We start from the raw sequence: 144,179 nt of genomic DNA on the forward strand, positions 1-144,179 counted from the left end.
ATCAAAATCAGAGAACAGGCTGCTTGGTACTGGGCCAAAAAAGGGAATACTGCCAAGACAGGGAACATATTAGTCATTAGGGTTGAGGATAAGGGCGAGATAAGGTGAAGAGGTGAGCAGTTGTGGCAGGAATCGTGGGAAGCAGAAGAAAAAGGTCGTAGAACATTTGAATTTCTACCGGATGTTAAGGAACGACTGGGTATGAAGTATTTTGAGCCAGCCCGGGGATTATTCCACTTTCTTACTGGTCATGGGCCCTACCCGACGTTTGGGAAGAGGGATAAGCCCGCGTGTGAATGTGGCGCATCAGAGGGTACTCCCGACCATATAGTTTACGAGTGCCCCCTTTTCAATGATGTAGCATCTACATTACGAGGCCAACTACCCGACGATGACACTTACCACTTACTTAGACGATAAGACACTTTTCAAACTCTGAATAAATTGGCTAACGAGGTATCACGTAAAGAGTTGATAGAATACCTGAGGGACATTAATTAATTAACAATCTGAGACGTATCTAATACCAACTGAGTCCAGTGCCCTATCCCCATACCGCCTTTGCGTGGACAGGCCGACTTTCTTTACAGTCTGGAATCCGCCACGTACAGGACTGGGGGGAGTGGGGTACAACACCACCGATATAGAAGAAGCACCGGATATGACATGAAAAGAATTAGTTAGTAGGAATTAGAATTAGGAAATTTGGTTAGGAACCTGCAGCTATTAACATCCTTGGCCTGCCCAGTGTCAGGGCACGCTCATTGGGGTTAGCTCGATGAGCAAGGCGCCATGAGTGGGTTTGTATATTACTGATACACCTGTGACGCTGCAGGCAGTAGAGACTAATTATAGCTAGGCTTTCTAAAGAGAATATTAATAATAAATAAGTTGCCCGTTGTTAATTAGTTCTGGCTGTAGCTCACTTAATAAGATTGTAATTAGCTGGAATCAATGATTTGTATAAAGTTTTAAGACCCACTAATCACATAAGGAAGGTGGTTAAAAATGTATAATTATAAAGGTTTTGTGTATAAAGAAATTTAAAAAAATAAATTTAGCAGATATAGTCCGATGCATCATCAGATTCCTTGTTTAATGAAGTGTCGTTGTGGGATAATCATAAGGAAATGCAACAGTATTTACAGTAACTTTTCAGGTGCTGTAATGAACGGAGACTCTCCTTAAGTGTAAATAAATGCCTATAACAATGAGAAAAAAAACAGTAATGCCGAAGATTAGTGGCGAGCATCTTTTAAATATTTAAAACCGATGCAAACGTTTAACGAAATCAGAAATGTTCTGCTAGGCTCGTAACAGATCGGTACAGGCCATTAGAAACTATAACACAGATATTCGGGTAACGTAAACGGGAATCTACAGAAAAAGAAAAGTGACGTGTTCTTGCGGATCCTGATGGGTAAAGACCTGGATTTGGTGGAATATTGGGGCCGTAATACATTCATCACCATATCTATAGCTAGAGATCAAAAAATTAAGAGAGATTATGGAGCGTGTAGAGGCAAATGGCACTCATTTCACTCAGTGCGAAGTACCTTTCGCTATCGGCTGTACACACAAAAAGGCTCGGGACAGAAATCTGCCGCGTCCTTTACAATGGAGTCAACCCGTGACTCAGTGTAGGAGATACATGGAAAGCACAGAAAACTTCTAATAATCCGACGGAAGTTTAAACGCTGCTTCTCTCGGATGCAAGGCCTTGTGTCTTAACTACTGCGCACCTTCTCTCGGTTATAGGGTAGAGTTATCGCAGATAAAATTTCAGACTTTTCCTCTATCTGCTTCAGTAATATAGGTTTAATATGTATTCTTATTCCATTTGGGAATGATAGAATTTACTTTATGTGCGCTGCAGTCTTTTTCTGATATTATAAAAATTACTCCTGAAAATTAAGGTTTTTCCAAATGTGAAAAAACTGTTGCAAGGTGCAACATGGTCATGTTCCAAGGAGAAAATATTCTATTGAAAGTTAATGGTGGATTTATAAAACAAGGAATGATCGACCTAAATTTAAATAGTGTAAATGATCGTGTAATCAAGTGAAAACCTAACTCGTTATGTTCGAAGAAATTTAAGTGGGTTTACACAAGAGTGATTAATTCCAATTGTGGTATTGTGAGTAGAAAAGACACATACCCTCATATTTTCGCACTGTAGTTTTACTGAAGTATGCAAAAAGTAGCATCAAATAAATTAAATAAACATCATTCGCTGTCATTAAATATAGTCCCCAAGAGTAATACCAACGTTGTTGAATAATAGGTATGGATGAGACCAGAAATGTATTCAGTCATCTAAAATGCACAGACAGGTTGAGCCCATGCAACTCGGGTAATATTGAAGACAAACCAGCCCAAAACGTGAGTAGACATGCCGTCACACACTGAATCCCTAAAGAAACTGATCTAGGCATGCGTATTCAAATACAGAGATACGTAAAGAGGCAGAATACGGCGGTTTGGTTGGCAATGCCTATATAAGACAACAAGTGCTTGGTGCAGTTTTTAAATCGGTTTCTGCTGCTAAAATGGCAGGTTATCAAGATTTAAGTGAGTTTGTACGTGGTGTTATAGTCGCCGCAAGAGCGATAGGACACAGCATCACCGAGGAAGCGATGAAGGGGGTTTTCCTGTACGACTATTTCACGAGTGTACAGTGAATATCATGAATCCGGTAAGACATCAGATCTTGTTACGGCCGGAGAAATATCCTGCAAGCACGGGACCAACGACGACTGAAGAGAATCGTTCAACGTGACAGAAGTGCAACCCTTCCACATGTTGCTGCAGGTTTCAATGCTGGGCCATCAACAAGTGTCATCGTGCAAATCATTCAACGAAATATCATCGATATGGCTTTCGTAGCCGAAGGCCCACTCGTGTACCCTCGATGACTGCACGACACAAAGCTTTACGCCTCGCCTGGGCCCGTTAATACCGATATCGGACTGCTGATGACTGAAAACATGTTGACTGGTAGGACGACTCTCGTTTCAAATTGTATCGAGCTAGTGGGCGTGTACGGGTATGGAGACAGCCTCATGACTCCATAGATCCTGCATGTCAGCAGGGGACTGTTCAAGCAGGTGGAGGCTCAGTAATAGTATGGGGCGTGTGCAGTTGGAGTGATATGGGACCACTGTCACGTCTAGATACGACTCTGACAGGTGACACGTACATAAGCATTCTGTCTGATAACCTGCATCCATTCATGTCTGTTGTGTATTCCGACGTGCTTGGGAACTTCCAGCAGGACGCTTCCAGAATTGCTACAGAATGGCTGCAGGAACACTCTTCTGAGTTTAAACATTTCCGCTGGCCACCAAATTCCCCAGACATGAACATTACTTAGCATATTTGGAATGTGTTGGAACGTGCTGTTTAGAAGAGATCTCCATGCCCTCGTACTCTTAAGGATTTAAGGACAGCCCTGCAGGATTCATGGTGACAGTTCCCTCCAGCACTACTTCTGACATTAGTCGAGTCCATGCCATGTCGTGTTGCACTTCTGCGTGCTACCGACGGCCCTAGGCGATGTGAGGCAGGTGTAGCTTGCTGCAGTTCTCGATCAGTCGGAAGAAATTAGACTTACGATACGTTCTCGTGCACGCCGTATGTTGGTAGTTTGCGAACCGGTACACGTCAAAATTTAAATTATTGCTTGAGAAATCAGAATATGTGGGACATAAAAATGCACTCAACAAATCCAACTACTATTTTAAAAATTAACAGAAAAATTATTGAGAGGGATGCGGAGAAAACACTACTTTTATATGTTAGTACTGTTGCGGATAGTCGCGACAATGCTATCGATGTACGATGGCTTTACAAGAGGAAAATATTTTTAGTGTTCCGCGCCTCAATCGGCAAAAATGGAATCCTTTTAGGCTCACTCTGTCCTACTGTTAAAACTCCTTTTTCTCAGGAATAGGTAGATGTCTCATTTCAAAATTTATGTCACATGCTAACACTTACGGCCCCTTAGACGTATAAAAATTGAAGGTTCTAAGCCAATGCAGTCAAACGATACCCGCAAAATCACTCATCAAAACCAGTAGGGTACTCCCATTGACCAGGGGCCTGAAATTTGCCAAGAAGCCAGGTCTCACAGTGTACAACAAAAGGAAAAATTCGAAAACTGTAGATTTATAATTACATCACACGAAAGCTTTCTGTAACTGTTTCTTAATTGTGCGTATCTGTAACTTAACTTGTCTTCTTTGTGGCAAGTAGCGATCTGTCGTTCCCGAAATTGTCAGTTATCTAATATCCAATACATCTTCGACGATTTTTAAGTTCACCACATTTGACAATCTCTTATGTAGTTATTACGAGTAACAATGCGGGTACGAGCCTAGAGAAGCCACGCTTGTAGGCGGAAATGCTTTGCGCGCTTGTTTCCATGTCACAGAATGAGTCTGTGTACGATGTTCATGAGCGGTTCAAATAGGTCAGAGTCTGCTCGCAGAGAAATCTCCTTCGACGACGCTCCGAATTCCGTGCTCCGTTATGTGGGTGAGACGACGGACACAGGTATGTTGGTCAAAACAGAAGCGACGTCCCCCTGCCCACCCCGGCCCACGTCACGGCGTCTGCTGAAGCTTATGCAAGTGTGCCGGCAGCTCGTTAGCTGGTCGATAATGCGGCGCACCGTACCCACTATCGGCCAATGCAAGCCGCTCTGCTCCGCCGAATAGGGTCGCGGCCGCCTTCCCAGACGACACAATGCCCCGCTCGCCCTCGTCTACGTAGCTTATCAGGCTTTCCGAGTGTCAACTTCCCGTAGTCTTGTATGTCAGCTTCCTGTTTCCTCGCGTCGTTGCGTCGGTGGCGATAATTCAACACGTTTGTGTCCCGTATTTCATTTGCTACCCGACCAGGCGAGCGTGCAAGGGTTGCCAGTGGGGACAACTGTCCTAGTGAGAATTATTTTAGTCTACGAATATTACAAAGGACCTGCAATCGCGGGACCCGAATTTTTGTGACCTATGAATACCTCGAAATTTATTTCTCAAATAGCCTTGAAGATATCGATAAAATGACGTAAAATTATAAAAACTTATGTAAAATGAGTTACAACATAAACTGTAGTAACGAAAAACTTCGTAGGAGGTTGAAATTTAAATTGCGAAAAGGACAGATGATTAATTTAAAATCACTATGTTTTTCTCTAAGAAGTCTCATTCTTTTAAGAGGAGGATAAACAGCCATTTTGTTGAAATAAATTATTTTTTGTTTCTTTTTGTGCAGAAACATTATTTGGAATTTGCTGATTAATTTAGTGAACTATTTACTAAATTTGGTTCACTGTAAGTACATTTAATTTAATTAGTTGCATACGTTATTTTTAGGATTTCATGAACCATTGGTCCGTTAAAACTTAACATCTCATAAATCATAACGTCTAAAAGTCTGTGGTATGATATAAATTCTAGCGAAGACCTTGCTGCATACGTTGGTAGGACTGGCATAATATTTGTGTTTCATATTTACCTTGTGCGTTCGGTATTCGTGGTATGACGGAGGAAGCAGGAGCTTTTGAAGACATCGATCACTGATGGCAAGAGTATTAGGAGTCGTCTGCTGGACAATACCATCAATCAACTATCGGAATACCTTGGTCAAGCCATAACAAGTACGAAAATAGTATAAACGGTATGAAAAAGAATGTGTGGGCGACGTTTTTCCATATAATATCAAAAGATGATAAGCCGATCCACAACATTCATTCAGGCGAGGGATGTAAATATACAAAAAAGAATCATCCGGAGCATTAGACAAGTTTACCCAAAGAACTCTTTCCCTGGCGCTCTTATATTGGCTATATAGCCAGTTCACAGTGATTTGGTAAATCCAGACCTATTGAAGAAATGGCTGACAGGGAAAACACAAAATACACCTAAAAAAGTATTTGAAATGGTGCCAATAGTGATAGAATGAAAGTCTTGGAGGAGCTGGGACCGGAGACTGTTTGAAATACGCAAGCCATACTGGAGGAAATGAACAAGGCGTGAATCGACATGGCTGAGGTACAAGCCCAAAAAATGTCCAAGGGGCAAGATCTTTGAAAAGGACGAAGAGGATGCGTTCGGTCTACGTGTAGACGATAATGAACACTACAGTGCTGCCGCGTTTTAGCCATTGTTTCTATTGAAATGTGAGTTTTGATTTGAATTATTATGTAATTGCCATTTCTGAGAGAAAAAATTATCACACAAATAACCAATTTTCTCAGGAACTATGGAGGAGTAACTCTTGATTTTTCCTTGCAGTTAATTTCTAGCACTCTTGCTTTGTTACGTCTCTAGAGAGGCAGAGATTGGTTGTATATTTCCGCTAAAATGTACAAAAATTTAAGAGGAAAATCTAATAAAAATGCAACGGAAATATAATCTGTTCAGACTCCTAGAATATGTACTTCAGGCAAACTAGAGGAGTAATTATACTAAGCATTTATAAATAACCTGCAAAACGTTTCATTAATTTATCTGAAGTAGTTGTTGGTTGATGAAATTAACAAATTTAACATTAGTTGGATAGGCCATTCATACTCCGAAAATTGATGTGTAAACATATTAGAGCTATCGCCGAATTCTTGAACCATATTCTTGCGCTTGAACTAGAGCCGCATGCATTAAACATTAAAAGAATTTATCTTTGTGTCATATACTGACGTTAAACACAAACACGGAAACGAAGAAGTAAAACCTAAAAAATCACATCATGCTTAAAAAATTAAATACGAATATTTGATTAGTACCTGGTGATGTCAGATACTTTGGTATTGATTTCAGACAGTACGTTTACCTTCCAGACAAAAATACACTATGAAAAAGCGTGCAAAATTAAATTGACATATCTATAGTTAGAATAGTCGAGATTTCAATACTTGTAATATGCTTAGCTAATATGTAAAGACACCTTAAAGGTCAAAAAATTCCGGGCACTATAATAAAACGAAATCAAGCTGCAGAGCGACTGAGTGACGTAAGTACTACATGTGTAGGCGGTGCAACTCATGAAAAACGGGGCGTGTAACTCTCGCTGCAAGGCTGTGTGCTGCATCATTTTCAGCTTCTGTGCCTTGTCTGAAACGAAAGAAGCAGTGTAGGCACAACAAATGGGAAATGCGCACCCTTTTCTTCACCTGCGCTTAATACTACGTAAAACATACCCGTATTGTACGCATTTAGGAAATGCCACAAATGAACGCAATATCACCCTCAGATAAAGAGCACTGTTTCATGTGACCATCTCCCATATTTAATGCTCTGGATCCAGTTCTCTGGAAACGTCAAAATCTGTATTCTGTACTCACAGCTTTCAGTATTTTCCTTCAAGCTGGCTGCTTCGCACCGAGAGCAGCAGCAACCTTTGTTTGCTTTCTCCATTTTCTATGGCTTCATTGAGCAGCTCTTCAGTTTATATGAGTTTCCTGCTCGATTTTCGTACATAATTTGAAGTCATTCAGAAACAAAACCTATCCTTCGAACTTCACAACGCACTCAAGAGATACAAATTTACAGCTGTGACCTAAAGAGGGAGATAGTGAGGTGGCGCACTGGTTAGCACACTGGACCCACATCCGTGTGGACGACGCTTAAAACTCGCATCCGGCCATCCTGATTTAGGTTTTCCGTGATTTCCCTAAATCGCTTCTGATAAATTCCGGTATGGTTGCACTGAAAGGGCACGGCCGACTTCTTTCCCTAATCCAATGGAAACGATGGCCTCGCTATTTGGTCCCATCTCCCAAATCAACCAACCAACCAACCCTAAAGAGAACGCACGCACTCTTCGGGGACGATATATGTGTGCTCTTTCGTACAATAACAATGATTCCAAGCGAAGTCAACAGATGCCAGCACACCTCACATTTGCGAAACATGTGAATGCAGCATGATAGATTGCAAGCCAGCCTTTCAAAATGCAATCAAGAATTAAAGATTATTTCTCGTGTATTCTGTGTATACCTTATGAAACAATCATAACTACTTTAATAAAGTTGAAAATGGATTCTTACGTGTTTCAATTCGGAAGTACAGGATTTCTTCACACAACTTCAAAGGATGTGTTTCTGTTACCACTCTGAACACAAATACGTCAGTCGCGAACTCATCAGTTCAGTCAACTGTCAAGAACACAAGCTACCCTCACTATGGGACTGCGCACTCTTTGGTGCATTTACCCTAATACAAAATAGGACGATATAACGCAAGTGGGTTCGAATTAACAACTCAAAAAAAGACCAGTGCATTCAGCTCCGTGAAGCTGGTAAAATTTACTTTCGTTGCAGTGAAAGCTTCGTTGAGAACACCTAACCATAGTGTTCTACAGTTACATTTCATAGAAACTGCGAGTGACTGTTTCAAGGGAAACTGTTTTTTAAGTTGGTTGGTCATTGATTTGGGGGAAGGGACCAAACAGCGAAGTCATCGGTCACATCTAGTTAAGGGAAGATAGGGAAGGAGTCGGCCGTGCCCTTTCAGAGGAACCATCCCGGCGTTTGCCAAAAGCGATTTAGGGAAATCACGGAAAACTTAAATCAGGATGGCCGAATGCGGGTTTGAACCGCCTTCCTCCAGAAAGAGCGTCCAGTATGGTAACCACTTCGCCACCTCCCTCGGTACACTGATGTTTAAGCACGTGGTAGTCCTGCAAAAACACAAAATGTGGGAAATGTTATACATATGAAATTTTTAAGAGCAGGAAAACAATAGATTTTCTCTGTGGCCGAGCGGTTCTAGGCGCTTCAGTCCGGAACCGCGCTGCTGCTACGGTCGCAGGTTTGAATCCTGCCTCCGGCATGGTTGTGAGTGATGTCCTTAGGTTAGTTTGGTTTACCTAGTTCTAAGTCTAGGGGACTGATGACCTCAAATGTTTAGTCCCATAGTGCTTAGAGCCATTTGAACCATTTTGAAAACAATTAATTGAAAGAATAGAGATTACAAAGGGACCAACAGAAAATAACAGAAACTGTGGGGAAATGTAAAATCTGGGAAAGTAAAAATAAGTTATGCTATAATTATACTCTTAGCTCGATTGTGTATGTAACACTAACTAGGACCTAAAAGTACAGTGTATAAACAATTAGGGGGAAATGATGACCACATAACAATATTCTCAAAATTTCTGGAAATTTGTGGTAAGGACTATGGGACCAAACTGCTGAGGTCATCGGTCGCTAGGCTTACACACTACTTAATCTAACTTAAACTAACTTGCGCTAAGAACAACACACATCAATGCCCGTAAAATTTCTGAATCACATGTATTTCGAAAATGTTCTGCACCTACTGACATGGAAACCTACTGGTGTCCCTGTACCGAACCAGGAATTTCGCTATAAGTAATGATCATAATCATTTACGTTACTAAACCGGATTTTAGGGCTGTTCTTGAGACTATGCAGAGCACCAACTCAAAAACTTTCACGAAGAGCACGTATGTTCCAACTTACAAGATATTCTTGAAGTTATAAAATTTTGTTAAACCTGCGCTCCAATTTCAGAGTCATACAATGAAAGAGATGTAAGGCAAGAGTAAATTCAGTGCATTATATATACTTAAAGGATGATACAGTGAGCCGATCAGTGGATAGTTTATTGTTATTTTTCTGCAGCTTTACAAGATGAGCGGGCTGGAATTTCTTGGTGAATTAAAACTACATGCCAGATCCGGACTCGAACATGAAACCTTGCCTCTGTTTCGCGTTCGAGTCCTGGTCCGGCACATAGTTTGTACCTGCCAGAAAGCACTCGGCTGCAGAGTGAATGATTTATTTTGGTAGGGAAAGTTGTTTGAGATACTGTACACTGTTCTTTTTAACCAAATCCTAGCGAGCTGGAACTGGTTTTTGAGAGGGATTTTCCAGTTCCGTATTTGTCTTAAAGTCAAGGGAAACCTCCAGAATACTTTGATCCGAACCTGGGAATCTCAGCTATTTTGTAACTGATTTTCAGACGGTACGTTTACTTCCAAGACAAAAATACAAAATTAGTTTCTCCATGTACACCTTTTTGTTTTCGCAGCATAATGACTGCTCCATTAAATTTCGGGCATACAGGCACATAAATACCACTTCATCTTCTTCTAATATATGATTCGTGTACCGTTCTGCCATTTTCAAAGTGAGACAGAAGACTTCCTTTCGGCTCAGTCTGAAGATGGCCAAACGGTACAAGCCCGAAGTATGTGGAGAATAAGTCGAATTTATACGGCTGCGCACCCGAAATTCAAAGGAGTAGTTTCTCTATGTTCGAAGAAGGAAGACAGATTAGCGTAACGTTCTCTTGACAGTGAGGTAGGGGATGGAGCACAAGCTCTGATTATTAAAGGATTGTGAAGGAAATCGGCTGTGCCCTTTCAAAGGAAACATCACAACATTTGTCTTAAGCGATTTAGCGAAATCACGGAAAACCTAACTCTGGCTGGCCGGACTGGATTAAATCGCCGTCCAGTGTGCTAACCACAGCGCCATCTTGGTCATTTTGCCATGTTTGGAGAGTGCTCATTCCGCAAGTGTACAGTCAATTAATGAAAACCACTACAGTTGCTGATAAGAGCTTCATTAATTTCACGATTGGTTTCAGCCTTCATATCAGGCCATTTTCAAGCGGATCTGAAACAGCCATTGTTAATGTACAAGAAGATGGATGTACATTTTACATAACAGGAAATGAAAAAGTCATATACAATATACTAGAAAAGGACTGGTGAATCCGTGTAATGAGTGACGTAAATAAAACATAGAGTCTACTTAGTTGTCTCTAGGGCCATGACTTAGCGCCAACTATTTGTGAAGTGAATAATTAGGGGCTAAGTCTAGGTAGATGTTCAGTTGGAAAACGCAGGAGTAGATACAAACGAAGGGCAAGATACATATTGTTTTTCACTGTGAGTCAGTATTCGCCTGTTCGCGACAAATCGCCGCTATTCTGGGTCTGCCCCCCCCCCCTTTCCCCTCCCCTCTCCTCGACCCATTGTACTCATACCAAACGTTAGTTGCATGAAGAGGACAGTGACACGCAGGTCAAGCTAGTTTAAAAGCCAATTATCGACATGTCTTCCGGTGAAAGTGAAGATGCCGACAAGAGCACAATTAACAGAGCCCCGTCCGTCAATTTGATGTCAGAGCACATGATTATGTTCCAAAAATCTAGAATATCAAAGGTAGTGTCAAAAAAGAAGAACACGTGGAAACTACTGCACAGAACCGCTCCCACGGATCTGGTAAACAGTACATTGTTGCACAGCTTAACAAACTGTACACTAATATGGAGAGTCAAATGAAAAAAGTCTGGTCTGAAGGAAGCACGGAATAGACTGATTAAACTTCAAGGTTATCCAGCTTTTAGAAATATTCCTGGAGCTATTTCGGTTGGTGTCAAGCACGTTTCAAACGTTGTTGAAGACCGCGGTAGGAATGAAGATCATAGGGAAATGTCATATGCAGGTAGGTGCCTAGTTGTTTGCTCCTGCGACAAGAAGACCGACAACGTCGACATACATTCGACGTGGAGTGAATATCCTTGCAGCAAATGAAACTGAAGAAACAGAAGACTTGTCTTTAACGTAACTTCAGAGACTTGTATTGTTGAAATAACTGGAATTACCGAACTTGGAAATAGCAAACCAAAAGAAAAAGCTAGAAAAAATTGTAGGACAAATCTATTAACACGGATTATTATTATGAAACATCAATAATTTGTTTTTAAATATTTATTATTATTATATCGTTTCTATTCCTTTTTCTGTCTAAAAGAAATAAATAAAACTGCAAGTTGTACATTTTTCTTGCTTCTTTTCATTGACAATTACACTGCGTAAATGTCGCTTATTACATTCGAATAGCTCCCAATTAAACCTAGAAAAAGCACCTAAATAAATACGAGCATTTGCTGCCGCTACTGATCGCCACGTTCCTTTGTTCCGCTGCTTTCCAGATGTCTGTCGGTAGGCTCGTCTTCATTAGAACTCTCACTTTCACCATCGTCTTCTTGTCCTTCTTCTGCATCTTTCCTGTCCTGTAAATATACTTAAAGTGATCTTTCAGGTACCTAGAGATGTTGTGCAGTACAGCACACGCCACTAAGAGCGTAGACTCTATAGAAAGTCATACACAATTACCGATTATGGGAAATCATTGTATCAGTCGACGAAACGCTGTCTCCACTATCAGTCTTTTTATTGGCATGAGTCAAATTTAAGCGTCGCTGCGCAGCATTAGTTAGCGGCTTGCATCTCCATCCGCAAGTCACGTAATGGTGTGTGGCGGAGGGTACTTTCGGTACCACTACTTGATCTCTCCAGCCCTGTTCGACTCGTGAGTAGTGTGTGAGAATAATGATTGTCGGTAAGTCTCTGTATCGGCTCTAAATTGAATAATTATCATGGAAATATTCCATAACCTGAATCACCAAATAAGCAAGCATTCTCGTTGTAACCTGAAACTATATTTCTGTTTGGGTTACGTCTCCATACTCTAGCATCATGCACGCAACAGGGCCATTCTGCACTTATGCTAGTAAATTTCTCACCAGCGTCTACGGAGGCCTACACATTAATAGAGGCATAAACAGTGCGATTGATGTATTCATCACCACGCTGGTTTTCTAATTTCTATTTCGATGCAATCAAAAGCCTATAAAAGTTGGCAGTCGACATATTTTTTGCCGTTCTAGATCTGATCCAGAAAATCGTTCACTGTTTTACATACCGTTGTCTGGTCAACTCCAAAATCTTCGGCCACACCAATCTGGATGGACCACCCACTCAACGAAGAAGTATCTCCATCCATTTTTGGGAAGTCAAGGCTCCTCCCCGTGTTTCATCATGTACTAGCATAAATTTTCAGTTTCAAATCGTAACAGCTCTTTCAATCTACTAATATAGCTGCGAATCTCATAACGTCTATCATCTCTGACTGGTAGGAGTTTCGTCATGACGCAGACTAACTGGCAGTGCTTAAGAGCTACCATGCCCCACCACTGTCTTACGAATAATTTAAGTGTGTCTTAGGGTGAAAAGTACATCCTACTCTTTATTCGCAGCTTAAATCTAGCTGATGCGGAAAACCCGAGATAGATTTTGGCATATTAGAAAATTTAAATGCGTCTCAGTGTGAAAAGTAGATCCTACTCTTTATTCACAGCTTAAATCTAGCCGGTGCGGAAATCCCGAGATAGATTTTGGCATATTAGAATCTACAACGTTTATTCACGTACAACTTAGATTAATTTTAAAATCGTGCAAGACTTAGTTACATCTCGTTTTTATTCATATCACTCAATGAGAATAACATAAAGATTATACACTAGCCGTTATCCATGGCTACACTCGCATATCAGTAGTTTTGCTATGAGAAAGATGGAGAGTAAGTAAGCTAGTGTACTTGCTGTAACTTCAACTGCACTCACGTGTCTGCCTATTCGGATAGGCCAGCACGATGCATACATGCCCCTTCCCCCTCCACCCTACAATTAACCCGACACACGTACAGCTTTGCTGACGACTGATATCCATCGTATTCGATATGTTGAATTGTATTATGTAGAACACATCAATCAATAGAAGCATTTTCACAAATATAATTAAGTTCAAAAGTCAAAGAATAAATAGTTTTCCAGAGATTAAATATATTTCCCTAATTCACATAATGATCTACAAATCAACATCTTGTACTACACACTTTCTAAAGCAAGATATATTCTTCCTAGGCGTACAAACTATGCCCATACTAGAATTCATCAAAATCTGTAAAGCGGTTTAGTCGTGGAAAGGTAACAGACAAACACACTAACGCATTTATAGAACTTTAATTTGACGATATCATGTTTTTCGTGATCCGATTTTAATGATATAAAGCCTATACGTTGCCTCAGCCTATGCTCAACTTATCTGTGAAAACCCCATGAAAATTCGTTGTGTAGTTTTCGAGGTTAGCGTGTTCAAAAAGACAGACAGACACAAGGGTTTTAGACAAAGATTTGAATCATATCTTTTTCTCCGTGATCCCATTTTGATAAAATAAAGCCTGTATGTTACCCCAAACTACCCTCAAGCTATTTGTGAAAACCCCATGAAAATCCGTCTAGTAGTTTTAGAAATCAGTGTGACCAAACGTATAAACAGAAAGACACGACGTTTTTAAAGTTTCATCACAAATATAGATATGGTTTTAACCGACAGGCTTCAACTTCGCTGCTGCTTTGGCAGCCATAAAGTAAAGTTAATTCCAGTCATCGTAGCCGCGCAGGATTAGCCGAGCGGTCTGTGGCGCTGCAGTCAAGGACCATGCGGCTGGTCCCGGCAGAGGTTCGAGTCCTCCCTCGGGCATGGGTGTGTGTGTTTGTCGTTAGGATAATTTAGGTTAAGTAGTGTGTAAGCTTAGGGACTGATGACCTTAGCAGTTAAGTCCCATAAGGTTTCACACACATTTGAACCAGTCATCATAAATTAGTTGCTACCCAAGCAGAAGGGTGCAACTACACGACCTTAGATTTCTTAGTATGGCTCATCAAGTCAAAGGGAGTTCGGTCACTCACCGCTGCTTTATGCCCTTATAGAGGTATGAACCACTCATGAAGTACATTGATGAGCAATGCAACGGAGCCGCAAGACGGACGGTCACATCCATGTTGCTAGGCGACGCTTGTACCCCTTGGGCGCCAAAATGTAGTGGATCTGGGGTGCAGTGACCGCTACCACTACTGAGGAGAGGAAGAGTCATCTTCTAGTTGCCGCCTGAGACTTGTGGGTTCAGTGTATTGGCAAGTGGTACGGGAGTCCGCCGGAGGTGAAGATAGCAGCAGCAGAAAGACAGACGACGTGCATGTAAACCCTTCATTGCGATGTGCTGTCTGAGCGGCACCCAAAACTTTGGAACTGGACTGAAGCTGCAACGGTCCGGCAGCACGCAGTTGCTGGTTACGGTCGCCTGCTCGAAGCTGGTAGCTCGAACACTGCGTATAAATAACGCTCCGGTGACTGGCTGTCCGGCAGCGAAGGAATGCAACGCTCGCTCGCTACGAAAGTCTTGTATCACATTGAGGTAACGTGCGGCACGTTCTGTATGTCGGCTGTGTCGTCAGCTGCCTTTGGGACGGTAACTGGAACACGTGTCCGAATTTCCTTGACGTTGCCGGAATGCCGCAGCAGCAAAGACAATAGTGAAATAATGAAATAAATAGTACACTGACAGAAAAATTGCAGCACCAGAGAGGAGCTGTGCGACATAAAGGAAAGTAGGTTTCTACATTTGAAAGATGATGTCCACCCAAATTTCGCACCAGTTGCATAAGAGTGGTGCTAGTAGCGCCAATATGAGGATACAAATCAGGGTTGCTTCAAATACACACTGTAACGGTACTGAGCGTTAGTTACCTTTGAGATTGGGCGTGTGAGTTGATGTTATACCTTTAAGGCGACAAATATGCCGTCAGCACCTCACTGACTTTGAACGATGTTGTGCAATAGGGCTACGAGAAGTTGGATGTTCCTGCTGCGACATTGCAGACAGACTTCGCTTGAATGTAGCCACTGTACATGGTTGCTGGCAGCGTTGGTCACGAGAATGTGCAGTCGCAAGGAGACCGTGCTCCGGACGGCCATGTGGCACTGCCGAGACGTAAGACCACCGTGTTTGCTGTATGGCTCTGGCGGGTCGTACTCCATCTCCTGTAGCATTTGCGTCGATTGTTGACGGGTCTGTGCCAGTGTGGATTGACAGGAGACCAATAATGGCAATCATGACCATTTAATTCGCCATTGTTTTTGAATGTGACTTCATCGGCGAACATAACGTATCTAAAAAAATCACTGTCACCTCTTATCATTTCCAAGGCCCATTGGCAGAAATGTACGCATATTTGCATAAATTTCGGCGTTAATGCCTGTGTAGTGTGATATCATACGCATGGTATTTATGTGCCTTCAGAATCCTCAAAACATTTGATTTCGGTATTCCAGTTTATCTCTGAATCGCACGACTACTCAATTCGGGATGCAGTTGAACACAGGCGAGAACGAGGAGCGTCATTTTCATTGTATCCGCGATGACGAGGTGCATGTATCCTTTTCGAGCTCGTTGAGTGCAATTTCGAATAATGTTTTCGCTTGGATGTCGTCTGTTTGGGCAACGATCCGCATATAATTGCGCAGCTGCAGCGTAATTGTTACGGCATTCACCTAAAATTAACATCATATCAACAATCTCTGTAGGAGGATGGTGAGCCATGTTTCGCTAAAGAATAATTTACTTTCGTCAGTTAATGTTTAAGGTTCACAATCTGAAAGTGAACTGACGTCTGATCGCATTGCACCGACTTTTATACTGAGCTGTAGTTCGCAGTTTGGCCAAGGTAGCGCCAAAGTCGGGTGAATAATGCAATTGTGAAGAGTTCCCTAAGGAGATTTTAATACCATTCCGCCTCTCTCCATCAAAAACTCTGGCGGATAGGATACATTTTGTAAAAAAAAAAAAAAAAAAAAAAAAGCTTAATTATTTGGCGTAATGAAAGAATTGGTGCACATTTTGTATCGATTTGATGCGTCCTTCTCGGATCATTCTAAATAAATCAAAGTTCTTCCCCAATTTCAATTTTTCTCCATTTCAGCGCCATCTATCAGTGGTTTCAAAAATGTTTCAGACAATACTTCATTATCATTTGATGTCCCCCTTTGAGCTTACGAGCTTGTCTTACCCACTATTTTTACCCGATGTATAGTTTTAGAGATAATCTCATCCGAAACTTCAGATGGACCACCCTGTATAACGAACGTATGTAAAAGAAATTATAAGAAAAACAGAATATCTACAGTCTCTCTGTTTGAATCAAGGAAATGTTTAGCAAGGTCAGCGTTAAAGCTGTCATATACGATTATTGAGGAGAAGAGTATTTGTTACAGATTTGTGCCGCAAAAAATACTGTCCAGCAGAATGTCACTTACACAAGTGAAAATAGTGGGTGATTTAATTGACTCATGTGACAGAGATCCACATGCTCTGCAAGTCATCGTCAAACGGAGCAAGTCCCTTGTGGGGTAAAACGGAAACTGCAGCTCGGCATAACATCCAAAAGCACACTTTTAATTAGGGGATTGATGTTCACTGCCTTCCTCACATCGAAAAACGAGTGGCCTTTAAAAATTCAGGAAAAAGTTCATGTCGATCAAATTTTCCCCATTAACAACATGGTCAATAAAGACTTTTAGTTGATGGTCCAGTTGTCCCCACTGAATTCTAAGAGACTTCGTGAAACTGATTCTGCTTCGCCAGACCTGTACAGGATGGAAAGTGGAGTCTGACGACGATAAAACCTGTCCGAACGTTCGATCCATGTGTTCAACTTCCAACCCCGTAAATTGTTTAGAACATGCGATTTAATTCTCATAAACTGGCGCCTGCGAAACTATCAAAGTTGCACAATTTGCAATTACACTTCCGGTTCTTATTTTTCTACATTAACCGTGGAACTCTGTTCATGCATCTTGATGTTATTGATCGGAATATACAAGAAGCACTTGGTGAGTTTGTATTTTCATCCATGTAGTGTTTTGGCAATGAAGCACCACACCGAGTTGACTAGTTACCTCTGGCCCAATTCTTTCAGTTACGTCACGGCTAACAATGACGTAAAAATCTTTACTCCTCTTTGGTACTTACGCCTAATCGCGAAGACAAGTCCTGGCCGAGACCCATTCGAACCTACTGTGCTACGAAAGTGGAACTTATCAACTTTCTAACTGCTGTACTCGTGCTACTGAAATAATTTTGGATAAGTGTCGCTACTCTTGCCTTAATTCACAAAGTCGAAAAGACCCAATTCTATCATTCCTATTTATCAGTCTGTAGCAAGCAGAACGCCATCGGACAATTCCAAAATCCGAATTGGATATATACAATGCTTAAAACCACTGTTTCATTTCCAATTTTGTAACGTCATCGGCAATCTCAGCAAATAAAAGAATATGAAGATAACTACCCAAGTCTAAGGGCCGGCTGAAGTGGCCGTGCGGTTCTAGGCGCTGCACTCTGGAACCGCGAGACCGCTACGGTCGCAGGTTCGAATCCTGCCTCGGGCATGGATGTGTGTGATGTCCTTAGGTTAGTTAGGTTTAACTAGTTCTAAGTTCTAGGGGACTAATGACATCGGCAGTTGAGTCCCATAGTGCTCAGAGCCATTTGAACCCAAGTATAAGGAAGTCCAAAACTCGCACCAAATCCAAACATTCTAGCTGTCATAGAAACATTACGATTTAATACCACATAATTCATCTCCACGAATTGGTTTGCTATTACTTAAAAGAGTAATGCAAGTATTTTGTGTTATCTGTTTATCTGAGTGCGACTTTTGCAGTATTTTTCTAAAGTGGCTCCAACAGTAAAATTATCTTAATTTGCATCTTAAAAGAGAATTTAAGTGAAAATATGTTCGTACCACTATTTTTAAGCTGTATTGTCGGCAGTTTGAAGCGACATTTATTGGACAACAACAGGTCCGTTTCTGTGCTGCTATTGGCTGACATAATAAAATGCTTTAAAGTGGCAGCCATCTGACGTTTAAAATATAAAGTTGAGATGTTTTGTAGATAGACTGAAAAGAGCAGCGCTGTCCGTGGCGATAGAAAATCGCCTTAAAGTATCTCTCTCCTTCAAAAGACATGTAAAAGTTCTAAAACTCCTGGTACAAATCTATGTAATGAGTCTAAGAATGTCAAAATCTGTTCTTAATAGTAATATTCGTTAGAGTTAAGTCTTCCGTGGCAATAAATGAAATTTTCGTATCAGGAAAATTTTCCTACTTCAGCTTTGCGTAGCGGATGTGGCAACACAGTGAGAGCCGACAACAGGCTCCCACTGGTGTAACGCGCCGTACTCAAGTTTGACAGCCGGCCAGTGTGGCCGAGCGGTTCTAGGCGCTTCAGTCTGGAACCGCGCGACCGCTAAGGTCGCAGGTTCGACTCCTGCATCGGGCATGGATGTGTGTGATGTCCTTAGGTAAGTTAGGTTTAAGTAGTTCTAAGTTCTAGGGGACTGATGACCTCAGATGTTAAGTCCCATAGTGCTCAGAGCCATTTGAACCATTTTGAACCAAGTTTGACAGTTGCTGACCATGTGTGCCTTACAGGCTTGTTGCCTCTCTCGCTGCCTGATCAGATCGCAGATTTGTAGTACAATAGCTTACAGCGAGATGTAGTAATGCATAGCAAGTACTGTAGAGACGAAATCATTAAATGTCCTTGTTAATTTTTGATGCAAATTAAATAAACGATGTGCAAAACTTAAGGACGAAAGTAACTTTCGCATCGTGTGTCACTGCTCAGTAACATATCGGATGAATCTTGGACCGTACTTAGGCAGAACTACTATGGCACAGTACAGAAGGTAACTGAAGGAACGAAGCTAAGGTTCAAATGGTTGAAATGGCTCTAAGCACTATGGGATTTAACATCTGAGGTTATCAGTCCCATAGACTTAGAACTACTTAAACCTAGCTAACTTAAGGACATTACACACATCCATGCCCGAGACAGGATTCGAACCTGCGACGGTAGCAGCAGCGCGATTTCGGACTGAAGCGCCTAGAACCGCTCGACCACAGCAGCCGGTACGAATCAATGAAATGAACAGAAATGACACTATTATTCAAAGACAATAACTACACCGAAGTCACCGCCATTTATGACGTTTCTCTGGATTTTACAAAAGTTGGAACGTGTTTCTTCATAGGGTGTGTGATCACCGTGGACTGCTTGCATGCTCTGCAACGTGCTCCCATGATGGCCGCGAGGTTGGAGAACAGTTCTTGCGGTGGAGCGTTCAATTCCTCCACCAGCGCGGATGACAGTTGCTGGATGGTCGTTGGTCAGTGTGGACGTGCTGAAATACGTCTCCCTGATGCATTCCACACGTGACAGAGGGGATGTAAATCAGGGAAACGGGCAGGTCAGTCCATTCGCCAAATATCCTCCCGTTCTAAGAGTTCCCCACATGAGCAGTTCAATTCGGTTGTGCATTGTCAGCCACAAAAATGAAGTCAGGGCCGAATGCACTCCTGAAAAGGCGTACATGGGGAAGGTGTACAGTGTCACAATAAAGTCGACCGGGAGTGAACCGTGTTCAAAGAGCTTAAGGTCAGTGCGCTGCACTAACATGAAGCTTTGCCACACCGTAACACCTGGACCACAAAAACGATCATGATCTACGATTCTGGACGTACCTTCATATGGTGAGATGTGCGAAAACGTAAAGCACCCAAGAGCATCGTCTAACAGATCGTTCTGGTGGTCCAGACGTTATAGTGGGGAGAGTCACACTGTTGCATGGGAGAACTGACCTCCACCATAAATCGCTGTGATTTCAGTGTAATTATTGTCTTCAAATAAAATTGCCACTTCTGTTTGTCTCATTGCGTATTTCTTTCATTTACGCTCTGTACTATACTGTAGCAGTTCTATCTATGTACGATTCAAATTCCATCGAGCTATGTTACTCGGCAGTGACACGTCATGCGAAAGTTGCTTTACTTCTTAAGTTTTGCATACCAATGTATAATTGACTGTTCGTATAATATAAAAATTTTGGGTTCCCTCATTGATTGTATAACACAACTTTTGGTGACAGTTGCTCTATATTTTAAGGACGTTAAGGCTGTTTCACATTTTCATAACAACATAATGCATTTGCAACTGTAAATAAATAGCCTCTGACTTCAAAAATGGTGTATATTTTCTTTAATTCAAGATAAATTTTTAGACCGTTCCATTTTCAGATGCGCCAGCTCACATAGCAACATTTGGCAAAAATTACATTGCATTTACACATAACAACGTAACAGAATTACTTGTATACTAGATATTTCAAGCCGTCGGACCTAGGATTGGAGTTCTTGTGAGTAGTCCGATTCTAAACAAAATTACAATTATTCATAGCCACAGGCCAATTATTTACCGAACAGCATTTTCTTTTTTTCATGTTAGTGTCATCACACATCAAAAACAGTTTTGCTGTACCCCAGTTGCCAGAGCTGCTGAAGATAGACTGCGGATATTGTATCACAGACACAATCCCTTTGACTGTTCAGAGATGCCACTAAAGCCGCCCAAAAATGTAAACAACCATGCATGAGGAGCGCCTATTAGACGGAGGGGGACCGATAGCCGATCACTTCCAGTCAGTCAACCAGCCGGCCACGGTGGACGAATGGTTCTAGGCGCTTCAGTCCGGAACCGCGCGACTGCTACAGTCGCAGGTTCGAATCCTGCCTCGGGCATGGATGTGTGTGATGTCTTTAGGCTAGACAGGTTTAAGTAGTTCTAAGTTCTAGGGGATTGATGACCTCAGGTGTTAAATCCCATAGTGCTCAGAGCCATTTGAATCATTTGAACCAGTCAACCAGGAAGGAGGTACATGGCTCGTGTTGTCAATAGTTCAACCATGCCTAGACGGTCAATACCACTGTTCTATCGCGTCCGCATTGTTAGTTTATGCCAGGAAGGACTCTCAACAAGGAAAGTGTTCAGGCGTCTCGGAGTGAACCAAGGCGCTGTTGTTCAGATATGGAGGAGATACAGAGAGACAGGAACTCTCGATGACATGCCTCGCTCAGGGCACCCAAGGGCTACTACTGCAGTAGATGACCGCTACCTACGGATTATGTCTCGGAGGAACGCTGACAGCAACGCCACCATGTTGAATAATGCTTTTCGTGGAGCCACAGGACATCGTGTTACAACGCAAACTGTGTGCAATAGGCTGCATGATGCGCAACTTCACTCCCGGCGTCCATGGTGAGGTCCATCTTTGCAACCACGGCACCATGCAGCGCGATACAGATGGGCCCAAAAACATGCCGAATGGGCCGCTCAGGATTGGCATAACGTTCTCTTCACCGATAAGTGTTACATATGCCTTCAACCAGACAATCGTCGGAGACGTGTTTGGAGGCAACATGGTCAGGCTGAACGCCTTACACACACTGTCCAGCGAGTGCAGCAAGATGGAGGTTCCCGGCTGTTTTGGGGTGGCATTATGTGGGACCGACGTACGCCGCTGATGGTCATGGAAGGGGCCGTAACGGCTGTACGATACGTGAATGCCATCTTCCCAGTGCAACCATGTCGGCAGCATATTGGCGAGGCACTCGTCTTCATGGACGACAATTGGTGCCCCCATCGTTCACATCTTGTGAATGACTTCCTTCAGGATAACGACACCACTCGACTAGAGTGGCCAGCATGTTCTCCAGACATGAACCCAATCGAACATGCCTGTGATAGATTGAAAAGGGCTGTTTATGAACGACGTGATTCACCAACCACCCTGAGGGATCTACGCCGAATCACCGTTCAGGAGTGGGACAATCTGGACCAACAGTGCCTTGATGAACTTGTGGATAGTATGCCACGACGATTACAGGCGTGCATCAACGCAAGTGAACGTGCCACTTGGTATTAGGGGTACCGGTGTGTACAACAATCTGGACGACCATCTCTAAAGGTCTCGCTGTGTGGTGGTACAACATGCAATGTGTGGTTTTCATGAGCAATAAAAAGAGCGAATATGATATTTATATTGATCTCTGTTCCAATTATCTGTACAGGTTCCAGAACTCTCGGAACCGAGGTGATGCAAAACCCTTCTTGATGTGTGTATATTGATGGTAATAAACATTATTCTGGGGGAATGTTTCAGTAGGTTATTGCGTTAAAACAAACATATATGATAAAATACAAGAGGATATTACACTCACGTTCAGAAAAAAAACAGACACCTTGACCGACTAGAGATAAGACGTTCATATTCACAGGACATGTACATTAGTATGTTCTGCGGAAATGATTAGCATCTGAACCATGTCGACCGGCGGGTTCGAGGTCAACACTGATATCTCATCGCAACACTACCTACTGGTAAAATGTGCCTGCGGCTCTCGTTGTCGCTATAAATCGAAGGTGATGGATCAGTGTGACTTGAGCAGACATGCAGGATGCCTCACAGACATATGAGCGAACCTGCCACCAAATCAGTGAGTTTGAAAAAGGACACATTAATGGCATGAGCGAATATGATGCATCCATCTGGGAAATTGAAACTGCTGCTCGAGTGGGACGAAGTGTTTCTACAGTGCAACAGGTGTGTGCCTTATGGTCCACGGAAGGCCGTAGAACGCAACGAGATGGGCCAGGTCGCCGGGCGCACCACGCACACGACCCCGAGAAGATCGACACCTCACCCGAATGGCATCGCAGGGCAAATCTGCGTCCTTTTCGGCTCTGGTGCAACGGTGGAACAGTGTAACACGTCGTACACTATCAGGGGTGACAGACCGTCGCCGTTTATTATGGCATGGGTTACGTACGGGTCGTCAGCTTCTCTGCCTACCTCTGACGATTGTGCAGGTACATGCTAGACGGCAATAGTGTATGGAACGACGTCACTGGGGACGGGACAAATCCAGGTTCTGTTTGTTTGAAAATGATGGCCATATTTTGGTTAGCTGCAGGCAGGAGGAGGTGCTTTACAGGGACTGCATTCAAACAAGACACACAGCACCACCTGAAGGCCTTATAGTGTGGGGCGTTATTGGGTATAAGCACAAATCACAGTTGGCTTGTATCAAGAGAACTGTGGCCAGTGTGACCTATGTGAATGACATCCATCGACCCATAGCCAAGCCCTTTCTGCACAACATACCAGACGCCATTTTTCAGCAAGACAATGCACGACCACATATTGCTTTGTGCCACAGGATGTCAGCCTTTTTTGCTCTGGCCCGCCAGATCACCAGACCAGTCGGAAGTATGTGGGATATGGTGAAACGACGGATGCAGCGCTGTGACCCAATGCCAACCACCACAGATGAACTTTGGAACCAGGTGAATGCATCACGGATGGCTATATCACAGGACTCCATTCGAGCCTTATATGCGTCGATGTCCTCACGAGTGGAACAAGTTATCAGACCTAAGGCAGACTCTGTGCCTACTGGACAACTGGACACATGCTGAGCCGAGGTGAATGAACTGCTAATCATTTCTGTAGAACATACCAATGCATGAGAAACTGAATGTTCTATCTCTACTCGTTCAAGGTGTTCTATTTTTTCTGATCATGTGTCTACTTTGAAAAGACATGAGATATAACCAAATATTATTTTATGCCCCATGAGCTACACAGTCACAGATTAAAATCAGGTAAATGTTCACCTGTGAGACCGTCATACGACAAAACAATAATTTTTGGAATCAATAGAAATCATTGTGTTTACTACGTGGTATTATTACTAAAAATTGTAGACAGAATGTTTATATAGTTTTGTTTTACCTTACATGTGTTAAATATCGTCATGTAAAATGTTTGCAACCGATTTTCAGTAAAGTTGCGGTAAGCCTATGCGTAATAGTCCTTTGTAAACATAAATCATTTCGGGAGTTAATACCTATGTGATAAGGCCGAGTAAACATTATTCTCGAAGGATACTAGACCCTGTAAGCTGCGTAATCACATCTTTAAAATTAGAAAAATCTAAGAACGTAACAGAACAGAACACTACGAGAGGTACTAGGTCCAATTTATTTTATACACTGTATAGCAGTTTTATAGCGTAACACCACTGATGTTGTAAGAACAGATTATACGTAGGTATCCCCTATACGTAAACGTGCATCATATTGTGTAGCGAACCTGTTAATCGTGCAATACGAGTACAAGCAAAGTGAAGTGAAACTGTGTAACTGCGTCGTGCAATGGTGTTAGAAGACCATTCTCTTATCGGTATATGAATTGTACACTTAAAGTGGTATAGCTACATCGTTTGTTTTTCCCTTATTATTATTTCAGTTTCCTACAAATGGATGGGCTGCCACAGGGAAAAAACCACTCTTCAGGTAAATGTTACACAAACAGAAAAGATGGTTTAAAGTACATAACAATAGATCCCAATCAATGATGAGTTTTAAAAACACATTGTTAATTAACGTTTACGTATTTTACCTAAAACGAGTAATAATGTATATTTCTTAAAACTTTGTAGATAATTTTATATTGCAGTTATAATTTAGTCAATGATGATAATGTGAATGATGCAGTCGTATAATGGTGATGCTAGTGATGCATGAAAATGCTTACGGTTATGAATAGATGGAGGATGAGTACTTAATAAAAGTAAGTCTTCTGGTCCAAACTATATAACAATTAGGTTCCTTTCAGAGTATGCTGATGAAATAGCTCCACACTTAACAATCATAGACAACTGCTCACTCGACGGAAGATGCATGCCCAAAGACTGGTAAGTTGCACAGTTCACACCAATATTCAAGAAAGGTACTAGGAGTAACTCACTACGTTACATGCTCATATCATTAACGTACATATACAACAGGATTTTGGAACGTAGATTGTGTTCGAACATCATGAATTACCTCAAAGAGAACGATCTATTGCCACACAGTCTACACGGATATAGGAAACATCTTTCTTGCGAAACACAACTACCTCTTTACGCACACGAAGTGTTGAGTGCTATTGACAAGGGATTTTACATTGATATTGATCCTGTATTTCTAGATTTCCAAAAGGCTTTTGAAAACTTGCTTGAGGAATATCGTCCCAGTTATGTGACTGGATTCGTGATTTCCTTTCAGAAAGATCAAAGTTTGTTTTAATTGATGGAAAGACGTCAATTAGAACAAAAGTGATTTCTGGCGTTCCCCAAGGTAGTGTTATAGGCCCTCTGCTTTTCCTTACCTATATAAACGATTCTAGAAACAATCTGAGCAGTCGCCTTAGGTTTTTTGGAGATGATGCTGTCGTTTATCGTCTAGTAAACTCATCAGAAGATAAAAAAAAATTGCAAAACGATTTAGAAAAGATATCTGAATTGTACGAAAATTGTAAATTGACCCTGAATAATTAAAAGTGTAAGGTCATCCACATGAGTGCTAAAAGAAATCCCTTAAACTTCGGTTACACGATAAATCAGTCTAATCTAAAGGCCTAAATTCAATTAAATATCTAGGAATTACAATTACGAAAGATTTAAATTGGAAAGAACACACAGAAAATGTTGTGGGGAAGACAAACTAAAGACTGCGTTTTATTGGCAGAACACTTAGAAGGTGTAGCAGATCTACTAAAGAGACTGCCTACACTACGCTTGTCCGATCTCTTTTAGAGTACTGCTGCGCGGTGTGTGATCTTTACCAGATAGGATTAACGAACTACATCAGGAAAGTTCAAAGAAGATCAGCACGTTTTGTATTATCGCGAAATAGGCAGAGAATGTCACGGATATGATACAGGATTCGGGATGGACACCATTGAAACAAAGGCGTTTTTCGTTGAGGCGGAATCTTCTCACGAAATTTCAGTCACCAACTTTCTCCTTGTAATGCGAAAATATTTTGTTGCCGCCGATCTACATAGGGAGAAACGATCATCATAATAAAATAAGGGAAATCAGAACTCGCACGGAAAGATATAGGTGTTTGTTTCTTCCACGCGCTTTTCGAGAGTTGAATAATAGAGAATTATTGTGAAGGTGGTTCGATGAACCTTCTGCCAGGCACTTAATTGTGATTTGTGTAGTATCCATGTAGATGTAGACGTAGATGGGGCTATGTGGAACCACAGAGAACCGACTAAAAGTCAGCAAGTTGGTGAAGCGGGGAGGGAGGAAAATGGAAGGATGGTGTGGGGTGGAGCGTTACGACTGGAAGTCGAAAGGGGGATATATCTCGGGATGTATTTCGTTGCTGGGGAGTGGGAGTTTGTTGAAATTTCGACGGGAGAGGATGAATAAGGCATGGAGGCGAATGGAAGGTGGAATTTGGATGAAATGGCGCAGCAGCGTACTTGGATTTGTGATTATTGGATGTGTATTGATTGACGGGACTGGGTTTTACGATTAACTTGTTGGCTTATAAAGTGCTGTAGCAAAAGATTAAGATGTGGATGTGTTGGTATAGAATACGAATTGAGGGAATGTAAGCGGATATTGAAGACGAGATGGAGTGAATATCTTTCGAGGATTTCAAGGAACTTGTAGAATTCAGAGATGGCGGAGATTCAGGCAGTGTTGGCGCATGTAAGGATGGGGCGGCTGAGGGGCGGCTGAGGTATTTATGGGTGAGGATAATGACAGAAGGATGTAGATCCCAGGTGTAGCATTTTATTGGTTTTAATGTTTGTTGTCGATTTGGGCTTTGTGCTGGATGGTAAAGAGATGTGGTTTTTCGACATTAGTTTTCTATTGAGGGTTAGTCATAAGCACCCTGCAGTGTTAGTCACAGGGACGGATTCTTGTAGATGGAGAGATGGAAATCTAGACGAAAGAAACGTCGACTAGTAAGACCAAAGACGGCGTCTTAACTGTTCTGTGGATTCATGTGAAGTTTCCACTTATTACACCACTATACCAGGAGATTCAACATTGGTTGTTGGAGATGGATGGTGGGGTTGCAAGGTGCTGATGGATTCGTTGAATTGACTAATTCGTTGAATTGACTAACAACTGACGTGAGGGTAATAGGTTGGTAAGATGAGATCTGTGAGGTTGGTCTATCAGGTTTCAGGAAGAGGAGGATTTTGGACGTTATCCATTGCACCTGTGTAGAGGATGGTAAGGGTTTCATGATAGGTTCTGGGACGTTCTTTAAGGTGGCGGTGGGTAACAGTATCGTGATCAGGTGCAGCTTTTCGCTTCCTAGCAAGTGTTTGTGTAATGCCTTCAGCTGTTATTGGCGTGCTTAGTCCTGTTCGCCGAGTGCTATGTAAGTGCTAGAAGTTTGGTGCGAGAAGGGGGATAACTATGGTGATATGTTCATACATATAGGATTCCATTGCTAATCACAGATACGTCATCTATGGAAGGCGTATAACTTGGAGCAATGGCGTTCTTTAAAGCTGGAGCATCCCAGAAAACTCGACCGTCCAGTGGCTGTTACGGTAAAAAGTAAAACCACACTGGTTAGTACCACACAGATACATATATGAGACCCTGATGATAACTTGTGCTACCCAAGGTTGGTTAGCTAAAGCCAATAATCTCATTGTGCGTTCAAGGTACCATTAATCTTCCTCTGTTCGACAACACTCGAATAGTAACAATGTTCCCCGTATAGCGTGAAACCGTTACGACAAAATTCTTAACTGGAAAATTGTTAATCAGTGGATCGTAAATATCAATGGTCTATTAATCAAAAATGGAAATTGAAGGAGAGTAACCAGCCTTAAAGCGCACATCTAATCGATGTCAGGTACTATTTTTCCATCACAGCTAGTTGTCATAGCCGATCAGCACTCGTGCTCTGTAAGATATGAAATCAGTACAGTTCGGACCGTATTTTAAGTAAATCTAAAACAAACAGGCACGCAATACTCACAGTACTCTTGCCCACAACTCTACACAGAATGATGCCACAGACTATGTACACAGTGAACCGACTTGGGTCCACAAATCACTCCAAAGATCACATGGCACCCGATGGTTACCATCTAGTATTAGTTACGTCTCTGATGGTGTATGAAAGAGTAAAACTGTAGTAACAGAACGCTATCTGACCCTTTTTGGCATTACATTAGTAATGATGTTATATGTAAGCAAGCAACAACCAATAAATGCTGGGATCAGTGGTATTAGATTAAATAGTCCAATAAAGTTGTGATGGTCTAAATGTCTTGTAGCTTGGAAAATGCACAAGTTCACAACCTTCATCTGTTAGTCGGGTATATCTAGCCACCAATTCAGGACTGTGTATGAGACCTATGACATTTAAGTGACATGCTGATACAACGTACATACGTCTTAAACGCGTTCCTGTTATGATGTCATTACAGAAGAATGTACTATATTGTGTAATGACTATGGTTGCTATTGTTCTATCTTACTACCTTCTTACATTTACCTAAATTTAATTCATGATAACGCAGCTCTTAAGGCTCAGAACAGTATCTTTCTGTCACGGTATCCTACCAGAATATTCGCTCGGTTTTATCATAAAGATTTTAACTCCCGAAATGGTTTACGTTTATGAAGGAGTATTACACGTACTCCTACCTGTAAATGATCCCTAACTTTACTGAAAACTGGTTGTAAACATTACATGACGACATTTAATATTTGTAAAGTTAAAAATATTATTGTATGAATATTTTGTCTGTGATTTTTGAATAGCAACACCATTGATCAAACATGATGATTTCTGTTAATTTTAGAAATTATTATTTATCGCGTGATGGTCTCACTGGATAACATTTACCTAATTTTAACTTGAGACTGTGTTGCTCATGAGACATAAAATATTATTTTATTATATCTCATGTCCTTTCAAAATGATATTCATTTGTTTTTTAATCACAGATGTTTGTTTTTAACGCCATAAATGGTTGTTACCTATGACGAGTGATACACTCATTCCCATAAGAAATGGTTAATTGAAATGTGAAATGGTTACCAACAATAAATAATGACGCCAACACGTAAAAATTACAATATTATTAGGAAAAACTTGACTTGTGACTATGAATAATTGTAATATCGTGTAGAATCAGACTTACGCACAAGAACATTAATTCAAGGTCTGACAACTTGTGACATGTAGTATATAATAATTCTGTCACTTTGTCATATACGGATGTAATGTATTTTTGGCGCAAAGTTGCTATGTGAGCAGTTGCATCAGAAAATGGGACAGTCTCGAAATCGATAGTGAATTAAAGAAAATAAACACTATTTTTGTAGTCAAAGGCTGTTTTTTATTTACAACAGCAAAATCGTCACATTATTGCGTTCCCATCATCCACTATAGCGGAAAGTGAAAATGGAAGATGGTCTGCGATACTTGTGCGCTTTCAGTGTTCCTCCTAAGAAAAACTGGCCTATGAGTTGACGCATAATCTTTTAGATTATTGTTAATTAAATATTTTATCGTCGTTACTGACCGTCCACGATAAAATTATACTTATTTAGAAAGCGTATTTTACATGAGTATGCGACGTAGAGTCAGACGGGATTTGTTACCTATGACGAGTGATACACTCATTCCCATAAGAAATGGTTAATTGAAATGTGAAATGGTTACCAACAATAAATAATGACGCCAACACGTAAAAATTACAATATTATTAGGAAAAACTTGACTTGTGACTATGAATAATTGTAATATCGTGTAGAATCAGACTTACGCACAAGAACATTAATTCAAGGTCTGACAACTTGTGACATGTAGTATATAATAATTCTGTCACTTTGTCATATACGGATGTAATGTATTTTTGGCGCAAAGTTGCTATGTGAGCAGTTGCATCAGAAAATGGGACAGTCTCGAAATCGATAGTGAATTAAAGAAAATAAACACTATTTTTGTAGTCAAAGGCTGTTTTTTATTTACAACAGCAAAATCGTCACATTATTGCGTTCCCATCATCCACTATAGCGGAAAGTGAAAATGGAAGATGGTCTGCGATACTTGTGCGCTTTCAGTGTTCCTCCTAAGAAAAACTGGCCTATGAGTTGACGCATAATCTTTTAGATTATTGTTAATTAAATATTTTATCGTCATTACTGACCGTCCACGACAAAATTATACTTATTTAGAAAGCGTATTTTACATGAGTATGCGACGTAGAGTCAGACGGGATTTGTTACCTATGACGAGTGATACACTCATTCCCATAAGAAATGGTTAATTGAAATGTGAAATGGTTACCAACAATAAATAATGACGCCAACACGTAAAAATTACAATATTATTAGGAAAAACTTGACTTGTGACTATGAATAATTGTAATATCGTGTAGAATCAGACTTACGCACAAGAACATTAATTCAAGGTCTGACAACTTGTGACATGTAGTATATAATAATTCTGTCACTTTGTCATATACGGATGTAATGTATTTTTGGCACAAAGTTGCTATGTGAGCAGTTGCATCAGAAAATGGGACAGTCTCGAAATCGATAGTGAATTAAAGAAAATAAACACTATTTTTGTAGTCAAAGGCTGTTTTTTATTTACAACAGCAAAATCGTCACATTATTGCGTTCCCATCATCCACTATAGCGGAAAGTGAAAATGGAAGATGGTCTGCGATACTTGTGCGCTTTCAGTGTTCCTCCTAAGAAAAACTGGCCTATGAGTTGACGCATAATCTTTTAGATTATTGTTAATTAAATATTTTATCGTCATTACTGACCGTCCACGACAAAATTATACTTATTTAGAAAGCGTATTTTACATGAGTATGCGACGTAGAGTCAGACGGGATTTGTTACCTATGACGAGTGATACACTCATTCCCATAAGAAATGGTTAATTGAAATGTGAAATGGTTACCAACAATAAATAATGACGCCAACACGTAAAAATTACAATATTATTAGGAAAAACTTGACTTGTGACTATGAATAATTGTAATATCGTGTAGAATCAGACTTACGCACAAGAACATTAATTCAAGGTCTGACAACTTGTGACATGTAGTATATAATAATTCTGTCACTTTGTCATATACGGATGTAATGTATTTTTGGCGCAAAGTTGCTATGTGAGCAGTTGCATCAGAAAATGGGACAGTCTCGAAATCGATAGTGAATTAAAGAAAATAAACACTATTTTTGTAGTCAAAGGCTGTTTTTTATTTACAACAGCAAAATCGTCACATTATTGCGTTCCCATCATCCACTATAGCGGAAAGTGAAAATGGAAGATGGTCTGCGATACTTGTGCGCTTTCAGTGTTCCTCCTAAGAAAAACTGGCCTATGAGTTGACGCATAATCTTTTAGATTATTGTTAATTAAATATTTTATCGTCATTACTGACCGTCCACGACAAAATTATACTTATTTAGAAAGCGTATTTTACATGAGTATGCGACGTAGAGTCAGACGGGATTTGTTACCTATGACGAGTGATACACTCATTCCCATAAGAAATGGTTAATTGAAATGTGAAATGGTTACCAACAATAAATAATGACGCCAACACGTAAAAATTACAATATTATTAGGAAAAACTTGACTTGTGACTATGAATAATTGTAATATCGTGTAGAATCAGACTTACGCACAAGAACATTAATTCAAGGTCTGACAACTTGTGACATGTAGTATATAATAATTCTGTCACTTTGTCATATACGGATGTAATGTATTTTTGGCACAAAGTTGCTATGTGAGCAGTTGCATCAGAAAATGGGACAGTCTCGAAATCGATAGTGAATTAAAGAAAATAAACACTATTTTTGTAGTCAAAGGCTGTTTTTTATTTACAACAGCAAAATCGTCACATTATTGCGTTCCCATCATCCACTATAGCGGAAAGTGAAAATGGAAGATGGTCTGCGATACTTGTGCGCTTTCAGTGTTCCTCCTAAGAAAAACTGGCCTATGAGTTGACGCATAATCTTTTAGATTATTGTTAATTAAATATTTTATCGTCATTACTGACCGTCCACGACAAAATTATACTTATTTAGAAAGCGTATTTTACATGAGTATGCGACGTAGAGTCAGACGGGATTTGTTACCTATGACGAGTGATACACTCATTCCCATAAGAAATGGTTAATTGAAATGTGAAATGGTTACCAACAATAAATAATGACGCCAACACGTAAAAATTACAATATTATTAGGAAAAACTTGACTTGTGACTATGAATAATTGTAATATCGTGTAGAATCAGACTTACGCACAAGAACATTAATTCAAGGTCTGACAACTTGTGACATGTAGTATATAATAATTCTGTCACTTTGTCATATACGGATGTAATGTATTTTTGGCACAAAGTTGCTATGTGAGCAGTTGCATCAGAAAATGGGACAGTCTCGAAATCGATAGTGAATTAAAGAAAATAAACACTATTTTTGTAGTCAAAGGCTGTTTTTTATTTACAACAGCAAAATCGTCACATTATTGCGTTCCCATCATCCACTATAGCGGAAAGTGAAAATGGAAGATGGTCTGCGATACTTGTGCGCTTTCAGTGTTCCTCCTAAGAAAAACTGGCCTATGAGTTGACGCATAATCTTTTAGATTATTGTTAATTAAATATTTTATCGTCATTACTGACCGTCCACGACAAAATTATACTTATTTAGAAAGCGTATTTTACATGAGTATGCGACGTAGAGTCAGACGGGATTTGTCATGAGAAAATACGCCCATCTCTTTAGTCATGAAAATCGTTTCTGTAACATACTTTCTTTAACAACCACGTCCTGAACCAGTCTTCTCTGTACAAGAGTCCATGATCGACATCTAGACTCTTAAAGTTCATAGCTAGTTGCGAAATTGCGGAAATTGAAAGTGCTATTGATGTGCGGTTTTCAGAGAATGGATTTATAGTGGCTCGTATTGTTAGCCAGTCAACAGACTGCAGTAATACTCAGAAAGTGGACTCTTTGTGCAAACATACACATAAATAGAAAAAGGCCTATTCACATTAACAAACTAAAATGTCAATTGTGTTTTATGCAGGATTATAGTGCGAGTTGTTTACGAGATATCGTATTTTGAAAAGTTCCCACACCGATACTTGTGCAATACCCCAGATAGCATACACTGAAGAACAACACAAGTACATGCAATGGCTATGTGGATTCTGTCCAGAAACAAAATAGCTGAACATCACCGGTTGCGTTCAAAATGACCATCGGCAGCGGCAATATACGTTTCTAGTCTGATACGGAACGACTGCTGCACACGTGTTAGCGTTTCAGCGGAGATGTCCGAGTAGGGTGCCGTAAACCGTCGTTGCATCTCATCAGGTGCAGTTGATACGTTGTGGTAAATAGCGTCTTCCAACTTTCTCCACAGAAAAATGTCTATAGGTGTTTATAGGGCCGGCCAAGGCACACGTCCTCTCCGTCCAATTATTCGTGAAGACATGGTGTATTATTTCATCAACTATAGGCTGGACAGTCATCATGTTGGTACCACAGACTCCTCCTAATCTGTAGAGGAACGTCTTCTAGCATCCGTGGAAAATAGTCTGGTAGGGGGCTGCTAGATTTGTGCGCGTTCAGTGTTCCATTTTTGTAAGACGGGCCTATGAGCTGATGGTTCAACACCTCACAACACACTTTTACACTCCTGGATGCTGACGTTCCATCTGATGAAGCTAACGGTGATTGTCAATGGCCCAATAATGCAAGTTTCAGCGGTTTTTCTGTCCATGATTGGTAAATGTGGCTTCACCACTTAACAAGATGCATGATACATCGGCAGTATCCTGTGTTAATGTCCGTGTGCAGAAGTTAACACGGTTCTCATAAACGTTTCCAAGCAGCTCTTGACGGAGAAGGATGTCGAATGGATGGAAGCTATGCCGATGGAGAATGCTTAGTACACTTGCCTGACTCACGTCTTGTGCGACTGCCCAGGAACTAACGAGTGGATCAACTTGTAAGTAGGCTGTTTATGTTTTCTTTATGTAAGTTTGCTGTTTATGTTTTTTATTGGCAACGTTACATAGCACTCTATATGAAAATCACTGGCTGTGCTGTGTGCAGTATGTGGCTAGTTTGCATTGTTGCCTGCCATTGTTGTCATGAACTGCTATAGCTGGATGTGAACAGCAGATTGCGTTGGGCAGTTGGAGGTGAGCCGCCAGCAGTGGTGGACGTGGGGAGAGAGATGGCGGAGTTTTGATAATCTGTAAGACTGAATGTCAATTATGAATATTAAGGTAAATACATTGTTTGTTCTCTATTAATATCTTTCATTTGCTAACTATCCCTATCAGTAGTTAGTACCTTCAGTGGTTTGAATCTTTTATTTAGCTGGCAGTAGTGGCGCTCGCTGTTTTGCAGTAGCTTGAGTAACGAAGATTTTTGTGAGGTAAGTGATTTGTAAAAGGTATAGGTTAAAGTTAGTCAGGGCCATTGTTTTTTAGGGGTTATTGAAAGTCAGATTGCGTTGCGCTAAATAATATTGTGTGTCAGGTTAAGCACAGGCTTGTATAATTGTTCTAAGTGGACGTTTCATATGTATAAATTGTTCTAAGGGGACGTTTCATATGTCGACCCTTAGCCTAGGATACCTCACTGGAATCTTCTGATTTTTTCTTGTAGTTTGTGTATTTAGTGTAGCTTTTGTTTATTGCTAGCGCGTAATTGTAGAGAGAATCTCCTTTGTAGTTGCAGTCTTTCATTGTTGTAATGTAAAACAGTTGTGGCATGCATGTAGATTTGCAACAAGTATTTCGCAGCTGCGCTTGTAATTAACTACATATTATTTTCAGTGCTATGTTAATGTGTTCTCTTATTTTTGCTCTTCAAATTGTGTTTTTCTGTGTTATCGTGTGAAATATTGTCACAATAATGGCGTGTGAAAAACGTAACACTCGGCTCCAAAGTAAAATGAGAAACGACAGTGAAGACGAAAGCAATGTGTTAGCGCCACTGTGTAATGAGTTAACTAATGTTCAAAGTAGTAATTTGGTAACTGTGCATAGGGAAATGGAGCGGGCGTCAAACAATGGCGTAGACAGTCAAACAGGTAGTGAACAGGGAAGCATTATCGATCGATCGGTCGGCAACAGCTCGCCTCAGGAATCCGAAATGATAGGACACAATTTTGTAAATACTGTAGATTCAGGTTTTGCGTCCTCACCGTCTTCTCAAATGAGTCAAGACACATTTTCTGCTTGTCAAAATGTGAATGTTGCTGGTGCAAATGCACTGCCGAAAAGCGTAGAGGAACAGATTCCAGACACTAATGCATTGTTATTACAATTAATGCAACAAATGGGACAAAATCTCCTAAAGTTAGACACAATGGAACAAAATCTTAATAAGTTAGACACAATGGAACAAAATCTTAAAAAGTTAGACACAATGGAACAACACCAGAAACAAACACAGCAACAGTTACACACAATGGAACAAAATCAGAGACAAACACAGCAAAAGCTTCAAAAGTTAGACACCACACTTGAACAAACACGTGAAGATTTAACTACTGAATTACATAACATTGAATCGAAATGTCAAAAAGTCTGTAATGACGTAAAAACACAAATTTGTGAGCATTTTCAGCCTATTTTTTCGCGGCATGAAAATGCATTACAGAATCACGAAGCAGCCATAAAAGAGCTGCAAACCATTGTTCATGAAAATCATGAGACCTTGTGGGCTAAAATTGACTCAGTTGCATCTACCGATTCGGTTACGCAACTGGCAAAAACTCAGGAAAACTTAAAGAACACAGTAGATTCGATTTCAACACAAATGGACACTCTGAAACTTGGTTCAGAAAAACACACTGAGGAAATGTGTTCACTATCGGAGAAAGTAGCTGAACTTTCGGATCAGGTCACTAACTTATCTACAAAGGTAGATGCTGATCTGAATGACACAAGACCCGTAGCCTTCACTGACACAGAAGAGTATGAACAAATAAGAAAATTCAAACAAAATCAGAATCAAATTAATACGCAATACAAAAGAGAAATGCGGGAAGTACAAGATCAGCTGACACAGGTAATACAAGAATTACGTATTTCAGAGGACACTCGCGCCCCAATAAGGGAAGAGGGACATATAAATACGGAAAAGCCACAAAATAATAACACAGGGCATTTCGGTAATTGGCAAGGTGCACCGAATTTTGAGATGGAACCGCCGACACGACGTAACAATGACCGATATGTGACTCGCCGACATGATGACTTTGACTATAAGCTGTTCATTACTACACGTAAATTCAAAACATTTAAGAATTCTGGCAACGACATTCATCCACAAGCATGGCTCCATCAATTCTCTCATTGTTTTCCTCCCAACTGGTCATTGGAGCACAGATTAGAATTTATGTGTGGCTACTTGGAGAATGAACCAGCTGTAAGGATGCGATCGGTCATTCACGATTGCCACAGTGAAGGAGAATTTTACCATGCCTTCCTCTCAGCATATTGGTCTCAAGCCACACAAGACCGCGTAAAACATAACATCATAATGATGAAACGTTTCGAACAATCTGAATTTTCCAGTCTTGTGAAATATTTTGAAGACATGTTGCACAAGAATCAGTACCTGTCAAACCCATACAGCCCCTCAGAACTCATCCGCATTTGCTTAATCAAATTACCTGAACACTTACGGCATATTATTTTAGCAGGACGTTGCAAAGACGACATTGAAGCTTTTCAGGGACTGTTACAAGAACTGGAAATTGACACAGACAGTCGCGGGATGCAAAAACAGGAAAACAATCATTACAGGTCACATCCGTCACAATTCCGTGACGACAGAAACAATAAATGGCCACGACAAACCTATTCTTACAACGTAAATCGTGACCAAAACAGACACCACCCATATGACAACCACTGGCAGAGTAATAGTTACAGGGAAAGATCACCTCTCCGCAGTAATGACTATCACAGAGACAATCAGAGAAACAGACAATATGGAAACCAAAACAATTATTATCAAGGGAGACAGAATAACTTCAGACGTAACGGTCCAGCACGCAGTTACGACTCAGGCAGAAATTCTCCACCACGTAACAGACAAGAAAGAAACTATCGAAACTACCGACATGACGACAGACGATATGATCGTAACGACAGACCTGAATTGCATCAGAACTGGCGAGCTTTAAACAGAGCTGGGCCCTCTCGGCAAGGCGAATTTGTGGAAGTTAGGCCTCCTAATCCCAGTAACGGCGCGCGCCAACAAAGAAACAGACAATGACTCGCACCGCAGGCAGCTGCGTGCGCCGGCTGGCTCCGAGAAAAATGACATTGACGCTAACCTTGAGCAAAATTCCCGTATTCTTTACGGACGTATACCACATAATAATTGCGTTAAAGTTGAAACTCTGCGTACTAGGAAGAGTAAAGGTTTACACCACATTTCTCACGTAAAACCATTTATTGACAGATAATCTGCTTTTTAACTTAGTCTTTGCAATTTTCACTTCACGCTACTTGTACAATTTGTCACACTGAGAAACTGTTAACATGCAACTATGTTTTAAAGCTAACTAACCATCCAGTCAAGAACCAAGAGAAATTATTTAAACAGAAATTACGAATGCATTGTTATTGCGAACAGACGACACATTGCAATTGTGTGTGTACATTCTTGCTTGTTAGTTGCACGATTAGAACATTTACCAGCACTGCTAATGAAATTTTCATGCAACATTTTGGTTTGCTTACGAGTGGATTCTGGATTTGAGGTGCTTTATGTGAAATGCCAGATGACACAGTGGTTAGTTTATGTGACAGCTACACGATTATATCACGATGTTACTAATGAGTGACAATTTACAATGTTGCTTTTGCGGTGTATCTGTTTTATATCTGCACAGTTTTTTCTGAATTCTTCTATAAAGTGAGACATGTTTTAGTGGTGACTTTTGTGCTATTGCTACAAGGAGACAGCCTTTTCCGTAGGACAACAATACGTTACAGCACAGTACTTTCCTCATCACGGCAATAAGCGTAATAACTAAGTTATCTATACGCAAAGCATTTCACTTTGTTTATCATGAGGTAAGTACATTGACTTCTGCGGAACTTAGCTTTCGGAGGACAATAACTACGACACTTCCCAGAGATTATTTTACAGCAAGACGCATATTTAGCGCTACAAGACACGTATTTGAGTGATTAATTTTGTACTTGAAACATTTATTTTTAAAGATTTTTGAATTACAAAGAAAGTTTTCCGTGATACATTTGATTCCATTGCTGTAATCTGTAACACCTGAGGGTATAATTACAATAAACCTCAGGGGGGTACACGCCTACTTTGTGTACCATGTGTTTGGCAAGCACAAGGAGCCCTAGCTAATATGGTATTTGCTTATACAACTTTACACATCGGTACCATATTTCTCTAACACATAAATTACACAGCTATCTGATCATTTAACTGAGAGAGACAAACCTTTTTACTACGTCAGTGACACATGTTTACGCAATTACAGAGTTGGATTATTTCACACTTAAGAAATTGTATTTTGTCTGTACTGTGTGAACTCTTCATATTTTTTCGGAACCATTGTGATACTATGAGAACTTTGAATGATGTATTTGGTAAGAGAGTATGATTTTAAAGTACGTTTGAGGTAGATGACACTACTGAAATGAGCAGAGAATTTTCTTTAGGTTTTGAAACAATTGCAGAAAGCTACGACGTTTTTGACATTTGACTGAGGTGATATGATGTTATTTTTACGACGACGATGTGTATTATGCTGTTGAAGTATGTTTATGTCAATAAAATTCTTGACCTGTGAAATGTTTTTATATGAGACTGTCACTGTAGCGGAAACTACTGTCGTAAATATTTCCGTAAGAAAGTTAAGTGACCACCTGCACATAATGTGACGTGGGCACCCAGGTGTGTCAGACACCTGGAGAACAAGCCTTTTCAGACGCTCAGGTAGAAAAGAAAGCCATTAGGGTGTGCCAGAGGCACAGGTGGAAGAGAAGGACAAAGAGAGGCCATTAAACTCGCTGTTGACAATTCTTTGTAGAGGGCATCGCTAATGCGACACGCTCGTTACTTGAAAACATATGATTTTTGTAATGCGTTGTGGGCACACAGCTGTGTCAAACACCTGGAGAACAAGCCATTAGGATGTGCCTTTCATCGCTAATGTGACACCCTCGTTACTTAAAAATTTATGATATTTACTGAAATGCCTAACAAAATGACAAGAAATATTTTTACATCTGCACACCTGATTATGACAAGAGTCTTTGTACGAGAGTTGAGAGCAATTAACTTATGAAATGAAATGTCACATGACTACTGAATGACATTTTTATGCTTTGGTTTGCGTAATTGCTTATTTCATTTGATGTCTGGTTTCCAGCTGTGTAGCAGCATTGCTTTTATAAAATAAAATGCATTTGCTAATGTGAACACTTTCTGTCAACAGATCTATTAAATAATTATTTTATGATCCACATTCTTTAAAAAGGAGCACTTGGAAAGGAAAGAACAATACGAAGGAACTCGTAACAGTAAAACATGATTTTCTTTTCAAGTACATGGTAATATTTTTTTACAATAAGTTGTTATGGTGCACCACTTTAATTACATAGACATTAAGATGTGAATAGACATTTCCCTTGTCTGCATTGTTGTTTTTCCTGTAATATTTTTTCTGCTTGCGCTATGTCATGTTTAGGTATAAGTTGCTGCTGTTTGTCAGGCATAGTGTTACTGAATTTGACTTTGTGTTACTCTTCTAAGCTAGTTTTTCTTGTTTCCTGCATTGCCTTATATTAGTTGTAATATTGCACTTGCTTTGCTAATTTATGCTGCTAGCTTTGCCAATTTGCATTTTTTGTCATTTCTGTTTGTGTTGATTTGTTGTGATGCTGCATTGCCTCATCCCTTGGTATATATATCTGAGCTCAGTAGATTTAAGTTAGCTTAAGAGGGGGTAGACTATATAAGAAACTGACTATGGAGAATAGGTAAAGAATGCATTGCGAAGAAAGATTTGGGCCCCAATGAGTATTGTACAATCAGAAATAATTATTTTGAAAGAAATATGAATAGAATACAGGAACGAGGTATAGGTAGGATTTTCTTGGAAATAAATGATGAGGTAAGCAATGTGTGAACATATAAATACAGAAAGCATGCTTAGATAGAATTTTTGGTGGAAGCAAAGGTTGAAATAAGACGAACGATCTATGGAATGAAGGGAGATCTCCAAGCAAAATACTGCAGTAAAAGAAACCCTGTCCTTTCCTCTTTGCTGCTTTTTCCCAATATGTAATTGTGTGTTGTCCTTTCCATTTGTGTTATCCCACTATGTGTTTGGGTACCCGTGTGTATTTGTGTTTTTCCTGTCTTTATGTGTTTAGCTGATGAGAGCTATGTTGTAGAATTTTTCTAATACTCTGTTATTTTCTTTGTAAAGATGCTTAGACTTTATTTATTCTGTTTTGTTTTAATGCTCATGTGTGAAGTTGATGTTTCAAAAGTGATTCTGATCTTTTATTTTTGTACTCATGTCATAATTCCTGTAACACTGATGTATATGTTTATTTCTATTCTTTTGTAAAGCCCCTATTACTACAAATGTTATCTGTATTGTTATGTTTTTAATGATGTATTTTGTACCTTTGTAATTGTATTCTTACGTCATAAAATTGTAATTGACACCAGTTCATCATATTATTAACTTGTAAGCATTCATTTCACTGCACACTTTTCTGTTGGTCATACTATATGGACACTATGTGAGAAGTTGGGACTGTTAGTGTTTGCACGTGTGTTAATAATTCAGCAAGGGACTGGATAACAGCATTGCTGGTTCTAAGGACAATTCCAAAAACTTTGTGAGTGCACAAGTGGTGGTTATGGACTTGCTATATTATCTGCAAGACTCTTCGATGGTGATTGTGCACCTGGACAGTCGCAACAGATGGCTGCTGGCCATCTCTACAAGGACTGCAGTGGGTCTGCATCTCTGATGACTCACCAATACCACAATCTCTACAAGGACTACAGTGGGCCTGTCCACACTTTCTACAAGGACTACAGTGGGTCTGCACCTCTGGTGGCCCACCAACACCAATACTCTCTACCAGGACTGCAGTGGGTCTGCTCTGTGATGACCTACCTACCAATATTCGTCAGAACTTCGAATGACTCAGCTGTGGGTTTGCTCCATTGTGGCCCATTACCTGTCAGCATGTCAAGAGTCAGCACTGTCTTTCTGTTAGAAGGACAACACTACTTCTTCAAGACTGCATGGACATCCACTACTTCCGTGTGCATTGTCTTTTATTGCTCAGACTTTGATAAAAGAAACGGCAGTTTTACTGTGGTGAATGATCAGGACTGTCTTTATTGACTGTGAGAAAATTTTAGCTTTTGACCAACATTGTATTAATCAGTGTGTGCATTTGATATCTTTCTTACTGTAATTATGAAAAAATTTTTCAAATCTGTATTGGCCACTGGCCAAAAACATTTGTAAAATTTTTTGTGGGGAGCATGGGGGCTATGTAAGTAGGCTGTTTATGTTTTCTTTATGTAAGTTTGCTGTTTATGTTTTTTATTGGCAACGTTACATAGCACTCTATATGAAAATCACTGGCTGTGCTGTGTGCAGTATGTGGCTAGTTTGCATTGTTGCCTGCCATTGTTGTCATGAACTGCTATAGCTGGATGTGAACAGCAGATTGCGTTGGGCAGTTGGAGGTGAGCCGCCAGCAGTGGTGGACGTGGGGAGAGAGATGGCGGAGTTTTGATAATCTGTAAGACTGAATGTCAATTATGAATATTAAGGTAAATACATTGTTTGTTCTCTATTAATATCTTTCATTTGCTAACTATCCCTATCAGTAGTTAGTACCTTCAGTGGTTTGAATCTTTTATTTAGCTGGCAGTAGTGGCGCTCGCTGTTTTGCAGTAGCTTGAGTAACGAAGATTTTTGTGAGGTAAGTGATTTGTAAAAGGTATAGGTTAAAGTTAGTCAGGGCCATTGTTTTTTAGGGGTTATTGAAAGTCAGATTGCGTTGCGCTAAATAATATTGTGTGTCAGGTTAAGCACAGGCTTGTATAATTGTTCTAAGTGGACGTTTCATATGTATAAATTGTTCTAAGGGGACGTTTCAAACTACAACAACTGCAAGGACATTAGTTTTCCATCTTCTGTCGTAAGTTGTTTTCTTCTGTTAAGTTGTCTAGGTGTAACACTATTACTTACAATTAACTATTTGGAGAGGGTGACAGATAATTGCCGAGATGGTTGACGTTATTGGGATATCTTGCTGCAAACATCGTACAAGAACGAACTGCATTCTTCCTACACTCTTCATAAACTATGAGCTCAAAATGGTTCCAATGGCTCTAAGCACTATAGAACTTAACATCTGAGGTCATTGTCCCCTAGGCTTAGAACTACTTAAATCTAACTAACCTAAGGACATCACACACATCCATGCCCGAGGCAGGATTCGAACCTGCGACCGTAGCGGTCGCGCGGTTCCAGACTGTAGCGCCTAGAACAGCTCGGCCACTAAGGCCGGCAAACTATGAGCCTGTCGACTTTTTCTGCATTAGTAAATCTCATCGTCCACTCACGACATACTTCCTGCACTGTCACACACTAACTGATAGCAATTCGAAATGCACTCAAGGAATACCGTAAACGAACATAACAACATCGTACCAAGCAACTACGCAGGTTGAATGGCTCAGACAAATGTCGCTGTAGAAACTTTTCAGAATACGATATCTCGTAAACAAGAAACACCACCAACATTCTAATTTACACTACTTTTAGTTTGTTACTGTCAATAGGCATTGTTCCATTCAAAAAGTGTACGTTTGCACGAAAATTATTGTGTTGTTGTGGTCTTCAGTCCAGAGACTGGTTTGATGCATCTCTCCATGCTACTCTATCCTGTGCAAGGTTCTTCATCTCCCAGTACCTACTGCAACCTACATCCTTCTGAATCTGTTTAGTGTATTCACCTCTTGGTCTCCCTCTACGATTTTTACCCTCCGCGCTGCCTTCCAATACTAAATTGGTAATCCCTTGATGCCTCAGAATATACCCTACCAACCGATCCCTTCGTCTAGTCACGTTGTGCTACAAATTTCTCTTCTCTCCAATTCTATTCAATACCTCCTCATTAGTTATGTGGTCTACCCATCTAATCTTCAGCGTTCTTCTGTAGCACCACATTTCGAAAGCTTCTATTCTCTTCTTGTCTAAACTATTTATCATCCATGTTTCACTTCCATACATGGCTACACTCCATACAAATACTTTCAGAAACGACATCCTGACACTTAAATCTATACTCGATGTTAACAACTTTCTCTTTTTCAGAAATGCTTTCCTTGCCATTGCCAGTCTACATTTTGTATCCTCTCTACTTCGACCATCATCAGTTATTTTGCTCCCCAAATAGCAAAACTCATTTACTGCTTTAAGCGTCTCATTTCCTAATCTAATTCCCGCAGCATCGCCCGATTTAATTCTACTACATTCCATTAGCCTCGTTCTGCTTTTGTTGATGTTCATCTTATATCCTCCTTTCAAGATACTGTCCATTCCGTTCAGCTGCTCTTTCAGGTCCTTTGCTGTCTCTGACAGAATTACAATGCCATCGGCGAACCTCAACGTTTTTATTTCTTCTCCATGGATTTTAATACCTACTCCGAATTTTTCTTTTGCTTCCTTTACTGCTTGCTCAATATACAGATTGAATAACATCGGGGAGAGGCTACAGCCCTGTCTCACTCCCTTCCCAACCACTGCTCCCCTTTCATGCCCCTCGACTCTTATAACTGCCATCTGGTTCCTGTACAAATTGTAAATAGCCTTTCGCTCCCTATATTTTACCCTTGCCACCTTCAAGATTTGAAAGAGAGTATTCCACACAACATTGTAAAAAGCCTTCTCTAAGTCTACAAGTGCTAGAAACGTTGGTTTGTCTTTCCTTAATCTATTTTCTGAGATAAGTCGTAGTGTCAGTATTGCCTCACGTGTTCCAGCATTTCTACGGAATCCAAACTGATCTTCCTCGAGGTCGGCTTCTACCAGTTTTTCCATTCGTCCGTAAAGAATTCGTATTAGTATTTTGCATCCGTGGCTTCTTAAACTGATAGTTCGGTAATTTTCACATCTGTCAACACCTGCTTTCTTTGGGATTGGAATTATTATATTCTTCTTGAAGTCTGAGGGTTTTCGCCTGTCTCATACATCTTGCTCACCAGATGGTAGAGGCTTCCAAGGCTGTCAGTAGTTCTAATGGAATGTTTTCTAATCCCGGGGCCTTGTTTCGACTTCGGTCTTTCAGTGCTCTGTCAAACTTTTCACCCAGTATCATATCTCCTTTTTCATCTTCATCTACATTCTCTTCCATTTCTGTAATATTGTCCTCAAGAACATCGCTCTTGTATAGACCCTCTATATACTCCTTCCACCTTTCTACTTTCCCTTCTTTGCTTAGAACTGGGTTTCCAACTGAGCTCTTGATATTCATACAAGTGGTTCTCTTTTCTCCAAAGGTCTATTTAATTTTCCTGTAGGCAGTATCTATCTTACCCCTAGTGATATGTGCCTCTACATCCTTACATTTGTCCTCTAGCCATCCCTGCTTAGCCATTTTGCACTTCCTGTCGATCTCATTTTTGAGACGTTTGTATTCCTTTTTGCCTGCTTAATTCACTGCATTTTTATATTTTCTCCTTTCATCACTTAAATTTAATATCTCTTCTGTTACCCAAGGATTTGTATTAGCTCTCGTCGTTTTACCTATTTGATCCTCTGCTACCTTCTCTATTTCACCTCTCAGAGATACCCATTCTTCTTCTACTGTATTTCTTTTATTGGCTAATTATATGAGTTCTTGACTAACAGTAATTCTGTGAAAACAGCACATCAGTAACACTTTCCATTTCCGAAATATTTGAAGTGCAAGTTTCGGGTGACTCACCGTGCGTATAACTTGCGAACTTTATCGTATATGTGAAAATGTTTTTAACTGTATAATTCACAATTCATTGTAATGCTGATAGAGCCGTCAACATGTTTCATCCATATTGTGGCGAGTGAAAGCGGGTGATTGTGGTTGGCAGTTACCTCAATATAATGCGCGACGTGGAACACTTAAGTCTCTTAAAAGAAGCTGTATTCTCTATGACTTTTGAACTTTACCGTATTAGCGAATGTGCTCGCTCACACAATTCTCATCGTGTTCCACCCACACTAGCACAAACATTACGTTACGGAGACATTTTTAGACGCGAATAACACCAAGGGTCCGGTGCGAAATGATTGTCGACAACACATTAAATTATGAAAATGGCTCTGAGCATTATGGGACTCAACATCTTAGGTCATAAGTCCCCTAGAACTTAGAACTACTTAAACCTAACTAACCTAAGGACATCACACACAGCCATGCCCGAGGCAGGATTCGAACCTGCGACCGTAGTAGTCCCGCGGTTCCGGACTGCAGCGCCAGAACCGCACGGCCACCGCGGCCGGCTTAAATTATGAAAAGGATTATATTCACGAAGACTGAGCGCAATGCCCAACCAAAATCACTGAACTGTACCGTTCGATTATTCACTTGTTAGTTGTGAGTATTTTTATCTTTGAGTCTATCCGGACATTTTTCTTTGAGTCTCTGTTGACCATTGGTAAAGTGAGACGACAAAAACGCGCTGAGACATTAGAAACTAATCTATATTATGATAGTACTCGTCGTTATTAAAGGGCAAGCATCGTATTATGTCGGAAGAATGAAACAGTAAATGTATTTTCGAAAGCACGGTAGAAGTTCGTAAGTCACAGAATGTATAGCTTTTCCTAAGAGTGGATTTTTGCTCGCCACACTCACCAACTGCCACACATCGCGACCAAACTCCCTGACTAACAACATGAGACCAAAGGCTATCTACCACCCCAACCACGAGTGGGTGGCAGTGGGCGATATGGAGAAAAGTCTGTCATTACGTACAAACACAAGCCTTTTGTATATAGATACAGATTTAGGAAGCTGAGGAAATCCGAACTGAAATTCTAGCAGAATTCTGGAATATTTCGCGCCTACATTTGATGGCTATTTTACATCCATCCTTACCACTACAAAAACGGCACAATTATGCCCAAATTTGGCAAGATAAGGAACGGAAATGAGTCCATGACGTCATGGAAGATACTCAGGGCATCACGTCCAGTGCCACTCGATGCTGCGAAAGGGGAAGAATACATGACCTTCGCCCCCCTCCACCTCCGTGCCAGCACCAGCCTTCCAGGAAGTAAACCACCACCAGTGCAGTCCAGAGCGCCGTCTGTCTACGTAAAGATAATCAGAGGCGGAACACATGTTGGGGTGGAGACAGATATAGTGTACCTTTTCATGGGACCATCCTGGCACTTGAATTAAGCGATTTAAGGAAACCATCGACGGCTGGACGGCAGTAGAACGGCCGTCATCCAGAATCAGATTCAGCCAGTATTCAGAACCTAGGAATTGTGGTCTTGTACGAAGATGCTTAACAGGTTCAGAAGCATGAATCTAACCGATTGAACATTGATTTGTTGCCAAAACGAAAAAACCTGTAATTCCATCAAGTTTTGCCCCGTAAAATACCGGTTTCGCGCTAATATGTTTATCGGATATATGTAGAACAACTGGCAGCATCTGTCAATTGTTTTGTACATTGTTAGAGAGTCCTTCCTGATGTGTAATGCTGACAGTGCTCTAATTCTGATAAGGTCAGGGGAGAAGTAAACCGTTTCCAGTGCTAGCTTATGGTTTCGTGTTCTTGTATCCACAATGTACGAGGGTACATTTCTGTCATAAGATACGTGGTTAGCAGAAGTCTCATAACAGCAAGTTCGTTTGTTCAAAATCTTAAATCTCTGACATTGCAATCGAAAAGGCTCGTGTTTTATGTATCTACTGCAGCGCCATATGAGATATGGCAGAGGGTTCATCAAACCATTTTCATACTACTACTCTACCATTCCACTCTCGAGTAGCGCGTGGGAAAAAGGAACACCTAAATCTTTCCGATCGAGCTCTGATTTCTCTTATTTTATTATGAATATCATTTCTCCCTACGTAGGTGGGTGTCAACAAAACATTTTCGCATTTTGAAGAGAAAGTTGGTGATAGAAATTTCGTACATAGATCTCGCCGCAAAGAAAACCGCCTTTGTTTCAGTGACTGCCACCCCCACTCGCGTATCATATAAGTGACACTCTCACCCCTACTGCGCGATAATACGAAACGAGCTGCCCTTCTTTGCACTTTTTCGATGTCCTCCGTCAATCCAACCTGGTAAGGATCCCACACCGTGCAGCAATATTCCAGCAGAGGACGAACAAGTGTAATGTAGTCTGTCTCTTTAGTGGGTTTGTCGCATCTTCTAAGTGTTCTGCGAACAAAGCGCAGTCATTGTTTCGCCTTCACCACAATATTACCTGTGTGTTCTTTCCAATTTAAGTTGCTCATAATTTTAATTTTGTGGATGACCTCGCACTTTTCTTTGTTTAGTGCCAATTGCCACTTTTCGCACCAAACAGGAATTCTCTTTAGATCATTCTGTAATTGTAATTGATCGTCTGATGATTCTACTAGACGGTAAATTACAGCGTCATCTGTAAACAATCCAAGGGGACTGCTCAGATTATCACCTAGATCATTTATGTAAACCAGGAACAGCAGAGAGCCTATGACACTAACTTGCGGAATGCCTGATATCACTTCCGTTCTACTTGATGATTTACCGTCGATCACTACGAACTGCGACCTCTCTGAGAGGAAACTTCAGTAAATTCAGTTTTCTCTCTTAATGAATAATCTTATGACTCAACTGACTACAGTTTCTTAGCAGTACTAATACCAACATTATAGATAACTGATTCTGGGAATGTAATTCTGCTTCTGCACACGGTATCTACGTCATCCACACCATGGCAAACTAGCAATCCACTCATGTCACAGTTGATATTCTGCCAAACCCCTTCTTATACAATGGAAAGTAACCATTACATCTTTTTTGACAGTCACTACTACTACTAACTGCCGGCCGGTGTGGCCGTGCGGTTCTAGGCGCTTCAGTCTGGAACCGCATGACCGCTACGGTCGCAGGTTCGAATCCTGCCTCGGGCATGGATGTGTGTGATGTCCTTAGGTTAGTTAGGTTTAAGTAGTTCTAAGTTCTAGGGGACTGATGACCTCAGAAGTTAAGTCCCATAGTGCTCAGAACCATTTGAACCATTACTACTAACTTCCCGTAAGTTGTTAGTTGTTTTACAAAAATATCTTACGGATACCAAATTAGTCAGGCACTCTTCAACCTCCTGTGTCCTGATCATAAGACATCTGGAACACATTCCTACTCAAAACAAGACAAACTACACTATGTGATCAGACTATTCGGAAACCCACAAAAACATACGTTTTTCATATTAGGTGCATCGTGCTGGTGCCTACTGCCAGGTACTACATATCAGCGACCTCAGTAGTCTTACATATATGCCACTTTAGTTGGTATACAAAAACATGCGTCTATTACAATGCAACGTTGTGTCAAAATTTCAAAGGAATCGGTGAAGAACAACCGAAGATTTAAGGTTTTGAACGAACATACATCTATATTTTTATCTATACACAAGGGGTATTCAGAAAGTAACAGACGTTTTGAAATGAAAAATTAACAGTATGGAAAAATCAAATTTAATCATATACACTTAAAAGATACACACAGAAGCTATTTTTCTACGTAATCGTGATTCAAACTGAGGCACTGATCATACCGTGGCAAAAGTTTTTCATTACCGTGTCTGCAAAAATCTACCACCTGTGATTTCAACCATTGGTGTATACCGACATGCAATTCGGCGTCAGTATGAAAGCGTTGTGTAGCGAGCCGTATCTTCATTGCTGGAAAGGGATGGTAGTCGTTCGGCGTCAAATCCGCGGCATATGGTATATGATCAAACACCTCCCATCCAAAAACTCTTAGGAGCTCTCAGGTACGATTGGCCATGTGTGGAGGTGCGTTGTCGTGCGGAAAAAAAAGAACTTTTGCGCTAAGTTTTCCCCGAAGTTTGTTTTGTATCGCCCGCCTTAACTTTATCAGCACTGAACAATACCTCTCTGAGTTAACCGCTGTGCACGTTCAAGGAAATGAACGAAATCGCCCCCGTAGAGTCCCAGAACACAGTAACCATGACTTTTCTTGCTGAGAGCGCTTCAAGCACTTCCTTGGTTTCTTGGGAGAAATTATGTATCTCCATTCCATCGACTGCCTTTTTATTTCATAACTGATATGCTTCACCTAAGTCTTGTCCCCAATTACGATACAGTCGACAACTTTGCTACCATTTTCCTCGTAATCTTCGTGTCAGGTCAGTGCTGCAGCCAGTCTCTGTTTTTTTGTGTTCTTTTGGAACCCACCTAGCACAAAATTCGTGGTAACCAAGCTTCTCAGCCGCTTTTTCATACACCAAACTTAACTATGTTTGGAGAAAATGTTGTGAAAGTTTCATAATTTTGTCGTTGGTTTTCATCACCAGTCGTCAGTCACAAGGGTAGGTCCTCATCGTAACGTTGGTACGGCCATTTTTGAAATCAATGTATCGTTGACTCACTCAGATTTCCACCTCCGTACACATTGCAAAGGTACCGATATTTTTCAATTAGTTTGCAGTTTTTTGCCAACAAAAACCTGATCACAGAACGCAACGCACAAATGAAGGAATTTTCTGTTCCAGTGCACTTTTTAACACGTCACAGGAAGCAAACTAGCAGAGACACAAACCACATGCTACCACCGCTGGATGCGTACCGTGTGTAGGGACGTTATGGCATCAAGATGGCGGCTGTAGCCCCCCCCCCCCCCCCCCCCAACGCTGCGATAGACCAAAACGTCAGTTACTTCCAGGATAACCCTCGTAGATGGCACCGTTAATGTGAGTGAGTCGAGATGCTGAAACGACGTACGCTGATCCGAGGGAGATGGTGAGAGGATCCTTGTCATTTTGGGCAGTCGTCATCCCTAATTAGTGTGTTATCTAGTTCACTATGTAAGAACCTGTATTCTGAAGTTGCAGCTTTATTTGTACAAATGATTTAATGATTAACATAAGCGATTATTTACACAAAAATGTCTTGGAGACAAGTGACATGTAAATTCATTGCAATAAGCTACGAGTATAATTGGTTTACGAAGACGAAAATGTCATAGAAAGAAATGGAGTTCTTGTCAATGATGTAAAGAGAGGAGAACTTTAAAAGAAGAACTATAAGAATTATATTTCCTTGACGATCAAAATAAACATTACGAAATTAGAGAGATCGAGTGAGTGAGTAAGAGAGAGAGAGAGAGAGAGAGAGAGAGAGAGAGAGAGAGAGAGAGAGAGAGAGAGACTTTGTGGTAAAACTGATTCGTCTACATTTTAATCAGACGAGAAAACGTCGCACTCTACAATATGGAACTCTTAGCCATTTCTTTGAACGTTTCCACTTTCTTCATAATTTTCCATGATCTCGTGCAATTTTTGTTAACTATTATCATTATTATTAGTGTAGTGATAGTACAGTGTTAAAAGCTTTGCTTCGTTTTTATCAAATAAATATTTTTAATTTTACAAATAATAACTATATTTTGTTGTGAGGTTCTTCATTTGTCAGTTAATCTCAGATCTGTGTTATTATGGTGTACGATGAACAATGCGATTTGTTATATCAGTTTCAACAAAAATATTTTATCTATTCGGAAGTTGTTGGTCAGTTGTCGAATTATTGTTCCATTCACATAGCTGAAACCAGTCATTACTCTGACATTCTTGAAAATCGGCAGCAGTTCGAAATATGCGATTATATTGTAAAGGAGTCCACTCATGCATCACGAAATAAACTGTATTAAACCATAAAAACTTTTATAAAGTAAAATAAGTGAGCGAGACATTTCGCAGTGACTAACTTAAGATTTTTTCCGACTTATGCGTTCCAAAACGTCCAGTTTGAAATTATTTACCTCAGCCTCCTGATCAATAAGATTTAAACATTTTCCAGTAACACTATATGTACCACAATCACACCTGTTTTTGTTTTTCTATTAGTACTTTTCATGTGCAATGATGCATCGTGTCAGTAAGGAATGTACTACTTTCCTCAAACCTTCCATATTTTCTTTTTTTTTGTTGTTGTTAGTCTTTCTTATATCCGTCGTCTTTAAAAAAATGTAATCTCTCTATATCCGAGTTGGTTACATTTCTTTATTCATATATATCTAGACCACAGACTGTATTTATGGCAATGGCATTGTAAATCTTTAACCACATCAAAGTTAAGTTAGCTGAGAAATCATACCTCTGCAGCTGGCGAAATCTGGCGTCTGTTTCTTCTTCTCTGTTTAGATCCGTTAATTTTTCCGGCTAAGCAGACAGCATCATCAGTGTTTGTTTGGAATTTTTGGTTTGGTAAATCTAATCTCAAACGTAGTAATGGTTGAGAAAAAAAATTTATTTTCATTGTTTGGCTTATATATTTATAAGTCTGTGTACCCTTATTTCGAAACCATTAAAGTGAACACAGTTTTTTATTTTTGGGGGGCGAGAAAAGGCTTGTTTTCACTTACAATTTGTATGCTTTGTGTTACTTGTAGTGAAAGTGCTCGACGTGCAGTAAGACATTACCTTAGCTTCGATTTTTGGTGCGTAGGAGTTGAAGGGCAAGTAGTACAACCGTTCTATTTCAGTGAAACCTAAGGAAACTCATATTTAAAGGCGTTTATTTCATTTTCTGTGTCTATATGGAACAGAGTAGAAACTGCAGCTGACTCATTTCCTCTCTGGTGTATATGGGTCAGGCATAATATAAGAGATTTGGTTTTGTACTGAGGATAATTGCAAAGTATGTACAAAAGAAGCATTATCACAGGTGTTCCTGGTTCTCAGTGTTGCAGTTTAATCACTAACGAAAACATGCAACACTTCTTATGACACAACGTACTGGACCAACAAAATTAGCAAGTCATTTGATGTGTCGATTGATGTGTTCAGCTAAATAAATTTCCAGCAAACCCAGGCGATGTAATGTTCTCTTTGGTACACAAAATTAGAGTTTATTGGAGAATAATCATAAAATCTTCATTCCTCTTTAAAGTAAACGAATATTTTATATACTAAAAAGTTACTATTCATATTCATCATTTTATCATTATGTAATTAGTCTTGTATTCTGTTTCTCCGCGAAGTTCTTGCATTTTTGTGCCACGCTCATTAAAGACTGAAGTCATGCAATCCTCCACATTTTTGTAGGTTTAAGACAATCCTTTAGCTACTATGTATACATCTGTTTACCAGATTTGTAACTTAAATGTTAAATTACGGCCTTCTCAAAGTTTAAAAGACATCTTGTTATCGGGAATGATTGACTGCACGAACGAAGTACAGACTGAATTCCTGTGCTGAGCAAAACTCGTATGGAAATAGTGTATCCAAAATTTATCCTATGTTTTGTAAAGCTTTTGTCATAAATGCCTTCCTTGATTAGAATATTTCACACCACGGGACATCTTTCATGCTATAAACCTCCAGCACAACGTTAATGTAAAGAATTTTAGTCCTAAATAAAAAAAGGAAGAGAGTATATAGAACGCTATGTTTGCTGTACGAAGCAAATTATCGTAACAAAGAAGTCTCTGAAAAAGTCTGACGTCGAGCAAAAATACATACATAGAGCCTTCCAATAATATCCCTGCTCAGGAACTGATTCTCGGATAATGTATAATGTAAGACACCACGGGAACCTCAAATGTTTACGAAATAATGAACAATACCGTAGAATCATAATGTAATCCACTTCTACGAAAAGCATAAAATGACTCCATATTACTAAGGAAAATAAACGAATATTTAATAATGTGACTAACTGCAGTTACTTGTAATAGCTACTTGTAATAATTATTTTTAATATATGTATTGACACAGCTTTCGAAAATATCCAAATGGATAATCGTAATAAGCGACGCATTCCATTTACCACTGATTTGAGTCTGCGGGTAGTACACGAGGCTGAAACGCCGCTATTTTATTAATATAAATCCGTGAAAATTTTGCCTTTAGTAGAGGTTTCCGTTGCTAGGATACATTGTCAGTGAATACAGAACAATATTGTTTAAGTTGAATTTATACACGTTGTAAGGAATTGATTGGCGTCACCGAATACATTTTAAATTTATGAAGTGATTTTTACTGCTACAGTCACTTTATACTAGTGTTTATTAGCAAGAGGCGTTTCGGCCACATGCTTCCAGTTAAGTGTCGTTGGAATGTGAACATCTTAATGTGCTAAATGATGTGTTTATTACTGGTTCTGTTGGCCAGGCAAATAAATTTCCGGCAAAAATGTTTAATTTTCGGTGGACAACGTTGCTGGTACATTTAGCAAATAATCCTCATCGTACTTCGGAATAATGTAACGTACATGCAACTATAATGCATCTAATGATGGCAGCATGTAGCTGAAACGCTTAGTGCGACCAAATATTAGTAAAAAGTGACTGAAGCGTTGAAAGTTGCCTCATAAATTTAAATCATACTCTGTGTTCTCAGTCAGTTCCATACAACATGTATTAATTTAAGTTCAACAATGGATACTGTTCTACATTCAATAACAGTATATCCTATCAACAGAAAACTCTACCAATATCAAAGTTTTCCTGGGTTCTATACTAAAAAAATTAACATCGTTTCAACCTCATGTTCTATCCGCAGACTCAGATCACTGATAAATGGAATGTATACCTCATTAGGATTAGCCATTTTGGATATTTTCGAATTCTGTGACGAGACATATATTAATAATAATTAGTAAGGCATTGTGCAGTTCATTGCAGGTTAGTTCCAAGGAATAATTCGTTTAATGCGTCGCCTTCAGTGGTTCTGTGATTATTAGGTGTAGTTTGCGGGCGCTATATGAAACATATTATATATTTTGCCACAGAGAAACTATCGACAGTGTTCAGCGCAATGATTCGACAAAATACAATATCACTGTACATGTTTCATTTGAATATGAGAGTGAATAGCTTGAAATTAGTAATTAAAATAAGCGAATAGATACTTCACTAGTTACAGCTAGTAGTAGCAATAATTGTTTCACGTAATTTTTGTTGCAGGCTAGTAATAAAAAAATTCAGCGTTAGATTCATTTTTTCTTTAACAATTTCTTACATAAGATGCAACGTTCTAAAAACTTTCCCAAAGGATGCAGTTAATAAACAATTTCATATCGATATGAAGACAATAACTTAGGTGTGTGAATGAAACTCACATTGTGTGTTTGACTGATTTATTCACATAAATAAATAAATAAATGAAGTGATACATATGAAATTATATACAACGGAAATGATACAAATCAAAAATGAAAATAACAGTGAGCAACTCTTTGCTATCCGTACAAGTTCAAGGTTTCCCTTAAACATAAGATAAATCATGTGTCGATACAAACCGTCGAACGTGCAAATGTTACTATACTCCTAACTGAAGTTCCAGTATTTAAAATAGAGCTCTTTTAGCACAAAACATAAAGCGGAAATTAAACAAAATTTTGATAGCACTCTAATGTATTCTCCAAAATTTGAAGCATGCGCAAATCTGGGAAATAAGCTTTTTGCAGGAAAAACATCTCTCTAGAAACGTCCGCTTTTCCAGTAACGCGCCAACTTCACGTATTGGATTCAATACTCATGGAAGTGATGCACAAGCGTCAGAGAGGCTTAAGAGACAGCCCGTGAAGTACTGGTAGACTCTGACACCACATACTTCGGAATGACTGGAGTCAAGAACTTGCTTCAGGCCATACAGAACCATCCTGCCGTACCAATCGGTTCTGATACAGCCATGGCATGTTCTGTGAAGGCTGCCCGGAACTTAAACAGTAGAGGGAAGAGAAGACACAACGGTCTTTGTTAACGTTTCTCAGAGGACGAGAACTCAAAGTACACTAACAGCAGAAGCCACTGCTGTACAAAATCGACCAGAATTACGATACCGAAAGCATAGGTTGTGAACTACGAAGTTTAAGTTGTGTAATATAAAAAAATAGAAATGAAGAAACAGGCCACCTCATGGCAAAACAATAGTAAAAAGATTGTAGTCAGATAAGAAATGAAACAGAATAGTGGTGGTTAGAAATATATTCGGAACCTTTACCATAATAACAGACTGATTATAGGTGTATGCAATGAGAAATATAGAACTGCCTCATACTGGAATGTTGATGGTGCGTTATTTACGAGCGCCGTTTGATAACTTTGTGCTGGGCTGCGACTCAAACCGGGAAACTTGTCGAGGAAGCAAGTCAAAAAAGCACGCCCCAGATACGGACTTGCCAAACATGGCAAACGGTTCGCGCTGGTTTTGAACAAAAGCATCATGAAAATTATAACAACGATAAAACATAATAGCCTAACACCGATGAAATCGTCACGGGGCATTACAAGAAAGGTCGGGTTTCAGCGGTAAAAGAAAGAAAAGGGAAAATTCGTGGTGAATCTCAACAACACCGAGAAAAATTTCTTAGGTTGGTAATGGAATATTTTCTGAGTATTTTGATGTAAGCAACCCACAGGGCAACCCACAGCTTCAGATAATATTTAATTTTTTCACAGTTACCTTTGTTTCTGCGAAGATATTGTCGAAACAGCAAAAAAGCCTGTAATACGCAGTTACCAAAACATTGGATACGAAGCACTGAGCAATAAAACAACATTCAGATGTAAAAGTTTCGTGATATTGGTGCAGTCACTGTGGGAACAACTCGTCATAATATAATCATGGCGCTGTTCCGTCGCATTTTCATACACGAGATATATGTCAGCCAATTCTGAATCGGTAAACTACAAATACTGCTGTGCATCACTGTTAACGTCAGCAGCTACAGCCAGAAAACAAACCGGAAACAATACTGAATAAAAGCTTGAGGGTGAAGAGCACAGTGGCAATTATTGTTGTCAACACCAGATGCCGCGTGTGAATGGAACTATCTGAACTGTTGCACTTTTATGTAGATATTTTCAGTGCAGTGCATAAACTAAGATAAATTAGAGTAAGAAATGAAAAGAAACGCAATTACTCTCTTTCGAGCCGCAGGAGACTAAGGAAGCCTCATATCAAAATAATCAAAAAGTATCTCTGAACAACCTACGAAATTTTGTCGATTTAGTTCGGGTTCACCTCATAGAATGAATAAAATTCATCACCATAGGATTCTGTAATTTTTTCTTGTACTGGAAGAGAAGGAAAATATGATAAATACGACTCCTGTTTAAATCAGAATTGTCGTACTCGAACTCTGCTCTCACATTTTTCGTAGGACCTCCAAAACATCATTCGCTCTTGAACTGGCCGCGTCTTATTCGCAGACGATAACCACGATGGAAGTAGAGCGGAGCTAGAGCTGGGTAGTTCAGTTCGTTCATACTGAGATTTGAAGCAGCTCATTGGTATTTGGAGGCAGCGTCTCGCAGCGCTCTTTGCACAGACTCGACCAGCGCCACGCCTGCCGCCTCCGCTACTGACCTCTTGTTCCAGCTGTGGGTCAGCGGGTAGCGGATCTTGTGCCTCGCGATAGATTTGATGATGAGCGCTGTCACGTAGAAGATGAAGTAGACACAGAAATAGAGCGGGATGTACCACAGCTTGCGACCGATGCCGTAGTAGCTGTAGGGCCGCTTGTTCAGTCTGCTGTCCTCGTCCTCGTCTTTCGGATGGTGCTCTTCGTACTCCGGCGGCTCCTCCGGTTCGTCGTGGTGATCGGGTGGCGGCGGCAGGTAGTACCCGTGGTGGCCCATGTCCGGAGGAGGTGGAGGCGGCGGGGGCGGCGGTCGCGCTGGCGGCATGTGGTGCTGGTCGTCACCGTCGTCCATGTCATCGTCGCCCCCGTCGTGCGGAGGGTAGGGCACGTAGCTGTCGTCATCTTCGTCACCGTGACCGCCGTACGGTGGCGGCTTCTTCTTCGGCGCGTACGGTGGTAGGTACTCGGGAGGAGGCGGGTGTGCTGGAGGAGGTGGGGGCGGCGCCGACGGCTTCTTCTTGCCCTTCGGCTTCTCGGGCGGCATATAACTGTCCTCAGGTTCGTCGTCGCCTCCGCCGTCGTCGCCGGCCCCGTGGTGCGAGTAGTACGAGTACTCCTCCGGGTAGGACTCGGGATACGACTGGTATGGGTAGACGGGGCCCCTGTACTGCTGGTCGCCGCCACTGTCGCTGTCGCCGGCCGACATGCTGTTGGCCGAGCTCTGCTCCCGCAGGCCGAACGGCTGCTTGGGCGGCGAGTAGTCGTAGCCACCTCCGGCCGGCATGTCGTCCATTTGCGAGGCACCCATCATGTCCCCGCCAGCGTCGGCGGCCGCTGCGGGCATCCCGTACATGTCCGCATCCGCCTGGTACGAATCCTTGGTAGAGTCGGAGTCGTAGCTGACCTGCTGCGAGGACGCCGAGTCTGAGGAACCGAGCGCGAACCCCGGCGATGCGTCGCTGTACGGCGGGAAGTACTGGTATCCGGAACTGACCGCACCGCCTCCAGCACCGCCTCCGTCGGCGGCCACCACGCCGCTTACGGTACCCCCACCACCACCACCGCCGCCGCCTCCACCACCCCCACCGCCTCCTCCTCCGCTATTACTTCCGCCACGGCCACCGACGATAATCTTGCCGTCTATCAGCTTGCCGGCGGCGCCGACATGGTAGCGGTCTTCGGCGTGCATGTAGTACGGCCCGTGGTAGGAGCTGTAGCCGCGACCCGTCTCCTCTGAAACCGTAAACAAATTTCTCTTAGTACTTGATATTTAACTTAATGACTTTTAATGAGAGATTTCGTGAGATTGACGTGATATGAGAGACTGACGTGATATGAAACTTCGTGACATTCACTTGTGATTTGTTAGACCATGTCATTGCGATTCCAAATCTTCTTCTCCCTCGGGCATGGATGTGTGTGATGTCCTAGGTTGGTTAGGTTTAATTAGTTCCAAGTTCTAGGCGACTGATGACCTCAGAAGTTAAGTCGCATAATGCTCTGAGCCATTTGAATCATTTTGAACCAAATCTTCTTCACACAAAGCTTTCGGTAACACGTCAATATTTTGGTTGACTGAATGTTAGTTATACTCAAGAAGATTTTATCTATTAGGATCGAAATGTTTACATGGATAAGTTCTGGGGGAAAATGGCGTGGCTTAGAAACTTGGTTTAAAAATGGTTCAAATGGCTCTGAGCACTATGGGACTTAACATCTGAGGTCATCAGTCCCCTAGAACTTAGAACTACTTAAACCTAACTAACCGATGGACATCATACACATCCATGCCCGAGGCAGGATTTGAACCTGCGACCGTTGCGGTCCCGCGGTTCCGACTGAAGCGCCTAGAACCGCTCGGTCACACAGGCCGGCTAGAAACTTGGTAAGCATTTACATTTTGTACGGTCGCAAAGGCCCATGAAAATATATAAGCATAAATGAAACGCAGAATATTGTGTATGTTCTACAGGATTAATTTAATTGGTTAGACAGTTTTCGGATTGTGGCCTTGTAAGCCGAAAACCCTTTAGCTAAATAAACATGCATAGTATTGCGCTTTTCATTTATAATTCCGTTGTTCTTCCGAGAAGCGACGGAAGAATCAGTTAACGAAATGTGTAAGTTAGAAAAACCTTCTGAAACAGTCTTAATGTGTGCATTGTTCATCGTTACTGCTGCAAATCATTTGACGTGCGAGCTGCCAGGAGAAAATTCACATTAACTGGCCTGCATGGTTAATTCTGTAAATGCAATCGATTGTAAGAATGTGTTATTTATCTGTGTTCGGGGAAAACATAATGACATGCCTTTAAAAATATAGAAAAATCGTTAGAATTCTGGTTCTATTGAGTATCGTATGTTAAACTCCAGCGATTTGATATCAGTATCAGTGATCTGCTCACAGGCTGATACAAGACAACTATCACTTACGAGGGTTATGCTCCTTTTACTAAAGCCGTTCATGTTCTCCTTAGACAAACAGTAGACGTGACGTCCAGATGCAGTATTAGTCTTTTCAGGAAATATTTTGGTAACTGCAAAACAGTTCGACCATGACACCTAGTGAGAAGTTGGAATACGTAGTGAGAAGAGTAGATGAGACATTAACTGCAATCTTCCTTGAACACAACCTAATAAAAATGAAGACCAGCAGCATAACCTGCAATAATTTTTTCACACAGTGGTTTTTGTGAGGATTTTCAGTAAGAACAGTGTTCACGTGCAAAAATACACAAACAGTGTAATTATATTATCATCCAAACGATTCAGAAAATTCTTTACATTCCCTCGGAGAAATTGTCTAAAATGGGTCGTATGTAGAGAATAACGCCATCAGTTCGACCATGATACGTAGTGAGAAGTTGGAATACGTAGTGAGAAGAGTAGATGAGATATTAACTGCAATCTTGCTGAAGGTATAATCCCAGCCTTCTACTAATCTTTATTCTAGGATTAAAACTAGTTACTCCAAAGTCCTACCCCCATGAACCATGGACCTTGCCGTTGGTGGGGAGGCTTGCGTGCCTCAGCGTACCGTAGGTGCAACCACAACGGAGGGGTATCTGTTGAGAGGCCAGACAAACGTGTGGTTCCTGAAGAGGGGCAGCAGCCTTTTCAGTAGTTGCAGGGGCAACAGTCTGGATGATTGACTGATCTGGCCTTGCAACACTAACCAAAACGGCCTTGCTGTGCTGGTACTGCGAACGGCTGAAAGCAAGGAGAAACTACAGCCGTAACTTTTCCCGAGGGCATGCAGCTTTACTGTATGGTTAAATGATGATGGCGTCCTCTTGGGTAAAATATTCCGGAGGTAAAACAGTCCCCCATTCGAATCTCCGGGCGGGGACTACTCAAGAGGACGTCGTTATAAGGAGAAAGAAAACTGGCGTTCTACGGATCGGAGCGTGGAATGTCAGGTCCCTTAATTGGGCAGGTAGGTTAGAAAATTTAAAAATGGAAATGGATAGGTTGAAGTTAGATATAGTGGGAATTAGTGAAGTTCGGTGCCAGGAGGAACAAGACTTTTGGTCAGGTGAATACAGGGTTATAAATTCAAAATCAAATAGGGGTAATGCAGGAGTAGGTTTAATAATTAATAAAAAAAAAATAGGAATGCGGGTAAGCTACTACCAACAGCATAGTGAACGCATTATTGTGGCCAAGATAGACACGAAGCCCATGCCTACTACAGCAGCACCAGTTTATATGCCAACTAGCTCTGCAGATGATGAAGAAATTGATGAAATCTATGATGAGATAAAAGAAATTATTCAGATAGTGAAGGGAGACGAAAATTTAATAGTCATGGGTGACTGGAATTCGAGAGTAGGAAAAGGGAGAGAAGGAAACATAGTGGGTGAATATGGATTGGGGGAGAGAAATGAAAGAGGAAGCCGTCTGGTAGAATTTTGCACAGAGCATAACTTAATCATAGCTAACACTTGGTTCAAGAATCATAAAAGAATGTTGTATACATGGAAGAATCCTTGAGATTCTAGAAGGTATCAGATAGATTATATAATGGTAAGACAAAGATTTCGAAACCAGGTTTTAAATTGTAAGACATTTCCTGGGGCAGATGTGGATTCTGACCACAATCTATTGGTTATGAACTGTAGATTAAAACTGAAGAAACTGCAAAAAGGTAGGAATTTGAGGAGATGGGACCTGGATAAACTGACTAAACCAGAGGTTATACAGAGTTTCAGGGAGAGCATAAGGGAACAATTGACAGGAATGGGGGAAAGAAATACACTAGAAGAAGAATGGGTAGCTCTGAGGTATGAAGTAGTGAAGACAGCAGAGGATCAAGTAGGTAAAAAGACGAGAGCGAGTAGAAATCCTTGGGTAACAGAAGAAATATTGAATTTAATTGATGAAAGGAGAAAATATAAAAATGCAGTAAATGAAGCAGGCAAAAAGGAATACAAACGTCTCAAAAATGAGATCGACAGGAAGTGCAAAATGGCTAAGCAGGGATGGCTAGAGGACAAATGTAAGGATGTAGAGGCTTATCTCACTAGGGGTAAGATAGAGAAATTAAAGAGACCTTTGGAGAAAAGAGAGCCACTTGCATGAATATCAAGAGCTCAGATGGAAACTCAGTTCTAAGCAAAGAAGGGAAAGCAGAAAGGTGGGAAGAGTATATAGAGGGTCTACACAAGGGCGATGTACTTGAGGACAATATTATGGAAGAAGGGGCCGGTTGGCAGGACATGAAATTGGAGATAAGATACTGCGTGATGAGTTTGACAGAGTACTGAAAGACCTAAGTCGAAACTAGGTCCCGGGAGTAGACAAAATTCCATTGGAACTACTGACGGCCTTGGGAGAGCCAGTCCTGACAAAACTCTACCATCTGGTGAGCAAGATGTATGAGACAGGCGAAATACCCTCAGACTTCAAGAAGAATATAATAATTCCAATCCCAAAGAAAACAGGTGTTGACAGATGTGAGAATTACCGAACTATCAGTTTAATAAGTCGCAGCTGCAAAATACTAACGCGAATTCTTTACAGACGAATGGAAAAACTGATAGAAGCCGACCTCGGCGAAGATCAGTTTCGATTCCGCAGAAATGTTGGAACCCGTGAGGCAATACTGACCCTACGACTTATCTCAGAAAATAGATTAAGGAAAGGCAAACCTACATTTCTAGCATTTGTAGACTTAGAGAAAGCTTTTGACAATGTTGACTGGAATACTCTCTTTCAAATTCTAAAGGTGGCAGGGGTAAAATACAGGGAGCGAAAGGCTATTTACAGTTTGTACAAAAACCAGATAGCAGTTATAAGAGTCGAGGGGCATGAAAGGGAAGCAGCGGTCGGGAAGGGAGTGAGACAGGGTTGTAGCCTGTCCCCGATGTTATTCAATCTGTATATTGAGCAAGCAGTAAAGGAAACAAAAAAAAATTCGGAGTAGGTATTAAAGTCCTTGGAGAAGAAATAAAAACGTTGAGGTTCGCCGATGACATTGTAATTCTGTCAGAGGCAGCAAAGGACTTGGAAGAGCAGTTGGACGGAATGGACAGTGTCTTGAAAGGAGGATATAAGATGAACATCAACAAAAGCAAAACGAGGATAATGGAATGTAGTCGAATTATGTCGGGTGATGCTGAGGGAATTGTATTAGGCAATGAGACATTTAAAGTAGTAAAGGAGTTTTGCTATTTGGGGAGCAAAATAACTAATGATGGTCGAAGTAGAGAGGATATAAAATGTATACTGGCAATGGCAAGGAAACCGTTTCTGAAGAAAAGAAATTTGATAACATCGAGTATAGATTTAAATGTCAGAAAGTCGTTCCTGAAAGTATTAGTACGGAGTGTAGCCATGTATGGAAGTGAAACATGGACGATAAATAGTTTGGACAAGAAGAGAATCGAAGCTTTCGAAATGTGGTGCTACAGAAGAATGCTGAAGGTTTAGATGGGTAGAACACATAACTAATGAGGAGGTACTGAATAGAATTGGGGAGAAGAGGAGTTTGTGGCTCAACTTGACAAGAAGAAGGGACCGGTTTGCAGGACATGTTCTGAGGCATCAAGGGATCACAAATTTAGCATTGGAGGGCAGTGTGGAGGGTTAAAATCGTAGAGGGAGACCAAGAGATGACTACACTAAGCAGATTCAGAAGGATGTAGGTTGCAGTAAGTACTGGGAGATGAAGAAGCTTGCACAGGATAGAGTAGCATGGAGAGCTGCATCAAACCAGTCTCAGGACTGAAGACAACAACAACAACAACAACAACAACTCCAAAGTACAAATCTTTTGCACCTTTAAGCTCCCTGGTACGCTATATTGAGCCCTGCTGCCTCTGTAGCCGTCCAATATTGTGAACGTGATACCAGTGCAGGATTTTGTGTACGGTCTTACCTCTAGATTATGTCCCATAAATGTTCGATGAGATTCAAACCGGACGACCATATCATTCTCTCGAACTGTCCAGAATATTTTTCAAACAAAACGCGAACAATTGTAGCCCAGTGACATGGCGCATTGTCATCCATGGAAATTCCATCACTGTTTGGGAACATGAAGTCCATTAATTGCTGGAAATGGCCTCCAAGTAGCCGAACATAATCATTTCCATCAATGATGGGTTTAGTTGGACCAGTCCATTCCAGTTAAGCACAGCCCACACCACTAAGGAGCCACCACCATCTTGCACAGTGCCTTGTTCACAACTTCGTTCTTACCAACTGCAATCGGGGCTCATCTGACGAGGCCACAGTTTTCCAGTCCTCTAGGGTCCAGCCAATATGGTCACGAGCCTAGGAGGGTCGCTGCAGGAGATGTCGCGCTGTTAGGAAAGGCACTCTCGTCGGACACGTTCGTCGTACATCCCATATTTATTTCTGATTTTATCTCACGCAATGTTGCTTGTCTGTGACCGCTGACAATTCTACGCAAACGCCTCTGCTCTCGGTCGTTAAGTGAAGGCCGTCGGCCACTGTGCTATCCGTGGTGAAAGAAAAGCCTGAAATTTGATGTTCTGGCACGTGCTTGACGCCGTGGATCTCGAATTAGTGAATTTCCTAACGGTTTCTGGAATGTAATATCCCATGAGTCTACCTTTAACTACCATCCTAGGTTCTAAGTCTGTTATTTCCCGTCTTGCGAAGAGGTTATTTCTCACGCAGCTGACGAACAACCCCTAGGGAGCTGCCTATTAGCAATGCCATAAGCCTGTTTCTTTCTTCCATTGTGCTGTCTTCAGTGTTGCCCCACATTAACATTTATGATGATAGTTTTCGTCCATGGAATTCCTTGAAAGCCACTTCAACAATTAGATGATCAACTTAGAAAAACTACGGGGAACGTAAATTGTAAATGCGAGGCCTCTCTCGCTGCCATAGGCCTTACAGAACTAAAGTAGGTTACTTCAACTGTAAATTATAAGAGAGACAACTTTTGTAATTAAATGACTCTCAAAAATACGTATAGTTAAAATCAGGCCACGTTACGTGCGTTTTCTCTATTTAAATTGTGCGTATCTCTTAAATATATAATTATATCGGTATCTCAAACATAATGGCTACGGAGCACATGAAAATGCAGTGGATTTTATAAATGCATCGATTGGTAGATTATGCTGACCACAGTGGGTTGATCGCCGATTAACCGAGCAAGGAGATGGTTTCAGACGAATGTGCTTTCCTTTTGACGCATTGGCTTAAACATTTACTTCTACCTAAATCGCTATGATCATTCCCACATACACATTTTATTTTACTTCCCGTTGATGGTCTGGAAGTATGCACATTTTCGCAATAAAGTAGTATAAACCAAAAACTCCTAAACTCCTCCCGCACAGGCCACGAAGGCCCTACGGTACCAACTGGCCGCCGTGTCATCCTCAGCCCACAGGCGTCACTGGATGCGGATATGGCGGTGCATGTGGTCAGCACAGCGTTCTCCCGACCGTATGTCAGTTTCCGAGACCGGAGCCGCTACTTCTCAATCAATTAGCTCCTCAGTTTGCCTCACAAGGGGTGAGTGCGCCCCGCTTGGCGACAGCGCTCGGCAGACCGGATGGTCACCCATCCAAGTGCTGTCAGCCCACAGGCGTCACTGGATGCGGATATGGCGGTGCATGTGGTCAGCACAGCGTTCTCCCGACCGTATGTCAGTTTCCGAGACCGGAGCCGCTACTTCTCAATCAATTAGCTCCTCAGTTTGCCTCACAAGGGGTGAGTGCACCCCGCTTGGCGACAGCGCTCGGCAGACCGGATGGTCATCCATCCAAGTGCTAGCCCAGACCGACAGCGCTTCGGTGATCTGACGGGAATCGGTGTTACCACTGCAGCAAGGCCATTGGTATTAAAGAAGTATATTATCATAGAATTCAGTGAAGGTTTCCTAGTACAAAAAAGTGTTATGTCTCGTCGTTACTATTACCACACGGCCCAGTGAATACCGTTTAATTTGTGACATCTAAACCCTGAAATATGGAGTGCTTTGGTATCAAAATGTGATTTTGTTAGTAAACTTGAGAGTACACTATCGAACAGACTGACTAATCATCTGCTCTGTTTACCCACCTGCGATATTGGTGGTGATGCCTCACTGACAGTGGCTCCTGCAACTTCATTTCTTATTGATGATGATGTGATGATGATGTTTGGTTTGTGGGGCGCTCAACTGCGTGGTTATCAGCGCCCGTACAATTACCCAATCTTTGCTCAGTCCAATTTCGCCACTTTCCTGGATGATGATGAAATGATGAGGACAACACAAACACCCAGTCATCTCGAGGCAGGTGAAAATCCCTGACCCCGCCGGGAATCGAACCCGGGACCCCGTGCTCGGGAAGCGAGAATGCTACCGCGAGACCACGAGCGGCGGACTTCATTTCTTATTAAGCAGCTCTTTATTACCTTACTCTACACTGAAGGAGACAGTCGACTTCACTGTATTTTCTGAAATGTGTGGCTTCGTGTTTTATTCATTCATGAACCGTGCCCTTATGGCGAAATTAATGACCAATTCTGTTTTCTCATAAACGTGTGTGGGCTACTTTTAATAAGCAAGACTATCCAGTGAAATGACAGCTGCTCACTTCTGTTCTAGAATACCAGAGAGACTAAACCACAATGAACAATTATTCTCTGTCCTCTTATTTTATAAGAGAGGCCTGAATAGTTTAATTCCATCCGGGGATCTTCTCTTAAGGAGAGGTGACGTACAGAGTTTCTGTGGAAACCTATGTTTTTCTCTTAGGTCGCTTGGAAACAGCTATTTATTTTTGTGGTAATTCATACGATGTGTCAATATTACCGCCCTGATTTCTTTCTGGCCAAATCTAAAGCCAACAAGCAAAAGCAGGTGCATTCGATTTTTACTTTGGTCGGCAAGCCAATAGGTAATTGATTCCTAGCGTAAGTCCGTATAGTAATTCGAATTGTCACTTTAAAATATACTGATGGTGACTAGTAAAATTTACAAAGATTCACATTACGCCAATAAAAGTACAAAAGGATATGAAGTGCCTTTCGTCAAATTAACTGTACACGTACAGACACGTTTGCGATAAACCAACTAGCACAAAGCATAGTGAACATTCATAAAACATGGTAATTCAACACTTTTATACATTCCTTGTTGCACATAATCGAGAGACGGGGTAAAAAACACATGCCTTTCATTTTCAGTACATTCTTCTTAACGTGTGTAGGTCACTCGAAAAACAATAAAATTAAAAAGAACACAGAAAAACTTTAATGAATGACATGTTTCGTTTCGAATGAATGATTGCATCCTTATGAGTACTAATCGTATTGAGAATATGAAATATCCTAAATTACTCCACAAAGAGTTCCGTTTTCTTCATTTTCACGAAGTTCATCCCATCCATGGCCTTCCTTTGATCTATGAGCGATTTATATCTCTAATATGTTGATGAGTCATGAGACTCCAAAAGAGTCGTCAAATTAAACGTCGCCATTCTACCAAGTAATTAGAGTAAAAAATCTTAACACGAATTCTCTTCGTGTGATACTGTGGAGTGATTTTGGATTCACTTGGGACTCAAACGTCATGTCTTGTATAATTTGCCTGCTTTTCTTTTCGGAAACCTCTGTTTCAGTACTCCTCTAACCGAGTGAAGGTACTACACACAGCCATCTGTGTAATAGAGCTAGAAGTAAATCTGCTTTCTCAATGCATTTCAGTAGAGTGTGTTCTGCCTAGAATCGTCAACGGGGCAATGAGGCTCGCAGTCTGTCAACAAACCCTGAAAGGGTCATTCCGAAGTTAGATCGTGCACGCATTGTTACTTTATGGCAAGATGGTTGCACGCCGAACTGGCTCGTAGTGGTCCCTCCTCTTCAACGACACCAGCTGATGGCCGCTACCTACAAGTCACAGCATTTAGGTATCTCGAGTAGAATGCAACAGAACTGCACCCTGCACCGAGCGAGGTGGCGCAGTGGTTAGCACACTGGACTCGCATTCGGGAGGACGACGGTTCAGTCCCGCGTACGGCCATCCTGTTTTAGGTTCACCATGATTCCCTCCCTTCAGGCAAATGCCGGGACGGTTCCGTTTAAAGCACACCACCGATTTCCTTCCCCAGCCTTCCCTAATCCGATGGGACCGATGACCTCGCAACTTGGTCCACTTCCCAAATCAACCAACTGCGCCTTTAGAAGGGAACTGGGAGGACTGTGTAGACCCAGACAGTATGCAACTGACTCCGTACGATAAATTTGGCGTCTAGACCCCCATTACGAACAGCCGCCGTGCAAAACATCCTACACCGTGGAGTGCCAAGCAGGTGAGAGAACGAACACGTGATATGGAACCTGGCTCGAAGACGTTGGGTTTTCTGCACTGTCAAGTAGCGCAGCGATTGGCTAGGTACCAGTGCACGCCTCAGGCAAGCTGTGCCACTGGTTCAGCAGAAAGTTGGTTCATCATCATGTAGGGATATCGGACGCCTGTCATTACTATAGATGATCATTTGAGCGCCGTACCTTATCGGGGCAGGATACTCCAACGCACTGTGAAGCCCTTCAGTCAACATTTCCAGACGATATTGAACTAGTACTCCACACCACTAGTGAATATCATCCTCCAAGGTAGGAATTAAGCGAATAGAGTCGCATAGGGTAACTGCTGATAAGAATTAAATTGATTATGGTTGGGAACAGTTGAAACTTGTATTCCATTGTCGCAGGTATCCTCCTCACACACTGCATGACTTCAGAACGGCCGCAGTCGAAGAATAGAACATCTCGACCAGCTTGTGAACATCATGACAAAGAGGTCCTATGCATTGTACAATGTATAGGGTGGAGCAACGTGGTAGTAAATGTCACCACCGTCAGAATTTGATTCACCAGATTTCTCGAACAGAGTGCCTTTTTCATTCCCTGCTCTCCTTGAACCTAAGGGTACACACGTTCGCAGATATGCAGATGGTGAAAAACTTTTTTTGAACACTACACAAACAAAAATAATTTGCCAGTGACTTCAGAATAATGTAACAAAATGTAGTAATTCCTGATTTCATTTTGGAACTGCCCAAGAAAATATATGAACGGTCCACTAACGTTCACTTGCCCCCACAACATAAGTCCTTCAAAACTCTACTGGAATGAGGGGCTCTGGCGGTTTTTACGATCTACCCAGTGGTAAAAGTATCTCGTATCAGACTCGACATTAAATCTGGAACCCAGACTCTTTCAGTTTACCTCCCATCCATGATACCCCTTCGTCCAGTGCGTGTAAACGCTACGTAGGTGAGATATTCGTGAACACTCTGGCACTACGAACATGGAAGCCATCCTTACGAAGTCGAGTATAGTTTGACTCGGCCTTGTGCATCCGTTGCTGTTTGCAAGGTTTGTTGTAGTTTAATTCCCCTCATCTCCTCACGCTCTGACTGCAAGTTCTCTCTAACGACACTTTCTTTATTTCACAGGTTTAATATTTCAATTTTTCGAAAATATTCTTGTAAACACATGCAGTAAGTTGGAAGACTAACTGAATCTATAACAACTCCAAAACTCATTGTCAGAGAAACTGCTGCAACCTACAGACTTCCTAACTGCTCTTCCTATTTCTCCAAACCAACATCATTTGTCAATTTCTAAGCAGCAATTGCATTAATTCTTCATCTCATTGCGGGCAGTGATAAGGTTTCTTCTCATAGAATCCTGTGCCTTTCAGTAGTAAGATTATGAAAATCCGTTGGCTGAACAATCTTCACCATTTCAACATTTTGCTTAATAACTACCATCAAACGGAAAATAACACAGCACAGACGATATGAAACAAGAGAAAACTGAAAATTGTTTGAGAATGGCATATTTTGAACGGAGAAAGTAAAAAAACTCTCTGCTTAATTTTAGTTATTGGTCTTGCTGCTTCGTAGAAATAGTTAACCCGTTTACTTGGTCGTATTTTTGGCTACTTAGAACACAAAAAAGAGCTTTATTTGAGGGGAGGGGTGAGGTTTTACGGTAGGGAGTGGTTTGTGCCTGTAATCATGTGTGACATCTTTGATCTGAAATATATTCAGTGTGTTCCAAAAATATTTGGTTTTGTGCTGTTGCTGTTTATGCACGTAACCTGCTGCTGTCAGTCCTTGTTATAACCATACGTTTCCTTCTTTATGAGACAAGTATTTACTTTCGAAGCGTCATTAGTGTGTAATGGTCAGTTTTGTATTTCCATCCACTGATATATTTTTGGTATGTTACGCCAAAAGTTTTACTAGTCATTACACCTCCTACAATTCTGACAGTTTAATTGCCAAATACGTGACCACTGAGTTCTGAAGCATACTTCTGTACCAAATTGCTACATTTATAAGCTTTGTCAATACGTCATATTGTCACTACATATTCTACAACGTCTTCTCATATGTTGAAATGGATCTTGTCTGTAATTTTATTTCTACTGTTTCAGTTACAGTGTGTCAGTGTATATGCATAGTTGTTTTGGTTGTTAGCTTTCAGTGTGATGATACTGCTGATTCTCCTTTTTCCACTTAATACTGGTTACATGTAGGTAGCTTCCTACTTCTTTATGGTTTTCATTAAAAATTCAAAACAATTGTTGATTCATCGCCTTGAATATCTTCACTATCTGTTGTTATTGTATTCTTTTCAGTTTTTTTGTGTTCTCAAACTGTCTTTCAAAAATATACGATATTTTCTCTCAGTAACAAATGTTAGTAGTTTTTCTGGGCGCGGGATTGCTCTCTTTCATGTAATTTAAAAGCTGAGTTGCAGTCTTTGCTATACTGGCATTATGTAGAGTTTGGTAAAAGGCGCCAGGAAATAGCCAGGAGAAATATAGTACCTCTTGGACTGATAATAATGTTCTGTATACAGTGATCCTGACTGACATGATTTAGGATTCTCTCCGGTTATTCTTTCTTTTTTTGTATTTGTCTGAAAACTGTAATTGCTTTTCCGCCCAATTGTTTTTCAATTTGAAGTGGATCTGAAATCGACTAAATCTGTATGTAACAGTGAAAACCACCTTTCTGTTATATATTGGGTTTTGCATATTAGCGTAACTGAACATTTGTCTGTTCGTATGTAAGAGTTTTGGAGCAACAAGCGTAGCAAAGTGACAGTATAAATTTGGACTGTTCTGGCTATTTTTCTTTCTGTCCATGAATCAGATAAATGGTTCAAATGGTTCTGAGCACTATAGGACTTAACTTCTGAGGTCATCAGTCCCCTAGAACTTAGAACTACTTAAACCTAACTAACCTAAGGACACCACACACGTCCATGCCCGAGGCAGGATTCGAACCTGCGACCGTAGTGGTCGCGCGGTTCCAGACTGTAGCGCCTAGAACCGCTCGACCACTCCAGCCGGCTGAATCAGACATTAAGGCTTTGTTAAATGTCATTAATCTGTGAAAAGGGTAATTATTAAGTGAAATACAATAATGCCACTTGTGATTTTTTGAAGTTTCCTTCTTCATATTGTTGCCAAGACATAATATTGAAGTACTACTTTAGGTGTTTGTCTTATAACAGGCAAGCTTTTTATGGAATTCGCAGATTTTTTGTATATTGAATTTTAACGATTGTGATTACTAGTATTCTATTCCGAACTAGCATGTAAGGCACTTTAATATTGTTTTGTGAATCTCTTATGATTATCTTCACTGTGAAACTGCAATTTTAAAAATGCTCTGTGTCGGTGTTAGAAGGTACGAAAACGAGATGCTGAACAGTTGAATATGTTCTGGGCAGGAGTTTTGAATCTTGTTTTGGTTTCACGCTGTGAATAAGTAAGCGAGTGTGGGAGTTAGTGCATGGAGATTTTGTTGGTTAATGCATGTGTGCTTTTAGCCTTGAGTCGTCTGACAATTCTTTGAGAGCAGTGAACAGAGTACCATTTCAGAGAAATGTGTAGTCGAAATAATACACATCTCTCTGAAATAGAACTCTGTTCTCTGCACTCAAAGAACTGTCAGACGATCCAAGCAATCAACACACAAACACAAAATAAAGTTAACGAGAATAACCTAACATTCTCAACCTAAATTTCCTACGTAAATAATTTTTCTACATTAAGTTCTCTGTGGTTCCAGACGAAAAACTGTGAAAGAAAATATGCTAGGACGATAAATAGAGAAAACTACAAAAACCACAGCATGTGGTAACAAGGTACATATTAAAAATGTTGTTCGTTTTCAAATTTGCGGAGTAGTTTTATTAAAAATTGTAATTCTGTATGTGCAGATAGTAAAGAACAATTTTCCTGTTATTTAACAGAAAGAAAATTTAAAAAAGTCCGCTGATGATGCTGTAACTCCACTGAAACGTCTCGGATGAAAAGTAGAAAACTGTATTTGCTCAAGGCGGTACATACCCAAAAACAAATTTATTTATTTATCTGTAAGGGGGCATGGACACAAGAGTACTCCTCAGCCTTAAGATGTATACAACTATAGTCCTACAACGCACCGTCTCCGAGCATGAGCGTACGGAAGAAGACTGAAGATTGCTGGCAGAATTAAGTAAAGATGAATGCTGAAGTCTATAACCCACAGGTTGTTCGATGACATAAGATGTTGTGTTGTATACGCTTAGGAAAGAACGTGAGTGAACGAAGATCAGTTGGATAGCGTAGGAGGTGTGGTTGGATCTCTTTAATGAAAGCGTAAGAGTCTGAATGATTGATATCGAATACTGGTAACAAATGCATCTGGAGCATAATGTGGACGAAAAACAAAAGAGTTAATGCGTCGCTTGCGATCGCGCTTGCGTGCTCGGTAAGGAAGACAGGTATACGGTACCAGAGGGTTGAGGCTGCGGCTCCGGCGAGGTGGCTGCTGCGGACTCGGCCGCATCTCCGACACCGCTGACGGGTTGGTATGGCCGGCTGATGCGGCACGCCGAGCAGTTGCCGCTGCTGCTGCCGTGGCCCGAGCCGCTGGAAAACACCACAGCAACTGTACACGCTGATCACTAAAATTGCACCACAATATAGGCGGCAACAAACATCAAATTGTCATGAAGTGTACTACACGCTTTGATATGAAAATCTTTCAACAAGATCATGCAGGACTTTGTGTTGCCTTTTGGTTTCGGTACAGCCCACAAAACTGGTAGATTTAAAGCCATCTCCATTGCGTGTGTAAGGAGGCATTACACAGTGGATTATTCATTCTTAAATCGTATTTGAATATTCCTTATTTTTGAGAAGTCGATATTAAACGTCGTGTAAGGAAAAAAAGACATCTCTACGTCTACATCTACGTGATTACTCTGCTATTCACAATAAAGTGCCTGGCAGAGGGTTCAATGAACCACCGTCAAGCTGTCTCTCTACCGTTCCACTCTCGAACGGCACGCGGGAAAAACCAGCACTTAAATTTTTCTGTGCGAGCCCTGATTTCTCTTATTTTATCGTGATGATCATTTCTCCCTATGTAGGTGGGTGCCAACAGAATGTTTTCGCAATCGGAGGAGCAAAAAAAGGTTCAAATGGCTCTGAGCACTATGGGACTTGACTTCTGAGGTCATCAGTCCCCTAGAACTTAGAACTACTTTAACCTAACTAACCTAAGGACATCACACACATCCATGCCCGAGGCAGAATTCGAACCTGTGACCGTAGCGGTCGCGCGGTTCCGGACTGTAGCGCCTAGAACCGCTCGGCCACCTCGGCCGGCCGGAGGAGAAAACTGATGATTGAAATTTCATGAGAAGATCCCGTTGCAACGAAAAACGCCTCCGTTTTAATGATTGCCACTCCAGTTCACGTATCATATCTGTGGCACTATCTCCCCTATTTCGCAATAATACAAAACGAGCTGCCCTTCTTTGTACTTTTTCGATTTCATCCGTCAGTCCCACCTGTTGCAGATCCCACACCGCGCGGCAATACTCCAGAATAGGGCGGACAAGCGTAGTGTAAGCAGTCTCTTTGGTAGACCTGTTGCACCTTCTAAGTGTTCTGCCAATGAATCGCAGTCTTTGGTTTGCTCTACCCACAATATTATCTATGTGATCGTTCCAATTTAGGTTATTTTTAATGGTAATCCCTAAGTATTTAGTTGAACGTACAGCCTTCAGATTTGTGTGACTTATCGCGTAATCGAAATTTAGCTGATTTCTTCTACACTCCTGGAAATGGAAAAAAGAACACATTGACACCGGTGTGTCAGACCCACCATACTTGCTCCGGACACTGCGAGAGGGCTGTACAAGCAATGATCACACGCACGGCACAGCGGACACACCAGGAGCCGCGGTGTTGGCCGTCGAATGGCGCTAGCTGCGCAGCATTTGTGCACCGCCGCCGTCAGTGTCAGCCAGTTTGCCGTGGCATACGGAGCTCCATCGCAGTCTTTAACACTGGTAGCATGCCGCGACAGCGTGGGCGTGAACCGTATGTGCAGTTGACGGACTTTGAGCGAGGGCGTATAGTGGGCATGCGGGAGGCCGGGTGGACGTACCGCCGAATTGCTCAACACGTGGGGCGTGAGGTCTCCACAGTACATCGATGTTGTCGCCAGTGGTCGGCGGAAGGTGCACGTGCCCGTCGACCTGGGACCGGACCGCAGCGACGCACGGATGCACGCCAAGACCGTAGGATCCTACGCAGTGCCGTAGGGGACCGCACCGCGACTTCCGCAACCGTCTCCATGAAGCTGGGCTACGGTCCCGCACACCGTTAGGCCGTCTTCCGCTCACGCCCCAACATCGTGCAGCCCGCCTCCAGTGGTGTCGCGACAGGCGTGAATGGAGGGACGAATGGAGACGTGTCGTCTTCAGCGATGAGAGTCGCTTCTGCCTTGGTGCCAATGATGGTCGTATGCGTGTTTGGCGCCGTGCAGGTGAGCGCCACAATCAGCACTGCATACGACCGAGGCACACAGGGCCAACACCCGGCATCATGGTGTGGGGAGCGATCTCCTACACTGGCCGTACACCACTGGTGATCGTCGAGGGGACACTGAATAGTGCACGGTACATCCAAACCGTCATCGAACCCATCGTTCTACCATTCCTAGACCGGCAAGGGAACTTGCTGTTCCAACAGGACAATGCACGTCCGCATGTATCCCGTGCCACCCAACGTGCTCTAGAAGGTGTAAGTCAACTACCCTGGCCAGCAAGATCTCCGGATCTGTCCCCCATTGAGCATGTTTGGGACTGGATGAAGCGTCGTCTCACGCGGTCTGCACGTCCAGCACGAACGCTGGTCCAACTGAGGCGCCAGGTGGAAATGGCATGGCAAGCCGTTCCACAGGACTACATCCGGCATCTCTACGATCGTCTCCATGGGAGAATAGCAGCCTGCATTGCTGCGAAAGGTGGATATACACTGTACTAGTGCCGACATTGTGCATGCTCTGTTGCCTGTGTCTATGTGCCTGTGGTTCTGTCAGTGTGATCATGTGATGTATCTGACCCCAGGAATGTGTCAATAAAGTTTCCCCTTCCTGGGACAATGAATTCACGGTGTTCTTATTTCAATTTCCAGGAGTGTAGTACTCATATGAATAACTTCACAGTTTTCCTTATTCAGGGTCAATTGCCACTTATCTAAATCGTTTTGCAAGTCGTTTTGATCATCTGATGACTTTACAAGACGGTAAATGACAGCATCATCTGCAAACAATCTAAGACAGCTACTCAGATTGTCACATATGTCGTTAATATAGATCAGGAACAACAGAGGGCCTATAATACTTCCTTGCGGAACGCCGGATACTACTTCTGTTTTACTCGATTACTTTCCGTCTATTACTACGAACTGTGACATTTCTGACAGAAAAGCACGAATCCGGGTCGCACAAATGAAGCGATACTCCGTAGCTCTGGCTCTGAGCACTATGGGACTTAAGATACTCCGTAGCCACCCAGTTTGGTTAGAAGACGCTTGTGAGGGACGGCGTCGAAAGCCTTCTGGAAATTTAAAAATCTGCTAGCATGGTTAGTTCATCGGACTGGCATTCGGGAAGACGACGGTTCAAACCCGCGTCCGGCCATCCTGATTTACGTTCTCCGTGATTTCCCTAAATCGCTGCAAGTAAATGCTGGGATGCACGGCCGACTTCCTTCCCTGTCCTTCCCTATCCAATGGCACCGATGACCTCGCTGTCTGATCCCCTCCCCGAATCAACCAACGAACCATCTGCCAGCGTATGCCAATACGACAGCAGCAGGCGACCTATCCAGAATGCAGTTTATCATTTAACATTATTGCTGCTCATGTTGATCAGAATCACACAACTCTCATGCGACTGTGGAGTCGATATACTCATAAGAGCTCTACTTAACTTCGTGTACAATGTCAGTAGCCCTGCGACTAGCGCACAAGCAATTTTTCACTCCGGTGCACAGGACTATTCAACCATTTCACGTACATTGAGGCAGGAAACGGGCTTCTTTGCAGCAGGTCAATTATCGAGGCAGGCAGTACGGACATCTAGAACACAACAGACATATGGGTGACTTCAGTTGACGCAGCAGCGGTGTGTGCCAGACACTGGACACAGGAGTTCTATTACTTCGTCTTCTCCGACGATTCCAGGTTCTGTATGCAGCAGCACTACGGAGGAATCTCTGCGGAGGCTCTGAGGAGAACGAACGTTACCATATTACATTTTTCATCACCATACGAATCCAGTAATAATGTGTTTGTATGGGTTACCACTGTGTTCACAAAGCAATGTCCACTGCTTCTCACAGATGGTAGTTTGGAGAGCAAGCGACGCCGGCCGCTGTGACCGAGCGGTTCTGGGCGCTTCAGTCAGGAACCGCGCTGCTGCTACGGTCGCAGGTTCGAATCCTGCCTCGGGCATGGATGTGTTGTGATGTCATAAGGTTAGTTAGGTTTAAGTAGTACTTAGCCTAGGGGACTGATGACTTTAGATGTTAAGTCCCATAGTGCTTAGAGCCATTTGAACCAATTTTGGAGAGCAAGCTTGACACTTATGAGAGTTAAGGTGCGAAGACAGGACAGCTAAGTGCAGCACTAAACCGTATCCCACAGTGGTAATCTTGTAACCAACGGGGTGATGTCACCACACTAGGGAAAGTCTCGTGTTATGGGCGACGTGACTAGGTGCCGGGTTTTAGTGAAACAAACGAGTGCAAAAGGTATATAGATAAGTCTGAATTTTGAGGCAGAGAATCACTTTTCATTGCCGGAAACCAGCAGCACCAACTTGACGTCAGAGCCACGCCGAACAGTGAACGACTTGGCATCGTCACCAGCAGCCATGGATTCGAGGACGGACTGCGCCTGCTGCCAGCGCTGAGTGCTTCCGATGCTGAGTTCCTAGCGAGTCTGCACCACAGTGCCAGCCGGCGACTGACTCCTGCGAGAGGGCAGCGAATCATACTCCGGGCACACCTGTGTTCGATCACTGTCATGGCGACGAGAGTGGAGCGAAGGGCCGTGCGCACTGCGCGACGCCGAGAAGAGCAGCGCGCACCTGTCTTTACATCAACGTCCGTGGCCTCTGAAGTCTGCCGGCTGACTACGTGCCATCTATCAGCAACGTTGTGTACTACCTCAATAGGCGGGGTGGAAGCCGCTGCCCGTTCATCAGCACCAGCCAGGGACAACAGAGGGTGAGAGGCGTGTTTGCCTCACTAAGTCATGTACTGTAGTAAGTAAAAGTCATTCTTACCTGGCAATAGTACACTACTGGCCATTAAAATTGCTACACCAAGAATAAATGCAGATGACAAACGTTTATTCATTGGACAAATATATTATACTAGAACTGACATGTGATTACATTTTGACGCAATGTGGGTGCGTAAACCATGAGAAATCAGTACCCAGATCAACCACCTCTGCACGTAATAACGGCCATGATACGCCTGGGCATTGAGTCAAACAGAGCTTGGATGGCATGTACAGGTACAGCTGCGCATGCTGCTTCAACACGATACCACAGTTCATCAGGAGTAGTGACTGGCGTATTGTGACGAGCCACTTGCTCGGCCACCATTGACCAGACGTTTTCAATTGGTGAGAGACCTGGAGAATGTGCTGGCCAGGGCAGCAGTCGAACATTTTCTGTATCCAGAAAGACCCGTACAGGACCTGCAACATGCGGTCGTGCATTATCCTGCTTAAATGCAGGGTTTCGCAGGGATCCAATGAAGGGTAGAGCCACGGGTCGTAACACATCTGAAATGTAGCGTCCACTGTTGAATGTGCTGTCAATGCGAACAAGAGGTGACCGAGACGTGTAACCAATGGCAGCCCATACCATCACGCCAGGTGATACTCCAGGATGGCGATGACGAATACACCCTTCCAATGTGCATTCACCGCGATGTCGCCAAACACGGATGCGACTATCATGATGCTGTAAACAGAACCTGGATTCATCCGAAACAATGACGTTTTGCCATTCGTGCACCCAGGTTCGTTGTTGAGTACACCATCACAGGCGCTCCTGTCTGATATGCAGCGTCAAGGGTAACCGCAGCTGTGGTCTCCGAGCTGATAGTCCATGCTGCTGCAAACGTCGTCGAACTGTTCGAGCAGATGGTTGTTGTCTTGCAAACGTCCCCATCTGTTGACTCAGGGATCGAGACGTGGCTGCACGATCCATCACAGCCATGCGGTTAAGATGCCTGTCATCTCGGCTGCTAGTGATACGAGGCCGTTGGGATCCAGCACAGCGTTCCGTATTACCCTCCTGTACCCACCGATTCCATATTCTGCTAACAGTCATTGGATCTCGACCGACGCGAGCAGGAATGTCGCGATACGATAAACCGCAATCGCGATAGGCTACAATCCGACCTTTATCAAAGTCGGAATCGTGGTGGTACGCATTTCTCCTCCTTACACGAGGCATCACAACAACGTTTCACCTGGCATCGCCGGTCAACTGCTGTTTGTGTATGAGAAACCGGTTGGAAACTTTCCTCATGTCAGCACGTTGTAGGTGTCGCCACCGGCGCCAACCTTGTGTGAATGCTCTGAAAAGCTAATCATTTGCATAGAACAGCATCTTCTTCCTGTCTGTTAAATTTCGCGTCTGTAGCACGTCGTCTTCGTGGTGTAGCAATTTTAATAGCCAGTAGTGTATTTCCACGACTTTGATCCCAACCACACACCCGGCACCCTTTGGAGTACAGGGGTTCTTCGACTGTTGTCCTGACTAACACGTTCTCCAGATCTCTCACGCACTGGAAACATCTGGTCAAGGGTTGCCGAGAGACGGGCACGTCACCACCCGCCAGTCACCACGATTCATGAACTCTAGCACGGAGCTGAAGTAGCATGGTATGATGTACCCGTGTCTGTCATCCACGCTCAGTTCCTAGTAATGCCCAGCCGGGTTAGCGTCATCGTTACCTCCAGAAGTGGCAGTTCTATGTACTACGTTTCCCATTCTGTTTACCGCCAAAACACCTAGAAAATTTAATCTTGTGTTCTTCCTACTATACTGTACCCGCACAACGAGTAAAGTGTTATTCTCTATCCTTCTCACTGCCGCAATTTTAATGGCCAGCAGTGTAGAATCAATAGCGTACATCCAACTAGACAGTTTCCATTCAAGATATTTTTTTTTTAAATTCGAACATTGAGCTTTTAATGCAAACTGTGTGAAAAGTTACTGCAAAGCCTGGTTTAAAAAGAGCTAGCACAAGCAAACGAGCGTCAGTGAACGAGCATTCTGTCTAGTGTAAACGCTGGGTGCGATATGGAGAAAAGCATTCAATCGTGTTCAGTTTGCACTCGTACGTGCAGCACAGCGAGCATGCGTTATCGCTGTACTCTGTTTTCTGCGAGTAGACTATTTTTATTATTGAACTGGAGTTGCCTGAGAGATTAAGTGATCAGGCCAGAATGTAATATTGCTGGTAGAATAATATTGACATCAAAGGTGCTTTTGAGTTCCCAGACATTCACAGTACAAAATGTCGAACAAAGAGAACTTTCCTTTCTAGGACACTGCCGAAGCTTTCAAAGGACATGAGATAGACCGGTAAATATACCACATGCTTCTGTCGGCCATGACCGGAGCGACAAGGCGTAAGCTTTTCGGTTCTTTTTGTAAAAAAGGAACAGCACAAGAAATTTCGTTGAAAGTAACCTCCATGATACTGATGAATGTGAACCTAAAAATATTCAGAACACCTGATCATTCTCTTGTCTCACGTAAAACGTAGCTGTAATTATACTACAGGTGTGTCACTATTGTTATAGAATATTTATACGTAAAATGCAGTTGCTGTTTGGTTGGAGGGAGCAGGAACGATCTTTAAAATTCTTTACTCTGACTTAATTTCTGTGACTGGAGTCTGGTGCTTGTTGAGAGATCACTCTCGCAGCCTGTCCCTGTCCACCTTCCCAGCTGGTGACGCTGGGCTGAGCGCGGCTCTCACGGTAAGGACTGCTTACGGATGGACGACCTGGGAAGCGTCGGTCTCAACCCTCGACCAATAGAAGCGTAGTAGAGGCTCGCGTGGGACCTCGGATGTGGGCAGCCGAGGACCGAGGAAAGACGCTTCGCTCTCTTGGAGGCTGGCTTCCGATCCGACCACACGTTCTTTTTCTACTCTCCTATGATTCATTCGGAACTTTGGCCGTGAGAAGGAAGAAAGAAGATTAGGGTTTAACGTCCCGTGGATATCGAGGTTTTTAAAGACTGGCCGTAACGCCTCCCCCCCCCCCCTTACCACCCACCCACCCCCCCAGACGCAGGGCGTCTTCCACATGTGCACCTTACGTATCCCTTAAGGCGGAATATGTGCCGTAAGGTTTTTGCCAGATCTGCTCAACTACCATGGACGTTCATGTATTCATCTGTCTCGTCCAATCAAGTACAGTAATGACTGAGTGAATAAAGCTTTTTTTTTCCTTCGATCATACTGTCTGCTTCCAAACAAACCATGTAACACATTTTATGAAGTACCATAGCTTATGTGACGGGTCGTATGTATATTTTTTACTTTACATTAATCTCACGTTATAGACATTATCTTCCTTGTGATCACTGTACTAAAATACTTGATTGTTTCATACACGGCACAACAGACATCTGGAAACATCTGGGGCGTAGCAACCATTGAAATACAACGCTAATACGAGCGTATCTGTTGCTAATAGCCAGGGTGTAAGTGCTAGTCTTCTTTAAGATGAATAATATCCTGCTTTGAAAATAGCTTCTCAATTGCAGTGAGAAGCCAGCGAAAGTAATCTACCGACGTAAGTGCAAGGTTTTGTAATTAGGCTAAGGAAGGCTGAAACTGCAGTTCAGAAATCAATGCACTACTACTACTATGCATCTCACGCTTAAGTATAAATTCAGAATCCCACAAGTTTTTTTCCACGCTGCTTTACTCACTTCGACGCCGACAGCATAGGCCTACTCGCCATGCAAAACAATTCTATGTCAATATCACAGTTTTACATCGCTGATATAACTAGCATTGTATCAAATGAGACCTGTGTGGTGAAGATTTTAGCACAAAACAAAACAAAATAAAAATAACGCTGTATTCGTAAGGGTTGGCACACTACAATGTTCGCGCTCTCGTGGACGCTTCCATTCTCCCCGACGTAAGTGAGGCTTACTAGACCCGCTGGGCAGAATAGGGGCTTATGATTATGAAAAGCGCCAAATGAGGCTGGGGTCAGTTTCACCTTAAAATTGTAATTTATTGTAATTTAATAACACATTTACAACAAAAGCGGCACATAGCCGAACTTTTACAACTACGAGCTTCAAACACCAAATCTTTCACGGGTGAAGGCCTCCAAACAAGAAATCTTAAGAATCAATAAGGTAAATTTCAAGTGATTGAAAACACGCAGTTACAATTACCAAATATATATCACAGCCAGGCTGAAAGCCTCAAGGCAAGGGTGGATAGACAAACATAAACAAGATGCAATACAAACGGCTGAAGGCCCACAATAAAAATTTTCAAGACTTAGAATAAATTACCATAACCTTCCAATGGCAGAAGGCCGCAATGTTTAAGCTTGAAAGGTGATTTTAAGAATAAGTTTAGAAGGCTAAAGGCCCAAAATTAAGTTTTCTAAATTAAAAAAAATATATAATCATAAGCCTTAAGTTTTAAGTAGCTGAAACCGGACTAAAAGAAAAGATAACACAATGGCAATAACCTTTCAGCAAATATCCGCTTGCCAGAATTCAAACTTACTTACATAAAACACAGTAAAACCAAGAATTATTTTTAATCATTGGCTATGATAGATTATAAACAGACAATTAAACACCGGTGAGAAAGCCAGTAAAGACAACAGCACTCAGAAGCGTCCAGGGAGTCGGTCTGCCCTCGTTCACTTAGGTGAGACAGGTGGTGAGCCCAACTACACTTGGTCTGTTGGAACCCAACCAAGGGACAACCACGGACCGACCGACAAACGACTTGCTTGCCACCAATTGGAACACGAGAATTCAAACACAAAATGTTACGGGCATGATTATCCACAATCAAATATGTACCCGTATTAATCTGTCAAAACTACACACCGTGTTGGACAGCGACAACAGGTGAGGAAAGGACACTGCGTAAAATTACGTCAGTGGCCAGGGCAGGTAACAGGAACGCTAACGGCCACAAAGCAGGAAATTTCGCTGGTGCACTTGAATTTTAGCCAACCAATATAGTTAATTCAACCGCATGGCGGCTAAATTTCAGCAATACAAACACTCGGTGTTGCTCACAGGAAAACGTCCCCAACAGCGAACCTCCGAAACGAACTACACAACATGAATGGACGTTGCTTGGGTACTTGAAACCACCACTCAATTTTGACGTCCTGGTGACGTCGGTGAACCACGAAGCTCGTAGCATTTGGACGGCTCCACACACACACACTCCGACACACACAGGGACCGCCAGCGGACCCAGCCAACTGCACGGACGGAGATATCCTCCCTGGTCCGCACCAACAGACCGACTCCTCTCACAACGCCGACAACATCTGAAATAGTCGTCAGTGTAAATAACGCCAACTACACCCACAACCTGACAAATATTTGCACTAAGACCTGAACGATACCCAGCAGTAACTAAGCACGCACGAAGACAAATCGGGAGTTGATGCACACACACACAGCCGACTGATGAACGATCGGCGAGCCAAAACGCGATCCACCAAGACCGTGGCCCAGCTCAAGTGATGCTTGGCGGCAATGGTCGGGCGAGCCATGTCGACGCAGACCTCGCTGCTCCTCCAACCCGACCGCGCTAGTGCTGCATTGCAACTCCCCCACTGGCAGGTCCAGACTGCACTCCAGACGCGTTCCAACTGACTGGCAGACCCGAACTGGCCACCCGAACTCCTTACGGCAGACAACGACCGGGAAATAATATCAGTCGAGCAAAGAAACTACGAGAGGGGATGTATCGATACGCGCTGCTAATGCCGCTCACGGTCAGGCAAAGTAGCAACTCAATGACAGTAGTAATTTAAATTAACGTAGTGAGGTGGAAATACGTTAAAAACAGGGTGTAAAATACATTATGGTGTTAACACGAGCCATGCACGGCTCATGGAAAGCCATTTTTTTCTGAGTCATCTGTCTTCTTACTGGTTTGACGTGGGCCGTCACTAATTCCTGTCCTGTGCCAGTCTCCTCATCACAGAGCAGTACTTGCAACATATGTCCTGAGTTATTTGTTGGACGTAAGCCAATCTTCTGCATTCCTCTAACTTAACATTTTTACTCTCTACAGCTCCCTCTACTTCCAGAAACGCTACTCCCAGATGTCTTAACACATTTCCTATCATCCTGCCCTTCATATTGTCATAATTTTTCATATGTTCCGTTCTTCGCCGATTCTGCGGAAAACATCCTTACTTCTTACCAATCCAACTAACTTTCAACATTCTTTTCTAGCACTATATTGCAACCTCTTCCGGATTCCCCACTGAGCCTGATTCATTACCATACAAAGCTGTGCTCAAAACGTACGTTCTCAGAAATTTCTTCCTCAAATTAAGGCCTACTTTGCCCTCCCAGCTAGCCGAGCGGGAAGGCGTGCCCGTCCGCGGCACGAATCCGCCAGGTGGATAAGTGAAGAGGTCTGGTGTGCCGGCCAGCCTGTGGATGGCTTTTAAGACGGTTTTCCATCTACTTCGGCGAATGTGGGCTGGTTCCCCTTATTCTGCCTCAGTTACACTATGTCGGCGATTGCTGCGCAAATACTGTCTCTAAGTATGCGTACACCATAATTACTCTAACTCACAGACATTTGGGGTACACTCGTCTTGTATGAGACGTTCCTGGGGGGGGGGGGGGGGGGGGGTTGACTGGAGGTGTACCTCACAATAACCCTGGGTTTGGCTTGGGGCGGCAGTGGGGTGGGTGGACTGCTGTGGCCTGTTGTGGGGTTGAGAACCACGGAGGCCGTTTCTAGGTCCCTGGTTTAATACACACAAGGCCCATATTTCACACCTGTAGACTTCTGTTGGCCAGGAATGCCTTTTTGCCTTTACTAATCTGCTTTTTATATACTTCCTACTTCGTCCATCGTGGGTTATTTTGCTTCCAAAGAAGCAGAATTCCTTAACTACGCCTGTTTGGTGATCATGATATTTTACATTAAGTTTGTCGCTATTCTCATACTGCTTTTCTCATTATTTTACCGTTTGTTTGATTTACTCTCAATCTATATTCTGTACTCGTCAGACTGTTTGTTACATTCAACGGATCCTGTACTTCTTTTTCGCATTCACTGAGTATACCAATCTCGTCAACGAATCTTATCGTCGATATGCTTTCACCTTGAATTTTAATTCTACTCTTGAATCTTCCTTTTGTTTCCGTCATTACTGCTTCGATGTGTAGATTGAACAGTAGAGACGAAAGATTGCGCCCCTATCTTAGACGCTTCTTAATTCAAGCTCTACGTTCGTGGTCCTCCAGTCTTAACGTTCCGTTTTGGTTCTTGTACGCATTGTACATATTGTACATTATCCATCGTTCCTTATAGCTTCCTCCAATTTTTATCAGAATTTCTGACATGTTGCATCATTTTACACTGTCGAATGCTTCTTCCAGGTCGACAAAATCTATGAACGTATCTTGATTTTTCGTCAGTTTTGTTTCCATTATCAAGCTCCACGTCAGGACCGCCTCACTGATACTTTTTCCTATTCTAAAGACAAATTGATAGTCATCTAAGAGATCTTCAGTTTTCTTTTCAGTTCTCCTGTATGTTATTCTTGTCAGTAGCTTGGATGCATGAGCCGATAAGCTTATAGTGTGATAGTTCTCTCACCTGCATGTCCTTACTGTCTTCAGATTTGTGTGGATGACATTTTTCAAAAATGGTTCAAATGGCTCTGAGCACTATGGGACTCAACATCTTAGGTCATAAGTCCCTTAGAACTTAGAACTACTTAAACCTAACTAACCTAAAGACATCACACACACCCATGCCCGAGGCAGGATTCGAACCTGCGACCGTAGCAGTCTCGCGGTTTCGGACTGCAGCGCCAGAACCGCTAGACCACCGCGGCCGGCTATGACATTTTTCCGAACGTCTGACGGTAAGTTTCCAGTCTCGGACATTCTGCACATCAACTTGAATAGTAGTTTGATTGCCCCTTTCCCAAATGATTTTCGTAATTCTGGTGGAATAGTATCTTTCCGTTCTGTCTTATTTACTCTTAAGTCTTCCGAAGCTCTTTTAAATTTTGACTCTGATGCTAGATCACTGCTCTCTTTCATGTCGACTCTTATTCTCTCACTTCATCAAACAATTCCTTGCCGCTGTTCAGTGTACTCTTTTCACGTATCCGCCCTTTCTACATTTAACAGCGGAATTCCCACTGCACTCTTCATGTTGTCGCCTTTGGTTTTAGTTGAACAGCCGGCCGGTGTGGCCGAGCGGTTCTAGGCGCTTCAGTCTGGTCACACGGTCGCTACGGTCGCAGGTTCGAATCCTGCCTCGGGCATGGATGCGTGTGATGTCCTTAGGTTAGTTAGGTTTAAGTAGTCTTAAGTTCTAGGGGACTGATGACCTCAGATTTTAAGTCCCATAGTGCTCAGAGCCATTTGAACCATTTTTTAGGTGAACAACAAATTGTTTTTACTTCGATTTCTTCACATTTTTCCTGCAACCATTTCAACGGATTAAATAAACAAGCTGAGAATATCGCGCTATGTAACTAAGTATTTCTTGGAAATTATCCGCTTGCATTCGGAGATTGCTGAAATACGACTGAGCAGTGGCGCTCCACTTGGACGTAGCTGCTTTGTATCCTTGTGGTGGAAGAAATTTTCGCAACACAGAACATTTAAAGCACAATGCGCATCATATGGTTTGAATTGCAGACAGACAGTCATTAATATTGAGCAAACTTTGAACTGAGAGCTCTGCTTTACTGAGACAGTTTTCACGTGCTCAATGGACACAAATCAATGGGTCAGCGGTCAAACAATGCACGTACACGATATCACGTTTGCACATTTCGAGTTCAGTGTTTCTGTATGAATTAGCCTTGAACTGTGTCGTTTCAGTGATCGAACTGAAACTGATCCGTGAGTGCCACGGAGCAGGATATTACATAGACGAACATAGACCTCTTATTTCAAATTATGCACACATTGGAACTGCAGTTCCACGACATCAAGTTCGTGACGACAGCTGTGACAGTACCAGAGACTTATCACTACCAGCAACAGATGTACGAATATAACGGATCTTGAGACATTATTTCCAACGTAGAATGCCCGAAGACGTGCATCGCGCGTCATCCTCACCGTACTATCTCGCATCTTGCAACGAGGTGAGGCGCTGCCGAAGCTGGAACTTTCGATAAGAAATGCGATATCAGATGTAGTAGGTGTTTTCTGATTCAAATTAAGTCTATACCATCCACAATTATATAATTGGTCTCACTCCGACAAGACTGTCATTGCAACAGTGCCAACGTATAAATGCAGTGTTTGCTCCAATCCTCTCTCTAAAATTTGCCACTCTTCAGTAAAATAACAGTCACACCTGCTCCCATTCATTCAGTGTATCTGCCAAGAATCGCAGATCCTGTTTTCTCATGTAATAAGTCAATATCTGTGTGATACGAACGGATTTGCAACCCCCCACTGTACGGCGTGCGCGTTCTGGTTGGCCGAGAACCGCAGCCCCAGCGGTATTCGAATTAGCCGGCGTACTCGCGTTGCTGAATGGTTTCTTTGCAGTATTGTGCGAGTCGCATGGGTTGGGCGTGCAATTGTATTTCGAGTAACTGAATGCATTTCTGACATGCATACTTGTTATTCAACAACATCGATACTACGAAAGAGTGAAAGACACCAGAAAACAGACGGTGCAGGGCGGGTATATGAGTACAGCTTTATTGCTTTTGAGTTTCACGCGAAATTTAACTTCATTCTTCTGGCTCAAAACCTGGCATGTGGAATTCGTCGCTGTTAACTAATACACTGAAGTTCATTTAGCGTAACACAATGAGATTATGTAACCCCTCGATAACACGGCCATTTGCACTATTTAAATTTAGATCGACCATTCTCTTTGCGTTATACGTATCTGGTTGGAAAGGGGAAGAGAAGTAACGGCTTGAAGTTCGTGATTACTACACTAGGCACCAATATCCTGTATTAAATTCCACACATCTCCATATGGTTTCATGTAGTGAGCTATATGACACTGTTGATGATAATCCGTCTGTCGGATGGGTATGTTAATCCTGACGACCGCCTTGGAGCTATTCGAGACAAACAGTCTAAATGTCGGAATCGGGTTTCACTACTTTCTTCTGTTTTCATCATGCAACAAAAACACGGCACACCCAGTACAGTCACCACAAAAAAAAAAAAAACATGACCCATCTACTAGAGTCATCTTACACTCCAAAGATGCGTTTTAGGCACTTATATTTTACAGAATGCGGAGGAAGAAAACCCTTTCCCATCAGACGGTTGGACAGCCCCCACAAGATGTTCCAGTCAACAATGCCATATGGCTCTTTCTTTTCTTTCTTTCTCGGAAACTTAACACTATAGCGCAAAAAATAGGCAGAGCTGGTTTTTCCTCTAGATGCAGAAACACGTTTCCAAAACGAGAAAGGAAGCGGCGTGTAACAGTTCATTTATGAGCTGCGCTCGCATTTGAATTTCTACGACGCCATTTCTGAAATACTGAATTCTCGATCTGCACTCCTCGTTTCAAAATTCATCACTCACTATGACATTGACGTACTGTAATATTCAATAAGGACGGAAGCTGAAGTAATGAAACTCCAATAACTGGCGTTATATATTGTTTCTCGTAAATGAAACACTGTAAATTTGCAATCTCACGCTCAGTACCTGTAGGTTTATTAGTCGTTATCGTCGTAAGGAACAGTTGTATGGCTGACTTGTGCTGCGGTACCGGCAGAGGAGCACACCTCACTTCTGAGTCTCCCTACAAACCCTCGCCTCTTTACCAACCAAAAAAACTGTCTTTCGGTGTTACAAAATATTTTTCGTCGAGTGGTTCAAATGGTTCAAATGGCTCTGAGCACTATGGGACTTAACATCTGACGTCATCAGTCCCCTAGAACTTAGAACTACTTAAACTTAAGTAACCTAAGGATATCACACACATCCATGCCCGAGGCAGGATTCGAACCTGCGACAGTAGCAGTCGCTCGGTTCCGGACTGAAGCGCCTAGAACTGCTCGGCCACACCGGCCGACTCATCGAGTGGCAAGCGAAGTCAACAGTGAGGTAACATGATGCACGAGGTCTTAACGAAGCCACAAACTATCTTCGAATGTCACAAGGATGACAACCACCTAACAAACATTCTTGTACGAGATAAATTAGTACTTTCCCTATCGGTAAAGTCCTCTTCCTTTGAGACTTCCTGGCAGATTAATAGTGTGTACCTGACTAGGACTCGAACCCAGGACCTTTGCCTTAGGTGGGTAATGGCTCTGCCGACTAAGCTACCCAACCACTGCTCAGGATCCGTCATCACAGCTTTACTTCCGGCAATACAACATCTCGTAACCTTTCATACTTCAAGAAATTATCATGCGAAACCTGCGAGACTATCAACCCTGGAAGAAAGGATAGTTCAGTAGATAGAGCACTTTCCCGGTAAAGGGTCCTGGATTCAAGCCCCAGTCAAAAAATCAGTTTTAATCCGTCAGAAAGTTTCAAATCAGAGTACATTCTGATCCATAGTGAAAGAACCAATCTGTTCTCTTCACTTAGTTTCACAGATACTAAGATAATTCTTTAGATCATGGATATATCATAAAGTAGCGGCTCTTCTTTTCGATTATATCACCGGTAAAGAACAGACAGCGAAATGTTTGTTAGTAGGACGGAAGCTTGAACCATGAGAGTTTGAGTGAGAGAAGACAGGGTTGGAAACTAATACAGTTTAGTCAACGTTTAAGATTAGCGGCCGTGATAGATATCTTGTGGTTTGTGTTCTAGACAACAGATTCAGGATGCTAAAGAGAAAAGTAATTGCTCCAGTGAAGAAAACAACTATTACTGAACAAGTCGTTTAGTATAGAAGAGGAAAAAAAAGCGAAGACACTCGTCTACATTCTGAGCCTGCATGGCTGTGAGAGATGGGCGCTATTGAAGACAGACAGGAAACACCAGAAATTATGAAAATGTGGCTTTGGAGAAGGGTAGCGAGAAACAGCTTGACTGAAAAAGTCCAACGAGCATGTTTCCAGAAGAGATCAATGAACAGAGAAAACACGTAAGAACAACGCAAAAAAAAAGAAGAGAAAAATGAAAATTTTTGGGCAGTCATAAACTTTTAACAAGTTTATTGGAGGGAGACATTCGGGGAAGGAAACGAAGGCGAGGTTAAGACATAAAATAGCAGATATACTGAAGTTAACAAAACGTAACAAATTATCAAGAAATGAGGAGACCATCACAACGCAGAGAAGGACGGTAAGGACGTTAGAAGATTATGAGGATGCATTAGAAAGAATATGATCCTAGCGCTAACCCATTTACGGTCTCCAGTCGGTAGGAATAGTGTACGTTCACGATTTTATGAGGGCGACATGTCTGCAAGGTGACTGGAAACCCTGAGTGTCGTTCACTGCCTCGGGAGGCAATTTTTATAAGGGGAATGCCAATAGGCACTCTAGACCACGGTTCAGTGGAGGATCGACTGCTACACGAGTGAACCACTCTTTAGCTTACAAAGTGACAGATTTGGCAAGAAATCAAAAGCCATTATCACCTACCATCCATAAAAGGGGCGCCTTCGGACAAATGAGTGTCTTGAGTGGCGTAGAATATCTCTAAGATGCTGTGGTGCAGTACACTTCCGTGTAATTGTGGCTCTGTAAGGCATCACTTTCGCTACAACTCTCGGTATATTATTTGTGCAATATTAGCTTAACGATTCACATTTGTACATATCAAACGTGATATTTCTTATATTAATATACAATCCCTAAAAAAAAAGTCAAGCACCCAGAAAGAAAGGAGGAAGTGAATAGAAACTTCACAGATTAAGAGGGCACGTTATTTCAGTGATTAAAAATCGAGTCAAATTTATAAAATCTTGGCAGTATGAGCCTGCTTATGAGTATGACGTTGCACGCTCTCTGGCCTGTAAGTATGTACTGATTCCATTGGAAAGGATATCATAAACCGTTGCGTCCTCTCCTGAGGCAATCTGCCACACAGCTGTTTTAAATAGTCCTTCGTATCCTGGATACTGGCACTGGGACGTAGTTGACGTCACAGGCGGTCCCACATATGTTCTTCTGCCGCGAGGGTAGCCCCGCGGTCTCAGGCAGCTTGCCAGGGCTCGCGTGGTTCGCCCCATCGGTGGTTCGAGTCCTCCCTTGGGCATGGGTGTGTGTATTGTCCTTAACGTAAGTTAGTCTAAGTTAGATTAAGTAGTGTGTAAGCCTAGGGACTGATGACCTCAGCAGTTTGGTCGCATAGGAACATACCACAAGTTCCCAAAAAAAAAGACATGTTCTGTCGGGGATAAATATGAAGATCTTGATGGCCAGGGAAATATCTCAACATCACGTTGACACGTCACAGAGACTCATGCCCTGTTTTGAGAAATGGGGCCACAATACTGGCACATGAGAGGTAATACATGAAGAAGCAGGCCTGACCCTGTGCCATCAGAGTTCCCTCAGTCACTACCAGCTAACTGATGACTTTTCACGCAATGACACCAGGAATAACACTGCTGTTCCACTGCAAAATATTGGAAGAATCAGTCCATTCCTCAGGTCGCCACCATAATCGCCGATAATGATGCTCCAAGGTAATACAGAGCAGTAGTTCATCAACACTCCACATGCTTCCAGGTCATAGCACCACTCCAAACGCAGCCGTTTAGGTTTTACGGCAGTTTACGTATGGGACAGCAATTCCCTAGCCCAACTGCTGCTATCTTTCAGTCAATGGCGCAGGATGATGCTGAATATCACAAATGTCCATTACTTATTCTCAGATGTCAGTCATAGGTGTAAAGTGTAGCGGAACCACCGTTTAAGATGAGAAAGGTTAGTTTCGGTGCTATATTTCTGAGTGCACAAGTTAAGCCAGGCGCAGGCCTGTTGACAGTAAGTTACCCTATCAGCAGTTGCGAAGTAGAATGGAGGCCACATGACCGTAGACCCGCTGAAAAGAGTAAACGCAGTGGTTTGCATGGTGCAAGTTACAGGCAGAATTAGCCCACTGGCCGAACAAGGTGTTTTGAGTACATGACTCGGAGTGGCGCGTTAGCAAAGCAGAGGGGCACAGCCACATATGAATAGGCACCAGTTCACTAACAAGGCCTCAAGTGGACAGCTCTCCTGGATGGCAGGGCATGCCACACCACTGGCTACACACAGCAGCAGACGGGGCTCCAGTGTTCCAGTCCACGGCAGGTCGCAGATTCGACCCTCTGAGGCCAACCCATGGTCGGCAGCCAGCCAGCGGCAGGCCACGCCACGGCTCGCTACTGCGGGCAGTCTTGTTGGCTCCCAACGCATACTGGAGGCATCCCATTGTGAGGGCTACAGATTCGGATGCTGGATCACGGGCGCTTGTTGTCGCCGCAATCTTAGCCACGCCGGCGAGGAAGCAAGCCACAGGCCGCCTTGCAGCTCCCAGCCAGCAGCACTGAGGTGGCAGGGCGAAGATTGCTGAGTCAGCTGCCAGCGTATCCTGACATTGTCACAACTCTAAGGCCGTACGAGGCCGACACACCACAGGGTGTTGCATGGGTCACTGAGGCAGCCATTCCATGTCAAGTGGTTTCACAGACAGCAAAGTGGTGTCCTCAGCATTGCGGGACCCATTGACACAGATCAAGAGGAACGGGGGCACTGTAGCTGCAAATAATAAATCACTTGGGAGACTCGGACAGGTTTTAATACAGCACATCCTTACAGTTCCCATCCTCTTCCAACATTCATCTACATTTGGTGTCAGACTAGCGGGCATCGTTTGTACAGTATGACGTTTGAGCCCACTGCCTGCATCACAGCCACAAAATGTTGTGAATGTTGCCCAATTTTTCTTTTTAAGTGTTGGTCGTTTTCTTCCTTTTTTTGTTTATGTTTTTAGTATGGCTCCTGGCAGGTCATTTTATATGATTTGTGTAGGCATATTATTTTTTTGTTAGAATAGGTTTTAGTGTGTTTGGGGCTGTAAGATGTTGTTTCTTGGAGCATTTGATTACTTTTGTATTGGTGTATGATGATACTGAGTATGATGATACAGAGCTGTAGGAATTCACATTATTCTTGTGCTTAAATGTTTTGTTTCAGGACTAACTGGGAATAAAAGCCACACAATGGCTGAGTTGGGGACGCAAGGTGTGTCAGAACCAGAAGCGGTACGGATTTTGTTGTAAAAGGTAGCACAATTGACAGTGGACAATACGCAGTTGAGAAGTGAATTAACATCTAGAAGTGAGTGGGAAACCGCATCAGATCAGTCGTTTTTGCCTAGGGTGCTGCAGCAGGAGATTGATCCAGCCACTGCGACTTTGATTATTCTGTTTTCCGACGAGGCATCTGAGGATGTGCGTTCGTTTGTGGAGGGCTTGGAAACTTTAGCTGTGATGAATGGTTGGTCTGACGAAGAGTTGCTACATGTAGCCAAGATTAGATTAACGGGTGAAGCGAAGACGTATGTAAGGTGTTCTAAGGCCTTAAGGATGGTGAGACAGTTTAAGCAGTTGAAGGAGGGGCTTTAACAGAGGTACAAGAAACAGGATAGCGCTCGGTTCTTTAGGGAATGGTTGAGTACAGTGAGGATGAGACAGGGGGAGACGGTAGATAAATTTGCGGACCGGATAAGAGGAATTAACGAGTATACATATGAGATGGTCAGAGCGATGAAGCGAGTGGTGTTCAGTTGCAGGAGGCCCAGCAAAGGGCACGTGATGTATTTTTGAGAGGGCTACTGGCGCATATGTCACGGAAAGTGCGTGAAGGGACTCTGAAAGATTTGTATTCAGCCATGCAGCTGGCAATTCAATGTGAGGAAATAGACGTGGCAATGGGGGTACATGATAGACAAGCAGTGTTTACAGCAGGTATAAAATGTTATGATTGTGGTCGTACGGGACATGTGCAGAGGCAATCTGCCCAGAGGAATAGAGGAATGGGTGGAAATCAGCAGCTTCGAGGATGGAGGAGTGAAGCTAATAGAGGTGGACAATCGTTAAACGGCAGAGGGGGGCCCAAGTCCCACCTAAGGGAGCTCCCATTTAATTTCAGTACTAAAAATACGTGTGCAGAGGTGGAATGTTCAGTGGTAGGATCCATATAAACTAAGACGTTTAAGATTTTGTTGGATACAGGGGCGCACGTGTCAGTGGCTACTAAGAGTTTAATGGGATGAAGGAAGTTAGACCCACCACGTTTTAGGTTGCATTGAGTGGGGGATAAGGGTCAGTGACAGTTGACTTTCGCATAGGGAAAGTCCGATTTGAATCACGCATGGAGGTAGTACCATGGGTAAGCGAGGGCTACGAAATGATCCTAGCAGTAGATTTTCTGCATCAACATCATGCCAAAATTGACCCTGGACAACGAACTGTGGAACTTGGGGAAACAGTTGTCGATGCAGACCTATCACAAGGGGCATTTAACATAATGAACAAACCAATTGAGCTACATACATCAGCATTAAGGCTTCATTCGTATGAGTGTGTGTCTAGTGGCACCGGGAAGTCACTTTCGGTAAGTGTGGAGTCAAATCTACCTGTGGGTATGGTATGTGTTTTTGAACCATTGGAAGAAAATGAATTTTTGGATCCATTAGGTTGTTTTCAGAAACGTAGTATTGTATGCATACAAGAGGAAAACGATGGGCGAGTAGTCCCCGTTAACGTGGATAATTTTAGTGCTGTAGGCGCGAATTTAAGAAAAGGAGTTTTAGTAGCGAATTTGGATGTACCAGATGATGAAGGCTGGTGTTCGAGAGGTAGGCGTAGCTATCTACCACCAACTGCCTACAGAATTGCATTGCATAACAAAGTTAAGCCTTTGAAAGTAGGCGGAAAAGAGCATATGGAAAAACTGTTGTGGGGATTTAAGGATTCGTTTTTTTCCGCAAGGGCCATTACCAGCAACTCCATTTGTGCAGCATAGGATACCAATAGGATACCAACAGGGAACGAAGCACTGGTTTACCATAAACCATATGGAATACCGAGGTATTTGCAGCCGATTGTGGAGGATTTCATTGATCAACAGCTTGCGGACAGTATTACAGAGCATAGTAATAGTTTCTGGGGAGCAGACATTGTCATTGAGCCTAAAAAGTCTGTGGATGGAACTAAGAAATACAGGCGAGGAAGCAATACCAGCGAGGAAGCATGCTGCGGGCCACCTTGCACCTCCCAGCGGGTGACGCTGAGGCAGCAGGGGCAAAGACAGATAAGTCAACTGCCAGTGCGTCCTGAAGCCGCCACAACTTGCAAACATCAAAACATTTGGGGTACACTCATCTGGTATGAGACGTTCTCAGGGGAGGGGGTCCACTGGGGGATGAACCATACAATATCCCAGTCTTTGGTGTGGGGCAGCAGTGGGGTTGGTGGACTGCTGTGGCCTGTTGTGGGGTTGTGAACCACTGGGGGTTATGGCGGGGATGAAGCCTCTCTTTCATTTCTAGGTCCCCGGTTCAATACACGATACACAATATGGTGTCTGGCCTGGTGTTCTTAGTTAATTTGGTATAGGTCAGCTGTACGACATGCTGGTAGAAAAGAAATACTAAGATAAACAATTGTTAAATGACAAATGTTCAAATGCTCATTCGACCATCCTGATTTCGGTTTCCCTAAATCGCTTAATGCAAGTACCAGTATTTGTTTTAAAAGAAAACTACCCATTTCTCACCTTCTCATCCAGCTCCCAATTCAAAGCTGTACAGATGTCCCTAATCCCCTATTCATCAACTGGATGTTAAACTGTAACCTTTCTTTCTTCTTCGTTCGATATTACAGAGGCTGGCGGACCAGAAATTTCTATACATCAGACTGCCTTTGTCAAATGCGTATCTGGAAGGCGGAGTAAACAAGTACTTTTTTTACCCGCGCTGGAGTAAGTTTCCTTTTTCTTTTTAATTCAAGTTCAGAGGAAGGGAAACAGAACATCAAAGATGAAAAACTTCATTTTATAACCGCATTGTAACGAACCTGCTATATAAAAAGTATAACGTAGTGCCGACATAGTACAAGGTTTAGAGAGCCTACTCAGTAACTTAAAGAAAAGAAAAAAACATGTTGCCTCACGTTAATCTAGTTTACTCTCTATCGAATTTGAGAAGCAGCCAAACTTTGCATATTTAACTCTCTTTCCTGTGAGGGCATTTACTTTGCAGCTGATTTGTGAAAAACACATTTAAATAAAGACCTGACAACCTCACTTCAGGTCATATACCAGTAGACTAATGTTTCGATCGGCAAATGTTGTCCTCGCTAAGCGCATGACTTGTTGCTGGTATATCGTCTTCTACATGACTTCTTACATGCAGAAGAATGTAAAGAACGTGCTGGATTTTGATGAGGTGCAGTATTTCGAGAGATGAATACAGCTAACCTCTCAATTCGGCGACGCATATTTTCTTCTACACCAGCATAAATTTCCAGCTAGAGCGCTATTCGGTAGGCCACAATATCATAGTAAGATGTACATAGTTATTTCTTGGCTGTCCTACGATGTATCTAGTCATCGGATAGTCACTAGACTGCCTTCATCGAAAACTGTTATTCAGGAGGCAAAAATACGCATACCTTTGTTTGAAAAAAGAAGATAGAAATTTCGAGCTCAGGTTTACCAAAGCAGGACTGTGTTGAAAATTGATCATTATCTTAGAATCCCTCATAACTATTTGTCCAAGTTTAAACACATCTTCGTTCACTTTAATGTACCAAATGATATTTGAGATGAATACTTTAAGTAGGATACACTGAGTTGAATATTTTGAATTAGGGAATACATAAATCAAATCATACTTGCTGGACAGAGATTTCAGTCCTACTGAACACGAAAAACACATGCTGTGTTACCAACTGTGCCATCTCTCTCAGTTGTTGATGACAACGACGGTGGGTAAATCTTGAGCAGTGTTTATGAAGTGGTTTTGTGCCACGGAGCAGGCGCCTGCTAGTCACCTTCATTTGTTTCAGATCAGAGAAATTTGGTGGCCACGACATCAAGGTGACGTAACATACAAAGGAAACGCTATGGTTGTGATGACCCCCTTTGAATGTGAAAAGAAAATGGACAATCTGCTGAGTGACCCTATTTACAGAAAACTAAGGGATCATCTGATAGCGACGATAGTCAAGAGTACGGAGGCCGTCGTAAAGGTCTCGAAAACTGATCCTGATACAGCCAAGAAATTCATCACCAGTGTTCCCATACCTTGCCGACTTTATGGAGTACCTAATCTTTTTACAAAGAGCCTATAGTGAACGTAATCTACTGGGCTGCCCATCAAGTGGCGAAACATCTGGCACGTAATCTGCGTCACCTTGTGGGACAATCAGTCTCGTGAGTAAAGGATTTTTCCAACTTTGTACGACTGATTAAGGAACAGCGGATGTAGGCAACTGAGATTATGGTTAGTTTCGGTAACAAGTCTCTCTTCACTACTATACCTACAGAGGAGACAATTCGCATAGTATAGCAGTAGACCTCACCTGATAGCTGTGATGTGATGCGCTTCTGCCTGTCATTAATGTACTTCACCTGGAGGGAAAATATTACAAGCAGATGGACTGGTAATGGCTCCATCCTCTCCCCAGTCTCTGCGAACCTCTTCACGGAACCTTTTGAGCAAACTGCCCTAGCTCCTGCACTGTTACGCCTCTGTTGTTCGCTGCGGTATGTGAACGACAATTTCGTATCTGGCCACAGGGAAGATTTCTTAAGCATAACAATATATAGTAAGCCTAGGGTAGACTGTAATACAAAGTGTACCAGAATCCAACCCACACAAATCGATGTCAGCACGTAGCTGTCGCCATTACACAACTCAGAAGTATTCTGTTCTGTATACGCTGACTGCCCGTGCATATCGGATAAGTAATAACAATAATGTCAATGAAGAATTGAGGGAGCTACACTGCATTTTTCGTGCTAACAAGTATGATAACAACATTACAAGAAAGGCAGCCAAGCCCATTCAGAACAAAGCAAGAGAAGAAGATAAGTATGAGAAGGTCCCGCTAGTGCGCTTGCTGTATGTGAGGGGCGTCAGTGAACGGCTAGGCAACTCCCAACACCGATGTTCCAAACCTATTTTGTGCAGCAGTCATAGGATCCACGACGTGAAAAGTTCCACGAAGGATGCAGCGAATAATCTTAATACTGAAGGAATATATGACTACGTTGTGAGTGTGGAGCTGCCTACATTGGTGAGACAGGGAGGCCAGTGAGCACACGAGTAGCAGAACATGAAATCTATGTGCGATTAGCACAGCAAAATAAATTGTTGGTAGCGGAGCACCATCATTACTGTGGACAACCTATCACGTTCCAGGACGCCCATGTATGGGCGAAAGAGTCGAGGAGGAACAAACGCAAAATACGAGAGCTATTGAAATTGTTTAGCAGCCTGACAACATTAACAGAGACGATAGCTAGAAACTGCCAGATATCCCAGTCTGACGGGCCGCGAGCGGTCGTGGGGCAGAAGCCCCACCGGGCAAGGACGTGACAGCCTAACAAAACGGAGATAGAGAAAACTGTCAGTGTATTTCCGCACAGAGCATGAAGAAGACGTGCGCTCCAGAAACCAAGCGCTGATTCACTCACTGTCAGCAATCAATGAAACCAGATAGTCCACAAAGAGCCTCCTTCGTACACTCTCCCTCTAGCCATGACTAGCCTATTATATTCTACGACCAATAAAGTTTCACAAACATGACGTATTGACACTGATTAGTTGCAATAAATAGGGTCACCTTCTTCCTGTAAAACTGGTTTTGCCCTGAGGAAAGCCTCTGTAATATGGCCGAAACGTCGGTTTAATGACTTATATTTTAAAGTATTTTGTACAATGACGCTGTACAACGCCTAGGAGAACATTAATCAACATCGACGAGACTTCACTATCTCCTCAAATCACTGTAGCTCGATTCTCGCCTTGTGACACGGGCAGTTATCCTACTGGAAGATGCCATCGCCGTAGGGAAAGCATTAAGGGATGCAGCTCATCCGCCATAATGTTCATGTAGTTCATAGTTGTCACAGTGCCTTTGATCACTATCACAGATCCCGTGGGATCCCAGGTGATTGTCCCCCAAAATGTAATACTTTTCCTATTGGCCAATATCCATGACACAGTGTAGATTTCGAGCAGCCGTTAGCCTGGATGACGGCGTATCCGGACACGACCTTCATCTACATCTACATCTACATGGGTACTCTGCAAATCACATTCAAGTGCCTGGCAGAGGGTTCATCGAACCACCTTCACATTATTTATTCAAATCTCGCATAGCGCGCAGAAAGAGTGAACACCGATATCTTTCCGTACGAGCTCTGATTTCCCTTATTTTATCGTGGTGATCCGCCCTGTGTAGGTCGGTGTCAACAAAATATTTTCGCATTCGGAGGAGAAGTTGGTGTTGGGAATTTCGTGAGAAGATTCCGTCGCAACGAAAAACGCCTTTCTTTTAATGATTTCCAGCCCAAATCATGTGTCATTTCTGTGACACTCTCTATCATATTTCGTGATAATACAAAACTTACTGCCTTTCTTTGAACTTTTTCGATGTACTCCGTCGGTCCTATCTGGTAAGGATCCCACACCGCGGAGCAGTATTTCAAAAGAGGAGGGACAAGCTTAGTGTAGGCAGTCTCCTTAGTAGGTCTGTTACATTTTCTAAGTTTCCTGTCAATAAAACGCAGCCTTTGGTTAGCCTTCCCCACAACATTTTCTGTGTTTCTTCCAATTTAAATTGTTCGTAATTGTAATATCTAGGTATTTAGTTGAATTTACGGCTTTTAGATTAGACTGATTTATCGTGTAACCGAAGTTTAACGAGTTCCTTTTAGAACTCATGTGGATGACCTCACACTATTCGTTATTTAAGGTCAACTTCCACTTTCCGCACCATTCCGAGATTTCTTTTAAATCGTTTTGCAGTTTGTTTTGATTTTCTGATGACTTTATTAGTTGATAAACGACAGCGTCATCTGCAAACAACCGAAGACAGCTGCTCAGATTATATAAAATCGTTTATATAGATAAGGAACAGCAAAGGACCTACAACACTACCTTGGGGAATGCCTGAAATCACTTCTGTTTTACTCGATGACTTTCAGTCAATTGATATGAACTGTGACCTCTCTGACAGGAAATCGGAAATACAGTCTCATAACTGAGGCGATATTCCGTAAGCATGCAATTTTACTACGAGCCGTTTGTGTGGTACAGTGTCAAAAACCTTCCGGAAATCCAGAAATACGGAATCGATCTGAAATCCCTTGTCAATAGCACTCAGCACTTCATGTGAATAAAGAAGTAGTTGTGTTTCACAGGAACGATGTTTTCTAAACCCACGTTGACTATGTGTCAATAGAATGTTTTCTTCGAGGTAATTCATAATGTTCGAACACAATATATGTTCTAAACTCCTGCTGCATATCGACGTTAACGATATGGGCCTGTAATTTAGTGGATTACTCCTACTATCTTCCTTGAACATCGGTGTGACCTGTGCAACTTTCCAGTCATTGGGTACGGATCTTTCGTCGAGCGGACGGTTGTATATGATTGTTAAGTATGCAGCTAATGCATCAGCATACTCCGGAAGGAAGCTAATTGGTATACAGTCTGGACCAGAAGACTTCCTTTTATTAAGTGATTTAAGTTGCTTCACTACTCCGAGGATATTTACTTCTAAGTTACTCACTTTTGCAGCTGTTCTCGATTCGAGTTCTGGAGTATTTACTTCGTCTTCTTTTGTGAAGGCATTTAGAAGGATGTGTTAGGTAACTCTGCTTTGGCAGCACTGTCTTAGATAGTATCTTCATTGCTATCGTGCAGAGAAGGCATTGATTGTTTCTTGCCGCTAACATACTTCACATACGACCAGAATCTCTTTGGATTTTCTGGCAGGTTTCGAGACAAAGTTTCGTTGTGGAAAGTGTTATAGGGATCCCGCATTGAAGTCAGCGATAAATTTCGTGCTTCCGTAAAAGATCGCCAATCTTGGGGATTTTATGTCTGTTTAACTTTGGCATGATTGTTTCGTTGTTTCTGTAACAGTGTTCTAACGCGTTTTCTGTTCCAAGGAGGATCAGCTCCGTCGTTTGTTAGTTTATTTGGTATAAACCTCTCAATTGCTGCCGATACTATTTCTTTGAATTTAAGCCACATCTGTTCTACACTTATATTATTAATTTAGAATGATTTCTACCTGGTGTAACAGGGAACGTGATTCATCAGACTAAGCGCCGCGTTCCCAGCGGTCCAGGTGCCAATCTCGACGAAACTGTTCCCACTGCAATAGGGGTCTTTTGCTACGGAGCACCATATTCAATCAAGTGTGTTTAACGATATGTTCTGAGGCACTTGAGACTCCACCATCATTGTACACTGTCGTCAGAACTATCACGTACCGCCGTCTATCATCTGCACACAGAGGGAAAGCCTTCGACTCAACGTTCTGTGTTGAAGTGTGGACGTCCAACTCCGTGTCATCTATTCGTGACCTCACCGTCCTTTAACCACTTTCCATAGACAGTCACGAAAATAGCACGGGAAAAACTGACCATCTTCGCCATTTCCGAGAAGCTCTTTTGGAGGCGACGGCCTTAGCAATCTGCCCTCAGTCAAAGTCACTCATGTCATTGGATTTCCCCATTTGCGATCCGTATCGTCGCTATAACGTTTCCCCATTCGTCTCTGCTCCGTTGCGTACCTTTCTTGAGGCTTCATGTACCCATTACGCCACCAAAGAATATTCACTCTCGCGGTGGACTATGATCATAATATTTTGGCTCACTATATTATGTGCTTTGCTTCAACAACATTATTGCCTGACGGCTCTCAGGAGAGACGCTCTGTGTATACAGGGTGAATCACCTTAAACTTGCACTGCAAATATTGCGGAAATGGAGAGTGCTACTGCTGTGCGTTTTTGCAGAATGGATTGTTTGTCAGATGCTCTTACACTACTGTCCATTAAAATTGCTACACCAAGAAGAAATGCAGATGATAAACGGGTATTCACTGGACAAATTTATTATACTAGAACTGACATGTGATTACATTTTCACGCAATTTGAGTGCATAGATCCTGAGAAATCAGCACCCAGAATAAACACCTATGCCCGTAATAACGGCCTTGATACGCCTGGGCATTGAATCAAACAGAGCTTGGATGGCGTGTACAGGTACAGCTGCCCATGCAGCTTCAACACGATACCACAGTTCATCAAGAGTAGTGACTGGCGTATTGTGACGAGCCAGTTGCTCGGCCAACATTACCCACAAGTTTTCATTTGGTGAGAGATCTGGAGAATGTGGTGGCCAGGGCAGCAGTCGAACATTTCCTGTATCCAGAAAGGCCCGTACAGGAACTGCAACGTGCGGTCGTGCATTATCCTGCTGAAATGTAGGGTTTCGCAGGGATCGGATGAAGGGTAGAACCACGGGTCGTAACACATCTGAAATGTAACGTCCACTGTTGAAAGTGACGTCAATGCGAACAAGAGGTGACCGAGACGAGTAACCAACGGCACCCCATACCATCACGCCGGGTGATACGCCAGTATGGCGATGACGAATACATGCTTCCAATGTGCGTTCACTGCGATGTCGCCAAACACGGATGCGACCATCATCATGCTGTAAAAAGAACCTAGATTCATCCGAAAAAATGACGTTTTGCCATTCGTGCACCCAGGTTCGTCGTTGAGTACATCATCGCAGGCGCTCCTGCCTGTGATGCAGCGTCAAGGTTCAAAAATGGCTCTGAGCACTATGGGACTTAACATCTGAGGTCATCAGTCCCCTAGAACTTAGAACTACTTAAACCTAACTAACCTAAGGACATCACACACACCCATGCCCGAGGCCGGATTCGAACCTGCGACCGTAGCGGTCGCGCGGTTTCAGACTGAAGCTCCTAGAACCGCTCGGCCACACAGACCGGCCAGCGTCAAGAGTAAGCGCAGCCATGGTCTCCGAGCTGATAGTCTATGCTGCTCCAAACGTGGTCAGACTGTTCGTGCAGATGGTTGTTGTCTTGCAAACGTCCCCATCTGTTGACTCAGGGATCGAGACGTGGCTGCACGATCCGTTACAGCCATGCGGATAACATGCCTGTCATCTCGACTGCTAGTGATACGAGGCCGTTCCGTATTACCCTCCTGAACCTACCGATTCCATATTCTGCTAACAGTCATTGGATCTCGACCAACGTGAGCAGCAATGTCGCGATACGATAAACCGCAATAGCGATAGGCTACAATCCGACCTTTATCAAAGTCGGAAGCGTGATGGTATTCATTTCTCCTCCTTACACAAGGCATCACAACAACGTTTCACCAGGCTACGTCAGTCAACTGTTGTTTATGAATGAGAAATCGGTTGGAATCTTTCGTCATGTCAGCACGTTGTAGGTGTCGCCACCGGCCAACCTTGTGTGAATGCTTTGAAAAGTTAATCATTTGCATATCACAGCATCTTCTTCCTGTCGGTTACATTTCGCGTCTGTAGCACGTCATCTTCGTGGTGTAGCAATGTTAATGGCCAGTAGTGTATTGTTAGCCAATGAGCAGGTCGTAATAATACTTAGAACTTTTTTTTATTTTTTTGTGCAAACATAAACTTTTAAAATCGAACAATGCCAATTGACTTTAACAGACTAAAAGTAGATTACATTAGAAGTCAGTGGCGTTTGTTGCAGGATACTAGTGCGACTAGTTTACTAGATAAAGTAGTTTACAAGTATCCAATGCGACAACCTGCGTCGTTTGCTATGTGTGATGTTATCTTTGCTTAAAGTGTGTTTTTATCTTCCTTGTGTGCGCTGCGACTTGCTTATCAGTTAGCGTGTGACAGTCCACGTAGTAGATTGTGAGTGGACGATGAGGTTTACTATTGCAGAAAAAGCCGAAATATCATGGTGTATGGAGAGTATAGGAAGAATGGAGAGAGTGGTAGTGTAACACCTAGAGAGAAAGAGACAAGTGACGACTGAAGTGGGGCAAATTAATGTTCTTGCTGCTGTTGCACTTGATCCGCCCGTTACCTCCCACGCACTCACACTAGGAAGTGGCATGAGTCAGTCAAGTATCCTACGCATTCTCTGTCGACATAGCTTCGATCCCTATCACTTCTCTCTCCGTCAAGAGCTGCACGGAATCGATTACGAGAATCGTGTTAACTTCCGTACATGGGTATTCAGACAGGATAAACCAGATGTATCATGGATCTAGTTTAGTGATTTATGCCACTTTTAGCAGTCACGGTCAGGTAAACCGCCGAAACATGCATTGTTGATCTATTGACAATCCTCGTTGGCTTCGTCAGGTGGAACGTCAGCGTCCATGGAGTGTAAACGTGGGATGTGGGATGGTGAATCATCAGACCGGTTTTTCATAGACGGAACTCTCAACGCGCACAAGTATGGCAGTCTCCTGCCAGACTGTGTTCCACGGATGGCAGAAGATGTTCCTTTGCAGACTAGGGGGAGCCTGTAGTAACAAGACGATGTCTTCACGAATTGTTTCCAAATCTTTGGATTGGACGCAAAGGACATGTCCCTTGGCCGGCTGTTCCCCGATTTGACGCCTATAGTTTTTTTTTTCTGTGGGGAAAACTGGAAGACGCTGTTTACAAGGACATAACAAATACACGCGATGATATGAAACGACGTATGCAGCAGTCGTTCCATATCGGACTGGAAGTGTATATTGGGACTGCCGGTAGTCATTTTGACCACAACCTGTGATCGTCAGGCCGGCCGAAGTGGCTGCGCGGTTCTGGCGCTGCAGTCTGGAACCGCGAGACCGCTGCGGTCGCAGGTTCGAATCCTGTCTCGGGCATGGATGTGTGTGATGTCCTTAGGTTAGTTAGGTTTAACTAGTTCTAAGTTCTAGGGGACTAATGACCTCAGCAGTTGAGTCCCATAGTGCTCAGAGCCATTTTTTGTGATCGTCAGTTGTCTCGTTACTGGTCAGAATTCACGTAGCTACTATATATACTGATGTTGTTCTTTAGCATCTTCTACCACAACTATTGTTCTAGTGTCGAGAAGGGAACTTTTTAAAATACAAAACCTCGTAAACGACTCGCCCTAGAATACTGCAAGAGACACAACTGACATTCTAGACCCACCAGGGGAGCCGAGAGCGCTAACGCGCTGCTTCCTGGACTCGGGTAGGCGCGCCGGCCCCGAATCGAATCCGCCCGGCGGATTAACGACGACGACAGATGTGCCGGCCAGCCTAGATGTGGTTTTTAGGCGGTTTTCCACATCCCGCTAGGTGAATACCAGGCTGGTCCCCACGTTCCGCCTCAGTTACACGGCTCGCAGACACCTGAACACATTCGCTCTATTCCATGGATTACACTCGCCGCAGACAGTTGGGTACACTAATCCGCCCAGGTAATTTATACTACTTTCATTTTTAATGTCAGTAGGCATTGTTCCATTTAAAAGTGTATGGCTTCACAAAAAATACACTTTCTAAGTATTATTATAACCTCTTGATTGGCTGCTAATCAATTCTGAGAAAACCGCACATCAATAGCACTTCCCACTTTCGCAATATTTGAGGTGCAGGCTTTAGGTGATTCGCCCTGTATAATGCGAACCACAACTCCACCGATAAATTTTTAGAGATTGGTTAGTGACTCCTTCTGAGTATTTTGGTATAAAGGATCCACGGTCTCCGGCGGCTCATGACAGATTAACAGTATAATTAAGATTTATTCATTTTGCTATCGCAATTTCCTTTGTTTATGAGAAAGTACCTTCAGAACAGGAAAAAAAGGCCTGTAATAAGAATCTCAGGAAAACAAAACACTAGACAAACTTTGAGGCAACGAGTTGGAGAGGGCATTACTGTTACCAATAACAGGTGCCGTGAGACAAGGAAACAAGAAACACAGCACATACCGTCGACGTTTTCAGTGTGTGTGCTGGAGACCGTGGGTCTCTTATACTGTACTAAACTACTCAGTATCTCTGAACAACATCTGAAAATTGTTCGGTAGATTTCTGGTTCACTCTGTATGCGGCTGTTTCATAATTTCTATTACAGGCATCTAGGCGTTGTAGAGGAGACTTAGGAGATAAAGTTCTGATAAGGAAGTCGTGTTCAGAAATGTACCAATTGAATATAAAACAAGTTGAAAAGTCATGTTCAGAAATGTACCAATTGGATATAAAACAAGTTGAAAGAGCGTATCGCTTTGAAATCCCCATTTTCACGTTACGCACGTACACTGACAAGAGAGCGCCGTCTTATGTAATGTGACATCAAATACCATTTTCGTCTGGTTGCAACACTGACTGCGAGAAATTGGTACGTTCGCAAGTAAGGAGGGGTGGCTGTGGTGTTCCACGGACACGTCACAGTCTCGAATTTTGAAGAGGACGCCCTTCGTCACGTGGAAGTCAATCCGACGACCAGTACTCGAAACACTGCCCATGTGTGTTCTCTAATGCATATTTGCAATTGTGTCCATTGATTCATGCGTATGCCCAAGCTAGATAAGTGATACGTGTAGAGGTGTTGTTGATGCAGAGGTTTATTCAAGTGTCACTTGACTATGGTTTAAAAGCTGAAAGAGACCTGTAGTGAATGTCAGTATACGAGGTACAGTCATTAAGTTTCAAGTTAGGTAATTAATTTTTTATTTGTTTGTAGGTATTTGCCTGCAGTCGTAGTACACATTGAAGTCTCCATGCTACCGTTCCATACCGCTGTAAAGTGGAGGTGGGTTGCGACATCTTGTTTTGGCTTTTCTAGCGGTGTGAAAATGTACTGTGGCACGGAGATTTCAATGTGTATCTGGAGTTCAGCCGTGTATCTACGAAGTAATGAAAAATTAATTACGTAAGATCATATTTTCGAGGTTATACTTAAAACTTTATGACTACCCCACCTATTTGTTATATTTTCGTGAAGTTCGCAGCCCTTATAGAAACATGCATTGAAAGTAGCTTTTACGTAGAAACAATCCTGGTTTAGAGCAGCTGAAGTTTCCCGAAGGAATATAACCATGTTCCATAAGAAAAGAGCTTAATTTAAGAATCCGACGTAAATGTTTCCCTATTTCAAAATTGAGACCGTAGAAAGCAAGTAAGTGTACCAAAACGCATAAACCGTACAGTTTTTATATAATGCTGGCTTCTTCCACCAACAACTGCCTGCGCACTGATTTGACATATGAGCAGGGGGAATGATAGGAAGATACTCCACTGCCATCAGAGACCTTTACGTTTATACTAAAGGAGAAGAACACAACCTGTGATGCATGCGTGGTGATTTAGGAACTCCACAGTAAATCTTGATTATTCGGTGACTAGTCTGAGGAATCTTCGTCGGTAAAGTCTTTTATAGAAGCGAGGATAAACTAAATCAGAATGATTAGAATGGGATTTGGGTCCTCCTCATCCCCTCCCTGTCTCTTCCCACCCAAAAATCTATCAAGTCTCTCAACTTTGTTTGGTAGCACTGCTGAAAATACAATCATCTTCCGAAATTCATACACCATTCGAGCAGAATAAACGACAAGCATGACATGAAAACTAGTCAAGGTGAAGGAGTATAGGGTACCTGACATTAAATAAGGTACACTGTTCTTAAAAGAAGCACAGCAGAAGTCCCTTTTTTATGAAGAGTCTTTAGCGGAGAGAATGGAAGAAGATGAGACGCCTGCAGCTGTGAGGACCTCGGCTACACTACACTACGTTACGCTGAGTTACCTGTGCGCGACCCTGCTGTAGGCAGACTCGACGAGCGCGGCGCCTCGGCCCCCGGACGGCAGCGCCAGCAGCACAGACGCAGCCAAAGCCAGGGACCCCACCAGCACCAGCGGACGCCCCATCTCGACTGCGCGCGGCGCCGCCTCCCTGCTGCTTATATACCGTTCCTCCAAGTCTGAGAGTGACGCTGGCGCTCAAGGCACTGTCTGATTAACAAAATCTTCTCAGTCTACTATAGCGTGCACCTGACTCTGTGCCCAGTAATGGCTAACGCACCCTAATGAGATTGCTCTCCACCCGAAGGTACTTGGTTCTAATCCTGCAGCCTAGATGTGGTAGACCGTCTCATCGTCTGTACGTCGGATCGTAGGGGACGGAGTCACGAGTAACAAACTGTGCAATAGCGACTTTCGTCAAATGTCAATCCTCCAGTGGAGCGAGAGTAGGTGACACTGTTGTTTCGTCCGTCGCCTGTGGTCATTAGTCGTTGGCCCCTTAAGTGCTATCCAAGAAGAGCAGGCTATGTATTGGGACTGCGTTTCACAGTCTTCCTTCTTTTCGTTTCCGTGACAATTATATCGTACCTCACCAGCACACTGCATTAGTATTCATAAGAATCAAATGGCTCTGAGCACTATGGGACTTAAAATCTGAGGTCATCAGTCCCCTAGAAATTGAGAACTACTTAATCCTAACTAACCTAAGTATATCACACAGATCCATGCTCGAGGCAGTATTCGAACCTGCGACCGTAGCAGTCGCGCGGTTCCTAACTGAAGCGCCTAGAACCGCTCGGCCACCACGGTCGGCCATAAGAATCACAAATGTGCACTTGACACGCCTCATAGAAGAAATAATATAGGCGTCATGTAGTATTTCACTATGTCCCACAAACTTCCAGAATAACTGATTTTGAGGCACAAATTAGAAACTTGTCACTATCGTGGGTTTAACAACAATTAACATATTCCTATGGATGTGGTGGTGCCTACGTTGCTGCTTTGGTTGAGAGATTTGAGTTGTATGTTATCTTTGTGCTCATTTAAATTTTCGTTGTGGTTTAGATTTTCAGATGACTCCGTCCAAAAATTCAAGTGTATCGCACAACGACAACTCTAACAGAGCCTAGATAATACTTTGGACTGTTCCTCTCCAACCAAACTGGTGCTACGTCTCTATTGGCTTCGATATCCGTGGTATGTAACTCTCACTCTCTCAGTACACTTTTATGCGACCTCAAAACTTTCATTTAACACGCGAAAATCGGGAGCTGGTCAGATCACAGATGACACTTGTTCACAGGCGTTGCTATCTGCCGCTTTGTAGCTTGTTAATCACTAACATTTTTTAGTAGATTATTCTCTTTCTGAACTGAAGTTTTCAGTTTTTATAGCATGCGCAAACAATAACAACAACTCTCTCTACAATAGGCAAGGCAAACTTTCATTAACAATCTTTACGGAGATACAACTAATAAATATAGTAGTATGTGCTGAATAGAAATTCGTAAAATTATTGTTCCACTCTTGATATTGTACCTGTTTGGTCTCGTTATTCATTTTTTCGTGATTGCCACCATCCTGTTATGTTGACCACATTTGTTCAAATTTATGTTTTAAAACTCAATATCTCGAAGTATTTCAGTACTTTGCTTTTTAATTGCAAGAACATCGACCCGAGCCTTTGCACACTTAGATGGTATGTCATAACAACTGCGAAGTCTCATCGAGTTTCATAAATCACTGACATCTATTAAATGTGGAGCGCAACGCCTTTGAAGCTCAGGGACTTCATATTTACCAAAGAGTTAATGATTATAATGTGCACAGTGTTTGGATCACCTATAATCATTTAAGACATAAAACGTAATGAAACCTGGAGACGAGGGTAGAGTGCTTTCACAAGAACACAAAAGAAACTGTGGTATTATAAACAACTGCGCTTATTCTTACGCTGCCAAATTTACCACATGATTTTGCGATAGCATAGAAAACTACTCGTATCTCGGCATTATTCTAAAAGATAAGCCGCCTGCAAAAAATATGAGACTACTTGCTTCAATTTTTCGCGTACAAAATTTCCACACCTTTGTCATCACATTAAACTCGCCCCAGAGTTGTGCATCTTGTCTTTAGCATTTAAATGTTTATATTATTTGGAAAATAAAAAAGGTATGATCCTTCCACCGTGTTCCTTAGACTTAAACTTACCAGCATACTTCGTTTCGTAACATAAACGACTTCAGAATTAAATTTCTGCTTAAAGTACCTATTGCTCTGGTAAAATATAAATCTTGCATTACCTCATTCTCCTTCAGCTGTTCTCCATTTAAACATAAAATTACGAGTTGTGCGAACAGGACATAAATGCGCAGCTCATGTTTATTTCTTCTGTTCTGTAAATGGTGGATTTGGTTATGAAAATTGACCCGACATCCATTGTGACAAATTTTACAACTTTTTTCAGATGTATCTTTTGATAGCAGAACGACGTAGAAAAATTTTTGAATTCCTATTGATAAAGCTCAGCGGTCGCTAAACACCAGCGTTCACTGTAGACCGTAGTATCGTTGTCATATGATTCGAAGGTAAAGTCGCAATGTCTATTACAACCGAGCTGTATCTTAAGGCAAGGATTCGCGATGAAACAGATAAAAAATCTTGTTTTTGTTTATAAGGAGAAGTAAATTTATTTACAGAATAAATTTTCAATTGTGCAGTGGAATGTGTACTGTTGTGAAACTTCGGAACATATTAAAATTATGTTCCGAACAGGGAGGGTTCTTATGTTTAGTGCTACGTCATTATTTTCTAGTTGTTCCAGTGTCCTATTAGGACTTCCTAACACAGAACGTCAGCATTTGACTTCTGAGTTAGTGCAAAAGAATTTTAATACGCACGGCTTTAGTAAAAACGTCATTAGGTTTGTTTATAAATAACTCATCTGCTACCAGTCACGATTTCATTTATTTTATTTTTCACACGACGCGTTTCGGGAAATGATTCCCATTTTCAAGTGCGTTTTTTGTGTTTGTTATGCCATTTCTATGTGATGTAGTCGATGTGTGAGAGTCTGCTTTATTTCGTTGACTTTACTACAACATACAAGAAAACACGCGATTTTTAGTTGGTTGTGTTTTCTGATACATTGGAGTAATGTCAAAGAAATAAAGCAGACTCTCACACGTCGACAACATCACATAGAAATGGAATAACAAACACAAAAAACGCACTTGAAAATGGGAATCATTTCCCGAAATGCGTCTTGCGAAAAATAAAATAAATAAAATCATGACTGGTAGCAGATGAGTTATTTATAAACAAACCTATTGTTTTCGCAGTTGCAGGCTATCAGAACCATTTATAATGGATCAATCAGATTAAAAACGTCAGTTTTTGCTCCAAGATTAATAGACCTTTCAAAATAACAAAGGAATCAAACATGAATTTCTTCAGCGGAATGGGTCAGAATATTGAACGTAATAAGTGTAGATTGCACTTGGATCGTGGTATTCGTTCGCTAGCCTATGTACAAATAACTCAATATCTTTGGTTCAAATGGTTCTGAGTACCATGGGACTCAACATCTGAGGTCATCAGTCCCCTAGAACTTCGAACTACTTTAACCTAACCAACCTAAGGACATCACACACATCCATGCCCGAGGCAGGATTCGAACCTGCGACCGTAGCGGTCGCGCGGTTCCAGACTGAAGCACCTAGAACCACTCGGCCACACCGGCCTGCCTCAATATCTTTCTTTCTGCGCCAGTCTCTCTCCGGGGAAGCAATCCAACTGATGAATAGAAAACAGCTCTGTGCAATCCCAGCCCGCATCTCGTGGTCGTGCGGTAGCGTTCTCGCTTTCCACGCCCGGGTTCCCGGGTTCGATTCCCGGCGGGGTCAGGGATTTTCTCTGCCTCGTGATGGCTGGGTGTTGTGTGATATCCCTAGGTTAGTTAGGTTTAAGTAGTTCTAAGTTCTAGGGGACTGATAACCATAGATGTTAAGTCCCATAGTGCTCAGAGCCATTTGAACCATTTTTTTGTGCAATCCCAGAGACACGAACCAAGATCCTTGCTTGTTGCAGACATTACTCTTACCATTAAAGCAATCCAGGTGCGACTGAAGACCTGTCCTCGCAGATTTACGTACGCCAGTACCTTTCTACTAGCTACTAAAAAGACGGGGTAAGAGTATTGCCCGCGGAAGAAGGTTTTGGGTTCGAATCCTCGTCAGGCACACAATTCTGCTTTCACAATGGAAGATTCATTCTGAAATCGAAAATAGGTTTAAAATCTTGGGCATACATGTAAAAATTTTTATAACTGTATATATATCCCTTTTATGGCATAAATGTTTCTCGTAGTCTTATTCCTCCCTCGCTGTCTCTGTCCCTTTTCCTCTCGTGTGTATGCGGAAGAACGGGGTGTAGTGGAGGGGACAGCCAGTGCGAGCGCGTCTTATCTGGGCAGAAGGAGCGGCCGGCAGCCGGCCAGCCTGCCAGCAGCGGAAGCCGGCCGCCCCTGCTCGGCGTGCCGAGTGACAGCCGCGCGACCCATTTGCAGCTGCGCGCCGTGACGCCCTCATCAGCGCCGGGGCAGCACGCCGTTACAGCCGTTAGCAACCAGGGCACGGCCGCCTGTCTCTGCCGAAGTAAACACTGGCTCATCCGCGGCGCGGCGCCTATCTGGACCACGAGAGCATGGGAACACTGTCGGCCAAGGCCTGTCCAACATTCCAGCAGCCACTACGGGGCGACATCCCTGTCAACACGGTGCAGGCGCAAATACGTTACTGCTCAACATTGATAGCTCTTCAGGCGAACACCGTTCTAGTCCTGTTGACACCACACTGTATCAGACCATGACTCCAGATAAACCACCACAGTGACTGCACTTTACATCTACATCCATATTCTGCAAGCTGCTGTGAAGTGCATGGCAGAGAGTATTTCCCACTTTAATAGTTATTAGGGCTTCTTCCCGTTCCATTAACGTACATAACGCGGAAAGAATGACTGTTACAATACCTTTCTGCAGGCTGTAATTAATCTAATTTTGTCCTCACAATTCCCACGGAACCGATACATAGAGGGTTGTAGTATATTTCTAGAACCATCATTTAAAGCTAGTTGTTGAAACTCTGTAAATTGACTTTCTCGGGATAATTCTGGTCAACCTTCAAGTGTGTCAGTTCGATTTTTTTCAGTATCTCCGTGAAACTCTTCCACAAGTGAAAAAAACCTGTGACCATTCGTGCTCCTCTTCTCTGTGTAACAGTGGTTCCCCACAGATGGTCCGCGGAAACCCCAGGGGTCCGCGAGCTATGCCAGAGGGGTCCGCAAGATGCTATTAGAATAAAAAATATATTAAATATATTTCGTATGATGATAGATTCTTTGTTTTGGCCGCTTCCTGCATGAGCAGTTTTAAGCTCAATATTTTTTCAATAATGAATATGTCAATGTTTTTTCTAAGTACCAAAAATAGAATACGTATAAAAAGACTCTTAATTTGGCTTTTTTAGGTACTTGATACTGTGATATGACAAGGTACCAATCATGCTCGATGGGGGGTCCTCGAGAAAATTTTGTTGGGAACCCCTGCTGTATAAGTTCAATATCCACTCTTAGTTCTACCTGTTACAGATCCCACACACGTGAGCAACATTCTAGGATAGGTCGTACTAGTGACTTGTAATCGATCTAGCCGCCCGGAGTGGCCGAGCGGTTCTAGGCGCTACAGTCTGGAACCGCGCGACCGCTAAGTTCTAGGGGACTCATGACCTTAGCAGTTAAGTGCCATAGTGCTCAGAGACATTTTTGTAAGCGATCTGCTTTGAAGACTGATTGCATCTACCTAATATTCTACCAGTAAACCGAAGTCTGTTACCACCTTTACCCATGATTACACCTATGTGTTCATTCCATTTCATATCCCCACAAGGTGCTATACCCACATATTTGCACGAATTGACCGATTCTAATCGTCATTCGTCGATGTTGCAGTCATAAGACAACATGTTTTCTTGTGTTACGAAGTGCATAGTTAAACATTTTCGAACATTTAAAGCAAGTGCCAATCTTTCCAACACTTTGAAATCTTATCAAGGTCTGACGAATATGTGGGCGCTTTGTTCAGACACTAATTCATTATATGTAACTGCATCATATGTGAAAGATCTGATGTTACGTTTAATATTGTGTTCAAGATCATTGATTTACAACATGAACAGCAAGGGTCCTAACACACTTCCCTCGGGCGCACTCCAAGTTACTTTTACATCTCCCGACGACTCTCAATTCCAAATATCATGCTGTGTATTCCCTACCGAAAAGTCCTCAATCCAGTAACAAATTTGGCTTCGTGCCTCATACGATCGTACTTGTGAAGATAATCGTAGGTTTGGTGCTGCGTCAAATGCTTTCCGAAAATCGAGAAATAGTGCATCTACCTAACTGCCTACTCCATGGCCATGTGAGAAAAGTGCGTGTTGAATTTCACGTGGCCGATGTTTTCGGAATCCGTGCTGGTTGGTACGGAGATACCTCACTATATCTGAGCCCAAATATGCCCTAACATTCTACAACAAATGGACGTCAAGGATAGTGGACGTTAGTTTTGTAATCACTTCTGCTATCCTACTTATAGACGAGTGTGTCCAGTGTATCAGTATAGCAACTAAACAGAATCTCACTTTATACAATCAAAGAAATACATAATTCATTAGCAGCTTCATTAATCCACAATTGGCATAAAAAATTACAATACAATATTTGTGATGTTAATATGTCTTAAATTGCAGATAGTATAGTATTTTATGTAATGGTACAGGGTGTTTATAAGTGAATATCGGGGATTTAACGCTTTATAATATTTATTGTATTAAACTTACAGTTATAAATGATATGTCAATGAAAGAGCAACTCAAACAGTTTTACCAAGAACCATATAAATGTTCAATGTGAGCACCATTTGTCACCCGGCAAACATCAAGTCTATAGCCGAGTTCTTCCCAAACCTTGATAAGTGTGTCTTCAGTGATTGTAGCAACAGCTGCTTCAGTTCGGTTTCTTAATTCAGGGAGATCTACTGGTAGCGGAGGTACGTACACATGATCCTTGATGAAGCCCCAAAGAAAAAAAATTGCATGGCGTTAGGTCGGGTAAACATGGAGGCCATGCAAAGCAAGCCCTGTCATTGGACCCCTTGCGGCCTATCTACCGCTTGGGTACAGTGAAGGTCAACCAATCACTACGCCAGTGAACATTTATAAGGTTCTTGGTAAAACTGTTTGAGTTGCTCTTTCAGCCGGCCTTGGTGGCCGAGCGGTTCTAGACGCTACAGTCTGGAACCGCGCGACCGCTACGGTCGCAGGTTAGAATCCTGCCTCGGGCATGGGTGTGTGTGATGTCCTTAGGTTGGTTCGGTTTAAGTAGTTCTAAGTTCTAGGGGACTGATGACCTCAGAAGTTAAGTCCCATAGTGCTCAGAGCCATTTGAACCATTTTTTTGCTCTTTCATTTGACATGTCATTTATAACTGTAAGTTTAATTTAATAAATATTACAAAGCGTTAAAACCCTGATATTCATTTATAAACATCCTGTATAATCAAATATAACAGTTGTCGTAAAGGATAATATTTTTAAATCGCGAAAGAAAAACTAAAACACTTTACTCTAAACGAACAAAACAAGCCCTGTATCAATCGAATTTCCGCTAAACGAAAAATAAGTCTATTTAATCCCTTGTATTAATTAAAATACTGAGTGAGCAATATTTTTTATTTCTCCAAGCCACTGTCTTGGGCATGCGTTTTTAATCATGACCGGTTTCGGCCATAAATTATTATCTTCAGAAGCGTATGTTGAATAGGATCTCCAATGGAATGTGTTGTCGTTCATCAAATGCTGCTACATATTTATGGTTTCCCAAGATGTCCGATGTACGGCCAAAAGACACCACGACTGAAGCGGTATTACTGCATTTTAATCTAATGTATAAAATACTGTCCTGTAAATGTTAATCATTTTTCCCCATGGACATAAGTCGTTTTTTCATAACAACATGTTCACTGTGATTAGTTAAAAGTGTAGTTATCAAACATCATTGTAGTTCATCGCTACCTAATTACATACATTCTCCGCCCAAGAAATTCCTAAATTAATTTTATTCCAGGCGCACAAGCGACAACAGCGCGGTAACGTTGGCAGCTTGAACCAACAGCTATGAACAACTGATGTACATTCGCCCAGTAAGATGCGGGCAGGCACGTTTAAGCAGAGTTCCCGGAGTGCCAACGTCGTTGTGTCACAAATCACAGTGCAGCAACGAACTGAAAATCTTCAAATCAAGTGTTCAGATAGATCATTTCCCCGAACGTTTTGAAGAAGTCAACAGTGTGTGCAAAGTCTGTCCTGCACACCTTGACTCCCGCAGAAAATCAACGGTGCCTGAACGTCTGCCGCCACTTCACTGAAATGCAAAACGCAAAAATTCTTTTCTGGAAAAAATCATCGCAGGTAACGATAGTTGGTGTTACCAATACGAACCTATCACAAGGCGACAAAGTGCCCAATGGATCTCTGATGGTTCGCCAAGCCTGAAAAAGGTGCGGATTTGACACGCGAGTTGAGCAAATAAGGACTTTTCTGACAGTTGTAAGAACGTTCTATGGGTTGCACTCAATTCTGACGGGCGGGGGGAGAGGGAAGAGACTAGGTGGAACACTTGGATCATTAAACCCCCTCTTAACTTTTCTCTTTTTTTGTTTTCAATTCAGTCTCGAAACTTTTTGGATTGACGGGGTACATAGCTACTACACGGTGAAGTCTCATATTGAAATTAAGAGGAGTGAATAACTAATTGCTTATAAAATGCCTTCTCCCATTCACACAGCCTTATGAGACATGATATCATTGTATCTTGTTATTTCATTAATCAATGAAGAGTTTCATACTTATTAGAAACAACCCCTTTTTGAAACGTACCAGTTGTTTTCGTTGCCAGGTCGACTGCAAAGTTTTCATTGTAGGTCCTACCTTTGAGAAGTGCATTTCAACTGTGGATCTAGATTCTCTATCAGCGTCATTCTTATTTCCATAATTATAGCATTTATGAATTTCACGTACAGTATCAGTGAAGACAATGCTAACCCAAAATAACAGGTGGATAGTGGCCCAGAGTGGAAATCAGCCGTAATTTCATGAACGAATCGTACCCATAGGAACAAAGATGAAAGGTAAGCACACTTTATTGCTCCTCAAGTGAAACCAGGTTTCTCGAGCATTCTATCACACCACCTGCTCGTTTGATAATGTCGCATACTTTGGTATTCTGGTTTTGACTTTCAGACAAGTTTTTTCTAACATTCAGCCTTTTTACAAGTATTTATTAAAACTGTGTGATATCGTATCAGTCTCTTTATAACTACTGATTCTGTCTGGCAATACAGACATTGTATGAAAGTAGTTTTCCTCTTTTTGTGGCTCAAAATGTGGTCACATGTAGTACCTCTACGGATGGTTTCGTAACGGTTTCATGTGCTGACACAAATGAAAGTGGTATACACGTTACCCGTCTGCACTTCTTTTTCGACTGGTTTAAATACCATCGGGGAACCATTCTTACAGGCAACTTGTACATAAAACAGCACATCGCACAAGACGTAATTGGAATGTACTATGAGCAGATGGTGACTATCATTCGTGAAGATTCCATGTCAGTCATTTAAATCGATGTAACTGGGCACCATGAGCAGTTTATACTGAAGTTTTACTTTGTCAGCAATATATCATCTATGCTGTTGCACTGCTTCTTTGAGAAATTAAGTACTCATTACCACGACCGGAAAGTATTAAATTCTCTTTATTATCACTTGTCTCTTCACAGGAAAAGCCGTGCCGGATTAGCCGAGCGGTCTAGAGCGCTACAGTCATGGACTGCGCGGCTGGTCCCGGCGGAGGTTCGAGTCCTCCCTCGGGCATGGGTGCGTGTGTTTCTCCTTAGGATAATTTAGGGTAAGTAGTGTGTAAGCTTAAGGACTGATGACCTTAGCAGTTAAGTCCCATAAGATTTCACACACATTTGAACTTTTTTTTTCACAGGAAAAAGACGCAGATTCTTACTGCTCATTCGAGCAAGCTGTCTAAGACTCCTCTTTGCGAATGATAATTTCTGAGAGCCACAAGAAAATTCAACATTGATGTCATATTAAAGGCACATATTATGCACAATAGATGTAAATATCGTAAGGAATCGTGGATGAAAACTTGTCCGTTGCGAGATGTATATTTATGTCGTTTATTTTCTGTGCTATTAGTCGGTTTTAACTAACACGTCATTATCAAGCACATACGAGGTCTGTTCATAAAATTCCGGAACTTTGTCCACTAAATTTCTCTCCGCTTATCTTTTGCTTATTGTGCATGGTCTCCTTCGAAATACTCTCCTCCACAATTGATACACCGCTCCCAACACCGTTTCCCTTGCCGGAAGCAGCCTTGGTACGCCTCTTGCTGGATCGCGCGAAGCTCTGTCTACGAATTTTCTTTTATCTCGTCTATCGTTGCAAAACATCATAACCGTAGACCCACGTCTACTGGTTCTGATTCTTTTAAGGAACATCTCGTTCTCATTTGCCCGATCGAAAAGCTCTTCACAGATTGCGAGGCGAAGGTCTTTCTCGTCTTGAGTCATGAGCCGTGGGACAAGCTTGGCGGCAACACGACACATTCCAAGATGCTGTGTCAGGATTTAATGACATGATCCCACTGAAATGTTACATTCTTCTGCAATCTCTCAGACAGGCAGTATTCCATCAGTACGCATAGTTTCGTTGACTTTCCTGACGTAAGCGTCGTCGGTAGACGTCAAAGGGTGTCCTGAAGGAGGATCATCTTTAACTTCCGTCCGGCCATTTTTAAACCGTGTGAACCATTCGTAACAGCGAGTACCGTTTGATCACTCACCACCGTAGGCTTCCTGCATCATTTGGTGTGTCTCTGTAAAGATTTTTTCCAGCTTCCCGTAAAATGTAATGCAGATGCTTTGCTCTTCTAACTCTGCCATCTCGAAATTCGCAAACTGTGCGACACAACGTTTTACTCAATATACCATTGAAAAAAAAAAACTAACATACAACAGTGAAACTTATGGCAGTTACACGTTAAACACAGGAGTGTCCACGAATGCCAATCGCTTTTCGCCCCAAAGCACCACTGGTGCGAAATTACAAATATTCCGGAATTTTTTGAACATACCTCGTATACAGTATCATTATGCACCACATCGCACGAGATGTTACATCCATATAAAATAATCTAAGTCAGGAATGTATTTGCTACTGGAGTTAACCCTTTCATGGTTAATGTTTATTTAGATATATTCGAAAAATAAAAGTTCAAAACCTGTCTTCTTTTGGGATAAATAATACACTTTCACAACCAAAAAAATTTGAAGCTGACCGATTTTGAAAATCGGTGAAGTGAAGCAAGTGTTTGCCATGTTTTCATGTGAACCCAGGATTTTCTGAATCTTTTTTTTAAATTTTGGAATGATTTTATCAGGATGGCAATTATGGGAAAAAATATACCAAATAAGTACCAAAACACATTTATAATCCTGAGAGTGAAAAACATGAAATGTCCCACATAAGTTTTCAACATAACGTTTGAAATGTCTTTAACAGACCACATACCAGTGTTTTCTACATTCTATGAAGTTTTCTGGCGCATAGTAATGGTTCAAAATAATGTCCATGATATGTAATAAAACAAAGTTAGTTACTTCTATATTCTTGTAATGGAGAACATGCTAATTTGATCTTATTTTCGTGAAACAAAAACAGAGTGCCACCTATGAATATACGCCACCTCATTTGATCGCTCACAGCCTTCTTTGTATCCACCTCAACCCTGTAACATTTTTCTCAGGGTTCCGGAAGCATTTCGCTACATGCTAGCGCTACACCGGTTTCAGATACAGACATCCCAACGCCCAAAAGTGCATATTACTTTAGAGGGACATATGTATCGCATCAATCACAAAAGAGCTGATAAAAATCGAAGATATAAATACATACTGGATTTATTAATATGGTTTTCTAAATCTTATTCAAGTTAGAACACATGCGACCACAGAATAATGCTTTTATCACTCAGAAACTATCATGTAGGTCATCTTTGCCATAGCGATACGTCTTTCGATTAAAGTTAATAGCCTACGTAACTTCAATCGCTTAAAGTATTATGCAGTTTGTTAACTAAAGTTATCTAACTTTAGTTAACAATTATTAGCAGTATAAGTTCCGTACTTTTTTTAATTGATGAAGTATGACCTAGAAGACATCCAAAGCCAAACTCCGATAATAATAATATTTAATCACTGTATATTACTTTCTCGAGTGAAAATGACGCAGTATTTTCTCAAAACCGGATTCAAGCTGGAGTAACAAGTATGAAACCGAGAATGCGACATTTGAGGCTTGAATTGTGTTGAACACATTCACATTTAAGTTCAGCCGTTTGATTTGCTTCTTAATGTCAAATTAAAAATAATGAAAATCAATAAATGTTTGTGAAGTAGTCAAATCCAATTGCAACGACTGGGTTGTTTACAGCAACAGATAAACGAAGAAAAATTAATCGCCAAATGATAATTAGTTGTACCTAACTGCCAGAAGGCGACTACACAACCACAGATCAGGTTAGTGGCTCGTTTTTAAACATAGGTGTTTGTTGTGCACTGTTACATTGCGTTCTTATGACCACTTTTGATTAATGAAAGCTCTGCCTAATGAACAAGTACTGAATAAATTATGAAGCACAGGTAAATGTGAATCATTAAATAACGAAGATACTGGAATAATCAAGGACAGAAAGCACCCTAATCACAGTATTAAGATGCACTTTAAATTTTATTTAGAATCAGGAAGCAAGTTACATCGAATAGTGGCCTTAGGCAGACTAATATTATACATTGTGAAACAAGAAAGATTTGAAATAACTGACCTAGCAGAGCGAGCAGGGGGAACGCAGACGATTACCGTGTGTTAAAGGTATTGTGCAGTGCACGAAATCGTTGCACGGAATAAATTCCTAACATTTAACCAGTTGCTCAAGTATGTTTGCAATGACTACGTCTTTCAAGCACAGTTCAGTAACAGACGTCTATGCTGGCAGTCAGTGATTAGACATTTTCAACGTTGCAAACTATTGCAGGAAAAGAAGACAAAGTCCAAACTAGCCACACACCACGATATCACATGGTCACACGTGGCTCACGGACTGGGCATTACCTTACCGACCGTACCCAACTAGGACGAGAACATAAAACACCTTTACACTAGTTCAGCTCGCTTATTTAAAGTCTCCGTCACGTGACGAACTACCTTGGTCAGTTTGCATCTCTGAGCACCATTTTGATCAATATAATTCTTTACAAGATTAAATTTCTGAAATATATACACCATACATATTCGAAAAATTGCAATTAAATAAACGTTCATTTTTGTAACACATTAGTAAATAACTAAAATTAACTTAATTTTTTTTATTCTTCGCACAAACCGTAGCAGCAACCGCTAGTCAAGTGAGGAACACTATTCCTGTCGTTGGTACCTCACTACGTTATCCAAATGCATACTTTACAAACATTGCTTCACCAATTTACTATTAAATAATATTAACTATTAGAAACATCAGTGCAGAGGCTAACCTACAATTTTTAACATAAACGTTAATAGCTTCGTTAATATTGGTTGTGTTAATGCGGTGATACTTTTATTGTAACTCTCTCTTCATTAAGAATTCAAAGCTAAATTCACGTCGCTTGTAGCTTGTGTGGGATCAGTTTTAGATATTTGGTGAATATTTGAGACTTCACGTATTGGCGTAGTCAGACTCATTTCTCACAAGCGAGCGGCGGTAAAGATTACATGGATCTCCAGCTTGCTGCCCGTCAGCAGTTTACCACAACGTCACAGCGTCTATAACCCACCTGATACTGCTTCCCCGGTGAAATTCTCCAGCAACATGAGGCACAACATTCTTTTTACATCATTAATTTGTATTTCGTTTTTACAGATTCTCGCCTCATACAATCCATGCTGACGGAACTAGTTTACCGATTTTCCGTTTTTGCACATGTCATATTAATATATTTTATATCATTCAATAAAATATTCCATCTCATTCTCTCTGAATCTTCTGCAGTTCTATTTTACTAGTTTTTTTTCAATAATGATTAATTTCAATTCGTAAGAATAACATTTTGCGCTAACCTATATTGTTTCGTTGTTAAAAAAGTGTCCATGTTATATTTTTTTTATTTCTTCTAACTTCTCTACCACTGAAGTTGTTCGCAAGTATTTGTCCTATAACGATTGTCACAATGAATTTTACTCAACGCGAATTCCATGTTTTTCGTCTAGTTCTTTAAGAGACAAGGAGCGTTAATAAAAAAAATCTTTTATTTCCTTTTCAATCACTTACAGCCACATTAACTGTTAATAATATTTTCTACTTATTACCCCGTTGTACGTGAACGTGTAATTTATCCTTTGGTTTTACTTCGTAATTCACTTAAAAGTGTTATCTACTCCCTTTTTAGCTTTCTTATCATCACCTTTCTATGTCTGAGTGCATCTTTATGTTTTAATTACATTCTGTGGCTCCAAGTATAGACGCAAATATTCATTTGTTGGAAATAGTGTGTCACTTGAAAGCCTCTTGTAATGGCAAAGGCATGCAGCATCTTATTACTTAACACTTATCATTACTTGTTATTTTTGTTTTTCTGTAACATCATGTAACGTCCATAATCTATCAAATCCAGATAATGTTATCTTCACTGTTTCATTAAACGGTCTTTCAGTGATCAGGTTATGAGCTGAATCCAGTCATTTGCAAGTCTCGTACACAAGAGCAAGTGATCATGCGAAGATCGCAGACCTATGCGCTACATAACGAATGAAGTTAGTTAGGAGCTTAACTAAATACACAAAAAGGTTTTCCACCTGAATAATAACATTAGAGCTGTGTGAAAGCCTATAAAGTTTATATCTTCCTTGTTCTTTCACTTGTTAATGGCTAGGTAATGACTCATAACAGTAATAATGATTAAAATGTGGAATGAATATGTGATTTACTTTAGTCAAATATTTTTGAAATTCAGTTATCTGACACTATATTTCTGTTCATCTATTGGCTCCGTAATTTCGTGTTTTCATTGGGTGTTTTTACTGTTCTGTCACTTTTATCAATTTCTCAGGTTAATGCAAAAGAATGTGTCTATTAATTTATAATGGGTATTTTATTTTATATGATATTCTTTGAACTTTGTATGATTTACGTCTTACTGATTGTAACAGCATGTATGTAATGATTTTTTCACCTATTTTCTATAACGCATATTTAACTTACGTGTAGAACTTTTCTCAATCATTTTTAAATTTACCACAGGAAGATATAATTTGTCGGCACCAAAAATTTTTTGACTTGGTTCCAGTATATGCGTCAGTTGACAAAGACCCATTTCAAAAGTTTATATTTAGTTCTAATAAGTAAACCTATTTTGAATGTTTATCGATTTCCAAAATAAATATGTCTGATTTGCATCAACCTGTTCATTTTGAAATCAACATGTAGCTGCTGTTTGATGACTGCTCCGGATATCAGAAGTAAATATTAAGGACCAATTGTAAATAACATAAGTGTTTGTTCAGCATCTAAAATTTAAGGCCCTTTTTATCAGCTGTGGATATAACCTTTCTTCTAGAAGCGAATACCGAGTGAGACGGCGCAGTTTTCAAAACACTGATCAGTCATTCGTGAGAAGTGGGGGTGGCATTCCCATCCGGCCATCCCAATTTAGGTTTCTTGTGGTTTCTGTAAATCAACGAAAGTTAATCCGTCATAGGTTCTTTGAAAATGACATGGCTGATAATTTCCCCATCCTTGTCTTACGCAACCTGCTGTTCCGTCTCTAATGACCACGTATTTCAAGGGACGTTAAACCTTTCCTCAGCTCCTTCGTACGATTATCTAGCTTAATTGACATGCAACTAAATCTGCACGCCGGCACTGCAGTCAGCAGATCCCGCAGGGGTGAGAACCACAGCCGCAAAGCGTACCTAGGGATTTTCATTTAGACTGGAAATTAAATAGAATTTCCACCTATATTTGCAATGCTCAGTTCGAAGGAGTAAATATAATGCTTCACTAAACTAAAATTTATAATGTTGTATGTGCAGTATTCTTTAGCTTACAGACCGATCTAGCACAAAAATTAAGAAACGAGGCTCATTTCCGAATTTAAACGACATTCCGTCGTCTACATATACAATATCCCTGGTTTTTGTACATCGTTCCAGGTTAATACTCGGAAGATTCTGTCAAGCATTTTCCTCTCTCACTTTCCACCAGATGAACTAGTACTTCTTCCTTAACATCATCTGTATGAGTTTAGTCTTCCTGCTTCTTCATAAGAAAGTTTAATTCGTTTCTAACATCACGTAAGTTTTGAACTTGCCACTACCTTATCCGTGCAAGAGTGTTTTTCTGTAACCTACCCAATTTTAATTCCAGTATCGTTAATCATTATGTCTTAATAATGAAACCAATTGACAAAATTTTTCATAACCATCGTTTGTTGCACATTCTCTGACATTTTTTAAAGCTCCATTTCTGTTGTAGGCCATTGTTACACATTCTTTTATATATTTTTTTAATGCCCCTGGTCCATTATAGACGTCTGTCCAATTGAGAGGGGGAGAAGTTAAGTATTTTAAAATGTGAAGATGTAATAACTGAACTATATATTTTTTTCCAGAATGAATTTTCACTTTTCAGCGGAGTTTCAGCTGATATGAAACTTCCTGAGTGCCAGAGGGTCCAGAGTTCGAATCATAGTCCGACCCACAGTTGTAATCTGTCAGGAACTTTTATTTTAACTTTTATTCAATATTATTGTAGAATCAGGATCTAACAGAAACGATATTTTCCAGCGCGAATCATGTTTGTAATACTAAATTTTTGCGGTCACATAAACGAAGCAGCATTCTCAGATACATTAAAAATGTGGTAATTGACGCAGTACTGCGTTTTATTTTCCACGTAAGTGAACAGTTCAGTGCCAATCGATAAATGTAAGTAGTACGTCGATTGTCAGTGTTCATCCAGTTTGCATACGATAATAATATTCTTGTCCAGTAGCTTTTCAGAAATATACCTTATTTGTTTGTCCTAGACTATGATGAAGCCATCCGTCGGTTATAGAACCGTCTCTTATCCAAGCACCGTCCGGATGCAAATTATATTTCTTTCATTCACTCATCACGTTATCCGCTGGTATTCTGAGAATTAGCTCAGAGAGTAACTTTTAGGTTGAATATTTATATTTTCCTGCACGGCGTTTATTTTTCTTTTGCTACAAGTTAAATTCCTGTTTATGAAGGGGATTATTTCGTAATTTTAGGCTCTTGCCAGTTCAGGATTACGAACCTCCGCTGCAAAATCATTTTTCCTTATTTATCGCTTCATCTGTTGTCAGCAGGATGCTGTCAGAGTTGTCTGAAAAAACACATAACCATCTTTCTCTTTAACAAAACCTGCAGCTTCTTTTACGGTCTTATTAGTATGAAAAGAGTTGAGCATATGAACAAGGTAGAGTAAAGAATTCCTTAGGAGCAAGGATAGATGTGCGTAAGTGTTTACCAGAAGTACTAGGTGCCGCCAAATGATGACTTACGGACAAATAGTAAGCTGTTACATGCAGGAAACCGACAGGTGACAATATTTGTCTAATTTACTCTTCGAGCTCATATCTAACTAGGTAATTGGAAATGCCTCTTGCCTGCATAGAAGTATAGAGTATAGTTCGCTATATGAAAACACTGATCAGTGCTGACTTAGCTTTTGCTTGTAATTGATGACTGCAAATTTCCAATACAGTGAAGACATTTCGTCCTCGATCAGTTCCGAAACAGCCAATTCTTGTTTCACAAAGGTAACTGCACAACACAGCTAGTCAGTCACAAATACAACACGTAATTTTATTATTAAATTTTTTTGCGTTCAGGGTGACTTACACTATTCATGTGATTATATGGTGTTATATAATTACATACTTAGTTACTAGTGCTGTGTTTGCTTGACTATAATATTTTTCAGTAACTAGGTATTTTTTTATGTGCTGTGTTGCTAGAGTAGTTGTATACAATTGTTCACAGTTTCCTCCTCGTACGTTTATATAAAATGCTTAAAGGTGTACTTCTTAGCTCTGTAGTTCAGAGATGGAAGGTACCGTTACTGGCGTGAAAACATACATCTGTAACCTGAAGCCATTTTTCAGATCAGATATCTAACATCGATATCAGTCTTCCACGGCAGTGCTGTATGAACTGCCGACATTCCTTTACTGCGGCCGGTCGATGTGAAGGCAACAAGCTGATCTCCATAGGTAACCTCTCTCTAAAAGAAATTGTTATCATGATATGAACATCAGAAAATTTTGAGTTTATTTTTGTAGATTTTAAGATGTCGCTTTATTCTCACTGTCTAGGCATTAGAGTCAAATTCGTAGGTGCCTTTATTTAGTCTACCAGGTTAATACCTACCAATAGCATTCTACAGAAAAATCAACATTTTAAATTTAGATCAGCTCTAAATTCGTTTTCCACAATTGTGCTATATAGCTGTTCATTTTGAGTTTATTTTTGTAGTTTTTAAGACGTCATTTTATTCTCAATGTCTAGGTATTAGAGTGAAATTCGTGGGTGACTTAATTTAGTCTACCAATTTAAAACTTACCGACAGAATTCCACAAAAAAACAACATTTTACATTTGACTCAGCTCTAAATACGTTTTCCACCATTGTGTGATATATCTGTTCGTCGTAAACCTATCCACACACAAGTTCTCTCCATTATTTGGTGAATGTGACTATCTAATAAATCCTGGTTATGTCCCTCGTGCCCACAGATACCGAAGGTCCGATCTGATAGTTATATGTATTAGAATGAATTTTTATAAAAATTTATTTGCCTTTTCAGGCTTCCGGTTTTACATTTGACGATTGCGGTTACACTCCATTCAATGCTTATTTTTTGACTAGTGCGGTTTACGCTGTGTAAGAAAAGCTGTTTTTATAAATTACTTAAGTCAAGAGTTACTTACTAGCGATTGGGTAAGTTCGTGGTCACAACTTTATATAATACATACGTTATTGTTAATTTATGGAAAGTCTGAAGACGCTCCACTAGCGAAACGCATCAACTTTAAAATAAATAGCTGCAACAAAGACTGCCTTTTTATGTCAAAATTAGATCAACTTTTTGTACTGGAAACCTACTGTTTCTGCTAAAGAATAAACAGATGACTTACAAACATCATGACAAGAAGAAATGTCTTTACAAACTCATTGCCCAAAACCCTTTTATTTCAAGATAACAGCTCTTTGAATAACTATGACTACGTTCCCATTCGTGGCGAATATCTAGCGTCTAGGTCTATATAAAAAGAATGCTTATTTTGATAAAGTGAAGTCAGCGTGTGCAGTTTGACCATTACTGCTGTGCCAGTCTGACCCATAATAAGGCATGTTGCACACCATCGGTGCGATCATAGCTAGTATGTTCGGCAGGTATTGTTCGTATAACTTTCTTATTACAGTAACACGAAGCACAAATTCAGATATGGAGGATTTGGTTTACATTTATGGTTTGACTGACAGCAATGCAATAGAAGCACGGAACATATGAGCAACGGTGTCTCTTTGCATGATCTCGTATCATCAGACCTATACAAATCCTCTTCACAACCTCAGAGTAGTTATAAGTTTTACCGCACATTACTTCAGCCTAGGCAGACTCAGTAGACAGTCTGAAAATTGGGTCACTAGGATTTCAGCGGTAGAACGCGGCAAGCTGCGACTTCTGCTCCGATCGCTTTGCTTTGACGATTACTGCATGAACAGCAGCAAGAGCTGCACCACAACCAACTAGCTGGTATAGGAATGGGTAATATGCTTTTGAAATAGATACTTTCAAATGATGAACGCAAGACGGACATAGAATTAACATTTTTCTAAAATATCATGGGCTGTTATCTTCGTCCAAGAACACCCTTACGGAGTTTTTCATATAACTGTATTTGACGTATAACTACTAAGAATACTATTTTACATTCTTCTGGTGAAAATATGGAAGTAAATTTGTTTTACAAGCAGTAAGGCTTTTAAAAATCGTAATAGCAACCTCTATGTTTAAAAGCACAAAATAAAATGAATGGGTAGGATAGCAATTCAATTGAAAATTTTATCCTTATTATTCCAAGTCGTTTTTAAGTTATCACTTATTGAAGTTTGTTCTGTTTAAGACGTTTACATCCAGCTATCTGACAGTTTATTTTCCTTATACGCCCATTTTCCTTGTAACTGCTAACATTATTTCTCTCATAAATTGGAGATGATGCGGATTTGAATGGTTACGTAGCTATGAAAACAACTACAACAATTCCTTACCGGCACTACGTTTGTAGCTCCATGCTTCTTTTGCAATTTTTTTATTAAGTATATAGATGGCTTGCATCAATTTTCGCAACATTTAGTCATATTTAATTTCCTCAACTACGGTCTACAGCTGGACTGACGGGACGAATGCTGCAGGTTTCAACATTATATGTAAATGAAGTGCAAAATGGTCATACACTAATCACATCGTACTGGACTGATTGTGGCACGTTCTCTACAGCATATAGGTTCGATTACATATCGTTATGTTAACTTAACCTTTCAATTATTCTAAGATTTTCCTGATTTGATCCCATAATATTTTGCGCTGATTGTCTTCAGTATGGATTCATAAGTTCAGATCTTCCGGTGATGCATTTTTTACTTGCACTTAATGAAAACGGAATAATAAGTATTCACGTTTTAGTTTATAAGAAAGCAGCGATAATGTTCTTTTTAAGCGAGTAATTCAGTTGTTTTCGTGCAACTGTTTCTATTGAAAATTATGTAGTTTCTTAGACTATTCGCTTGTTACATTTGAAAGCCTTCCACCATCTTGCAATATACTACTAAACATCCAATTAAATTTTGAAGTTTTTTCCATAGTTTCTGCTCAAATTTTAGGCACGATTCCCTGACAATGCAATCTGATTCCTAAATTTTAGTGACAATGCTAGTTCTTTTGCAAGTGCAATGGAGAATTTCATTTAAAATTTTCTGGATAGGCATATGCATAGGTTTTAAACAATAACTGCTGTTGCATGATTTTGTTATGAGTTTTACCTCGTGAATAAAACTCGTGCTAGTCATTGTATTTGCCATCTGTATATTACGAAGTTGACCAAGTAGGATAAGAATTTTTAACTCCTAACAAACAATGACGAACACTATATTGAAGGAACTGATCTGGATACATCAGGAAATTCCGATTCAGTGACTTACCTATTAACTGCAGATACTACAAAAACAGCAAGATCATGCATGACGAAGTAAAAAAAGTGTGACAAAACGTTGAAAAGGTGACCACTGCACTGGTGTAAGAACATAAAGCCACGTGGTTGTGAAATCGGACTAAGGCCTCCATTTATTGTAACGAGAAGAAGAAAGCCAAACTATGCTAGAAAGAGATTCTAGTGCTCAGAAATACTGTGCACGATATATAACTCTCTGTGATTGTTTACAATGAGTTTCAAATACCACGCAGAAATCGTCAAATATATCTGTGTATCACAGGATCAAAAATATTACAGTAAAATCATTCCTCGTTTCTTTCGTCTAGAGAGAGAACATTTATTTACCATCTTTGCTCACGGATGTGATTATCCTAAGTGGATATTGCCACCTACCAGGCCGCTTCTCTCCCATTTCATCACAATTTGAACAAATACGTGTCTTGAGAATTTAGTCTGTATGAACATGATTCAAAGACAACGCGATTTGCAAAAAGCGAAAGTTATACGAATGAAATGCTCCACTTGTTAATCCAAAACGATGCAGCGATCTCACATAAATATGTGAAACAGTATGGAGATCTCTATTGTCCGTCAGAAAACTATAACGAGGACGTCCACACCACACGAAAGGTGGCCCGGAGCGCCTTCCTCTTCAAACTACGTAGTCGCAACTACAGTGTCTGAGTGTCTCTCGCAAGGCAAGAACTCTGAATTTCACGACACACACAATACGAGACCGTCCAGTGGTACTGTGCGAAACGGCCATAATAATGCTCTCAGACCTCACTACTTTGGCGCGAGAACAGAAGACAGGCGCATGGCGCACTTGCACGCTCAATTGGAGGAAGTCGTGGTGGTGGTGGTGGTGGTGTGTTGGGGCTTATGGGCGCTCAACATCGAGGTCATCAGCGCCCTGACACACATTAAAAGGAACGAATGTGGACTCCTCACGAGGAGACAACACCTTTCACATTTTCAGAATCTACAGTGTAAGAAAACTGCATTGGAAATATGTGGAGTGTAAAGAAGAAAGGCATTATTAGAGAAGGCTCGATCCTGTAGGACATAGACGAAGAAAGAAAGCTAGCGATCAACAAATAGCAATTTTAGGAACGTTTTTCTTATTTACAGAGGTAGACTGTAGTCGAGAATACTGCATTAAGAACGTTACTGTTTCTCAAATGAACATATTAAGATTGTTTCGTCATTTCCTTAAACAGTTTTAGAATTCTGCGGCAGAGGTACTACATTTACGAATATATAGATCGTTCGAAAATAGGGGATTCTTGTCCATCAAAATGAATTCATATCAATCGGTATTTATTAAACTGTTTCCCAGGATCGTCACAGCTGATGTATTTTAATACCGCTGGACAATAGCCTTTAAAGCCGAAACTGGTCAGCCTTGGTGTGGAAATAAATTTTATTTTTTAATAAACTTACAGTGGTGGTGGAACCATGATTTCAGCCTTCAACAAAATTATATTTGACTACGAAATCCTGTCTGTTTTAACAAATGCGGTATAATAGCTAAGTGAACATGTAGATATTAGCAAAGGTGGCCTACCATTAGTTTTATTGCTGCGTTAGTGAATATTATGCCCCCCTGTGCGTATCACCAGATATAAAATTAAAGTCTTTTTCTACATTGAAAACTGTATCGTTAAAAATACAAGAGTAGAACGACTCATAAAATCCTGGAAAATGTTAGCGTGCAATTTCTTTTACACATTTTAATTATTTGTTTTATTTGACAATTATTTATTGACGAATTTCTTTTTCAGTCACATTGCTGCACTGCCATAATATGAAAATATATGATAGGAGAATTAAATCATTGAGAACTTCTTCATCTATTTGTAGGAAGAATCTGAAAGGCATGATTTGTGTAATTTTAGTCATCCTCAGATTTAGAGATGTACAGAATTACTTCTATTTCAGTATACAACAGTGGTCAATAAGACACCTTACTTCATTTAAACTGTTTTATTTTAAAAATAAATAAATTAAATGTGAATGAAGTACATAATACACAAAGAAATGACAGTTTTATTGTGCTATACAAATAAATAAATAAAATGGTCGTGAACAATGTTATATACAGTGAAAATGTCTAATATGAATCGTAGTTCCACCAAGACAATCTGTAACTCCTTTGAAGACACACAATTCCTGTCTCGACAGAACCTGATCAGCATGTAAACAGGTATAAAGATTGACCAAACACATTTTGCACTTCAAATATAACAAATAACTTTACATTGTACGTAATACGGTTGTTAAAAGTTTCCAGCTGCAGATCAATTTGTTGAGAGCTTATTCAGTAGTTACAGAGATAACAGAAGCATAAACACTGGAAGTTATTGACCATTTATTAGCTATTATTGCGCTTTTCCAACTAAATGGCTAACATTGCCGTGCTGCAGAAAGTGCGAAAAAGGTAAAGAGGGAGTTACGCTGCAATTTTCAGCAAGTAAGTTGTCCCTAATTGCTCACATTCAGCCAAGACATTGTGAAATATAATTCCAAGAAGTACAATGAATGACTCTACCAGAAACTCTCATGGGACCTGTTCCATGTATATTTCTTACAATTAATGTCATTTGATTCACTTGCCACTGGGAGCCATTGAATTATATGTAAGCAGAGAGTCGTATTTTGCGTAAGAAACATTAGCAGAAATATTAAATTTTTCTGTACTGTCAGACCTATTCCGTTTAACAGTTTGGAACGGATTGTAGCGTATGGCAGAACTCTCTCTCTCTCTCTGTCTGTCTCTCTCTCTCTCTCTCTCTCTCTCTCTCTCTCCCTCTCTGTGTGTGTGTGTGTGTGTGTGTGTTTGTGTGTGTCTGTGTGTGTGTGTGTGTGTGTGTGTGTGTGTGTCGCTTAAGACTTTTATGTATAGCGCCACAATACATAGGAACAAAGACTAACAACAATAAATAGGCTTTTGCAGTGGGAAAATGAGGTAATCGAGTATGAATTAGATACCACAGAATACATAATGAAGAATACACTGCGTCCTGTGTTATCCGAATGTCCATAGAGGACTGAGAAGTATATGCCAAAATTAATTTTTACTATGTGAAACATTCGTTTTCTTAATGAATTTTACACACTCTGATGTGAGGCCCAGTAACTAACTGTAGCGTTTTCCAGACTGTAAATCCCACGATGGTATACAGGAAACCGAAGAAAACTGCTAATCTGTGCAACGCTCTACTGTTTGAACAACTTCAGCAGCTTTCACAGTTCAAGAGATATTTCACCAAATACGTGATTCAGTCGTATTTGGTGGCGGCCGCCCGCAGGGCTCTGTGCACAGTCCTAACCAGAGCAGTGCCGACCGCATCGGCCACTGACCTCTTGTCCCAGCCATGATGTTTCTCGGTCTCTGGGTACTGTATCTTGTGTCTGGAGATAGACTTTATGACAAGGGACGTCAGGTATATTATGTAGTATACGCTGAACCACAGGGGAACGTACCAAAGTTTGCGTCCCAGTCCGTAGTATGGCACGTACGACGGCCTGTTCAGTCGGCTACCCTCCTGGTCTTTCTTAGAGTGATCTTTTTGATGTTCAGGCTCCTCCTTCCGTTCCCTATCGTTTCCTTTGCGGTCGGATGCCGACCGCTGATCAGCTTCTTGGCGAGCTGTTGAAGAAGAAATATCACTTGACGGCGCCGGCGGCGTCGTAACTTGCCTATGAGCCACGTCACTGTCGTTGTCGTCTTCGCTGGCACCGTCGTTGTCATCATCATTGTCATTGTCGTTGTTGTCGTTGTCGTCAGCGTCGTCTTCATCGTTGTCGCTCTCGTTATAGTTGTCATCATCGACATCGTTATCGTGTTGCACATCAACATTGTGCGATCTGTCGTTAATTTTGTTGCTGTCGTTATCGGCATACGTGGGTACTTCATCATTTATCACCTTCGACCGGGAGTGTTCTAGTGGAGTCGGGCGCGCCGTAGACTGCGCTGGTGGCGAGGGCGGGATGTCGCCCTCTTGATCCTCTGGAGAGTCGCCGTTGACCTCAGTTTCGCTTGCCTCTTCACTGTCCTCTGTGTAGCTCTCGCTTTCCCAGTACGTCGGTGGATAAGATTCGGACGGGGGTGTGAGGCCATCCATACTCTGGCCGCCGTCACCTCTGGCAGAGTTCTGCTCCTGTGTTCTGAGTTGGTGCCTGCTGGGCGAGTATCCGTAACCACCAGAGACCTGCGCGGCGTCCTCTTGTGTGCTGTCTCCCGCCACATCGGCTAAATTTCTGCTGGTCAGCTGCTTATCTGCACCGTACGAATACTTGGCGGACTCCGATTCGTGGGAGACGTGCTGTTCCGGATGCGACGCGACGTTGCCGTGAGATGGAGAGTTTCGATAGGCGGCGTTGTCGTACACTCTGGCGCCGCCCACACCTTCATCCTGACCTTCTGTACCGCTGTTTGGATCGCTAGCCCAGTTTTCGATGGATGTCACCTCTCTGCCCGTCAGCTTGGCAGTCCGGTCGGGGTAGTAACGGCTTTGTGCGTGGACATAGTACGGGCCTCTCTGCGGGCTGTAGCTGCTAACTATGTGCTCTGAAACAGTTAGAGGATTCACGTTAGTACGTTAAGAATCTGAAAGTCATTTTATAGTATGAATATTGCCACAGTAACAATTATAAAACTAAGAAGAGGAACGGAATGTGTACACAAGTGTTATATGTGTATTAATACACAGTGTCAAAAAAAGGATGTATTTTGAGAAGTGATAGTATGGACCAAGTTAAGGGGTCCGGAACGCCCTATATTTGCAATGTTAAAATAACGCTTATAAATTACATCTTTGCTCACAAAGTATTTGAGGTAGGAAGTTGAACTTTTTACAGATTATTTATTGGAATATGGGCTACAACTTAACACAGGGATTTTACAAAATTTTAGTTCAGTTATTAAAGATGATTTTTTTTTCAATTGTAATGAAAATTCACAACATTTTTTTGCAATTTTTTATTTATATATTCAAAAATATACAGTTTTTTGGAAAAAGGCTGTGTTAAATTATGCAGAAGGTACTGTGTAACATTTACTGAAAGTTTGAAACAAATATGTTTGGAAGATCCTTAGAAAACATGTAATTAGTATGAGAAAATAAAAGTTTTGGGAATCGAGCGACAAAGATTGGATTAGCTTTTTAGTGCATTCCAGGTCCATAGGATGGATTATCTTCATCCTCTGCAAACTCCTCCTCCAGCTTCCTCTTGTTCCTCCTCCTGTTTACTCTTGCTTGTATTTCTAGACTATTTACAGTCCTGTCTGCAGCCCGAAGGAGTTCCTTGTCTAAAGCAAGCATCGCTCGTACCATGTTAGAATGTTATTATTTACAGTAATAACACATACCTTTGGCTTTCCAACATTTCTCCTTTTCTTAAAAGCCTTCAGAGGATTTCTAATAACTTTACTTTTACTCATTATTATACTTCAACAAAACAGAGACTCAAGAAACAGAATTAATTACGAATATTTTCGAGATAACGACAGAGTAAATAAACATGAAACAATCGACAATCACACCAGCGATATATATTGAACCATCACAGGTTAGCCACAACACATACTTTATCTCACATCACTAAAATGTACCTGATGAACACGGACATTAATAATAACACCATTTGAAAGCAGTTTAACAGCGCCACAGTGGGTCACGCCTATGTAGAACACATTTCAAAAAAAATTTAAAAATAGTTGTAGTCTTCGGAATTGAATAAATTATATATCTATTAAAAGGTAATAGCCTGCAGATTCAGAAAACGCAAAAAAGTAAAAATTGAACTTTTCATGATTTTGAGCCTTTCCGGAGCCCCTTAAGAAAAGCATGAGCTCTAAAATGCATGCTCTAGAATTTATAATGGCCTGTTCATCTTCGCTACTGTGAATCACGTGGCTTCTACTGTAAGATTTTTGCTATTACGATCGATCTACAGAACGCAGTAAACAAATGAGTAAAGACATGATAACATGTTATTCTCTTACTGCGAAATAGCAGAGCTTCTAATGCAATCTGCTTCTTATAACATGTGATCTGTGTTTGTGAGCCATCACTAAAGGGAGTGCTCAATATGGTGTCCATTCATAGAAAGGCATACTTTTGTCCGGCGTCTTAGGGAATCATGTATTCTCTGAAGAAATCCAGGTGGTTAGAATGCTCTAGCAGGCACAGATGACGCGTTCCTGTAGGGTTTGTATAACACTAACTGCGCTAGTATACGACAAAGATTTCAAGCATCTCCACAGCCAAGAACCCAAAAGATTAAGATCAGGGGAACGAGCTGGCCAAACGACACTAACAGACATTTGCTGGCTCAAATGGCTCTGAACACTATGGGACTCAACTTCTGAGGTCATAAGTCCCCTAGAACGTAGAACTACTTAAACCTATCTAACCTAAGGACATCACCCACATCCATGCCCCAGGCAGGATTCGAACCTGCGACCGTAACGGTCTCGCGGTTCCAGACTGTAGCGCCTAGAACCGCACGGCCACTCCGGCCGGCGACATTTGCTGCAGGCAGTTACTGGGGTCAGAGGAATGTCTACCCATTTCTTTACTGCATTCTGTAGGTCGTTAGTAACAGCAAAGAGCTTGTAGTAGAATAGATATGTCTCACACTACCATAGATAAACAGGTCGTTAGTAACAGCAAAGAGCTTGTAGTAGAATAGATATGTCTCACACTACCATAGATAAACAGAGTCAACGTTTCTGGATATTTTTGTCTTATTTCGTTCTGTTCCAACACCTGTCAAAATATGGAATACTTTTTAACATCCTTTGTAACTGTACGAGAAACAGAATTAATGACACATTGTGATTAACGAAAGAAGGGTAAATATATAAAGTGTTGTGAATTGTCAGGAGCCAATTCACGAGGTTTGGAGGAAGCCGAAAGGCACGCGTTTAAGCTCACGCAGACTGGTGTGACGTCTGGAACAGTTATAGGAGTTTAGTATAGTAACAAAGTACGGATCTTCTGGAATACTTAACTTTAATCCATAATTGGTGTACATCGGTCTGATGGTTCATGCTTCACAAGATACATAGCAAAGGATAAATGGCGCCTTGCTAGGTCGTAGCAAATGACGTAGCTGAAGGCTATGCTAACTATCGTCTCGGAAAATGAGAGCGTCTTTGTCAGTGTAGCTTCGCTAGCAAAGTCGGCTGTACAACTGGGGCGAGTGCTAGGAAGTCTCTCTAGACCTGCCGTGTGGCGGCGCTCGGTCTGCAATCACTGACAGTGGCGACACGCGGGTCCGACGTATACTAGCGGACCGCGGCCGATTTAAAGGCTACCACCTAGCAAGTGTGGTGTCTGGCGGTTACACCACATAAAGAGCACAGCAAGGATTTATCGAAATACATCGACTCTTCCGTGTAACCAAACAAAGAAATAGAACAAATCGGCTCCGGAGGAAGTTGAATGCAAACATTATGGATTATGATTTTGATTGTTAAAAGATAGCATTTGCTGCTGACAGTCAAGATTTTTTTTATTTGTTTTCGGCGGCATGCGTTTCGGAAAATGATTCCTATCATCAGGTGATATTTATGATCTGTTGGCTGCTGCATTATTCTGGTAACTTTGCTCTTATGTAAAACTGCACAATTTTGTAAGTAATTCCGTAACTTTTTCTGTAGATAGTGGTGACTACTATAGGAGCATCAGAAAAAATTAACTGAGTCACTTTCGAGTCTTTCATTTAGTATTTTATCTTCAAATTCTTGTAATGTGCAACTATCTCCAGTTCTTCCCGCAGGTACATTTTATCTCATTCTTGTCGGTGGAGTATTTCAGCGTTTTCCTCTGTGTTGTGTATGTGCGCAGCTATTGCTGATGATTGCGCCTGTGTTGTTTGTAGATTTTCATGTGGTCCGCTGTATGCCGGGGGTGAAAATCTCGGCCTGTTGTCCTAGGTATAGTATTCTTAAATAAGAAAAAGAAAACAGTGATCCATAGCAATAAGTATTCTTACAGATAATATTTAAATAAACAATGGTTTTAGATTATTATATACGAAAAATGGCCTCTACACTAAATAATAGCTTATATATTCTGCAGACGATCTGTAGCATCATATTACTGTAACAGCTTAACTGCTTACGTTTGTGACCGCTTGTATGTATGTTTCTTATTTTGATGTTCTCTGTGGACTGTGGTCTCCGTAAGCGTTATAAAACATGTGAGAAGCTCTACATAAAAGGCCAAAAACAAATACGTAACCTAAATTACTTCCAAATTTGCCGTTATTTGTAGGGAAAGATACATCAGTAATTACAGAATTGTGTCCGCATTACACTGGAGTAAAATAACAGAATAGTGCAGTAGACTGCACCTATAAAATGTTGGAGTACATGAAAACAAACATCATGAAGGGAATCATTGTGCGAAATGAATCTTGCGGAAAATAAAGAAAAATCGTGACTGGCAGCAACAAATGTTATTTATTTACAAAACAAAACTATTGCTTTTACAGCCTCACACTTTCAACAGTCATTTGGATACAATTGTTCGTGATAGATTCAGTGATTCGAGTGTTGCATGCAACTCCGAATTACAAAGAGGGAATGTGTCAGGGAATACATATGATGACCAGAACTACCATCATTTGTACACTAAGGTGACGTCCAGGTAAATGTGTAAATACAGATGCAAAGAGCGTTAGTTTCCTTTCAAAAATGACGCTTAAAACTTAACTAATGGTTTCATCTTTGACGTTCGGGTAGCCTGCATGCATAAGTAAGGGCAATTGCTTGATGTCGTCCTGTCCCAACCCCTCTCCCCCACTTTTCTCAGCTCTCCTTACCATTCTCTTCCCCTACTCTCCCCTACCACCTTTTGTGCCTACTCCTACTGTCTCTCACGCTTCCCCTCCCCAGTCCTAAGCCATACCCCCTTCTATTTAGTTTCTTGGAAATAGGCCATTCAGACACCTTGTGTAGTCAATAACATTACGATAAACGAATATTTAGCTCTAACAGTCATAGTTGGGTATTTTACTGCCATATGAGCCCACCCAATCACTACCTAAGCCATGCCCCTTCACCTCTCTCTTCCCCTTCCTTATTGAATTTCTTGGAAACAGACAGATTGAAGAGTCATATGAGAATGATTTGAGGAAAATGACATCATTCTTAAAATGAATTTATCATTCATGAACGGAGTGTACGCAAATATTAAACTTCCTCGCAGATTACAACTGTATGCTGGACCGAGATTCCAAATCGGGACCTTTGCCTTTCGCGGCCAAGTGCTCTACCGACTGAGCTACGCAAGCACGACTAACGACCCATCCTCATAGGTTTACTTTCGCCTGTACATCTTCCGGTAAACGGTTGTAATCTGCCAGTAAGTTTCATATCAGCGTGCACTCCACAGCGGAATGACAAATTAATCCTAGAAACATCCCCCATATCTCGTATCCTTTCCCCCAGGGGTGCTAGTACACACAATCTACGCAGGATAACTTCTGTGAAATCTGGAAGGTATGAGATGAAGTACTGGCGGAAGTAAATCTGTGAGGACGGATCCTGAGTCGTGCTTGGATGGCTCAGTCGGCATCAAAATTGGTTCACGTCGCGCAGGTTCTCACCCTGCCGACGGAGATTGGGCGCAACCTTCAGGCGGCCCTTGGCAGTTATCTTACGGCCGGTCCCACGTTTAAAGTCCGTTATGAGACACTTACCCTGCCTCCAGGGGATGGTGGCCTCTGACTCGTCAGCGTCTGTATGTGAGCTGCGGCCTTGTACATGAGTACCATGAGAAGACAGTGGACCGGACGGTACACATCTTTAACACTCAACTTGCCTGAGGTCCTCCTGCCTGCGTCCACCTCATCACGGTGTCTGGGAGCCACATTGTGCCTCATTTGTCTCACATTTCGACCTTTTTCGTCGACTACAGTCACGCACATACCAGTTTCCCAGATACGCGTCCGCCCAGAACCAAGGATTTTTACAGCCTACTATTGCGCCGTTTTCCCCGGAATGTGATGGAGTCCAAACATCCCTCCATCCAGTTTCCTATAGTGTGGAATACCATTCACCAGCCCTTCCTCCCTATAGATCTCTGGCCAACGTGGTATCATATAGTTAACAGGAAATTTGGCACAAAACAGCGACTGCAGAACATCGGTGTGTCGGATTCCCCCCTTTGTGTTCTTTGCCAGCAACTCGACACTGATGACCACCGTCTGACCTGCGCCTCTTCGCACGAAGTCTGGTTATTCGTACAGCGAATCATTGCCTGCTATCTCCGAGTGCCACCAAACACAATAGAACCACGAATGTTTCTGTACCCGGAGGACATATATTTTCCCGCCAACAAATATCATGCCATTACAAGGGGTGGGAGGCCGGTTACTTATTCCGTGAGGGACCTAAATCGCGCCTCAACTTCTGGACCTATTTACGAACAGCCCATGCAGCGCTCGAACACATGCCACGTTACCGAACATTATTTGCCAATTACCTTCGAGGGGTCTCTGTTAGCCCTCCACTAAGTTGGGTGGGGGGGGTGTGGGAGGGCGAGGGGGGTGTGTGCCTGGAGCTGAAGGCACCTACCCCTCCGCCGGCGGTTTCTGAGTTTAAGCTGTTTCCGTCCTGCACGGATGGGAGAGCGTGCCATTGTAAGTAGGCTGTTTATGTTTTCTTATCGGCAACCTTACGTAGCGCTCGGTATGAAAATCACTGGCTGTGCTCTGTGCAGTCTGTAGCTAGTTTGCATTGTTGTCTGCCATTGTAGTGTTGGGCAGCGGTAGCTGGAAGTAAACAGCGCGTAGCGTTGCGCAGTTGGAGGTGAGCCGCCAGCAGTGGTGGATGTGGGGAGAGAAATGGCGCAGACTTGAAATTTGTAAGACTGGATGGCATATATATTATGATTATTAAGGTAAATACATTGTTGATTCTCTATTAAAATCTTTCATTTGCTAACTATGCCTATCAGTAGTTAGTGCCTTCAGTAGTTCGAATCTTTTATTTAGCTGGCAGTAGTGGCGCTCGCTGTATTGCAGTAGTTCGAGTAACGAAGATTTTTGGTGAGGTAAGTGATTTGTGGAAGGTACAGGTTAATGTTAGTCAGGGCCATTCCTTTGTAGGGATTTCTGAAAGTCAGATTGCGTTGCGCTAAAAAATATTGTGTGTCAGTTTAAGCACAGTCGTATATAATTTTTCGAAGGGGATGTTTCACCATAAATGTACGAATTTTTTTTCCTTTTTCTTTTCCTTTACCCGTCTTCATTTTTTCACTGTGGATGACATATCTTGCATATAGTTTCACAATAATAGTGAAAATTACAACAAAAAATGAAGATAAATAAACAACATCAAGCCTTCCACTTCTGTTGATTCCTGTATCTCCTACTTTCCTCTGCTCCACAGGTTCGGTGGCGGCGAGGGGTAAACTGTGGCCAGGCCTCGGGTTTCCATCCCTGCCCACTCTGCTCCCTGAGCCTCCATCGATCCACTCCTAGTAAATAAATAAAACTGGGGTAGCGTCTTTGATAGTAAAGTCAGTAGAGCACTTGCTCCCGAAAGGCAAAGTTCGATTCTCGGTCCAGCACACTTTTTTAATGTGTCAGGAAGTTTAACACCGTTCTATTCTAGTTGTGACGACAATTGCGTAATGTCTGCATGGTTTCTGACATAGCTGCACTGTCGCCAACGAAAGCTCGTTCTCCGTACGCCAGGGGGCTAATAACCTTATACTACGAGCAATTTCGTCTATACAAGGGCGATGTACTTGAGGACAATACTATGGAAATGGAAGAGGATGTAGATGAAGATGAAATGGGAGATACAATACTGCGAGACGAGTTTGACAGAGCACTGAAAGACCTGAGTCGAAACAAGGCCCCAGGAGTAGACAACACTCCGTTAGAACTACCGACGGCCTTGGGAGAGCCAGTTCTGACAAAACACTACCATCTGATGAGCAAGATGTAAGCGACAGGCGAAATACCCTCAGACTTCAAGAAGAATATAATAATTCCAATCCCAAAGAACGTAGGTGTTGACAGACGTGAAAATTACCGAACTATCAAATTAATAAGTCACAGCTGCAAAATACTAACACGAATTCTTTACAGACGAATGGAAAAACTGGTAGTAGCCGACATCGGGGAAGATGAGTTTGGATTCCGTAGAAATATTGGAACACGTGAGGCAATACTGACTTTACGACTTATCTTAGAAGAAAGATTAAGGAAAGGCAAACCTACGTTTCTAGCATTTGTAGACTTAGAAAAAGCTTTTGACAATGTTGACTGGAATACTCTCTTTCGAATTCTAAAGGTGGCAGCGGTAAAATACAGGGAGCGAAAGGCTATTTACAATTTGTACAGAAACCAGATGGCAGTTATAAGAGTCGAGGGGCATGAAAGGGAAGCAGTGGTTGGGAAGGGAGTGAGACAGGGTTGTAGCCTCTTCCCGATGTTATTCAATCTGTATATTGAGCAAGCAATAAGGGAATCAAAAGAAAAATTCGGAGTAGGTATTAAAATCTATGGAGACGATATAAAAACTTTGAGGTTCGCCGATGACATTGTAATTCTGTCAGAGACAGCAAAGACTTGGAAGAGCAGTTGAACGGAGTGGATGGTGTCTTGAAAGGAGGATAAAAGATGAACATCAACAAAAGCAAAACGAGGATAATGGAATGTAGTAGAATTATGTCGGGTGATGCTGAAGGAATTAGATTAGGAAATGAGACACTTAAAGTAGTAAAGGAGTTTTGCTATTTGGGGAGCAAAATAACTGTTGATGGTTGAAGTAGAGAGGATGTCAAATGTAGACTGGCAATGGCAAGGAAAGCGTTTCTGAAGAAGAGAAATTTGTTAACATCGAGTATAGATTTAAGTGTCAAGAAGTCGTTTCTGAAAGTATTTGTATGGAGTGTAGTCATGTATGGAAGTGAAATATGGACGATAAGTAGTTTGGACAAGAAGAGAATAGAAGCTTTCGAAATGTGGTGCTACAGAAGAATGCTAAAGATTAGATGGATATATCATATAACTAATGAGGAGGTATTGAACAGAATTGGGGAGAAGAGGAGTTTGTGGCACAACTTGACAAAAAGAAGGGACCGGTTGGTAGGGCATGTTCTGAGGAATCAAGGGATCACAAATTTACCATTGGAGGGCAGCGTGGAGGGTAAAAATCGTAGAGGGAGACCAAGAGATCAATACACTAAGCAGATTCAGAAGGAAATAGGTTGCAGTAAGCACTGGGAGATGAAGAAGCTTGCACAGGATAGAGTAGCATGGAGAGCTGCATCAAACCAGTCTCAGGACTGAAGACCACCATAAAAACAACAATTACTGGCTTTTTTATTAAATTGCCTATTTTAGATATGAGTATGACGAGCAGTTTGTGCCTACACATATGCATGGTGACTTCATTGAGGTCGCCAACAAATGGCAGCATAATGCTGTAATTGGCTGTATTTCGAATTTTGGTGCTTTTTGTCAAAAAGGATTTGAAGTTCAAATCATTTTCGTAGATTAATCAATAACCAATTTTTTGTTTGTCAGTTGCGTTTCCACATTTTCAAGTGAGTTTTAGGTATTTGAGAGCTAAATGTAGAACGGCTTGTTTACTTACTATTTGCTACACTTCTGCATTATTAATTCACTATGTTACAAGTAAACGAACTGAATATTGATAAAAGTGTTTCTGCGATAGGCGGTACCACCTTCTATTGCAACAGATATTCAGAGAATACAGGGTACGAAAATCGAATGCTTATCACTTGACATTTTGTTAAAGGATTTCAGGAAAGGTTGAACATGTTTGCTGTATGTATATAATAAAAGTGTTCCCAAATATATTGTAATTTTTTCTTTATTCTTTCAATGTTAAGTAAGAAAACTTTAAGAAGCACTAGTTTCGCGAGATTAAATTACTGTTTGATTCCTCATATGAATCTACGAAAATGATTTCAACTTCAAATCTTTTTTCACAAAAACCATCAAAATTCGAAATACAGCCAATTACAGCATCACGCTGCCCTTTGTTGGCGATCTCAGTGAGGTCACCATACATAGGTTTAGGCACAAGTTAATCACTATATTTATATCGAAACAGATAGTCTAGTAAAATAAGCCCATGATATACTCTCAAAATTTCTCTTACCATTAGTACAACGTTTTTAGCTCACTAGGGTACAGAGAACGAACTGCCGTTGGCGACGGTGCAACTATGTACGACACCATGCAGACATTAAGCAACTGTCGCCACCACTGGACGAGAACGATGTCATGCCCCACCAGTCCTTGCCATACGACTCTCTCCGAGGGAAGTGGGAGAGAGAGTTGAAGGGGTGTGATTATGTAAGAGTTGATCAATGTGACTCAATGAGCTGGTATGCCATTAAGATATAGAGCTGTGACTGGGAGAGCAAAATATATACCTACTGTAATACAATTGGCAACAAGGTGTCTGACTGACCTATTTTCCTGAAATTAAGCAGGAGGGGTCGTGGCTTATGAAAGGGGAAGTGAAGTGTGAGAGGCAGGAGGGGTAGGGGAAAGAGTTGGGTGTGAAGGGTTAGGGTTTGGCAAAGGAGGTCTAGGGATAGCAGGGACGACGAGGATGGTTGGGGCATGATGAATTTATGCATTTGCTCCTGCCCATGCATGTAGGCAACCAAGTTGTATAAACTCAATGTTTATCCGAAGCCGCTATTGCATTCCTACTCAGTGGTTTCAGTTTTAGTTTGTGTACGATAATGCTTTGTTTAGAAGATGATAAACGGCCAGTGTTTCAACTCTGCACTTCCTCTATACTGTCTAATAAGTGATCTTTGCATGGTGCAGTGACGTAAGTCTTGGTACCTGATGTGATATATGATGAAATATTATGATGAAATATTATGTTACACTCTCACAGACGACAAATTAGTAGAAAAAATTGTCAGAAATATACACAAGTGCGTAAATCCAGAGAACAATGGCCATAAGTGTGCAATGCAGCTTAAACACAAGCAGATACTATAGTTGTGTAATTATTTCGAGTTCTAACATCTCGATAACTTCCTCGTTCTGGAGTACCTGACTACACATCCGAGTATGTTTCTGGTTCATCGCAAAGTCGGGTCTCCTAACCTCCTCCGCTACTGACATAACTGGTGCAGTGATTAAGACACTGAATTCATACCCATAACACTCCTTTTTTAGTGTTTACGCAAATCGCTTGAGAATAATTCTGCAATGATCCTTTTAAGATGGCCACAGCTGAGTGTCTCCACCATCTTTCTCTAATGACTTCTGTACTGAAAACATGCCTAATCTCTAACATTTCTTCTCTTATTTTCTTTTTGTCCCATTGAGTTATTTTCTATCAGCAACGACCTTTGCAAATTGGAAATTTATGGTAAATTCTATGGAACCAAACTGCTGAGGTCATCGGTCGCTAACCTTACAAACTACTTAAACTAACTTACGCTAAGGACAAGACACACATGCATGCCCGAGGAAGGACTCGAACTTCCGACAGGGCGAGTCGGGCCTGAGACCGCGAGGCTACCCCGCAGAGCCAACGACCTTTCTGACGTGTCATTCACCTTTAACGATAACACAAAATACCTATTCCAAAAACCGCTCACTATATCAATGAACAACCTAGGTCACATATCGTCCACATTACAAAATTCAGTACATGCCACTACAGTGATAAGCTGCACTGTCCAGATGAAATATCCATTTGTTCCTAAAACATCTGTAGTCAAT

At 41.7% G+C, this 144,179-nt stretch overlaps 1 protein-coding gene across 1 annotated transcript; it reads right to left on the reverse strand.

Moving 5' to 3' along the window:
• Positions 1-57,002: 57,002 nt before the first annotated feature.
• On the reverse strand, positions 57,003-107,082 carry LOC126113213 (uncharacterized). Its single transcript, XM_049915017.1, has 6 exons — positions 106,988-107,082; positions 106,885-106,936; positions 101,047-101,078; positions 72,355-72,491; positions 58,187-58,312; positions 57,003-58,093 (listed from the first exon to the last, which is right to left on the reverse strand). The coding sequence occupies exons 1-6, from the start codon at positions 107,080-107,082 to the stop codon at positions 57,003-57,005; spliced, it is 1,533 nt and encodes a 510-aa protein (XP_049770974.1).
• Between the last annotated feature and the right edge of the window lie 37,097 nt (positions 107,083-144,179).

The sequence above is a fragment of the Schistocerca cancellata genome, chromosome 1, assembly GCF_023864275.1.
Source record: "Schistocerca cancellata isolate TAMUIC-IGC-003103 chromosome 1, iqSchCanc2.1, whole genome shotgun sequence".
NCBI lineage: Eukaryota > Metazoa > Arthropoda > Insecta > Orthoptera > Acrididae > Schistocerca > Schistocerca cancellata.

Bases quoted from the DNA above. Each gene is read 5' to 3' on its own strand.
- LOC126113213 (XM_049915017.1), bottom strand. From the start codon at position 107,082: ATGGGGCGTCCGCTGGTGCTGGTGGGGTCCCTGGCTTTGGCTGCGTCT. The intron at 101,079-106,884 runs GCTAAAGACTCT...CTGTATACACAG, and splicing joins CATCTTCTTCCATTCTCTCC to AGCGTCTCTCCTGAGAGCCG. The intron at 58,313-72,354 runs GTACCGTATACC...TTACGGTTTCAG, and splicing joins GCCGCAGCCTCAACCCTCTG to AGGAGACGGGTCGCGGCTAC.